Source organism: Oryzias latipes, chromosome 18 (genome assembly GCF_002234675.1).
Source record: "Oryzias latipes chromosome 18, ASM223467v1".
Classification (NCBI taxonomy): domain Eukaryota; kingdom Metazoa; phylum Chordata; class Actinopteri; order Beloniformes; family Adrianichthyidae; genus Oryzias; species Oryzias latipes.
In genome coordinates, this window is record NC_019876.2 from 297,780 (window position 1) to 435,716 (window position 137,937).

Consider the following 137,937-nt stretch of genomic DNA (forward strand, 5'->3'; position numbering starts at 1 on the left):
GCAGACGGACTGCAGTCCACCGCAGACAGAGCACAGACCACTGCAGATGGAGGACAGACCACTGCAGACGGACCGCAGTCCACCGCAAACGGAGCACAGACCACTGCAGACGGACCGCAGTCCACCGCAAACGGAGCACAGACCACTGCAGACGGACCGCAGACGGAGCATAGACCACTGCAGACGGACCGCAGACGGAGCACAGACCACTGCAGACGGACTGCAGTCCACCGCAGACAGAGCACAGACCACCGCAGACGGAGCAGTGTGACGTTGACGTGGACATTTTAAATTCCAGGGTCTGTAAAGGTGGGCCTCCAGTTTTAACCTCTAGTGGTCAGAGGAGGAACTGCAGCCTTTGGTTTTCTGGTTGGCTTTTATTTTGAAAGCAGACTGTTCATCGTGAGAAACCATCAGCATTCAAACAGCAAAATGTAAAGAAACCTCCTTCCTGCATAATTCTGCATTTTTGTTTTCTGGACTCTGACCTTCGGATGACCTTCATGAATCTCAAGGCCAGTCTGTGACTGAAGCTCTGCATGTTGTGGCTGCCTCATGCTGAAGGTCATCTCTGGACCGACCGCTGCTCCCCAGCTGTCTGCTCTGCCCCCCCCCTGCAGGCTCAGAGTGACGCGTCATCATCACCACGTCAGAAACGACGATGTTCAGAAACAAAATCAGGATTTTATTGTCATGAAAGTAAAGATCCAGAGATCACGTCTGAAGATCACAGATGTTCCAGAAGATTCTAACTCAACTAGAAGCTAAACTTGGACTTCCAGGTAAGCAGAAAGCCACTGCTCCCCCCGCCGCTGAAGGGGGCGGGGCTTGTGCTCCCTCAGGCTGGGCTCAGCAGGTAGTAGAAGGCGGCGGACAGCAGCACGCCGCCCAGCGGGACCAGGACCACGAGGACACGCCTCCTCCACCGGGCCGCCCTCTCCTGCTCATCGTCCACCTCCTCCCTCCTCCGGCGCTTGTTCCTCCTCCCCCCTCGCTGCTGCCGCTTCTCAAAGGCCTCCAGCTCCTCCTGAGGAGGAGAACCATGTTCAGCTCAGAACAGAACCAAACTCCAGAACCTCACTGGGTTTGCCGGCTAGACTGCAGCTCTTAAGTCTGCGCAGACGGGACAGTCTGCAGGGGGCGGGGTTTAACCCCCCCACCAACCATCAGACGGTCAGGTCAGGTTCTCCAACGTCTCAGAAAACATCAGAAATTTTTGTCCCGGTTCTGTAAGAATGTCAGAACCTTTCAGCTGTTCAGGTGTTTGTTAGGCTCCACCCCCACCTGCAAGTCACAGGTGAGTTTGGACTGACCTGCAGCCTCCTCTGCTCCTCCTCCTCTGCGGCTCTTAGCTCCGCCTCCTTCAGCTGCACAAACACACACAGCAGTCAGAGTGCGTCCAGGTGAGAACAGGTGAGCCGTGCAGGTGCGTCTTTACCTGGCTGAGCCGCTGCCTCTGCTCTCTGCACACATCATCACACTGAGGGGAGGACTGGGAGGACAGGGAGCACGGCACCTCCTGCACACACGTATGACCACAGCTGAAGCTCCGCCCCCATGTGAGCTCCTTCAACCACAACGTCTGCTCCTCACCTTCCTGATCCTCCTGCAGGAGCACCGCAGCTTCACCTTCTGGTGACACGTCTCCTCACACACACCTGGATGGCACACCTGCTTACAGCGATGGCCGCAGCCCAGCTACACACAGAGACACACAGAGACACACACCAGAAGAGCTGCAGTGACTAAAACAAACATGGCTGCCTCCTTCAGCTCCTTCCAGACACTGGAGATCCTCCATGAGACAAAACAATCCCACAATTCTTTGGGGTCATGTCAGAGAACGTGACATCAGCAGTTGGAGCGAGGCTCCAGAGGAGCAGGAGTGTCTGGGCGTTTCCTCCGTGACCTTACAGTCCTCCTCCAGACATGTGGAGGAGATCAGGACGTGATCCGGTCCGTGTCGGAATCTAAACACTAAATCACTGCCAGGTGGAACCAAACAGACACGGCGGCGCCACAGAACCGAGTCCCGGAGGAGACGCTGCTGCTGTTCTGCTCCAACTGCTGGACGGCCGTGATGCAGTTGTGTTAATGTTGTGTAACAGTTGTGTTGGTCACAGCACTGATGGTCACTCATACAGAACCGTGTTGGGAATACTGAAATGCTCCTGCAGAGCATGAGAACATGGCAGACGCTCCACCACAGAGCCGTCTGTAAACTGGAGCTTATTTCCTGGTGAAGAGTCTGACAGGAGTTTACTGAAGTGAAGTCTCTGAGACACAAAGTTCTATTTACCACAACCAGATGTAGACATGAACGAGTTGTGTGTCAACATGAAGCAGAAACGTGACTGACATGAAATCAGAACCATGGAGTCTACAGACCAGAGACGGAGGAACACAACATCACAACCAGCAGGAACACCAGGCTACACAACACCTGACATGCTTCTGTGGTTGTGTTCCTCTGTGGGACTCTGGTTGTGTGGTTGTGTTCCTCTGTGGGACACTGGTTGTGTTATTGTGTAGTTGTGTACCTCTTTGGGACACTGGTTGTGTAGTTGTGTACCTCTTTGGGACACTGGTTGTGTAGTTGTGTTCCTCTGTGGGACACTGGTTGTGTGGTTGTGTTCCTCTTTGGGACACTGGTTGTGTTATTGTGTAGTTGTGTACCTCTTTGGGACACTGGTTGTGTGGTTGTGTTCCTCTGTGGGACACTGGTTGTGTGGTTGTGTTCCTCTGTGGGACACTGGTTGTGTGGTTGTGTACCTCTTTGGGACACTGGTTGTGTGGTTGTGTACCTCTTTGGGACACTGGTTGTGTTATTGTGTAGTTGTGTACCTCTTTGGGACACTGGTTGTGTGGTTGTGTACCTCTTTGGGACACTGGTTGTGTGGTTGTGTACCTCTTTGGGACACTGGTTGTGTGGTTGTGTACCTCTTTGGGACACTGGTTGTGTGGTTGTGTACCTCTTTGGGACACTGGTTGTGTGGTTGGGTACCTCTTTGGGACACTGGTTGTGTGGTTGGGTACCTCTTTGGGACACTGGTTGTGTGGTTGGGTACCTCTTTGGGACACTGGTTGTGTTATTGTGTAGTTGTGTTCCTCTGTGGGACACTGGTTGTGTGGTTGTGTTCCTCTTTGGGACACTGGTTGTGTTATTGTGTAGTTGTGTACCTCTTTGGGACACTGGTTGTGTGGTTGTGTTCCTCTGTGGGACACTGGTTGTGTGGTTGTGTTCCTCTGTGGGACACTGGTTGTGTGGTTGTGTACCTCTTTGGGACACTGGTTGTGTGGTTGTGTACCTCTTTGGGACACTGGTTGTGTTATTGTGTAGTTGTGTACCTCTTTGGGACACTGGTTGTGTGGTTGTGTACCTCTTTGGGACACTGGTTGTGTGGTTGTGTACCTCTTTGGGACACTGGTTGTGTGGTTGTGTACCTCTTTGGGACACTGGTTGTGTGGTTGTGTACCTCTTTGGGACACTGGTTGTGTGGTTGGGTACCTCTTTGGGACACTGGTTGTGTGGTTGGGTACCTCTTTGGGACACTGGTTGTGTGGTTGGGTACCTCTTTGGGACACTGGTTGTGTTATTGTGTAGTTGTGTACCTCTTTGGGACACTGGTTGTGTGGTTGGGTACCTCTTTGGGACACTGGTTGTGTGGTTGTGTACCTCTTTGGGACACTGGTTGTGTTATTGTGTAGTTGTGTACCTCTGTGGGACACTGGTTGTGTGGTTGTGTACCTCTTTGGAACACTGGTTGTGTTATTGTGTAGTTGTGTACCTCTGTGGGTCACTGGTTGTGTGGTTGTGTACCTCTTTGGAACACTGGTTGTGTTATTGTGTAGTTGTGTACCTCTGTGGGTCACTGGTTGTGTGGTTGTGTACCTCTTTGGGACACTGGTTGTGTGGTTGTGTACCTCTTTGGAACACTGGTTGTGTTATTGTGTAGTTGTGTACCTCTGTGGGTCACTGGTTGTGTGGTTGTGTACCTCTTTGGAACACTGGTTGTGTTATTGTGTAGTTGTGTACCTCTGTGGGTCACTGGTTGTGTAGTTGTGTACCTCTGTGGGTCACTGGTTGTGTGGTTGTGTACCTCTTTGGAACACTGGTTGTGTTATTGTGTAGTTGTGTACCTCTGTGGGTCACTGGTTGTGTGGTTGTGTACCTCTTTGGGACACTGGTTGCCACAGGATCCCAGCTGCACCTTCAGCTGCGCATCCGCTGCAGTCAGCTTCCTGCAGACGATCATAAAACTTTATCGTCACGCGGCGCTCTGACATCACTGAGCAGTGCGTGTCCGTGCGCACTCACGTGCACTCCACGTAGAGCATGCTGATCTTGCAGTGGCAGCGCTGGCGGATCATTTGGTTGCAGGGGGGGCAGTCACCTGGGTGACAGGGGCGGGGGCAGGAGTGGGGGCAACCGGGTGGGCGTGGCCTACTGCAGCCCTCCTCACACCCCTCACACTGGAAACACAGCAAACGCTCAGCGGCTGCAGAGTCCGTCTGCGACGACGACCCTGAGGGTCTCACCTGGTCGTCGTCGGTAACCAGGTGACACTTCCTGCTGCAGTGGTGGTTCCCGCACGCCAACGGACGTCCACAGGGACACCCGCAGGAAAACGGACCCTGACGACAACACGGCACCGGGGTGACCTGCACACACACACACACACACACAACAGCTGGTCTGAAGGAGGACCAGAACCGACCCGACCAGGATAAGCAGACTGGAAGGGGTTCTCACCTCATGTTCTCCAAAACAGGACCTGAAACACAAACAGAACCTTAAGCATCAGGTTCCCTGCAATCACATGATCTCCAGAATGCCCCGCCCCCAAATGAAGCAGGCCTCACATCCTGGACCAGTTCCTGACAGGAACACTGTTCTGGCATGCGGGTTCTGATGGGTTCTAGTCTCCTCAGATCTGGAGCCCACATGTGGACAGACGTGCAGTGGGTCTGTGGTTCTCATGTGGGTCAGTTCTACTGGGTCTGATACCGACCCTTCCATCAGGTTCTGTCAGCACACAAACGCTTATGAAACACTCATAACAAGCCCCGCCCCCAGCCGCAGATCCTATGCAAAGATCAAGCTCCGCCCCCTCTGCTGTGTTTGTGTTCCTGATGTTTTATCGCGTTTGTGAATCGGTTTGATTTATTTCCCGCCCCGGCGGCAGCAGGAAGTGGTTCCTGTCAGGATCTGATCTGGATGGGTTCTGGCTCCTGGACCTACGTTGGGATGGGGACTTGGCACGGGGGGCAGGGCAGCGCCTTCTTCATGAACGCCGGTTCTGACGGCTGCTCCCACGGACCCGCCAGCTGAACCTAAACACAGAGAGGAGGGGTCAGGGCCCGGCTGGAAACAGGAAGTGTGGTTCCAGAACAGCCAGAACCAGAACAGAACCCACCTGCTGGGACCGAACCAGAACCAGGTCATGGCACGGCTGTGGGCAGGTGTGGCTGCAGCGGGGGAGGGGGAGGAGGCACAGCTGCCTGCAGGGGGGGCAGGGCCCCGGGTGGCACCGGTGAGGCTCCCTGGAGGGGTGATGGCAGGAGGGGGGGCACCTGAGGACACCAGAGAGACACCTGCGGATGGGCGGAGCTCCGTGAACGTGAAGCCCCTCCCGCTGGCGGTGGTTTACCTGCAGGCCTCTTTGCAGCGCGGCGGCTTGGTGGTCCTCTCTCGACCACACGGGACGACCAGCACGCTGGCGCCGCAGGAGCAGCGCACCTCCACCGTCTCCGGACACGGATAACAGCTTCCTGAGGAGGCGGGAAACCTCACTGATGCAGGAGAGGACCTGCAAACCAGGCTGTGCGGCAGCGGCCCCGCTGGTTCAAACCCGCAGGGCCGCTGCCGCACAGCCTGCTGTTTGCTGGAGAAGACCCTCCACCAGCAAACAGCTGGCTGTGCAGCAGCGGGTTCAAACCCACAGCGATGTCGGCCCTCACAGTGAAGATCAGGAGGCTCCGCCCCCTCCTCTCCTGATCACCATCAGAGCGCCGCGTTCGGCTGACCTTCAGCGAGTCGCCCAGACTCGTGCTCCGCCTGACAGATAAGGAGGCGCGGCGTCCCGTGAAGGTCATCAGCTCTGCTGTCAGATGTTCTGGTGCTGGAAATAACCCGTCTGCACTCGGCCCGGTTCCTGTCAGTGACAGCCCATCGACCCGGACGGCTGTGAGTACTGAGCATGCTCAGTCCAGCGCTGATGAGCAGCTCTTGACGTCCCGTTGATCCTCCAGAGGGTCTGCAGGTGTCAGCTGACCCGCGGTGACCTCACGGACGGTCAGGACGTCAGCCCACAGTTCTGATCCGACCCGGACACAGCACAGCCGGGTCACAGAGGTTAGAGGCTCTGGTTCAGGAACCAGTGGAGCTGGGTCGGTTCCCCGTCAGGGGCCGAGTCAGGACAGCCTCGGTTCTCTTTAAAACCACCCCCTACTGGACCAGAACTCTGGGCGTGGCTTATGTGGCATCTTCAGTCTGACAGCAGATGATGTCATCATCGCATTCGCCACATTCACGTCTGACTGCGTTTAGACGGACGGAGTGCACGCCACGTCCTGACCAACGCCAATCAACGTTTAAAAAAATCATGAAATGGGAGGGGCACAAGGCCTGAGGGGGGATAAACCACGCCCACATCTACAGGTAAAGATCGTACTGACATCTGTCAATCAAAAAAAACCCCGCCTACATCAAGCAGAAACTGAAGTCTTTCATGTGGAGTAAAAGTCAGCGCTGTTGCCATGGTTACTAACAGAGGTAGAAGAACAGCTGTGGGAACAGGGAATCGCTCTAGAACCAGGCTGGTTCTGTTCTGGACTTCATGTAGGTCCAATCTGCTCTGGCGCCGAGGATTCAAACCTGCAACCCTGAGGAGAAGGGACTCCTTTAACGTTTGGGTGGAGGAGAAGACTGTGGAGGTCCAGATCACCTCTGCGTACTGGACGGGCCACCACTGTAGAACTTTACAGAACCCCACCAGGACTCACAAAGCCCAGACTCCACAGAAGAACCAGAACCAAAGTCCTAACATCAGCGTCTCCATGAAGACACAAACACCACAGAGACGTCCCACCATGGATTTGGACCCACAGAACCGGGTCAGAGCCCCAGACTCCAGCCTGACATGTGCGACACAAGAGAGACACACAACCACAGCAGCACAAAGACACACAACCGCAGCCTGTCAGCGGCGCCGTCTGTCTGCCGCTCCAAAAGCTCAGAGCGACCAATCAGCTGCCAGATCCACTCAGGAATGAAGCCGGCTGGTTATCCAATCAGAGCGCAGACATCTGACCTCACATCAGACACACAGGAAGCCGTCACTCACACCACTCTGTAGGGAGGACAGGCTGTTGCTGTAAGCAGCCTGTCCTCCCACTGTGTGTGTGTGTTTGTGTGTTATCACATGCCAACAACAACACAACGTTCTCCACAACCGACCAATCAGGAGAGGAACCCAGAAGGTCCAAACCATGAAGCAAGTCAGATGAATCAGAAACTAATAAAGAAACTGCGTGTGTTCAAATCTGGTTTCTATCCTTCAGAAGAGTCTCCTGCTGCAGTACTCTAAGCTGCCTGTAGGGGGAGACGCCTCCTGGACCGAGCAGAACCCAGACCCGGTTTCTGCTCTGAACCTCTTCTGCTGCTTCAAACAGTCCAGTCTCAGCTTCTGGGCGTTACCTTGGTGACAGACAGACGGACACTTGTGGTTGCGACATCCCAGAGTTCGCCCGCAGCTCTGGTCACAGGGGGGGCAGTTACCGGGGCAACACTGAAACAGAGAGCATGATGGGAAGCAGAGAGCGGAGCTCAGGTTAATACCCGTGAAAATGTCACACTGCAAACGCGATAACGGCGGCAGACGAGACCCTGCCCCATATCGACCTTCAGCCATCACATGGAGCGGCATGAGTGACATTTAGGGGAGTGGGAACAGCTGCTGCCAGCAGAACACCCCCACCTGAGGAGGCCCCCCCCTCACCTTCCTCCTGCACTGGTGCCTCTGGCAGTTCCTGGTCTTTGGACACTTGGAGTCGCACAGGTACTCCTTATGACAGGCCGTCTTCTTCCGGTGTTTGCCACACCTGCACTCCCTCTCCACCTCCTGCAGGCACAGCAGAGCGTCACGTGTGAGTGCGTGCCTGCGAGTGCGTGCATGTGGAACAGCTGCGCGTGTCCGTCACCTGTCGGCAGGTCTCACAGCTGCCGCGGTGACACCTCATGGAGCAGGTGTGCTTCAAACAGGACAGCGGGCGGTCGCAGGTGTCTCCACAGGGGGGCACCTCCTCCGTGCACGGCAGAGACGACCCTGCAACCACAGACAGGTCAGGAGGAGGCGGCGTGGGCTCCGGGCGGCGCGGAGGAGGCGTCCTCTCACTGGTTTTGCCGCAGGGACAGGATCTGCTGAGCGAGCGGGGGCAGGGGGGGCACACTCCATCATGACACACCTGTTCACAGGTGTGATTCCCACAAGAGAGGGGGGCGCCGCACACCTGAGAGACACAATAACACACATCCGCTGCTTCAGTCATCAGCTCAGACCTGCAGTACCGCTGATGGACACCAGGTGGAGCCAAAGTCTTTGAAGGTAAAGCAAAAACGTTCCTTTAAACTCGTTTAGACTTCTCTGACTCACAGAAACCCATCAGACATAACTCCAACAGATTCTGAGACAAGTTTCTGAGCTCAAATATGCAGCATTTCCAGTATTGAAGTGGTTTAATGTGAACTCTGGCAGAAAGCAGCCGAAGCGCCAGAATCTGTTGGGATTACAGTCATTCAGAGACCAGCAGAGGTTTCAGGATCGTTTGCTGATGATGGGTGAACAGATGTAATGAATCACATCCTTCACCAGCTTTTCTCCTCTTAGTAAATCAGAAGCGACGCGGTTTCCATGGAAACGACAGACTCACCTGCGCACAGGTCCAGCGGGGGCCGGCGCAGGGCCGCTCCGCCTTCTGGCGGCCGCACACGCAGCTCTGCAGGCTCACTCTGGGACAGGGGGCGCACTCTGACACAAACAGATGCGCGTCAGCGTCCAACCAGGGGGGGCAGACCGGGAGCTGGGCGGGGCTTACCTGAGTGGCAGGGCTCGGAACAGGTGTGCTGCTGACAGGCCAGCAGCCTCCCACACCTCTGCTGGCAGGACCAGGCCTGCAGACGCACACACACACACACACAGCTGGTCACACGGACGCACAACAGCCCCGCCCCCAGTCCCCACCGTCAGAGCTCACCTTGTTGCTGCAGCGGCGGGGGAGGGGCTTAGCTTTGCCACACAGGCAGGAGACGGACACCATCTTGGGACAGGGCGGACAGGGACCTGAAGGCGGCACACAGGGTCATGTTTTTCCAAAAAGCTGTGTCCTGATGCACGGGGGGGATGGGGGGGGGGGGGGTCGTGTTCGGTTACCGGGGTGACACAGCAGCAGACAGGTGTGGCCACAGCTGGGCTTCAGCTGCCTCTGGCACACGGCGCCGCAGGAGTGAGGGACCAGCCAGGGGTCGGCCGGGGGGTCCTGCAGCTTCCCGCAGTAACACGTGTACCTGAACGCACCACAGAGGAACAGTGACTCAGCAGAAATGACCAGGAGAAGGGGGGGGGGCTGGGGTTCTGCTCACAGCCCCCCTCTGGAGGACGGCCTCACCTGCTGGGCGTGGAGCTCGGCGGATACTCCGTCCGGCACTTTGGACTGAGGAGAAACATGAAACCGGTCCAGATCATCCAAAGAACCCAGAACCTGGTTCAGAACCGGGTTCTCCTGAAGAACCCTGCAGCTCTGCTCAGGAACCAGAGGTTCTGCAGAGCCTTAGATCGTCCCCATCGAGGTTCCCACCCACATTTAGAACAAACCCGACCCAAACGTCCCCAGAACCCAGAGAGGGGAGGGGCTCCTCACCACGGCCACGGGTGGTCCCGCTGCCCGAAGTCTTCATCGGTCACGGAGGACACGAGGAAGACCGAGTCTCTGGCCCACTTCTGGATGCAGGGGAGGTGGAAGAGGGAGAAGCAGCCGCCGCAGCTCCACACCTGCAGGCGGAGGGACAGGTGTGAGGGGGCGGAGCTTGATGTGCTGTCCGATGATCGGCGGATGGCGTGCGCCACTCACCGCCTGCGTCCTCCTGACCGAGGCGATGCAGATCAGGCAGGTGACGGCTCCGGACTGGAACAGCTCGCTGACGTACTGACCGGTCCGGGTCAGAGCCGAGGCGTCGCCGCCTGAACCAGAGCGCAGCGGTCGGTTTACAGACACACGCCCCTCCTGACCCCGGCGCCCACTCACCCGTCTGGTCGGTGTACGTGGTGAAGGTCGACGCCAGGATCCTCCCTCTCTGGCCCTCCTTCTGGTTCCCGTCCTCGTTCTCCTCTTCATCCGAGGAGGAGGAGGAGGAGGAGGAGCTGACGTGGATTTCCACCAGTCTCTTGGCAGCCGCCTGGTTGGACCTCCGGATCTCCTCAAACTTGCACTGGACGGCGCCAGCTGTGTCAGAGAGCAGAGGAAGGTTACAGGTGCCGGTCCGGTACCTGCTTCATCCATCAGAACTCTTCCTCACCCTGAGGAAGATCCGGGCCCGGGTCCGTCCTCATCCCTCCGCCTCCCCGTCCTGGGACCGCCTTCTCCTTCTGCGAGGGGCGGGGTCTTTCATCCTGAGTGTTCTGGCCACGCCCCCGCCCCCTGCCCTGCTGTCGCCAGGCGGGCTCCATGGCAACCGCCTCCCAACGTCCAGCCTCACCTGCACAGCCTCACCTGTGAAGTCCCAGAGAGAAAACCACCATGGAGTTAATGGAGTTACTGAGCTCCGCCCCCTGAACGGCCACCAGGTCCGTCCAAACCCAATGACTCAGCAGAACCGATCCGGTCCAGACTGATCCATTCATCACATCGGAACGTGAGCAGTGCGCATGCTCCAGTCCCACGGCATGTGCAGCTCTAATGACCGCAGTTAAAAGAGCCTTTTTCTGGTTAAAATACTCCACAACGTCCAGTGACGTCACACAGGTGAACTAACGCTGACGTGAACACACCTGTGCAGGTTCAGAGTCCACTCTGAAAGCCCTCCTGTGTTCAGTTCATGCTGTTAGCCGCCGGCTAGCCGCTGTAAGCTAACAACACAAGAGGAAAAGGCGCCTGAACTACGTCACTTCCTGTAAGCGGCACTTTGAAGGACAAACGGAGCGTTCATGAGTTTAAACACTTCGGTTCGGACTCAAATAAAAGTTCATCTTTCAGAAGTTTGAAGTTGACCCACCTCTGCAGGGAGAATCACTGTGTTGCCTCCTAGATGTCATGCGCAAAGTATCGCCATGCACTCTGGTATTTGTAGTTCTTAAGCGGAAAATCAAGTGGAACATTCCCATTAAAAACTACAATTACCACAATCCTGCGGAACCTTTTCGGACACCGAAGCAGCCAACCTTCAGGTGTGACGTGTCAGCAGCAGACGGACCGGGCCTGAATCCTTTAAAATGACGGTTATTTTTAGATTATAGACAGAATTTAGCCAGTTAAATCATTTATTCAGAATAGATTTAGATTAAACATCGAAACTCTGTAGTCTCTCTGCTGCTGTTCCCCTGAAACAGTCACATCTTTTCTGTTATTGTCCTCAAGTTAAAGTGTTTTAGCAGAAGATTTATGATTTCCTTCATTCAAGAATAGATTCTTGTTTAGTTTTATTCTGAAAGATGTCCTTTTGGGTCCAATATCAAATAATATACAAAAGACTCTGGTTTACTTTGAAATCTGTTGCTCATTTTGGCCAACGTTCATTTTCACAAATGTAAATTCTCTGGTTGAAATCCTTGTTTCATTGTCTCCTTTTCTGAGTTCAATCCGTTTATTAATAGTATTCGTAATTCTGAGAAGCAAAAAGCAATGAAAACCTTGTCTGTATGTGAAAGATTCAACATTTTCTCCTAAAGTTTAATCCTGACTTATTTCTATTTCTGTTCTTGTTTTTTATACATATATGTATTTAATATTTGTAATTGTGTTCTTATTGCATAACTTAATGTGAAGTCCTGTAAAATGGCATAATGTGCAATAAAGTTTATTTAAAAAAGAAGTGCCTGAATACTTTGAATATATAAATAAAATAATTAAAAACGAAACCAAGTTAGCTTTGGCTTATTTTAGCGGACAGACAGGAAGCAGATCAATAAATAGACTGATGACGTCAGCAGAAACTCTCAACAGAAAATCATTCTTTTCAAAAATACATCACTGCCGGTTTGCTGAACAACCAAAGCTATAATATCTGTCAGAAATATTTTTATGACTGACATCACATTTCTTATAAAATGTCTTTATTTCTACAGAATTTCTGGTTACAAGCAAATTTACAGCAGAGTCATAGTTAGCATGAACCGCTGTGGTTCTGTGTCCAATGATCTGTTTAACCCTTGTGCTATCTTAGATGACCCCCCCCTTCCATTGAGGTGTTCTCCCTACCATGACAAAGGTGGATAAAGGTGGAAAGATTTCATGGAATCCATGGACACCAGTGAAGATCACAAATCATTGAAGAAAAAAGGTTCAGAGCTCTGTCTAGTGGGTCTAGATGACCCACCTCCCAATGTTAAAGTGCCTAGGATAGAACAAGGGTTACCATTGGGAGTTGGGTAAGTGATAAAGTTGTGCTTTAACCTTGTTGCCAACAGCTGCAACATAACTGCATTCTCTGAAGTTCTTTAACTCTGTGATCATTTACACAATTAATGTCATTATTACAGATTCTGACCTGGAGAAAAGGTGATGCACATCAGCACAAAGCTGCTTTCCTCCACTTCAGAATCCGTAGGAACGTCATGATTTGCATAAAGGGTTGAACGGTGGTTTAAAGACAGATTTCTTTGATGTTTCCTCCAACATGTGAGTGAATGTGGGGATAGAAAGCGTTCTGCAGGATGTGTGTAAAGCTTTACGATCGATTGGACACAGAAACACAAACACGATCTTTAGGTTTGGACAAACCCAGACCTTCAGTGGAGCGTTTAGATAAAAACAATGCTGCAAAGTGAAAACTACAGAGAGACCACATCTGCAGGACTGAGACAGCTAATCCATACATGCTTCACGTATGTTACAGTGTTTTACGACATGACAACAATGCTACATCACGCCTCCAGAAGTCCTCTAGTGCTCTTGTCATCCGGAGTAAAGTTCTTCCTGGACCTCAGTTCTTCTCCAGTTGTTCTTGTCTGACAGTGAACGTCCTCCCAGCAGGCTGTCAGGGCTTTCTCTGAAAATCTAGTCCAGACGTGAAACGGTTAACGGAAACCTGATCCCAACCCTAAACGTGTTTCAGGATAACAAACTTCAGCTCCTGCCTACAGTCCTTCAGGACTGCCCTGCTGATTCTTCTCAGTCCTCCTGCTCCTCCTCATCTTCCACCTATTTCTTCTCTTCCTCTTTAGCGGTCTCAGGGGTTGGAGGGGGCGGGGCATCCCCAGGGAGGTCAGGTCGTGGAGGCGGGGCTAGCTTTCTCTCCAGCCGTGTGACCCGGTGTTTGATTTTGCTTTGAGTGGCCTCGTTCTCCGCCAGCAGCCGGGCGTATCGGGTCTGCAGGGCGTCGAGCGTGCTGGTCATGCGGTCAACCTTCTCCTCGATCTCTTTGGGGTCGGGGCCCTGGGCCGCCACCTGCAGGACAGGACAGTTACAGCGGTTGTTGCCTAAACGTCCGTGTGCAGGGCGTGTTACAGTACCTCCAGGTCCAGCAGCCCGTCCTTCATCAGAATCTGCCTTCCCTTCTCCTCCAGCAGGGCTTTGGCGTCCGGATACTCTGTTAGCGCCTCCATCAGGTCGTCCTTGGACAGACAGAAGAGGTCAGAGTACCCGATGCTTCTGATGTTGGCCGTCCTCCTGTTTCCTGCCTTACTGCCTGTTGAAGAAGAAGACAGGGTGTTGGAGGGGAACCACACGCCTTTTAAAGGTCTATATGATGATTTTCTAGAGCTTTCCAGACTAAACTGATCCATACATGTGATCACATATTACCTTTGGAACACTAAAGAACAATTATTTTTAAATGAAATACGAGTCATTTTTTCAGCTCATTTCCCTCCCTGGAAGTAAGACGACTCGATCTCTGAGGCTCCGCCTTTCTCTCCGTGTGGGTACCGCCCATTTCATGACATCATCCTAGAGCTTCAGCAGTGTGTCTGAGTTTCTCCCATGAAAACAAACATCTGAACTTTTGCAAGAATAAATCTTCAGATGGTGCAAATAAAATTAAAGGGGCGTGTGTGTTAGCCTGGGGGCGGGGCTGGCAGCAAAGGCCAAGTCTGTTTTTACCTTTCTTTAACATTTGTATACATTGTTAGCATCATTCTGCGTCATATTAATCTGCTGTATGTGAAGTTTAAGTTTGGCTGAAGTTGTATAATAGACACTAGATCTGGGCAAATCCAATTTTTCAGAATCAATTCAATTCACTTTCTTTCATTCAATTTGGTTCGATTCAATTTTGAATTTACATGGAATACACATTTAGACATATTTTTAAAGAAATGCAATAACAACCAATATATGTTTTAAAGATCTTCATATCTGATACAGTTGGCATACTGTAAAAGGTATCAGTGAAATATCAAACTGATTGTTAACACTATGAAGTGTTACATGATTTCTCTAACGGAGAAGCTCCAACAAAAATGTACAGATCATTAACATTGTAAAGGCTCTAAACCGATTCTCCTGGAGGCGTTTCAGTTTGGCCACTAGGTGGAGCTAGCGCTATAGCATTACAGGAAAAAACGCTGGTTTGGACACAAATGGTAACTTTAAAAAAGATTTTCTTCAAAGAGTTTGGATAATTCCTGCCTGTGAGTCTATAAACATGTTCATTTAGTTAGAAATGTGTGTTTAAGTAGACAGAGCATTAGCCGCCCTATGGGAAATTCCATTATACGTTAGCGTCTAGCTAGCGGACTTTAGTTTCATTGCTAATAAAGACAGATGCTTTTAACCATCAATGCCTCAATGTTCTTCAGAAGCAGCAGAAACTACTTCCTGAATGATCCCATGTCTTAAAGACCAACAAGAAGGCCGTCCTGAGTCAGACGTGGCGTCACAGCAGACTTTACATGTGAAAGTAAAGTAAAGTCCACATTTATCTCCTCCTAAAAAGAGAGAGGAGGAAGACCCACCTTTGATGGCCAGGATGCTGATCTCACCAAAGTAGCTTCCATCACTGAGAACAACAAACTGCGTGACGCCGTCATCCGCCACGACCGCCAGCTTTCCCTCCTTGATGATGTACATCTCTCTACCGATGTCTCCCTTTTTGCAGATGTAGTCTCCTGGACTGTAGACCTGTGGCTGCAGCTTCAGCACCAGCTCCACCAGCAGACCGGCCTCACAGTCCGCAAAGATCCGAACCTGCAGAACCACACAGAAGTCAGGATGCGGTTCTGATCTTCCCACCCACATGAGGAGTTCTGCGACTTCAGTGAAGACCTTCTTTAGCGTGTCCAGGTGGACGTTGATGGCGATCTCTGCTCTCAGCTTGTCAGGCAGGTACTTCAGAACTTCCCTCTCGTCCACCGCTTTCTTGTTTGTCCACAGGAAGTCGAACCACTTGATGACTCGTTTCTCCAAGTCCTTTGTCACCTGTAAGGAGGGAGCGGTTCAGTTCCAGGCCTGGAACCGTGTTCACTTAGCAGACAAATCAGGATTCTGCGGACCTTTCTGAAGCTCATGTACTGTTTGATGGCGTCGATGCGAGCCTGGAAGTCGGCTCTGGCCGCGTTCATGTTGGTGATCATTGAGCCGACGTTACCGACGATGGTGGCAAAAATCAGCACACCCACCTGGACAGAAGAACCAGAACCTTCACCTGTACTGTTCAGAAAAATGGTTAAGTCAACCGTTCCAAACGCTGATGAAGATTGAGAGTATCAAAAGTTCAATTCATCGAGCACCAATAACAGCCCAGCAGCTACCCCAGACCACACCTGAAACCAATCATTTACTGTCAGAGGAATGAGAAACAAGCCACACCCACCAGGAAGTCAGTCACAACAAAGAAGTACTCAGAGTTCTCCACAGGGGGCGGGGTTTCTCCAATGGTGGTGAGAGTCAGCGTGGACCAGTACATGCTGTACGCATACTTCCTCACCAGGCGACCAAACTCTGGGTCTGCAGGATCCGGATACACGAACCTGTCAGCTCCGAAACCTAAGAGCACAAAACAAACCAAGACGCTTGGAAAAGGGAGTCTGAACCGGATCCAAACCCTTTCAAACGAAAGGCTTAAAGAGGTCAATCTGAGGTCCATCAGGTCACAAACCAATGGCTTTGGAGAAGGAGTAGTAGAGGCATGCATTCCAGTGGATGATGATCAGGATGTACATGACCAGGTTGGAGATGCGAAGAGCGTTTGGGTAGTTGGTTCTGGTCTCTGTGCGCTGGAAGAACTCCATCATCCTGAAACAAAGACACACGAGCCGCTGTCAGGGTTTTGGTTTGAGCGGTTTGCTGTGTTCTCCGTGTTCTGGAAGTGTAGCGGCATCGGTCTGTAACGGACGGGTCAGGTAAAAACAATCTGAGCTTCTACAATCAGCTAAAACCAGACCGAGGTCAGGAAGAGATTCAAGACGCTGACAACCATCAACATTTTAACCACACGTTAAGTGGACATTTAGTCACATGAAAGAGCAGCGATGTGGATGGGTCTCTTGTCTAAGAACATCGTGAGTTGTGGTTCTAGAACATGACTGTACTCTCAGCAGATGTGGAGACGTCTTAAGTGAGTGTGTTCATGATGTGACCTCGGTTGACCGTGTGTACCTGTTGAAGCGCAGGAGTTTGTTGAGTCGGATCTCTGGATAGGTGACACCCAGGATCAGGTAGAATATGTCGGTGGGGATCATGGAGACCATGTCCATCTTGAACTGGAAGCTGATCATGTACCGCTCTCGCAGCTTCTTCTCATCCTTCACAAGCAAACCCTGCTCCAGGTAACCTGCAAAGACGTTGAAGAGGTTCAGGTCGGGTTGGACCGGCTGAGCTGTGGGGTGTGCTCCAGACTACAGACCGGTTCTGGTTCTGAAGACCATATCTAGCAGATAAAGGATGTCCGAGACAAAGTCCAGGAAGAACCATAGGATCAGATAGTCGGTCTGAAGTTCTTCAAAACAGGCCCTGAAATGAACAGAAAACAGAGTTAAGCAGAGACTGGGTCCTGCTGGTTGGTTCTTTTGGTTCTATTGACCCGTTAGCTTCTACATGATGGACTTTCTGCTCCACGCCTGCTGTCCTGAAAGCTGCTGTTTCCCTGTGATGATGTCACAGCTACAGTAGCCTCAGCGGCATCCTGACGGAGGAGACCGCTGATGGTTCAGAACACGGACAGGACAGACAGTGCGGGTTCTGGTGTCACCTGGCTATGATGAGGGTCCAGTTGTACATGACGGGCATGGTGATGATGAAGAGCCAGTGGTAGTAGTTGTTTCCAGCTGGATCAAAGACTGTGATCTCTTTGGCTCTGGACAAAGACGGTCATGGATGTTACCGATCATCATCACTAAGAAACACAGATGTGATGGATCAAACTCACGCCTCCTCCTTGGCCTTCTTCTCCTTCTCCTCCTTCTCTTTGGCCTTCTGCTTCTCCTTCTCCTTCTCCTCTTTTTCCTTCTGTTTTTTCTCCTTCCTCTCCTTCTTCTCCTGTTTGTCCTTCCTGGAGGAAGACGGTCATCAACCAATGCTTTTGTTTCCTGTTAGAGTCCATCATCTGAAGGAGAAACTCACTCCTTCTTCTCCTTTTTTGCTTTCTTCTCCTTTTTTTCCCTCTTTTTTTCCTCCCTGCAAGAAAAGAGAGGAGGATGAAAAGGTCTTCTCTTCTGGTGAATGTGGAGAGGTTCTGCGGTAATGACATGTTTGGTTCTCTCTGTGGACACTAAAGTTCTGGTTCAGAGGATGGTGTTTGTCTTACTCGTCTTCCTCGTTGTTGTTGCTGTTGTTGACGTTGAACAGAGATCCGGGTCCAGCTCTCCGGCCGACTCTGAAACAAACATGACCAGAAAACGGAGCTGTCTGCATGAAGACACAACCGGCAGGAAACCCCCCCAAAGACCTCATCTGAACCTGCTCAGTGCAGACCACCAACCATTCTGATGAGATTCAAACTGTTACACCTTTACTCAGGTGTGAGGAAGACCTCCAGATGACCTTCATCGTCTTAAACTTGTCCTGATCTTCTGAGGTGGATTTCTAGACCAACCAGTCCTGAAGAAATCCCTCCTTTGTCTGATTTCAGTCTAACGACACTCAGAAACATTCTAGATCATGTTCTCCACAGAGCTAATGTTCTGACTCAGGCCTACATGCTACGTTCCTTCCAGGATCCCGTCAGCATTTCAGTTTTCAGGATACGGTTCAGTAAATTTAGCAATAATCAAACCCATCAGAGCTGCTGCGTCTGTGTGAACGGGTCTGACGGTGGGGGCGGGGCTTCATGATTCTGTGTTAACGGGTCAAAGCAGAACCCTGCAGCTCAAATGACGGCTTTTTTGTTGTAGCTGAAGCTGATGTAGCAAGCTAACGCTGACACCTGCAGTTTGTTTGTCTTGAACTTCCAAAGTTCCAGACCAACAGAGAAAGATCCTGCAGATCTGGTGGTTCATCCACCATCTGACTGAGGGTCCCATCAAGCATCGCTCAGAGGAGGTCTACAGTCCACACAGAGCTCCAGTCACTGGAGATGAGTGGACCTCATGCTAAGCTCTGGTTCTGTTCTTCAGGGTGAACCCACCTCACTCCTTCCCCAGAGTCCTCCATGTCCTGTAGAACAATGGTAGGGGGTGGCCGCTCCCTGACACAACGGGGGTCCACTGGAGCCACTTTAGCCATGGACACACCGTTCTTCCAGCTGTCTGCGGTCACAAAGAGACAGAAAATCACTGTCCAATGAGAACGTGTCCAGACAAAATAGACGTCTGACATGACATCATTCCATTTCCGTCGTCAACTTCAGAGGACGTCCTGCTGAGGAGGAACGTTCAAAGCTCTTCATCAAACTGTTACTCATCAGGAAACTGAGGAGATGTTTCAGAAAACTTTGAATAAAACAAACCTCTCTGTGGACAGAGTGTCTCCTCCAGCTGCCTCCTGTCAGGAAGGGTTGACTTTGACGGATGAGGTTCTGTCTCAGTGGGTTCTTGGGGGGTAATGGAACCAGACGGTGCAGTGAACTGGAGCTAAAAACCTCCCATCTCTGAAAACCCACAAGTCTGACAGATGATGGATTCATGATGGATAAAGTCTCACTGAACATGTTTGAAGTTGAAAACAGAAAACTACTCTGAAGGACATTTGAAAAAAGGTTGTTTTGTGTTTTGTCATCAACATTTTAAATCTTTCCTTAAAAACAGTTTTTTCTCTTCAGGTGATGTTAGACTGACTGCTGTAGGGAACTTCATCAGAGACGGTGATTGTTTTATGACTCAACAAAGTGGCAGAATAAAAATAGGAACATTATCTTCTGTTTGCTGTATTCAGATGTGTTGTGTTGTTGTGTAGTTGTGTTGTTGTGTAGTTGTGTAGTTGTGCAGTTGTGTTGTTGTGTAGTTGTGTTGTTGTGTAGTTGTGTAGTTGTGCAGTTGTGTTGTTGTGTAGCTATGCAGCTGGTTGTTTCATTCTCTAAAATCAAATGAATAATAAATGCAGCTTCATGCAGACATGATGTGCATCAAAGTCTATTATCTCCTTACCTGTCAGCTGATAATCCGTCACCTTGGTTCACGCGGCCTAAATCCACCTGCAGCCCCCCAAACTCCTCACCCGAGACCCCAGGAGAGACCCCCCATAAACACGCAGATGAAGCCTGTAGTCCCTAAGCCTGTGGGGAGAAGAGGAGCAAACGGAGGACAGGAGTGGGGAGTCCGGCGGTCTCCTCCAGAAGAGTCTCCTCTGTCAAACTGACAGGGATAAAAGGATTAGAGGATGAGAGCGTCCACCTCCCAGGAGCCACCTGCAGGAGTCCACAGGAGCCTGTAGGAGTCCACATAAGCCTGTAGGAGTCCACAGGAGCCTGTAGGAGTCCACAGGAGCCACATGCAGGAGTCCACAGGAGCCTGCAAGAGTCCACAGGAGCCACATGTAGGAGTCCACAGGAGCCACATGCAGGAGTCCACAGAAGCCTGTAGGAGTCCACAGGAGCCACATGCAGGAGTCCACAGGAGCCTGCAAGAGTCCACAGGAGCCACATGTAGGAGTCCACAGGAGCCACATGCAGGAGTCCACAGGAGCCTGCAGTAGTCCACAGGAGCCTGCAGGAGTCCACAGGAGCCACCTGCAAGAGTCCACAGGAGCCTGTAGGAGTCCACAGGAGCCACCTGAAGGAGTCCACAGGAGCCTGCAGTAGTCCACAGGAGCCTGCAGGAGTCCACAGGAGCCTGTAGGAGTCCACAGGAGCCACCTGCAGGAGTCCACAGGAGCCACCTGCAGGAGTCCACAGGAGCCACCTGAAGGAGTCCACAGGAGCCTGTAGGAGTCCACAGGAGCCACATGTAGGAGTCCACAGGAGCCACATGCAGGAGTCCACAGGAGCCTGCAGTAGTCCACAGGAGCCTGCAGGAGTCCACAGGAGCCACCTGCAAGAGTCCACAGGAGCCTGTAGGAGTCCACAGGAGCCACCTGAAGGAGTCCACAGGAGCCTGCAGTAGTCCACAGGAGCCTGCAGGAGTCCACAGGAGCCTGTAGGAGTCCACAGGAGCCACCTGCAGGAGTCCACAGGAGCCACCTGCAGGAGTCCACAGGAGCCACCTGAAGGAGTCCAGAGGAGCCTGCAGTAGTCCACAGGAGCCACCTGCAGGAGTCCACAGGAGCCTGTAGGAGTCCACAGGAGCCACCTGAAGGAGTCCACAGGAGCCTGCAGTAGTCCACAGGAGCCTGCAGGAGTCCACAGGAGCCTGTAGGAGTCCACAGGAGCCACCTGCAGGAGTCCACAGGAGCCACCTGCAGGAGTCCACAGGAGCCACCTGAAGGAGTCCACAGGAGCCTGTAGGAGTCCACAGGAGCCACATGCAGGAGTCCACAGGAGCCTGCAGGAGTCCACAGGAGCCACCTGCAGGAGTCCACAGGAGCCTGTAGGAGTCCACAGAAGCCTGTAGGAGTCCACAGGAGCCTGCAGGAGTCCACAGGAGCCTGTAGGAGTCCACAGGAGCCACCTGCAGGAGTCCACAGGAGCCACCTGCAGGAGTCCACAGGAGCCACCTGAAGGAGTCCAGAGGAGCCTGCAGGAGTCCACAGGAGCCACCTGCAGGAGTCCACAGGAGCCACCTGAAGGAGTCCAGAGGAGCCTGTAGGAGTCCACAGGAGCCACCTGCAGGAGTCCACAGGAGCCTGTAGGAGTCCACAGAAGCCTGTAGGAGTCCACAGGAGCCTGTAGGAGTCCACAGGAGCCACATGCAGGAGTCCACAGGAGCCACCTGCAGGAGTCCAGAGGAGCCTGCAGGAGTCCACAGGAGCCACCTGCAGGAGTCCAGAGGAGCCTGCAGTAGTCCACAGGAGCCACCTGCAGGAGTCCACAGGAGCCTGTAGGAGTCCACAGAAGCCTGTAGGAGTCCACAGGAGCCTGTAGGAGTCCACAGGAGCCACATGCAGGAGTCCACAGGAGCCTGCAGGAGTCCACAGAAGCCTGTAAGAGTCCACAGGAGCCACATGCAGGAGTCCACAGGAGCCTGCAGGAGTCCACAGGAGCCACATGTAGGAGTCCACAGGAGCCACATGCAGGAGTCCACAGGAGCCTGCAGTAGTCCACAGGAGCCTGCAGGAGTCCACAGGAGCCACCTGCAAGAGTCCACAGGAGCCTGTAGGAGTCCACAGGAGCCACCTGGAGGAGTCCACAGGAGCCTGTAGGAGTCCACAGGAGCCACCTGAAGGAGTCCACAGGAGCCTGCAGGAGTCCACAGGAGCCTGCAGGAGTCCACAGGAGCCTGTAGGAGTCCACAGGAGCCACCTGCAGGAATCCACAGGAGCCACCTGAAGGAGTCCAGAGGAGCCTGCAGTAGTCCACAGGAGCCACCTGCAGGAGTCCACAGGAGCCACCTGAAGGAGTCCACAGGAGCCTGCAGTAGTCCACAGGAGCCACCTGAAGGAGTCCAGAGGAGCCTGCAGTAGTCCACAGGAGCCACCTGTAGGAGTCCACAGGAGCCACCTGAAGGAGTCCACAGGAGCCTGCAGTAGTCCACAGGAGCCTGCAGGAGTCCACAGGAGCCACCTGCGGGAGTCCACAGGAGCCACCTGCAGGAGTCCACAGGAGCCTGTAGGAGTCCACAGGAACCACCTGCAGGAGTCCACAGGAGCCAACTGTAGGAGTCCAGAGGAGCCACCTGCAGGAGTCCACAGGAGCCAACTGCAGGAGTCCACAGGAGCCAACTGTAGGAGTCCAGAGGAGCCACCTGCAGGAGTCCACAGGAACCACCTGTAGGAGTCCACAGGAGCCACCTGCAGGAGTCCACAGGAGCCACATGTAGAAATCCACAGGAGCCACCTGCAGGAGTCCACAGGAGCCACCTGCAGGATCCACAGGAGCCACCTGCAGGAGTCCACAGGAGCCACCTGTACAGGAAGAATCCACAGGAGCCACCTGCAGGAGTCCACAGGAGCCACCTGCAGGAGTCCACAGGAGCCACCTGTAGAAATCCACAGGAGCCACCTGCAGGAGTCCACAGGAGCCACCTGCAGGATCCACAGGAGCCACCTGCAGGAGTCCACAGGAGCCACCTGCAGGAGTCCACAGGAGCCCTGCAGGAGTCCACAGGAGCCACCTGTAGAAATCCACAGGAGCCACCTGCAGGAGTCCACAGGAGCCACCTGCAGGAGTCCACAGGAGCCACCTGCAGGAGTCCACAGGAGCCACCTGCAGGAGTCCACAGGAGCCACCTGTAGAAATCCACAGGAGCCACCTGCAGGAGTCCACAGGAGCCACCTGCAGGAGTCCACAGGAGCCACCTGCAGGAGTCCACAGGAGCCACCTGCAGGAGTCCACAGGAGCCACCTGCAGGAGTCCACAGGAGCCACCTGTAGAAATCCACAGGAGCCACCTGCAGGAGTCCACAGGAGCCACCTGCAGGAGTCCACAGGAGCCACCTGCAGGAGTCCACAGGAGCCACCTGTAGGAGTCCACAGGAGCCACCTGCAGGAGTCCACAGGAGCACCTGTAAGGAGTCCACAGGAGCCACCTGCAGGAGTCCACAGGAGCCTGTAGGAGTCCACAGAAGCCTGTAGGAGTCCACAGGAGCCTGTAGGAGTCCACAGGAGCCACATGCAGGAGTCCACAGGAGCCACCTGCAGGAGTCCAGAGGAGCCTGCAGGAGTCCACAGGAGCCACCTGCAGGAGTCCAGAGGAGCCTGCAGTAGTCCACAGGAGCCACCTGCAGGAGTCCACAGGAGCCTGTAGGAGTCCACAGAAGCCTGTAGGAGTCCACAGGAGCCTGTAGGAGTCCACAGGAGCCACATGCAGGAGTCCACAGGAGCCTGCAGGAGTCCACAGAAGCCTGTAGGAGTCCACAGGAGCCACATGCAGGAGTCCACAGGAGCCTGCAGGAGTCCACAGGAGCCACATGTAGGAGTCCACAGGAGCCACATGCAGGAGTCCACAGGAGCCTGCAGTAGTCCACAGGAGCCTGCAGGAGTCCACAGGAGCCACCTGCAAGAGTCCACAGGAGCCTGTAGGAGTCCACAGGAGCCACCTGAAGGAGTCCACAGGAGCCTGTAGGAGTCCACAGGAGCCACCTGAAGGAGTCCACAGGAGCCTGCAGTAGTCCACAGGAGCCTGCAGGAGTCCACAGGAGCCTGTAGGAGTCCACAGGAGCCACCTGCAGGAGTCCACAGGAGCCACCTGCAGGAGTCCACAGGAGCCACCTGAAGGAGTCCAGAGGAGCCTGCAGTAGTCCACAGGAGCCACCTGCAGGAGTCCACAGGAGCCTGTAGGAGTCCACAGGAGCCACCTGCAGGAGTCCAGAGGAGCCTGCAGTAGTCCACAGGAGCCACCTGCGGGAGTCCACAGGAGCCACCTGCAGGAGTCCACAGGAGCCTGTAGGAGTCCACAGGAACCACCTGCAGGAGTCCACAGGAGCCAACTGTAGGAGTCCAGAGGAGCCACCTGCAGGAGTCCACAGGAGCCAACTGCAGGAGTCCACAGGAGCCAACTGTAGGAGTCCAGAGGAGCCACCTGCAGGAGTCCACAGGAACCACCTGTAGGAGTCCACAGGAGCCACATGTAGAAATCCACAGGAGCCAACTGTGGGGGTCTACAGGAGCCACCTGCAGGAGTCCAGGAGTCCAGGAGCCACCTGCAGGAGTCCACAGGAGCCACCTGTAGAAATCCACAGGAGCCACCTGCAGGAGTCCACAGGAGCCACCTGCAGGAGTCCACAGGAGCCACCTGCAGGAGTCCACAGGAGCCTGCAGGAGTCCACAGGAGCCACCTGTAGAAATCCACAGGAGCCACCTACAGGAGTCCACAGGAGCCACCTGTAGAAATCCACAGGAGCCACCTGTAGAAATCCACAGGAGCCACCTGCAGGAGTCCACAGGAGCCACCTGCAGGAGTCCACAGGAGCCACCTGCAGGAGTCCACAGGAGCCACCTGTAGAAATCCACAGGAGCCACCTGCAGGAGTCCACAGGAGCCTGTAGGAGTCCACAGGAGCCACCTGTAGGAGTCCACAGGAGCCACCTGCAGGAGTCCACAGGAGCCTGCAGGAGTCCACAGGAGCCACCTGTAGGAGTCCACAGGAATCACCTGTAGGAGTCCACAGGAATCACCTGCAGGAGTCCACAGGAGCCACCTGTAGGATTCCACAGGAACCACCTGTAGGATTCCACAGGAACCACCTGTAGGAGTCCACAGGAGCCACCTGTAGGATTCCACAGGAACCACCTGTAGGAGTCCACAGGAACCACCTGCAGGAGTCCACAGGAGCCACCTGTAGGAGTCCACAGGAACCACCTGTAGGAGTCCACAGGAATCACCTGTAGGAGTCCACAGGAATCACCTGCAGGAGTCCACAGGAGCCACCTGTAGGATTCCACAGGAACCACCTGTAGGATTCCACAGGAACCACCTGTAGGAGTCCACAGGAGCCACCTGTAGGATTCCACAGGAACCACCTGTAGGATTCCACAGGAACCACCTGTAGGAGTCCACAGGAGCCACCTGTAGGAGTCCACAGGAACCACCTGTAGGAGTCCACAGGAACCACCTGCAGGAGTCCACAGGAGCCACCTGTAGGATTCCACAGGAACCACCTGTAGGAGTCCACAGGAACCACCTGTAGGAGTCCACAGGAACCACCTGTAGGAGTCCACAGGAGCCACCTGTAGGAGTCCACAGGAACCACCTGTAGGAGTCCAGAGGAACCACTGTAGGAGTCCACAGGAGCCACATGCAGGAGTCCACAGGAGCCTGCAGGAGTCCACAGAAGCCTGTAGGAGTCCACAGGAGCCACATGCAGGAGTCCACAGGAGCCTGCAGGAGTCCACAGGAGCCACATGTAGGAGTCCACAGGAGCCACATGCAGGAGTCCACAGGAGCCTGCAGTAGTCCACAGGAGCTTGCAGGAGTTCACAGGAGCCACCTGCAAGAGTCCACAGGAGCCTGTAGGAGTCCACAGGAGCCACCTGAAAGAGTCCACAGGAGCCTGTAGGAGTCCACAGGAGCCACCTGAAGGAGTCCACAGGAGCCTGCAGTAGTCCACAGGAGCCACCTGCAGGAGTCCACAGGAGCCACCTGCAGGAGTCCACAGGAGCCACCTGAAGGAGTCCAGAGGAGCCTGCAGTAGTCCACAGGAGCCACCTGCAGGAGTCCACAGGAGCCTGTAGGAGTCCACAGGAGCCACCTGAAGGAGTCCACAGGAGCCTGCAGTAGTCCACAGGAGCCTGCAGGAGTCCACAGGAGCCACCTGCGGGAGTCCACAGGAGCCACCTGCAGGAGTCCACAGGAGCCTGTAGGAGTCCACAGGAACCACCTGCAGGAGTCCACAGGAGCCAACTGTAGGAGTCCAGAGGAGCCACCTGCAGGAGTCCACAGGAGCCAACTGTAGGAGTCCAGAGGAGCCACCTGCAGGAGTCCACAGGAACCACCTGTAGGAGTCCACAGGAGCCACATGTAGAAATCCACAGGAGCCAACTGTGGGGGTCTACAGGAGCCACCTGCAGGATTCCACAGGAGCCACATGTAAAAATCCACAGGAGCCACCTGCAGGAGTCCAGAGGAGCCACCTGCAGGAGTCCACAGGAGCCACCTGTAGAAATACACAGGAGCCACCTGCAGGAGTCCACAGGAGCCACCTGCAGGATTCCACAGGAGCCACCTGCAGGAGTCCACAGGAGCCACCTGCAGGAGTCCACAGGAGCCTGCAGGAGTCCACAGGAGCCACCTGTAGAAATCCACAGGAGCCACCTGCAGGAGTCCACAGGAGCCACCTGCAGGAGTCCACAGGAGCCACCTGCAGGAGTCCACAGGAGCCACCTGTAGAAATCCACAGGAGCCACCTGCAGGAGTCCACAGGAGCCACCTGCAGGAGTCCACAGGAGCCACCTGCAGGAGTCCACAGGAGCCTGCAGGAGTCCACAGGAGCCACCTGTAGAAATCCACAGGAGCCACCTACAGGAGTCCACAGGAGCCACCTGTAGAAATCCACAGGAGCCACCTGTAGAAATCCACAGGAGCCACCTGCAGGAGTCCACAGGAGCCACCTGCAGGAGTCCACAGGAGCCACCTGTAGAAATCCACAGGAGCCACCTGCAGGAGTCCACAGGAGCCACCTGCAGGAGTCCACAGGAGCCACCTGCAGGAGTCCACAGGAGCCTGCAGGAGTCCACAGGAGCCACCTGTAGGAGTCCACAGGAATCACCTGTAGGAGTCCACAGGAATCACCTGCAGGAGTCCACAGGAGCCACCTGTAGGATTCCACAGGAACCACCTGTAGGATTCCACAGGAACCACCTGTAGGAGTCCACAGGAGCCACCTGTAGGATTCCACAGGAACCACCTGTAAGAGTCCACAGGAACCACCTGCAGGAGTCCACAGGAGCCACCTGTAGGAGTCCACAGGAACCACCTGTAGGAGTCCACAGGAATCACCTGTAGGAGTCCACAGGAATCACCTGCAGGAGTCCACAGGAGCCACCTGTAGGATTCCACAGGAACCACCTGTAGGATTCCACAGGAACCACCTGTAGGAGTCCACAGGAGCCACCTGTAGGATTCCACAGGAACCACCTGTAGGATTCCACAGGAACCACCTGTAGGAGTCCACAGGAGCCACCTGTAGGAGTCCACAGGAACCACCTGTAGGAGTCCACAGGAACCACCTGCAGGAGTCCACAGGAGCCACCTGTAGGATTCCACAGGAACCACCTGTAGGAGTCCACAGGAGCCACCTGTAGGAGTCCACAGGAACCACCTGTAGGAGTCCACAGGAGCCACCTGTAGGAGTCCACAGGAACCACCTGTAGGAGTCCAGAGGAACCACTGTAGGAGTCCACAGGAACCACCTTTAGGAGTCCAGAGGAACCACCTGTAGGAGTCCACAGGAGCCACTTGTAGGAGTCCAGAGGAACCACTGTAGGAGTCCAGAGGAACCACCTGCAGGAGTCCACAGGATCCACATCTGCTGGTTGATGTGGATCTGCAAAAAAACAAAAAAGACAGTCCCATGACAACTTTATTCCTCTGGGGGTTCTGGTCTGTTTTTTGCTCCAAACAGGTCAAAGTTTTGGGGCCCCACCCCCCTGGCATCTCAAACAGGAAGTACCTGCTGGCTCCAAGAGGCCAGAATCCATAATTACCCGTTCTGGATCTGATACCTTTCATTTCCATCTTTTTGATAATCCTCAATTATAGGAATTTTAAAGTGTTTCCAGTTACAAACTGACCAATCAGATGCCTCAATTTGTGCAGCCTTTTCCCAGTGACGTCACACACCCCAACTGCAGTCAGCGGCGTTTACTTTCAACTGGGGCTGATGCAGCATGCTAACGCTAATGCAGAAGGGCTAGCATTAGCAAGATGTATGCTAGCATGCTGAGCAGAGAGCTCAGAACTCCAAACGTTCCTGTTGAGGAAGCCACCATCTGCTGCTGGAACGTCTGGACCTCTGATCACATTCAGGTTCTGAGCTGGGAGGTGGACCTGTGGCGTCTCCACAGGGAGGTGGACCTGTGGCGTCTCCACAGGAGGTGCACCTGTGGCGTCTCCACAGGGAGGTGCACCTGTGGCGTCTCCACAGGAGATGGACCTGTGGTGCTCTGTCCACAGTGATGTGCAGATTACTGTATTGTAGTAACTGGAGTTGTGTTGTTTATGTTCTCCTTTCCCTTCAATAAAGAATCTGCTGAGGCTGATTTGACCAAAAAACTCTGAAAGCCTCACAGGTTCAAACCAACAGAGAGCCTCCTGTCAGGGAGGAGGAGGAGGAGGAGAACCAGTGAGGATGGATTAGTTTTCCTCTGATCCTCCTGAGTCAGCAGAGTGACACTAATAACACACACACACACACACACACACTGAGCTGCAGCGTGGCACTGCTTTGATTGGCTTACCAGGACTTACAGGTGTATGTATGAGTGTTTGTGTGTGTGTTTGTGTGTTTCCAGGTTACAGCTCCATTAACAATAAACCTTTCAGAGTAAAAGCATGCAGCTCAGCTGATGCTGTGGGACCTGAAGTCTGACTTCATCTCTGCTGCCCTTTTGACCCTTGACCCCTCCATCCAGAGAAGGCCGACCCACCAAAGGTGGAAGAAGATTGAGGGTGAACTCCTTCACTTCCTGTTTAAACCAGACGTCACCGGGTCCACATGGACAGACGCTCCTAACCACAAACGTCCATCTGGTTTTCTGCCCCAAAGTTCAACAGATGAAGAGCCGCTGTCAGGTAAACAGGTGACGGGTCTCAGGGTCAGTCTGGTAAAGGTCGTCCCATGTCTGGATTTCAGTTTGATTCTTCATTAAAGTTGTATTTTCAGAACAAAAGCTCTTTTTTTCTTCAGACGTGTCTGGGTTTGCAGAGCTGCTGCCTTCTCACCGTCCTCTGGCTGGAGGTGAAGCGTCTGCAGGCCTCACAGCTTAAAGCAGAGCTTCATGTCTGGTGTCATCTTTGTATTCACACAACTTTATTTAAAATCTGAGATCAGACAAACTGAGACAGACGTCTTCTGTCATGAATGGAGCCAGACTGCAGGAGATCAAACCAAAACTTTATGAAAGACGACAAAAACAAGCAAACTCCAACCAAAACATCCACGATGGAAACCAGAACTAGTGGTGATCAGAAAACCACGACTGTAGGGAACCTGGTGGAACCCAACCTTCAACCAGGCAATCTGTGTTCTGTGCCCCCCTCCACCCATCTGACCCCCCACAGCCCAAAACTGAACATACACACAATGAGACACTGAAGTTAAAGCTCAGAGGGAGTCTATCTAAAGAGACTCCTCCTGTGTCCTGAAGCATAAACCCTGAATGTCAGAATGGAATGTTGCAGCAGAGACCAGAGAACGTCTGAGAACCTGAAGAGGATCATAGTCAATCACATTCCTAAACGAGCTCCATCCTCCAGAAAGCACCAGCATCCTCTTCCTGGACCTTCATCATCCTCACAGCTTTTCTGCAGCGTTCATGTTCAGGTTTTTGTTCTTCATTTGACTCCTCCTCTCCTCACAACGTCGTGGTTCTGTTCTCAGAACGAGCAGATCTCTGATGGATGGAGAACAAGAACCCCCATTTCAGAAAACACAGATTTACAACCATCATGATCCAAATGCATCAGCAGGTCACTGGCCATCCCTCCATTGGTTACAATGGAGACCACAACAGGACTCTTAGGCCGCCTTTCCACTGCAGGTCTTGATGCTCATGTCCGACTTTCTGACTATATCCGATTTTTTTGTCGACCCGCTTACATCATCCTTTAAAAGTGACCCGTATCTGATGTTTGCATTTACACTATCCAATGCTGAAACTATCAAACGTAGACGTTCTGAGGACTACGTAGCAGTATTTCCGCCCTCCGCGGACCTTTTTCAGACTTTTGTGATTGTGGTTGTCATGGAGATAAGGCGGCGACGGAAGGAGGCGTGGCCTTGGGCGCCTCTGAGGGGACGCATGGGGGAGTAAAAAGGGGGGCTGCTCGGCTCTCTCTGAGTTCTGAATGAGGAAATGTTTGCAGACGTGCTGTACTAACAGTTTGATCCAAGTGTTGAACCTTTCCTGCGCGATGACTTCTCTTTTCTGACCGTAGTCAGAAACACACGGGAGATTTCCTCGGGGTTCTTTTTTCCGTTCTGAACCCTCAGCCTCCAGAGTGGGTTAAGAAAGACTCCAAAACTTTTGGGCGAGACACCTTACTTTTAATTTACTGTTCTCTGACAGTCCCCGGCTCCGCGCTCACACCCCCGCGCTCACAGGAGAGAGGGGGGCCTCTCTCCTTACACACACACACACACACACGCAAGCACGCGCGCACGCTCACACACACACATGGTCCCCGTCATACACGCCCCCCAAAGAAATAAACAGCTTCTAGCCTGTTCCATAGCAACGGTGTCCCGCTTCATTAGTTACCGTTTGCGTCCGGACCGGACATAACAGCTGCTTCCGACTACGGTCTGAAGCCTGAGGCTGAAAGGTAACACGCTGACAGCAAAATCAGCACAAAAGCACCTTAATAAGTCATGTGATCTCAGTTGGTGGTGTCCTGAATTGACGTCACTGAGGTACGACTCGCATTAACTGGGGAATATCCGATTTGTCTGCTTACATGGCACACGGAAATGCACGCATCCGATTCGTTTCTGATTTATTTCCACATAGGAATGGGGCCTGTATCCGATCTGAGAAAAACGGAATCCATGCGCTTTTGTCCTGCTTACACGTTCACCGATCATATCTGATCTGTGCCACATGAGAGGAAAAAATCAGAATTGGGTCACTTGAACCATGCAGTGGAAAGGCGGCCTTAGTGGAGGCAACACTACACCCTGAGCTTTGTCTGTCAGGCTCGTGCGCACAACAACGTCATCGTTTACCCGATCTGAACAGAACCTTCGTGTCTCTGGACCAGCTTGACCTCATGGGTCCAGGATGGAGGCAGCAGCACCTCTGTGATTGGACCGGGCCGATCTGCGTGTCAGAGATCTGCTGCATTCCTGCAGAGGAACAAGGCACAGATGAAGACTTCAGATGAAGAGGCTGCTGTCCAAATGCAGCAGAGTCTGAAGGACCAGCGCCGTCCTTCAACCATAGAACGGTAAGATTGAAAGCATCAGAAACTAAAGGGGCTCAGAGCTCTGGAGAACCTCGGACGCTTCCAGAACCTGAAGTCAACAGGGATGAGCAGAGACACATGCTGTTGGATGTATCATTGAAACTGTTGTTGGATGTATTGTGGATGTATAATTGGATGCATAGTTGGATGTGTGGTGTTTAGTGGGTGGGGCGTTGGATGTGGGGTGTTTAGTGGGTGATGCGTACAGGTGAGCAGCTCTCCTCCCGTCTGAAGCACAGCTTCAGTCTGCAGGTCAGGTCGACGTCTCCAGAACTCTCAGAGAAGCTGAACATCTTGAAAGAGAAGACGCTGGACGCCGTTTGTCCATTTCTCTCCACCTGCACCGTCCGGTCGGCGGGGTTGGCACACCTGGTTCGGAACAGAGAGGCGCCGGTCAGTGACGCCTTCATGGGTGGCGTGGACAGAACCTGCACTCAGAAGAACCCCTCACCCGTTATGGATCAGCTCGTATATGGAGGTGCCGTTGTCGGTCGCCCAGCAGGAGTCCATCACCATGACAACGGTGGTTTCCTCCAGACCATGAGTGCGGAGCTCCACCCAGATCCTTTGGTTGAGCTGCAGCTCGGTGCTCGACTGCACCGCCTGTGAGAGCCCGGCGTCAGTGAAGGCCTCCAGGGTGAGCGTGTAGTTCCAGGATCCAGATGTGGCGAGCTGGACCACGGTGCTGCAGAGGAAGAACTCATTTAGGTATGGAAGCTACTGAAGCGGTTCCGACCAAAGCTGGAAGTCCACCTTCACCTGCCACGGACGCTGAAGGCCACCGTCTGAACATCCGGTTGGGTCTGAGCGCAGGAGGAGTCCATGTGGAACTGAGTGTAGCGTGTGACGTCAGAGGAGACGTTCTGACCCCGGATGGTGTTCTTGAAGATCACATGACTGCTGTTGGTCTGCAGGATCCACATCAGAGTTTAGAACACGCCAACCCGCTGACTCCCCTTCAGAACCCACAACAAGAACATCGGTCGGGTTCTGGATCTTGGAGCTCCATGGAGAACCTACCAGAACCTCTGTCCCACAGCTGCTGCTGTTGAAGCTGAAGGTCACCATGCGGGTCTGCTCGTTCATCTGCCCCTTGCAGGCGGGGTCGTTCAGGTGCAGCTGGGTGTAGTCGATGCCTTTGTCCTCCAGGAGACACCCGACCAGAGAAAGAGACGCAGAGTTCTGCCTGCAGACGGTGGAACCGCCTGGAAACCACAGCGTTGGTGTACTCAGATCAAGGATTGGACTGTCATGCGGAAGATGATGTGTTGATGTGTGTTTGTAATCTGTTATGTGTTGTTGCGTTGTTTTCATTGGAACCACAACAACCACCAAACGGCAACTGTCAGTGTTGTGTGTTTTTATATTGTGTTTGTGTATCATGCTGTGTTGTTGTCGTTATGGTGTGTTGTTGTCATCATGTTGTGTTGTCGTCATGTTGTGCTGTCGTCATGTTGTGTTGTTGTCGTAATGCTGTGTTGTTTTCATGTTGTGTTGTAGTCGTCATGTTGTGTTGTCGTCATGTTTTCTTGTTGTCATGTTGTGTTGTTGTCGTCATGTTGTGTTGTTGTCGTCATGTTGTGTGTTGTTGTCATGTTTTGTAGTTGTCATGTTGTGTGTTGTTGTCATGTGTGTTGTTGTCATGTTGTGTTGTCGTCATGTTGTGTTGTTGTCATCATGTTGTGTTGTCGTCTTGTTGTGTTGTTGTCATGTTGTGTGTTGTCGTCATGTTGTGTTGTCGTCATGTTGTGTTGTTTTCATCATGTTGTGTTGTTGTCATCATGTTGTGTTGTCATCATGTTGTGTTGTTGTCATCATGTTGTGTTGTCGTCATGTTGTGTTGTTGTAGTCATGTTGTGTTGTAGTCGTCATGTTGTGTTTTTGTCATCATGTTGTGTTGTTGTCGTCATGATGTGTTGTTGTCGTCTTACCCAGAGTGTTTCTCTCCAGGTACTCAGAGGCAAACAGAGCCCGGCAGAGGCAGCGCGGTTGTCCGGCCGGCCCGGTCTCAGAGCAGAACTCGTTGGGACCGCAGGTCCTGTCCTGACAGAGGCCCATAGGGGGCGCTGCAGGGGTCAAAGAGGGACGTTAGACTGGAATCGTGGGGTCAGAAAGGTTCAGAACAGATCCAGTTTTGACCCACAGCACTCGGCTCTGGACCTCAAGCCCTCCAGGGCGGCGCCGCTGCTCAGGCTGCAGGCTCTAGCGTAGACCTCCAGGAACTGACACCTGAGTCCATCCAGATCGCCATATTTACACAAAACGTCCCTGCAGGCGGTGATGAAAGGCTCAGGGTCCGTGTCACAGGAGGAGAAGGGCGCCCCCTTCAGGACGTTACAGCTGCAAGCATGAGAAACAAGGGTCTGAATCTGATTGGTTCAGTGGCCGTTGGATGCTCTTGATGGATGGATGCTGACCGTTCAGCCATCAATGTGCAGTTGATGGATGCGTCCACAGCGTCGCTGTACCGCGTCTCACAGCTAGAGGGCGACCAAAAGTCAGGATTGGTCCAAAGCCAGCGTGACAACGTGCCGTTGATCAGGTCTTACCCGGTGGAGCTGAACTCAGGAGGCCTCAGTTGACCCAAAATCCCGCTGGAGTTTCCACACAGACCCCCCAGCGATGGAACGGCCGGTCCTGCGTGATCGGGGAGGTTAATCCAGAACTCTATATGTTATGGTTTGGGTAATGTCTCTATGTTACATGTGCAAAGACGCCTGTCCCCGTTTTGGTTGTCAACTCTAAGCTAACGCTCTGGGGTTAAAGGTCAGCTAAAGAAGTTACAGAATCTGAACGCTTGGAGAAAATAAAGTCTCTGGATGACAGTAAACAAACGTTTGTAGAAGCTAACCTCGACTAGCTAAACAAACGACAGAAATGTAAAGTTAGTTAAATAACGTTGATCAATGCTAACATAAAAACTAAACGCGGTCTCTGCTCAAAGGTTGTAGCTTAGTGAAGCTAAGCTAGCTATGTCGACTGCTAACTTTAGCTCTCTGATCCGGATTCATTCAAACCAGATTACCACCAGATTATCAAATAAATCCAGAACAGGAGAAATTCTCCAGGTTTTTATTTTTTTAGAATAATTTGAACTTTCCTCTTCATCGCTCAGATTTATCTTTGCTAGCTTCGCTGCTTTCCCTCTGTTACCCTCTAGGTGGAGCTGCACAGAGTCCCCGTTAAAGAAGACGGATGCGGTGAGGTTGGAGCGCGACACTTGGACCGTGACTCCCGTCCGGTCTTTAGACACCTCCACGCCATAAACCCTCTGGGCGGAGCCGTTGAGGACCATCGTCAGGTTGTTCAGCTGCGTCACAGACCGGAGAAACCATGAGTGACACGGGTCAACCGCACCTTCACGTGTAAGGAGAGGGCGGCTCACCCTGATCCTCCCGCCCGGGTCCAGGCTGACGTGAACGTCCGACCTGCCCAACTGCAGGATCACGCCGTCCAGGAAGCCCACGTCTTTGCGGCGCCGCTCCTGAAACGTCGCCACGATCTGGAGGTCAGGAGCCGACAGCAGGGCGTAGGAGCACCGGTCCTCCACCAACCTCATCTGCCCGTGGACGTCCAAGACCGCGGGACCAACCACGGTGCAGGTCCGGCGCGGCATTGGGGTTTGGGGGGGGGCCTCTATGCAGCTGCAGGGAGGAAAGGTTTTAAGCTGAAGACGTCTGACCGGAGACCCCACCCACAAATATAACTCTGGGTCCCTCTGGACCAACTGCTCTAAAAGCATCGGTTAAGTAGTTCTGGGACAAACACCTGCCGTTGCCTTGACAACGCTCCAGTGGACCACAGGCAGAAACCTGGAGACCGAGATCCTCACTGCAGTTGAGGAAGAGGCAGGTCTCTGGGGAGTTCACCTGACTTCCAGGTGAGTAGATGACACCTGTGAGCAGAAGGGAGCTGTCATTTCCAGCAGAACCAGCGGTTCCAGAAGGTCCACTGGGACGGGTCCCACCTGAGTAGAAGCATCCGCTGGTGTCCAGGTATCCTCGGATCTGTTTGTCTCCAGGAGTGTTGGTGACCGTCACAGTCCGGACTCTGGTTCCGCTGAGCTGAACATCCACGGCCTACGAAACAGACTCACCTTTACCACCATCGACACAGACTAACCGCAGGTTTGACTCCGCCTCCTGGTTCTAAACCCTTGTTCTTAGTCATTCCTACAAAGCCTTCAGCTTTGGAAACCTGTCGGACAAGAGCTTTGGACGATCGATGAACACGCTAACACAAAATGCTCTGACATGTTAAAACACACAGTGTGTTCCATCATGGGTGTGGTTCAGGATGTGAGGGAGTCCAGATCCGTGTTTTCATCCGGTGTTCTGCGGTAAATCATGAATGTTCTCTGACAAGAACATCTACAATCACCAGAACATCAGCTCTGTGTTCTTCATACAGGTTATGGTTTCACACAGAGACGTTTGCCGACAGCTTTGAGGAGCTTTTCAAAATAAGAGCACTCGATCTCTCAGCATCTTCTGTCTGTCATGAGGAGGCGAGAAAAACTTTTGACTGTAGTTCCACCCACTTGCGGGTGGAGCGAAACCTTTAACAGTAGCTCCGCCCACTCTTGGCGGGAGTGAAACCTTTTTTTTTTTTTTTTTTAACTTGTCCTGTCCAACAGCTGGGCAGACAGATGAGAGCTGAGGGCCTCTTGTGTTGGACATATTTTACTTTAACAAGAGGGGTTATTAATCTTCAGACAAACCAAAGGTATGTCTGAATAAACCCCTTTTGTAATTGAGGCCAAACTTTATTAATTTCAATCATGTCTGAAAATCTTTGGTGTTGGACCGGACGGAAAAGGAAAGAGGGGAAGAAGAGAGAGGGACGTTAGAGAAAGGGGGGGTAGGGGGTGATAATAGGAGGGGAAGGGGGGTAAGACCATGAAGCAGCATAAAGCAACAAGTTTACTGGTTGTTTATCATTACGGTAAGGTTCAAATGTAGTACAAAAAGGGCGGGGCCCGTCCACACACACACTCAAATGTTATAAACACACCTGTTAGTTGCAAAAATGTCCACCTGTCAACATGTACACAAAACAGATGGTGTTCACACGCATACTTATGCCTTAAAACCAACTAGTGTGAAATATTTCAGTCATTCAGTCATGCAAACTGTTGGTGCAAAGGTGAGCTAACACCTGTGCTCAGGTGAGTGTTTATGTTCTTCTAAAATGGATGGTGGAATGTGAAAAGAAGGAGGGAGAGTGCCCAGCCATCCCCACCCCAAGACCCCCACCGCAGCAGCAGCGGCAGCCGGAATCCCCCCAACGCCACACGGGAACCGGCAGGGAACAACCGCCCCCCGGGCGACCAAGCCGGCCACCCAGGCCAGGGCCAGCAGGGCCGCCGCAAGGCCCCCAGAGCCAGAGGCCAGGGAGGCGCAGAGGGAAAGAGAGCGCCGCCCCAGCCCAACCAGGAGAGCAGCCCCCCCGCCGTGCCGGGAGAACCCAACGCAGAGCCCCACCGGAGAAGGACGCCCACAGCCCCAAACGAGCACCCAACCACCACCCAGGAGTTCCGGGCATCCCCCCGCCCCAACCCCAGGTACGAGCCAGGACCCCCCAAGGGAGACCCGCTCCGCACTCCAGGCAGCCATCCGCCCGGCCCACGGTTGGTCCAGGGAGGAGCGAGGCAGGGGGCCCGCCGCCCCCGCCCAAGAGGGGGGAACCCCGGGGAAAAAAAGAGGGCCCACAAGGGGTGTTGTAAATATGGCCCGACCAGGCTCGGCCACAGATGGAAATTTGGCGGGGCCCAGCACTCAGGAGCGAGGACCAGAACCCACCCCCCAGGGACCAGACACCCCCGGCTCAGATGTAATGTGAACTCCCCCACCGCGCGGAGAGAGCACCGCCGGGCCCAGGAAGCCGGCACCCCGGGGACACGGCCGCCGTTGCAAAGGGGCCCGCACCCCCCACCAGGGAAGAGGCAGGGGACAGACGGACCCAGGTCCCACCTTCCTTGCAAAATGTGTGTGCGTGTATGTGTGTTTATGTTGGGATGTATATATTGAGGGGGGAGGGGTTTGTGTACTAAGGGGGGTGCAGTTAAAATTGGCAGGTAGGGCACTGAGGGGACATCTCCTGATTACTCACAGTGACGTCCCCTCACCCTCCCCACCAAGGGGCCCTAAATGTCTAAGGTGCGGTTAAAATTGGCGGGTAGGGTGCTAGGAGGACATCCGCTGCTTGCTGGCAGTGATGTCCAAGCACCCCCCCTAACAAGGGCCCTACATGTCTAAGGTGCAAATAAAACCGAAAGAGGGGGGGCCCACTCCATACGGCAACCATAGGGAGTGAAACCTTTAACCATAGCTCCGCCCACACACGTTGGGAGCGTCAGGTTTATAAACGTCGAGCAGCAACTTTGATGCGTTAAAACAAAGGCGGACACAAATTTGATGCACAATCACGTTAGAAAAGTGAAAGAAGGAGGGGCAATCCACCAGGGCTGGTGATCCGTACGGATACGGAGGACGGATCCGTCATGACCCGTCATGATCTGTCATGATCCACGTGATCTGGTGTCAGAGTGAATAAAATATTGAAGCTCAGAGACGTGAGTCTGTCCGGCATCAGCACCACTGCTGCACTCCAACTCCCATGATGCATTGGGTTAAGCGTCTCACTGCTGTCTCAAAGCTCAACAAGCAAACATCTGTTCTAACGTCTGCAGAACGTCTGGAGGAAAACTGTTTAGTTCTCCTTGGAGAACAGAGAGTGAAAGTCAGAGACTCCAGAGTTTTTGGTTTGAGTGGAGTTTTGGAAAGAAAGAACTGATTCCTAAAATGTCTGGACTGAAGGAATAGAAGTTCCTACAAAGTAACAGAAGCACGAAAGAGAAAAACTGAAAGCATTTCACCAAAAAAAACATTTGTTTACATTTTTGATTTAGAAAAAGGAATAAACTTCAGAGGTTTTTGTGTCGTCATCACTGAACGGATGAAGAGAACGTTGGTCTAGAAGGTCTCAGACATTTGTTCTAAAGTTACAGTTACTCTGACACAAACATTCAAACTAGTTAAACAATAAAACCACCATTTAGAAATGATGTCATTCACGTGAAAATGGAAAAACAAACTATCTGGACACATTTCAACTCAATTACTAGAAAGTTTCCATTGAAAAGCATCAGAACTAAAACGTCGTTGTTCCTCAAAGGTGATTTAAAATGTCAGTCAGTGGATGAAACCGACCACAGAGTCTGTCTGCGGTTCTGGTTCTGGTGTTCTGCAGGATTCTAGAAACGTCTCTCTACTCCTGAAAGGCAGAAGCAGAAGATCTAAATCCTCACTGAGGTTCTCACTCACCACGGTTCCAGCTGCAGTGGTGTACAGGTACAGCGCCGACAGCCTCCCAAAGCTGACCAGAGCCAAGCTGGTCTGCAGAGGAGGAAGACGGTCAGACAGCAGCGCCGCCGCAGGAGGCTCCTCCCCCCTGAGCATCACTCACCGACTGGCCGCCGTGCTGCAGGGAGAACCCGGCGAAGCAGTCCATCCTGCTCTGGATGCTCGGCAGGTTCCTGTGGAGGATCATCTCCATGAGGGGAATCCGCTTTTTGACCTCCAGGGAGGCGCGTTGGGAGTCGGGCGGGGTCACCAGGAGGCAGTCCTGGGGGCCTCCGGGGCTGTAGAACCCTCCTAAGCACACCACGAAGCTCTCAGAGGTGAAGTTCACCTGTGAGGACAGAAGTGATGCTTTCACCTGCAGGAGACGAGGTTCTGCAGGCGCTGGACAGGTCAGAGGTTCTCCTCAGGTCTGTCCCCATCGGTTCTGGTTCCGTGACTCACGTAGAACTGTCGGTAGGTCTTCCCATAGAAGGTGATGGGACAGGCGCTGATGTCCAGCTGGGACGAGGAGCTGAACGTCTGCTGGGCTCCTGCAGGAACACTGTGATGTCATTTCCTGTTCCAACAGGAAGTGCAGAACGCCGCAGCTCAGGTCTGTGGAATTCCTGAGGCCACGCCCACACCTGTGTGTCTGCCAGGTAAGTCTGAGCTTCCACGGTCACACGTTACACATCCACACACCTGCCTGCTGGACCGAGTGGCCACGCCCCTCTGGCGTCCCAAACAGGAAGTGGCTCCAAGAAGCCAAACTCCCACAAACAGCTGTTCCTCTTCACCTTTTTTGACGTCTTCTTGCTGACCCCCCCTCTGTTTTTTCTGTAGTTCAAGTTACTAAAGTGATAAACTGACCAATCAGATGCCTCAATCAGAGCACGTGGTCCCCCGCTGGCCCCCACCTCCAACGTTTGAAAGAAATGATTGACAGAAGCAGTGCAGCTGGCTTTTGAATGGAAGGGGTGTGGCCTCCCAACAGGCTTGCTCCTGATTGGTGAGAGTGGTTGTCATAGAAACAATGACTCAGACATGGCGGTGTCCGTATCGTTTTGCTACAGGGAAGTAAAGCGTCTCCGATTGATGACATCACAATCGCTCAGTCCAGGTCTCTGATACAGTCACTGGTTTCTGGTGAACTTCCTGTTCTTGTTTGTTTGTTTGTTTTGAGAACGTAAACACACAAACATAAAAACTGTTGGAGAACCAAAAAAAACACAGAAATACTGACGGTTTAAATAACTTATTGTTCTGGAGTTTTGTTTTTCATGAATTTCAATGTATCAGATAAAAAAAATCATCTTTTGAAAAACATGAAAAAGTTGTTTTAGAAAATATTAAAGTTGCCAAATATGATTCAAACAGTAAATGAAGTACCATCAAAAAGAAAATGTTTTACTTTTTCTAATTTGACTGAAACAAACATTAAAACCACGAGCTCAGTTATTGTCCTCACATCTAAATATTTATGAAAACATTCTGTCTCTGATTTGAAAATGGACGTCTTTAGTTTTGGGATCTCACTTCCTGTTTGATGCTGTGAGACTTTTGGGAAAACCTTTTCCAAACTGGAGCGTCTGAAAGGATTCTGCATTGATAAAGTGATGACAGTGATGTCATCAGCATAGAGGGAAGCTGACTGCAGAACAGCTTTCAGGATTCATGACGGAGTTTCCTGTCAGGAAAATGTTCAGCCCTTCCAGGACGATCAGACACACTGACCGCTGTCCATAGGATTGTCATGGCGGTTTCCAGGACAACAGTTTAGTAGAATCATAATAAATGTTCCCCAGATTAGAAAAGACGGGGGGGGGGGGGGGGGGGGTAACAAACACTCAGATGTTTTAGTCCTCTCCAGATTTTAGTCACTGTAATCCTGAGCTGCAGCTCCTTTCTCCTGTGTTTGCAGATAAAGTTCATCTCAGCCTGATTTATTGGTTTAGAAAAAATTAATAATTATGATGAGTCTGGAGAGACGACCATTTGTGTGAGAAGAACGCGGCCCAAACCAAAATCATGTTGTGACCAAATGTTTCAGTTGAGTTTGAAAAGGTTTTACATAAATTACTGTTTTCAAGTGATGCAGTATTTTTAGAAAGCTCAATGCCAAGATTCAGGATTTTTGTGTTTCTGTAGAGGTTCACTTCCTGTTTTATTGTGAAAGTCCTGATTCTAGATACTTTAGGGAGGTCACTTCCTGTTTTATTGTGAAAGTCCTGATTCTAGATACTTTAGGGAGGTCACTTCCTGTTTTATTGTGAAAGTCCTGATTCTAGATACTTTAGGGAGGTCACTTCCTGTTTTATTGTGAAAGTCCTGATTCTAGTGACTTTAGGGAGATTCACTTCCTGTTTTATTGTGAAAGTCCTGATTCTAGTGACTTTAGGGAGATTAATTTCCTGTTGGGGGGTTCCGTTGGGAACTGGACCTCCTCAGACTAGCTTAAACTTGACCTTCAAGGTTTCTCTGGCTGTTTCTCACCTGTCAGGTGAAGCACCGCCCACAGGAAGGGGAGGAGCATGGTGAAGGGGGAGGGCGCCATGTTTGACCTCCAGTTGGATCAGAACAGCAATGGGTTTCTGGGGACCGGGAGTCCGATGTTTGGAAAATGTGAACCTTCATCACACAAATGCAAGAAAGGTAAAGCTGACAGGAAATAGGAAGTGTTGTCCTTTCAAATGAAAACGTCCACAAGACCACAAAAAAAAGATGCTCATCATTTACTCAGAAACAGGAGAAAAACAAAAAGAATTCTACCATTTTCTGATCATGAAGCTTTTCTCCTTCATGGTTTTTTCTAACAGATTAAATGAATTTAGAAACTCAAACTTTGTAAATCAGTTTCAGAAACGTCATTCAAAATCATCAAACGGCAAAAGAAAAAACCTTCTTGGTTCAATCTTTTCACAATAAAAGCTCCAAAGATGGGAGCAGTTACCAAAATAAAGGCCCGTGTTTTCAGTGAAAACAGAACCGACAGGAACATAAATCATTCTGCAGACGTGTAGAACCTCAGAGAGAACAGGAGTGAAAATGTTTCTGTTTTTAGCAGAATTTTCATGTTAAAAAACATAAAATCCTTAAAAAAAAACCTTCAAAAAGTATGAAAATGTTCAAATCTGAAAGAGAAATTCATGACATTTCTAAAAGTCCTGGAACATTTGCGAGAAAATTCCAGGACTGCTGAAAACCGCCAAAGTAAAAGCTTTAAAGATTTCTATTTAAATAAAAAATTAAACCAAAACAGTTAATTTTCTTTTTTTAAAACAGAAAAACTGAGAATCTTCTGAAATGAAACTGGAAGGATTTCTGTTTGTTTGTTTGTTCAGCAGCAGAAACAAACAAACAAACAAACAAACAAACAAACAAACCCTGAAGGTCAGCAGAACCTCCTCTGCAGGTTCTGCAGGTTCTGCATCAACACCTCGGTCAGACGTTCTGGATCAGGAGAACAGGAAGGAGGAGCTGCACCTGCTGCCCTTACCTGCAGCCGTCCGAGGATGAGGAGGATGAAGGTCTGAGCTGAAGATGCTGTGTCTGTCTGTTTTACTGCAGCCTGGGGGGCGGGGCTGCAGCTGTAACCCCCCCTCCCCCCACAGGTGTGGCAGGTGAGGTCTTATCTAAACTCAGCAGAGGCGTGTCGTCTGGAGAAACAAAAGAGGAGCGGGGGGAGGAGTCTGGAGCTCCCACAACTGTCCCAGACCCCCCTCTGGGGAGACGCCCGCTTTTAAAGGGCCGTTTGTGAGAAAAGCAAAGGAATGCAGGGTGTGGCCCCCGGGGGCCCCGGGCCCTGTCAGCCCTGAAGGGGCTGTTGCTTTCCGAATGAAGACATTCCTGGTTTGCCATAATTCAAAGTTTACGGCCTCCTCTCAGGAGGAACCTGAACTCCTGCTGACCTCCGGAGGTGGGGGCCCGTGCTCAGGAAGGACCAGGAGCCCCCACCCAGAAACGGAGCCGGGGTCACGCCCCAATGCTGAAAACGGCTTCGACTGAAACTCCAAACCTGAAGCTGGAGGTCTGACACCACCAGCAGGAAGTTCCTGAAGCTGCAGGAAGACAGGAAAAGCTGGAAGTCTTTTCACAATAAAACCACTTCCTCTGATCCTGAGAAAGTTTCTGCATCTGATCTGGAAAATTCTTCATCCTGTTGGGATTATTCATCCCAGATTCACAGGAAAGCTTCAGTGAAACTTCTCTGTTTTCTAAATTCAACGAACCTGAACATTCATCAACGCCGCAGTTCCTCCAGAGACCAGCAGGGGTCAGGGTCCCGTCGACTCTCATATTAAGGCATGATTGATGATTCCACGCACGGGGGGGGGGGGGGGTTGCATTAGAGGAACCGGTTTTTCATTGGCAGATGGGTGGACCCAGCAAAACCCGCTCTCTCTGTCCCGCCCACTGAGACCTTTTGAACAGCTGCTGATGTGGGCGGAGCTAACGCAGGTCATGTTAACCCCCCCTCTTCAGTGCAGCAGGAGTTCCTCCGTCAGCTGAAGCCCCGCCCCCCTGGTCTTTGTTCTCCTCTTCTTCTTTATTCCCCACCTGCAGGTCAAAGGTCATGCAGGTGAGCGACCTATGGCCTGCCATAAGCGACCTGACCTCCTGACAGGAAGTCCACTTCGCTGGCGGGACGCTCACTGACGTCAGGCACCTCCCGCCCTGCAGGTGTGACTCCTCCCCCTGATATCTGCAGAGGCTCCGCCCCCCTGAAGGGCGTGACGACAGAGAACCCGGACAGAACGCTGAGAACGGTCAGAGAACTTTGTTCAAACCGGATCCTGAATGAACGAACGAAAATGCAGAAAAAAGTCCGAACAAACAAAAAAACAAACAAACAAACAAAAGGAGGAAATGATGACGGAGGAGCAGGAAAGAGGATGGAGAACATCTTTACATCCAGGTAAACAACAAACAAACCGTCGTTTATGAAGGAAAAGTTTCCTTTAATGAACTTTATTAAACGATAAAAACATCAAAAAGGTTTCCTGGAAAAATGACAAAAAGCCTCAGAAAGAGAAAAACCTCCAGTTTGTCCCCAAACCCTGAACTGGACCTCTCTGAGCGGTTCTGCTCTGGTTCTACAAACGCTCAGGTCAGAGGAAGAGGAGCGGCGTCCTCAGGATGAGGACAGACCTGGACCTCCATCCGTCACCACCACTGACTGTATATGAGAACTGGACTGAGCGGCCCCGCCCCCTGTCGTCCAAACAGGACCCCCCCGTAGAGACATAGCCAGCTGTTCCTCAGCCGTTCCATTGGTCAGAAGAACCGTTCTGGATCTGACACCTTTTTAACATTTTCTTTATTTATTTCAAGTTATTTAAGGTATAAACCGACCAATCAGACGCCTCAATAGAAGTAGGTGGAGCCACAGCAAACGTCCAAAGCCTTTGATTGATAGATTTCGTGTAGCTTGCTTCAGTGGAGGTGTGGCCTGCCAACACGCTGGTTCTCTGCTGTGCTGAGTTCAAGGACTGCTCAGAGCTGGGAATTCAGGATTCTTCCCACACGCTCAGTTTGAGGCTCAGACAGGAGGTTCTATTCTAAGGTTCTATTCTATTCTAAGCTTACGATGAGCTATATGACAGGTTAGACACAAAGGAAGGAGAGAAGGACTTGTACAGGCTAGCCAGACAGAGAGACAGAGATGGGAAGGACGTGCAACAGATAAGGGTGATTAAGGACAGAGACGGAAAGGTGCTAACAACCCAGGAGAGTGTACAGAAAAGATGGAAGGAGTATTTTGAGGAGCTGATGAACGAGGAAAATGACAGGGAAAGAAGGGAGGAAGATGTGGTTGTTGTGGAGCAGGAAGTAGCAGAGATTGGAAAGGATGAGGTTAGGAAGGCTCTGAAAAGGATGAAGAGCGGAAAGGCCGTTGGTCCTGATGACGTACCTGTGGAGGTATGGAAGTGCTTAGGAGAGGCAGCAGTGGAATTTCTAACAAGGTTGTTCAATAGGATTTTAGAGAGTGAGAAGATGCCTGAGGAATGGAGGAGAAGCGTTCTGGTTCCGATCTTTAAGAACAAGGGTGACACGCAGAACTGCAGCAACTATAGAGGAATAAAGTTGATGAGCCACACAATGAAGCTGTGGGAAAGAGTAGTGGAAGCCAGGCTTAGGAAGAAGGTGGAGATTTGTGAGCAGCAGTATGGTTTCATGCCCCGTAAGAGCACCACTGATGCCATTTTTGCTTTGAGAATGTTGATGGAAAAGTACAGAGAAGGTCAGAAGGAGCTGCATTGTGTGTTCGTAGATTTAGAGAAGGCGTATGACAGGGTGCCGAGGGAGGAGCTGTGGTACTGTATGAGGTCGTCTGGAGTGGCAGAGAAGTATGTCAGAGTAGTTCAGGACATGTATGAGAGAAGTATGACGGTGGTGAGATGTGCTGTAGGTCAGACAGAGGAGTTCAAGGTGGAGGTGGGACTACACCAAGGATCAGCTTTGAGTCCCTTCTTGTTTGCTATGCTGATGGACAGGCTGACAGACGAGGTAAGACAGGAATCTCCCTGGACAATGATGTTTGCGGATGACATTGTAATTTGCAGTGAGAGTAGAGATCAGGTGGAGGAACAGCTAGAGAGGTGGAGGTTTGCTCTGGAAAGAAGAGGCATGAAGGTCAGTCGTAGTAAGACAGAATACATGTGTCTGAACGAGAGGGATCAAGGTAGAAGCGTTAGGTTACAGGGGGCTGAGGTGAAGAAGGTGCAGGAGTTTAAGTACTTGGGGTCAACAGTTCAGTGTGATGGGGGTGTGGAAAAGAGGTGAAGAGGCGAGTGCAGGCAGGTTGGAGCGGGTGGAGGAAAGTGTCAGGAGTGTTGTGTGACAGAAGAGTGTCAGCAAGACTCAAAGGAAAGGTGTACAAGACAGTGGTGAGACCAGCTCTGCTCTATGGGTTAGAGACGGTAGCAGTGAGACAGAGACAAGAGGCTGAGATGGAGGTAGCAGAGATGAAGATGTTGAGGTTCTCCTTAGGAGTGACCAGGTTAGACAGGATAAGGAACGAGTACATCAGAGGGACGGCTCATGTTGCCTGTGTCAGCGACAAAGTCAGAGAAGCCAGACTGAGATGGTTTGGACATGTTCAGAGGAGGGATAGTGGATATATTGGTAGAAGGATGTTGGAGATGGAGCTGCCTGGCAGGAGGGCAAGAGGACGGCCAAAGAGGAGATATATGGATGTCTTAACAGAGGACATGAAGTTGGCTAACGTTAGGGTAGAAGATGTCCATGATAGAGTGAGGTGGAAAAGGATGATTGGCTGTGGCGACCCCTGATGGGAAAAGCCGAAAGAGAAAGAAGACAGGAGGTTCTATTCCAAGAACCAGCAGAAGGAGGAGGTCCGGTTTGTTCTGACCCTGCAGGTTCCACGTCTCTGCTGGGATCCAGAGAAAGCCGTGGTTCTCCAGCCACGTTCCTCTGATGGAGACGTCACAGGAACCTTCCTCTGGGTCACGGACAGAACCTCACTGATGCTGCTCCACAGACACACAAACACCAGAACCTCCTCAGAGTGATGGTCCGGGTCGGTTCTGGTCCATCAGAATATCAATCGTCTGGATTTAGCAGATCTGTTATGGTTGGAGAGGATTTTGTCATTTGGACCGTGGTTCTGGAGGCGTGTCAGGTGGAAGACGGCCTGCAGTGGCGTGGAGGGGGGGCAGAGGGCGGTAGTGAGCAGGAACACTTCTGATGAACCACAAACATTTTATTTTAATCAGGCTCCTCCCACTGATTACATCACTTTGTCTGGGGGGGCGTGGTTACCCCCCAAGGCATGCTGGGTAAATAGTTTGCTAGCCAATCCCCCCAGCTGCTCCGAAGCCCCTCCCCTTCTTCAGCCCTCCCTCTGTTCACCTCCCAGCCCCCCACCACCCAGTCCAGCTCCTCCCTCCCCCCTCCGCACCCCTCCCTCTCCTCCCTCAGAATAACGCTGTAGCGTTTCCTAGAGGCTCCTCCCCCTTCTCTTGGCTCCCTGACCCTCCCCCCTCCCTCCTGGGGGGCCATCCTGCATTCCTCCATCACCTCCCTCCATCCTTGCACCTCCTCCTCCTTGCTCAGCAGCCTGAACAAGGTCTTCCTGTACACCCCCGCCTCCTCCCCTCCGACCCCCCCTATGGCTCCTCCCTCCATCTGATCACATGAGGCCCCGCCCTCAGGAGCGTCTCTGTGGATGAACAGAACAGAGCGGTACAGCGCCCTCACCCCCCCCGCACCCCCCTCCGTCCCTATTTGCCTCAGGAGAACCTTCTCCTCGTGGCCCCCCCTCCGTGCAGCGGCGAGAGGCTTGTATACCCCCCTGTACCACATGACCATCTTCACCACAGTCAGGAGCGTGCACGCCGCTGATACCGTGCACAACAGCAGGCAGCCGGCGAACAGCCAGACGCAGAAGACGCCTGCAGCCGCTGCAGACGCCCACCGCACGGACACCCCCCCCTGCCGCCCTGCGCTGGGGGTGGCGCCGCCCACGGCTGCAGCTGTGGTCCTGAAGGGAGGGGCTGGTACGGTCGAGGTTCTTGTGGTGGGGCTCCTGAAGGTGGGGGCTGTGAAGGTGGGGGTTGTGGAGGTGGGGCTCCTGGAGGTGGGGGCTGTGGAGGTGGGGCTCCTGGAGGTGGGGGTTGTGGAGGTGGGGGTTGTGAAGGTGGGGGTTGTGGAGGTGGGGGTCGTGGGGTTCCTGCTCCAGGTTTGAACCTCAGGGGAGGTCACAGTTCCCCCCGGCTGGACCTGTAGAACCTCCCCGGTTCTGTCTGACTCAGAAAAGTGAGACCAGACATGGAAACGGGTGAACCAGATCCACGTCACCAGCTCCACCTCCTCCACCACCACCTCCTGAGGAGGAGGTGTTGTGAGTGGGGGACGTCCTTCTGTAGCAACTAGGAGGAAGTCCCCACGGGGAACAGGTTCTGCTGGACACAGGTCCGATTCTTCTATTGATATGAGCGGTTGAAATCTGTGCCGCTCAGGAGAGTGACACACCTGAGGAAGAGGAGGACAGGTGAGGAAGAGGAGGACAGGTGAGGGAGAGGAGCACAGGTGAGGGAGAGGAGGACAGGTGAGGAAGAGGAGGACAGGTGAGGGAGAGGAGCACAGGTGAGGAAGAGGAGGACAGGTGAGGGAGAGGAGGACAGGTGAGGAAGAGGAGGACAGGTGAGGAAGAGGAGGACAGGTGAGGGAGAGGAGCACAGGTGAGGGAGAGGAGCACAGGTGAAGAAGAGGAGGACAGGTAAGGAAGAAGAGGACAGGTAAGTAAGAGGAGGACAGGTGAGGAAGAGGAGGACAGGTGAGGGAGAGGAGCACAGGTGAGGGAGAGGAGGACAGGTAAGGAAGAGGAGGACAGGTGAGGGAGAGGAGGACAGGTGAGGGAGAGGAGCATAGGTGAGGAAGAGGAGGACAGGTGAGGAAGAGGAGGACAGGTGAGGAAGAGGAGGACAGGTGAGGGAGAGGAGGACAGGTAAGGAAGAAGAGGACAGGTAAGTAAGAGGAGGACAGGTGAGGAAAAGGAGGACAGGTGAGGAAGAGGAGCATAGGTGAGGAAGAGGAGGAGAGGTAAGGAAGAGGAGGACAGGTGAGGAAGAGGAGGACAGGTGAGGGAGATGAGGACAGGTGAGGGAGAGGAAGACAGGTGAGGAAGAGGAGGACAGGTGAGGGAGAGGAGGACAGGTGAGGATGAGGAGCACAGGTGAGGAAAAAGAGGACAGGTAAGTAAGAGGAGGACAGGTGAGGAAAAGGACGACAGGTGAGGAAGAGGAGGACAGGTGAGGAAGTGGAGCATAGGTGAGGAAGAGGAGGACAGGTGAGGAAAAGGACAGGTGAGGGAGAGGAGGACAGGTGAGGAAGTGGAGCATAGGTGAGGAAGAGGAGGACAAGTGAGAACGAGGACAGGTGAGGAAGAGGACAGGGGAGGAAAGTGAGTCTGTTTTAAACGTTAAACTTTAATCTGAAAATCAGGTGTGCTTCCTGTTGTCCTTTCAGAATAAAGGCTGTCTTTTTCTCTCACCACGCTGTCGGGGGTGCTCTTGATGTCCCGGCCGTCCCGGACGTGGAAGTTATGCTTGTACTTGTTCATGTACCTGCGCAGGTAACCAAGGGAACAGGAGCACAGCCACGGATTGGCTGACAGGTAGAGGTATAGCACCTCCTCTGTCGGGCTGAACCAATCATCAGGCACCACCTGGATCTGATGAAGGAGAGCCCCGCCCCCCCAGGGTTAGACGTGACATCAGGAATCCAACGGCTCTTTCTTGGAATGTTTCCCACCTGGTTGACCTCCAGGTAAAGTGTTTCTATGGCAACGAGGGGGCGCATCATGAGGGCAGGAAGAACTGAAATCTGATTGGACGTCAGATCCAGGATCTGAAGCAGAACAGAGCAGAAATGTGAGGACGCCACACTGATGACGTCACAGGAAGGTATACAAACATGTCATGTGACCATGTCGCCCCCTACAGGCCGAATCATGTAAAAATGATTTTTAAACCATTTTCATAAAAACATCTCATTTCTGTGAAGCAGCTGCCTTCAGAGGCGCCACACAAACCCAGGAACCATCAGTGGGTTCTCTAGAACGTGGCGGTTCCACGGTTCCACCCGCTGACCTCCAGCTTGTTCAGGCCGGAGAAGCTGCCGTCGCTCAGCGAGGCGATGGAGTTGTTCTCCAGGTAGAGCTCCATCAGGGCGGGGCAGGCCGTGAAGGAGCCGTCCGGGAGCGCCGTCAGGCGGTTGGACCCCAGACGGAGAACGCCCAGGGTGGGCAAAACCTCGGCGGTGGTGCGGGTCACCCCTGGAACCTGGAGAACCACATTAGCGTGACTTTGGGTCAGAACTTTGTCCGTGTTCTGACGGGACGGGGGGCACCTTGTTGTCCGTGAGGTCGATCTCATAGATGTTTGAGAAGATCCGGAAGGAGGTCCAGGACAGGGCGGAGAACTGGTTGGCTGGAAACAGCAGAACCTTAGAACAGAAGAAGGAGAACAGTTGGAGCTGGGGGGGGGCTCCACCTGTCACTCAGACATTCTCCGTGGAACAGAAACCGTTTATCGTGAGGTTCCGGCTGTTGGGACTTCCTGAGCTCTGCAGGCTCCAGATAACAGCAGACTTCCTGCTCAGGAACACAACGTTCCTCCTCCACATGGAACTCAGAGGAACCCGCAGACGCTCCACACCCGTGACGCTTCACCAGACACCTGATGCCCCGCCCACTGCAGCTGAGGGTTCAGGTTCCAACTGCATGGTGGCATTTCTCAGAAACTTCCTTTAGTAGAAACAGAACACGAGGAGATCGGGTCCCTCAGTGAACGAGAACCCAAATGAGGTTCTGGGGACACACCGATCCGGAAGAGTGGAACCAGGAAGGATTTAAACCGTCAAAACCAGACCAAGAAGGATCCCACAGGACCGGACGCTGGAGCTCAGGTCCGGAGACGTTCCTGAGCTGCTTTTAGTCAAGAACATATGAAGAACCTGAAGGACGACACCAGCAGCTTCACGGTTTTCTGTGGAACGTCTACAGAACAGCAGCTAGAACCTTCACGATCTCCGTTTCCATGGTGATTATTGAGGAGGAGCAGGCCTACGGTGGATGTTAGTCACAGAGGATCGACCAGAACCAGAGCTGGAGACAGGATGCCAGAAGAGAACCTCCTGAAGAGCAGGAGCCCTGAGGCTCTGCGCCTCCTCCCTCCTCCTGCTGCCTCTGAGGAGCAGCAGACGAGTCTCACCTGCGTCTCGGGGTCCACCCCCGGGGGGAGGTCGCTGAAGCCCGCCGCCGTGCAGTTCTGCCTCAGCCGGTGGTCCTTGTCCCTGTCGGAGCGGCAGCCCGCCATGGCTGTAACCACGGCAACATGGGGCAGGAGGAGCCCAAGGAGCAGCATGCTGACCCCCACAGACGTTTGAGAAGAGGAGCGGAGGAGCAGAGGAGGCGCTTTTAAAGGCCGCCGCCGTCACAGGAAGCAGATACGACTGCAGGAGGTCAGCTGCAGCCGCAGATATGCAGCTGTGGCGTCCAAGCATGACAGAGCGCTGAGCGGGCGGTGCCGGGACCTCCGGGAGGCCCTTGAGGTCCCAACAGGAAAGAGAGAGGGGTGGAAAAATTCAATTTCAATGTTATCTGCATAGCCCAAATTCACCACAACAGTCGTCTTGATGGGCTTTGTATCGGTAATTGAAAAATTAAAACATGAAATCAAAAGGATCATAAATACAAAGAGTTCAATGGGAAAATACGAAAATGAACTGACTAAGCTATACTGGCATCGCTGCCCTTAGACCCCCCTTCTCTGTATGGAGTCCTACACTGTTCCTAATTAAATAAATAAATATTTAATTAAATAAATAAATATGGCCTCATGCAAATACACAATCAACCAACAAATCTCTCATAAATATATAAATAGATCATGAAATTGTGAAAAACCTGCACACAGATTTTAAATTAGCCATTATATTATTCAATATATTTCATTTTGCTTTAAAAACCTGTTTATTATTTTAAAACAGCATTTTAAAATATTCATTTTAATCATGTTGAATATTGTTCTAATTCTATGGCTCTTTCAGAACCTCGGATTTCTAAATCCATATTTTCCAAAGTAGTTTTGTTTTTATTTCATGTTGCTGTTTTTCACAATGGCTGATTTATTTCATGAAGATCTTTTTCAGCAGAATGAGTCTGTCTGTCAATCAGTGAAAGTGGGCGGGATCTAAACGCTCATTGGCTCATCCATGGAAATCGACTCATATTCCTGGATACCCGCTCTGCGGTGTACCAGTTACATAGATGCCATATTCCGGCGACATCTGCAGGGCTTTGTCGACATTAGCCGATGAAATGGAGGGAAACAATCTGTGGACAGACGCCATTTTGAGTCGTTTAGATGACATATTTGAAATGCTCAGCAGATAGTTGCTGCAGAAGATGCAGACATTGAAGACTCCGTTTTTGACAGTTTAAGAGCATTTGAGCTCCGGGTTTCTGTGGACCGCACCACGGAGGAGGAGCTTTCTTTAAGCACCGGCCGTCCACGTCTTGAAGTTCCCGTGGAAACCCTCAGGACTGTTCTCTGTGGAATGACCACCAAAGCTATTGCTAGCATGTTAGCCGTGTCTGAAAGCACTGCTTGAAGAAGCCTTAGGGTGAGTTATTTAGGTGTTTTCTACTTAAGCACAGTGTTTTCATTTCTTCCTTCACCCATTTCTCACACATTCTAAAGATTTTATGAAAAGCAATTTAACTTTGACCTTTGTTGCTAACAGATGGCAGTTTCCTGGTTAAAAACATCGCCCCCTAGCGGTTGTAGTAACCAAATTGTATTAGTACAAGTAATTCCAGTCAGATATTTTTGGTCAGTTTATAGGCTTGTTTCAAATGAAAAATGATTACAAACTTAAATTCATTGACATTCCTTTATGACCTTCCCAATAATTGATACACAAGGTTTTTTTTTAAATGATCTTCCATTTCTTTCCAGACTTGAACGTCTTTGTGTCTGAAATGTCCTGGAGCTTTTCTCCACCATCTGTACTGAGCTGCAGGTTCAGGGCCTGCTCAGTCCTGCTGAAGAACTGGACCTTTATGCTTTCTTCACCACATTCAGCAGCATCTTCACGCATTTGCTCGAGCTTGGACCCATCATGGACTGAGAACGGCCAACAACCGCCCCCCCCCTGCAACTCTGGCTACAGCACAGAAGAGGGGGGGCCCGACTTTTCACAGGTACAACTGCGTTTTATTCTAATTTAACTTTCATGAAAGCTTTTTTTATGACAGCAAATGAATTAGCTTATGTTGGCTTTTTTGTGGCGTAACATATTTTATCTTATATACTTTAGTGTTTAGGTTGATGAATAAATGCCAGTTTGGAACTGCTGTGGAAGTGGGAGATTGTTTTGTAGCATCAAGTGATGATAATTTGTCCCTCGGACAGAAATGATTTGCTCCAGAAGACCCAGCTACATGCTAAGGGGGGGGGGGCAGATGAGATGTTTTTGACCCCCCATCAGTGAGTGGGGATCTGCTGACTCTGAGTCCTTATCTGCTATTTTTGTAACAGATTTTAAAAATAAACTACGGTAATTTAATAAACAGATGCAGATTAACCTCAATTAGTATTCTTAAATAATTCTTTTATCATTTAACACTTAAACTTTTTTAAGTACCGGTAGCTTTAACCATAGAATAAGAATAGTGCAACTGTCCAAAACAAATGAACTAACCAATTAACCAATAAAATGAGGGGATAATTAGTCATGTTTGGTGACTAACTTTAGGATTGAACATTTTGATTAGATGTGGTTCATATCCCCATTAAAAATTCTGATGACTTTCTTTTAATAAGTTGTAACATAAATGAGTTTTCACGATTAGCTCACATCAATTGAACCATTTCCTAGTTTTGGTTATTCTTTTTTTTTTTTTAGAGATTATGGGAATCTTTTTTTGACCTAAAGGATGGACATCACATTTTATTTAATTCTGCTTAACTGGAGGCCTGTCAAATAGAAATAAAAAGGCATATCAAACAATAGCTAGTGCCTTAAGGGGTTAAATCAACTTTTCCCTTCCTTCTTTCCTGTTTTTTCTCATTAAAAAGGGGAAAATAAAAACTTTTCCATGGAAATGCCTTTGTAGGTCGTTGTTTCCATTGAGAAAAACTAACGCAAACTGTCAGTTTAAAACATTTAGAAGGAGTTTCTGATCTCAAAAGTCTGAATCTGTCAACATTGCTAACTCTATTTTTTTTTTTGTGCCGTATTCTTCAGCAATACATTGTTGTTTATAATATGCAGACTTCAAGTAGAGGATTTATCTGGAATGATAAAGATAAAACATAAAGCGTTGTTCATAAAAATACATTAAATGATGTGTACAAAATCCAATTCAGATGGAGTCTCCAAATATGTGATCAGGCCCATTTCTGATCAGGATTTGACTGGGACCCCCCCTAAAAACAGGATTTGACTGGGACCCCCCTAAAAACAGGGTTTGACTGGGACCCCCCTAAAAACAGGATTTGACTGGGACCCCCCTAAAAACAGGATTTGACTGGGACCCCCCCTAAAAACAGGGTTTGACTGGGACCCCCCTAAAAACAGGATTTGACTGGGACCCCCCTAAAAACAGGGTTTGACTGGGACCCCCCCTAAAACAGGATTTGACTGGGACCCCCCCTAAAAACAGGATTTGACTGGGACCCCCCTAAAAACAGGGTTTGACTGGGACCCCCCTAAAAACAGGGTTTGACTGGGACCCCCCTAAAAACAGGATTTGACTGGGACCCCCCCTAAAACAGGATTTGACTGGGACCCTCCTAAAAACAGGATTTGACTGGGACCCCCCCTAAAACAGGATTTGACTGGGACCCCCCTAAAAACAGGGTTTGACTGGGACCCCCCTAAAAACAGGGTTTGACTGGGACCCCCCTAAAAACAGGGTTTGACTGGGACCCCCCTAAAAACAGGATTTGACTGGGACCCCCCTAAAACAGGATTTGACTGGGACCCTCCTAAAAACAGGATTTGACTGGGACCCCCCCTAAAACAGGATTTGACTGGGACCCCCCCTAAAACAGGATTTGACTGGGACCCTCCTAAAAACAGGATTTGACTGGGACCCCCCCTAAAAACAGGGTTTGACTGGGACCCCCCTAAAAACAGGGTTTGACTGGGACCCCCCTAAAAACAGGATTTGACTGGGACCCCCCTAAAAACAGGATTTGACTGGGACCCCCCCTAAAACAGGATTTGACTGGGACCCCCCCTAAAACAGGATTTGACTGGGACCCCCCCTAAAAACAGGATTTGACTGGGACCCCCCTAAAAACAGGGTTTGACTGGGACCCCCCTAAAAACAGGGTTTGACTGGGACCCCCCTAAAAACAGGATTTGACTGGGACCCCCCCTAAAACAGGATTTGACTGGGACCCTCCTAAAAACAGGGTTTGACTGGGACCCCCCTAAAAACAGGATTTGACTGGGACCCCCCTAAAAACAGGATTTGACTGGGACCCTCCTAAAAACAGGGTTTGACTGGGACCCCCCCTAAAACAGGATTTGACTGGGACCCTCCTAAAAACAGGGTTTGACTGGGACCCCCCCTAAAACAGGATTTGACTGGGACCCTCCTAAAAACAGGGTTTGACTGGGACCCCCCTAAAAACAGGATTTGACTGGGACCCCCCTAAAAACAGGATTTGACTGGGACCCCCCTAAAAACAGGATTTGACTGGGACCCCCCTAAAAACAGGATTTGACTGGGACCCCCCTAAAAACAGGATTTGACTGGGACCCTCCTAAAAACAGGGTTTGACTGGGACCCCCCCTAAAACAGGATTTGACTGGGACCCTCCTAAAAACAGGGTTTGACTGGGACCCCCCCTAAAACAGGATTTGACTGGGACCCTCCTAAAAACAGGGTTTGACTGGGACCCCCCCTAAAAACAGGATTTGACTGGGACCCCCCCTAAAACAGGATTTGACTGGGACCCCCCTAAAAACAGGGTTTGACTGGGACCCCCCTAAAAACAGGGTTTGACTGGGACCCCCCCTAAAACAGGATTTGACTGGGACCCTCCTAAAAACAGGGTTTGACTGGGACCCCCCCTAAAACAGGATTTGACTGGGACCCTCCTAAAAACAGGGTTTGACTGGGACCCCCCCTAAAAACAGGATTTGACTGGGACCCCCCCTAAAACAGGATTTGACTGGGACCCCCCTAAAAACAGGGTTTGACTGGGACCCCCCTAAAAACAGGCAGCAGATTACAATATAGTTCTTAGGTTTTGTCATGTGTCCTTCTTCAGGTGAATGAGGACCATGGCGTGGACTGGACAGGACCGTATAATTACCGTCCATCCACTCAGGTCCCTGTTCCTGACATCCAGCTTCCACACATTGACTGATCAAGAATGTTCCGGATTGCCAAACACCGATGTTCCTCTGGGTCGGTCTCTGCAAGTTTACTGGAAAGTATTCATGCACTCAAAATGAGGTTTTAAAAACCTTTTATGACACAAGTTCACGTTTAACCACTGTTGTCTGATATAATTCAGTTCTATCCTGAACTTTGATTAGTTGTAAATGTTATTTTATGTGTTTTAAAGTAAAGAAACAGAGTGGGACCAGAAATTCTCCTTTTTTAATAAATTTCTCTAACATACAGTGATTGTTGCAATTTTTTTTCTGGAATTGACCAAAATGACTGCCTTAGGAAAAAACTTATATCAAATGTCTTAACATTTTCCCCTTCAACAGTTCTGTAATAACAAAATATGCACATCATCACACAATAGGCTCAGCTGATCACAATTAGGTTTGTCTAGTAGACTATAATGGTGTATAAAGAAAGAAAAAGGGGAAAGTCTTCATTCTAACACTTTCAGATTTTTTAAACCAAAACTCTACTTCTGACGTGTATTTTCTTTAAAACGTGAAAAACCTAGATATTTATCTGGAACTTAATTTGACTATTTCAGAACAAAACAAGCTAAACTGCATTGGAACGGAAATCAGACAAGAATATGGCAACACGTCAGAAGATCTTGCAGGTCAAAGTCCTCCTAAACCAGACCAAACCCGTGTCAGAGGAGGTGGGACACGCCTGCATGGCCACCAGAAGTGACTCCTAGTTTTGGGAATGTGCAGGAATACGTAGAACCTCCAAACAGGTGGAGGACTTTGGGAAAGTATGGTCGTTCACCATTTCAACAGTTATTTCTCTGGGCAGTTCTTCCCATCCAGTCCAGAATTTGAGAACTTGGGCTTTTCGTTGTTCACACGATGCTGAACACAGACAGTTAGCTTATGGAATTTGCCATAATACGGCGAATGCTAATGCCTGGTCGACTTCAACATTGCTGACTAAGTTAACAGCTTTATAGACTTAGACATGGATTATCCAAACTCTTTTTAGGAAACCATTTCTGGTCTATACCCCAGTTTTTTTTCTCCAATCTTATGGAATAAATTATAATGCTATAGCGCCAGCTCCACCTAGTGGCCAAACTGAAACGCCCCCCAGGACAGTTTGGATGATTTTACCATGTTAATGACACATTAACACTGTCTGGTTTGAACAATCTCATTGGTTTATTATGTCACTAATTCATTTTACAGAGTGAACTGGATCAGATTAATATGAATATATTTAAAACATATATGAATTATGACTGTATTTCTATTCACATATGTCTAAATTTGTAAACCATGGAAATTCAAAATTGAATAGAATCGGGTGGATGGAACAATTGAAAAAACGTCATCAAATAAAATCAATTCTGAAAATGATTGGTGATACCCAACCCCCACTTAAACATGTAGGATAATAATATGCCCATTTAACACCCCCACCCTGATTACTAATGGATTGTTTTAAGAGACTTACCATGTTCAATAAAAGATCGCAGGTACCCTGATACTCTGCACTGGTCTGCAAGTGAGCATTCGTCATCATCATCATCATCATCATCATCATCATCAAGGTCCTTCCCTGGCTAAACTATCCTTTCAAGGATGGACTGTAAACTAAAGTGTCTTGTTGAAACATGTTTGCCTTAAGCATTGTAGCATTTGTTTGGATTTTACAGAATTTTTTTTTCTTCCATTAATTGAATTGTGCATTTTTCTTAAACACTTGAGACAATGAGGACAGCTGGATTTGTTGTTTGGCTTCTGTGGGGATAAAGTCATCATTTCAAAACCAGATCTTTTTGAAATTCTGATCTGTAAAGAGGTTGCACTTTACCTCACCGCACAGAGCAGTCTCTGAATCCTCGGTAAAAACAAGGCTATGATGTCTGGTCTTTGTGTCAGTAGTGCCCCCCCCCCCCCCCCCCATGGTCTCCCTTTCCTCAGCTGCTTGACTTGACGCCTTGTTCATGTTATGACCTGCAAAGGTGAGAAGGAAACCAAAACCAGAACATTCAGATCCTCTAAGGAAGGAGCTTTGTTCATGTTCCAAAAGGACTTTTTATCTTTGGTGGATGTTATTCACACGTATTTCTATGCGACTAGCACACAAACTGATGGAAGTTCATGTTGGTCACATGTAACACATGCAGCCATGATGTGCATGGCTCATGTGTTACTTTATGTGGGCCAAAGGTCAAACTTTGTTGTTGGGCACATGTGTTTAAAGTTGAAGTCCCATCATCTGTCAGGCTCCTTGGTGTGTGAGATGTGTTCTACGCATTTGATTGGCTGCACGGATTTACAAAATTATGTGTAATTAGTTCCCTTTTTTGTTTGACATTTTTGTTCATTTCACATTGAGGTCATAACAGCTGATAACTTCCAGCATGGAGTAACAGACGCTCACACAGACACTTTGACTGGTTTGTGGGACACCTGGAAGGTCCCAGGACAGGGCCAGCTCAAGAACTCCTGTTCTGTCAAATCAGCTGGAATACAAAGACCAAAACCTAAAAACCAGGAGGAAACGGGGAAGAATTAGAAATTATGTTAAAAAGTCATTTATGTCTCAAGATCAAAAGGTAGAAAAGTAGAAAAACCAGCTGAATGGTGGTACGGACATCAATCTCAGGACAATCCTTAATGTGAACTCTCACTGTTGGGGGTGAGCCACCAAAAAGGACTAATTCCTGACAGACATGGTCCACCATGAAGGAATGCATGGCCCATCATTCTTCCTGGATTTAAAAAAGCAAAAAGAAATTGTCTTTAGTACATTAATACAAAGTTAAAAAAACAAACCTTCAAAACTGCTGTTCATCATTGTGTACAGCAGATCTAGTATGTTGTATTTCATCAAACATTCATCTAAACAGTAACTTACCTGCAGAGACATGAATTGTCCAACACCATTGTCTCCTGTTGGTTTAATCCTAATAGCGGTTGAAAATCCCAGTTTATCCACAGTTCCTGAAACACTCAGACCAGCCCGTCTGGCTCCAACAATCCTGTTCGTTCAAACTCACTTCAATCACATTTATTCTCCGTTCTGACGGTCGGTTTGAACCGCCACAGATTGTCTTTACCGTGTCTACATTCCTGAATGTATTGAGTTGCTGCCATGTGATTGGCTGATTCCAGATTTGTGTTAACTAGCAGTTGGACAGGTATGCTTCCTACCAAAACCACAGCTTTCTATTGGGGTTTTTCTAGCTACTTATGCCATTTCACTGAAACTAAAACAGTTTCTGACCTGCCACTGAACATGTGACTCTCCATTAAGGTCTGGGGGTGGATGGATCAGAGGATCTGGTTCACCATCAAACGTCTGTGTTCTCTGCATATAGTAAAGATGGATTATCATGTCAATAAAATCTTAAACTATGATTTACTCTCTTAACTATTTATGGTGCAACAAACCCCCAAAATGAAGTATTCATATTTTAGACTACACTAGTTTTGTGTTATAGTGAACTACATGTATTTAGATTCTGATGTGACAGTAAAATACATCCCAAAGTTCAAATGAAAGCCAAACTGAAGAAGGAAATTATTTTACAGAAGGAGCATCTCTCCCCCCTCCCCCAACAGCAGCATCCTCTGGAGAAATAAAGATTAAATCAACACAGAAGTAAACAGATCTGCATCTACTTATTGTGTTTCATTTGTGTGACATTACCTTCCAGTTTGCAGCAGACAGGGCTGCCCACTCTACCTTTGGGACACTGTCAAAGCAGATGAGGGATCTCTCTTGATCCTCAGTACTTTCCCTCAGATCCATTTGCAGGAAAACTGCCTTCCTGGTCTCCTGCTGTGACAGCAGGTTGGACTTATAGAGACAGGCAGCTTTGGTTCCATATGGTTCACATTTCCACTCTGACAGACAAGCATTTGTGTAGATAACTACAATTAATAAGCACCATTATTTCATCCCTAGTTGTGTATACAGAGCCAGGTTTCCAGAATATGCCCCTAGCTACATTTTGTGTTTGAGCTGCCTGCTGCTTCCTCTGGACTTGACCTTTCTCCTTCTGGTGGAGTCTCTGCTTCCTGCAGCAGCATTTTATCTGAAGACTGCACTGCTCTGACTGGAACCATGTCAGAATCCAAAATGCTAACATCTGATTCTTCTGCTTGGCTGCAGTTTTAACATTCACATATACATACAGTATATATAATACACTTTATTTTTTACAAACGCTTTAATGAAAAAAAAATGAAACAAAATGTGTCCACAGTTGACAATGTGGGTTTTAAGTTTTAAGATGGTGGGTCAAAGATGACAATAATGTTGAGGAAGATCTTGGTCTGTAGGGGCGAATAGTCTGGAAACCTCAGCTTTAAAAGAAAGAAAGAACACTTAAAACTATGAACAACCTATACAAACATTTTTATTTAATTTTCCAATCTTGGCTTTTTCCCCAAAATATTTTTAAATATATTTCTGTTCATTTGTACATTATGCAATGATAATGTAGTCAGTCAAGAATCTGTTCTGCACATAAACACTCACCTGAGCACAGGTGTTAGCTCACCTTTGAATGACTGAAATATTTCACACTAGTTGGTTTTAAGGCATAAGTATGCGTGTGAACACTATCTGTTTTGTGTACATGTTGACATGTGGACATTTTTTGCAGCTAGCAGGTGTGTTGATAACATTTGAGTGTGTGTGGACAGGCCCCGCCCTTTTTGTACTACATTTTAACCTTACCGTAATGATAAACAACCAGTAAACCTGTCTGCTCTATGCTCTCACTATCACCCCCCCCCCCCCTCTGACATCCCTCCCTCTTCTTCCCCTCTTTCCTTTTCCGTCCGGTCCAACACCAAAGATTTTCAAACATGATTGAAATTAATAAAGTTTGGCCTCAATTCCAAAAGGGGTTTATTCAGACATACCTTTGGTTTGTCTGAAGATTAATAACCCCTCTTGTTAAAGTAAAATATGTCCAACACAAGAGGCCCTCAGCTCTCATCTGCATGCCCAGCTGTTGGACAGGACAAGTTAAAAAAAAAAAAAAAAAAAAAGAATCTGTTCTGCTCTGTGGCAGAGATTCTCCTTGAAAATCAATTCACTAAGTTAGAGTTCATGTTCAACTATAATCATCCTCTTTTTTGCATGACTGGCCAGTTTTCATAATCAATCACGGACATAATTTCTCTTGACATTTTTTCAGTAACCCTTGTGCTATCCTAGGCCCTTTAACATTGGGAGTTGGGTCATCTAGACCCACAAACCCTTGTGCTATCCTAGGCCCTTTAACATTGGGAGTTGGGTCATCTAGACCCACAAACCCTTGTGCTATCCTAGGCCCTTTAACATTGGGAGTTGGGTCATCTAGACCCACTAACCCTTGTGCTATCCTAGGCACTTAAACGTTGGGGGTGGGTCATCTAGACCCACTAACCCTTGTGCTATCCTAGGCCCTTTAACGTTGGGAGGTGGGTCATCTAGACCCACTAACCCTTGTGCTATCCTAGGCCCTTTAACATTGGGAGTTGGGTCATCTAGACCCACAAACCCTTGTGCTATCCTAGGCCCTTTAACATTGGGAGTTGGGTCATCTAGACCCACTAACCCTTGTGCTATCCTAGGCCCTTTAACGTTGGGAGGTGGGTCATCTAGACCCACTAACCCTTGTGCTATCCTAGGCCCTTTAACGTTGGGAGGTGAGTCATCTAGACCCACTAACCCTTGTGCTATCCTAGGCCCTTTAACGTAGGGAGTTGGGTCATCTAGACCCACTAACCCTTGTGCTGTCCTAGGCCCTTTAACGTAGGGAGTTGGGTCATCTAGACCCACTAACCCTTGTGCTATCTTAGGCACTTAAACGTTGGGGGGGGTGTCATCTAGACCCACTAACCCTTGTGCTATCCTAGGCCCTTTAACGTTGGGAGGTGGGTCATCTAGACCCACTAACCCTTGTGCTATCCTAGGCCCTTTAACGTAGGGAGTTGGGTCATCTAGACCCACTAACCCTTGTGCTGTCCTAGGCCCTTTAACGTAGGGAGTTGGGTCATCTAGACCCACTAACCCTTGTGCTATCCTAGGCACTTAAACGTTGGGGGTGGGTCATCTAGACCCACTAACCCTTGTGCTATCCTAGGCCCTTTAAAGTTGGGGGTGGGTCATCTTGACCCACTAACACTTGTTCTATCCTAGGTCCTTTAACGTAGGGAGTTGGGTCATCTAGACCCACTAACCCTTGTGCTGTCCTAGGCCCTTTAACGTTGGGAGTTGGATCATCTATACCCACTAACCCTTGTGCTATCCTAGGCCCTTTAACGTTGGGAGGTGGGTCATCTAGACCCACTAACCCTTGTGCTATCGTAGGCCCTTTAACATTGGGAGTTGGGTCATCTAGACCCACAAACCCTTGTGCTATCCTAGGCCCTTTAACGTTGGGAGTTGGGTCATCTAGACCCACTAACCCTTGTGCTATCCTAGGCCCTTTAACGTTGGGAGTTGGGTCATCTAGACCCACTAGCCCTTGTGCTATCCTAGGCCCTTTAACGTTGGGAGGTGGGTCATCTAGACCCACTAACCCTTGTGCTATCCTAGGCCCTTTAACGTTGGGAGTTGGGTCATCTAGACCCACTAGCCCTTGTGCTATCCTAGGCCCTTTTACGTTGGGAGGTGGGTCATCTAGACCCACTAACCCTTGTGCTATCCTAGGCCCTTTAACGTTGGGAGTTGGGTCATCTAGACCCACTAACCCTTGTGCTATCCTAGGCCCTTTAACGTTGGAAGTTGGGTCATCTAGACCCACTAACCCTTGTGCTATCCTAGGCCCTTTAACGTTGGGAGGTGGGTCATCTAGACCCACTAACCCTTGTGCTATCCTAGGCCCTTTAACATTGGGAGTTGGGTCTTCTAGACCCACTAACCCTTGTGCTATCCTAGGCCCTTTAACGTAGGGAGTTGGGTCATCTAGACCTACTAACCTTTGTGCTGTCCTAGGCCCTTTAACGTTGGGAGTTGGGTCATCTAGACCCACTAACCCTTGTGCTGTCCTAGGCCCTTTAACGTTGGGAGGTGGGTCATCTTGACCCACTAACCCTTGTGCTATCCTAGGCCCTTTAACGTTGGGAGTTGGGTCATCTAAACCCCACTAACTCTTGTGCTATCCTAGGCCCTTTAACGTTGGGAGTTGGGTCATCTAGACCCCACTAACCCTTGTGCTATCCTAGGCCCTTTAACGTTGGGAGGTGGGTCATCTTGACCCACTAACCCTTGTGCTATCCTAGGCCCTTTAACGTTGGGAGTTGGGTCATCTAGACCCCACTAACTCTTGTGCTATCCTAGGCCCTTTAACGTTGGGAGTTGGGTCATCTAGACCCCACTAACTCTTGTGCTATCCTAGGCCCTTTAACGTTGGGAGTTGGGTAATCTAGACCCCACTAACTCTTGTGCTATCCTAGGCCCTTTAACGTTAGGAGTTGGGTCATCTAGACCCACTAGACAGTGCTCTGAACCTTTTTTCTTCAATGATTTGTGATCTTCACTGGTGTCCATGGATTACATGAAATCTTAACACCTTTATCCACCTTTGTCATGGTAGGGAGAACACCTCAATGGAAGGGGGGGGGGTCATAGGATAGCACAAGGGTTAAAACAAGTAAACAAGAAAAAAAGTTCCTCACACTAAATCTCTGAGCTGTTAAACACTTACATCTGCTCAGAAGATAAAACATACCCCCCAACATATTATATTTTGGCCTCAATTCCAAAAGGGGTTTATTCAGACATACCTTTGGTTTGTCTGAAGATTAATAACCCCTCTTGTTAAAGTAAAATATGTCCAACACAAGAGGCCCTCAGCTCTCATCTGCATGCCCAGCTGTTGGACAGGACAAGTTAAAAAAAAAAAAAAAAAAAAGAATCTGTTCTGCTCTGTGGCAGAGATTCTCCTTGAAAATCAATTCACTAAGTTAGAGTTCATGTTCAACTATAATCATCCTCTTTTTTGCATGACTGGCCAGTTTTCATAATCAATCACGGACATAATTTCTCTTGACATTTTTTCAGTAACCCTTGTGCTATCCTAGGCCCTTTAACATTGGGAGTTGGGTCATCTAGACCCACAAACCCTTGTGCTATCCTAGGCCCTTTAACATTGGGAGTTGGGTCATCTAGACCCACAAACCCTTGTGCTATCCTAGGCCCTTTAACATTGGGAGTTGGGTCATCTAGACCCACTAACCCTTGTGCTATCCTAGGCACTTAAACGTTGGGGGTGGGTCATCTAGACCCCACTAACCCTTGTGCTATCCTAGGCCCTTTAACGTTAGGAGTTGGGTCATCTAGACCCACTAGACAGTGCTCTGAACCTTTTTTCTTCAATGATTTGTGATCTTCACTGGTGTCCATGGATTACATGAAATCTTAACACCTTTATCCACCTTTGTCATGGTAGGGAGAACACCTCAATGGAAGGGGGGGGGGTCATCTAAGATAGCACAAGGGTTAAAACAAGTAAACAAGAAAAAAAGTTCCTCACACTAAATCTCTGAGCTGTTAAACACTTACATCTGCTCAGAAGATAAAACATACCCCCCAACATATTATTAAACGCGCTTACCTTCTACTGGGTTCAAACTAGTGTGGTCACGTGACGATGGTGGTCGCCGCTAGCATTAGCCTTTGGTAACGCTGCCGCTGGACTGTTGTGACGGGAACTTTGGGCAGAGTCTTGATCGAAAGTTGTCTGCTGAGGTAATATTGTTTCAGGTAATTGCACAGTGTTGCTGTCTAAACGATTAGCAACCTCTCTTAGCAACTCCGAAAGGACTTATGTCCAGCAGCCATTCTTCTCTCGGCTCGTAACCCGCCAGCTATAAATTGGGTTTGGAGCGTCACTCAATTGTTGAGGTGCATACCCCCCCCTTATGTTGAGGGGGGTGCATCACGCCGTCACGTTTGCTGAAGCATCTTCGATCGATGTAGTCAGGGTGCTGCTGCTCATGTCTGAGTAAAGGAGTAGCCAATCACAAAAGTGTCTCCTTCTTGTATGGTTTGATTGACAGACAGACTCAGTCTCCTGAAAAAGCCCTATATGAAATAAATACACCATTGTGAAAAACAGCAACATGAAATAAAAACAAAGCTACTTTGGAAAATATTGATTTTGAAATCTTACATTCTGAAAAAGCCATAGAGTTATAATAATATTCCACATGATTAAAATGAATATTTTAAAATGCTGTTTTAAAATAATGAACAGCTTTATAAAAGCAAAATGAAATATATTTAATAATATAATGGGTAATTTAAAATCTGTTTGCAGGTTTTTCACAATTTAATGATCTTTTTATATATTTATGAGAGATTTATTGGTTGATTGTGTATTTTCATGAGGCCATATTTATTTATTGAATTAAATATTTATTTATTTAATTATGAACAGTATAGGACTCCATATTCTCTGCAGTCCTATAGAGAATATTCTCTAATATTCTCTAATCTAGCCACAGGGGTTGCAAGCCAGTTACTTCTGTGCCGGTCCCAAGCCCGGATAAATAGAGAGGGTTGCGTCAGGAAGGGCATCCGGCGTAAAAATTGCCAAAATAACCATGCGAATCATCCACAACACTTTAGACATACCGGATCGGTCGAGGCCCGGGTTAACAACAACCGCCACCAATGCTGTTAACCAACAGGGTGTCGGTGGAAATTTGACTACTGTTGGTGGAAGAAAGAGGGGAGGCAGAAGGGTCCGTGGCCAGAGAGAAGGGAAAAGGCAGGAACATAGGTTTGAGAATAGGGACTCTTAACGTTGGCACAATGACAGGGAAAGGCAGAGAGCTGGCAGACATGATGGAGAAAAGGAAGGTAGATGTACTGTGTGTGCAGGAGACAAGGTGGAAGGGCAGCAAGGCACGTAGTATTGGAGGAGGATACAAACTGTTCTATCATGGTGTTGATAGGAAGAGAAATGGGGTAGGAGTGATTCTGAAGGGGGAGTTTGTAAACAGTGTTCTAGAGGTGAAAAGAGTCTCAGACAGGATGATGAGCCTAAAGTTAGAAATTGAAGGGGTGATGGTGAATGTAGTCAGTGGGTATGCGCCACAGGTTGGCTGTGAGTTAGAAGTGAAGGAGAGATTCTGGAGTGAGTTGGATGAGGTCATAGAGAGTTTTCCCAGAGGAGAGAGAGTTGTTATTGGAGCAGACTTTAATGGGCATGTTGGTGAGGGCAATAGAGGTGATGAGGAGGTGATGGGCAGGTTTGGTGTGAAGGAAAGGAATCTGGAGGGACAGATGGTGGTGGACTTTGCAAAGAGGATGGAAATGGCTGTAGTCAACACTTACTTCCAGAAGAGAGAGGAACATAGAGTGACATACAGAAGTGGAAGTAGGAGTACTCAGGTGGACTACATCCTATGCAGACGAGGTCATTTGAGAGAGGTTAATGACTGCAAAGTGGTGGTAGGAGAGAGTGTAGCCAGACAGCACCGCATGGTGGTGTGTAAGATGACTCTGGAGGTCAGGAAGAAGAAGAGAGAGAAAACAGAAAAGAAGACCAAGTGGTGGAAGCTACAGAATGAAGAAACTTGTGAGGAATTTAGGCAGAAGTTGAGACAGGTCCTGGGTGGTCAGGATGAGCTTCCAGATGACTGGGAAACTACAGCAGAAATTATCAGGGAAACAGGTAGGAAGGTGCTAGGTGTGTCATCTGGAAAGAGGAAAGACGGTAAAGACACTTGTTGGTGGAATGAGGAAGTACAGGAATGCGTCCAGAGGAAGAGGTTGGCTAAAAGGAAGTGGGATGTAGAAAGGACTGAGGAAGGTAGACAGGAGTACAAGGAAGCGCAGCGTAGAGTGAAGAGAGAGGTGGCAAAGGCCAAACAGAAAGCTTACGATGAGCTATATGACAGGTTAGACACAAAGGAAGGAGAGAAGGACTTGTACAGACTAGCCAGACAGAGAGACAGAGATGGGAAGGACGTGCAACAGGTAAGAGTGATTAAGGACAGAGATGGAAAGGTGCTAACAACCCAGGAGAGTGTACAGAAAAGATGGAAGGAGTATTTTGAGGAGCTGATGAACGAGGAAAATGACAGGGAAAGAAGGGAGGAAGATGTGGTTGTTGTGGAGCAGGAAGTAGCAGAGATTGGAAAGGATGAGGTTAGGAAGGCTCTGAAAAGGATGAAGAGCGGAAAGGCCGTTGGTCCTGATGACGTACCTGTGGAGGTATGGAAGTGCTTAGGAGAGACAGCAGTGGAATTTCTAACAAGGTTGTTCAATAGGATTTTAGAGAGTGAGAAGATGCCTGAGGAATGGAGGAGAAGCGTTCTGGTCCCGATCTTTAAGAACAAGGGTGACACGCAGAACTGCAGCAACTATAGAGGAATAAAGTTGATGAGCCACACAATGAAGCTGTGGGAAAGAGTAGTGGAAGCCAGGCTTAGGAAAGAGGTGGAGATTTGTGAGCAGCAGTATGGTTTCATGCCCCGTAAGAGCACCACTGATGCCATTTTTGCTTTGAGAATGTTGATGGAAAAGTACAGAGAAGGTCAGAAGGAGCTGCATTGTGTGTTCGTAGATTTAGAGAAGGCGTATGACAGGGTGCCGAGGGAGGAGCTGTGGTACTGTATGAGGTCGTCTGGAGTGGCAGAGAAGTATGTCAGAGTAGTTCAGGACATGTATGAGAGAAGTATGACGGTGGTGAGATGTGCTGTAGGTCAGACAGAGGAGTTCAAGGTGGAGGTGGGACTACACCAAGGATCAGCTTTAAGTCCTTTTTTGTTTGCTATGCTGATGGACAGGCTGACAGACGAGGTAAGACAGGAATCTCCCTGGACAATGATGTTTGCGGATGACATTGTAATTTGCAGTGAGAGTAGAGATCAGGTGGAGGAACAGCTAGAGAGGTGGAGGTTTGCTCTGGAAAGAAGAGGCATGAAGGTCAGTCGTAGTAAGACAGAATACATGTGTCTGAACGAGAGGGATCAAGGTAGAAGCGTTAGGTTACAGGGGGCTGAGGTGAAGAAGGTGCAGGAGTTTAAGTACTTGGGGTCAACAGTTCAGTGTGATGGGGATTGTGGAAAAGAGGTGAAGAGGCGAGTGCAGGCAGGTTGGAGCGGGTGGAGGAAAGTGTCAGGAGTGTTGTGTGACAGAAGAGTGCCAGCAAGACTCAAAGGAAAGGTGTACAAGACAGTGGTGAGACCAGCTCTGCTCTATGGGTTAGAGACGGTAGCAGTGAGACAGAGACAAGAGGCTGAGATGGAGGTAGCGGAGATGAAGATGTTGAGGTTCTCCTTAGGAGTGACCAGGTTAGACAGGATAAGGAACGAGTACATCAGAGGGACGGCTCATGTTGCCTGTGTTAGCGACAAAGTCAGAGAAGCCAGACTGAGATGGTTTGGACATGTTCAGAGGAGGGATAGTGGATATATTGGTAGAAGGATGTTGGAGATGGAGCTGCCTGGCAGGAGGGCAAGAGGACGGCCAAAGAGGAGATATATGGATGTCTTAACAGAGGACATGAAGTTGGCTAATGTTAGGGTAGAAGATGTTCATGATAGAGTGAGGTGGAAAAGGATGATTCGCTGTGGCGACCCCTGATGGGAAAAGCCCAAAGAGAAAGAATAGGACTCCATATTCTCTGTGAGGAAAAACTCCTAAAAAAACGGATTCCGGAAAAAACGAAAAAACTTCAGGGGTGTCCACATGAAGGAGGGATCCTCCCCCAGGACGGACAGGCGATTTACCAGAAGAATTAACTTATCTAACTCTACAACTACATATATAAAGTCCAGCAGACGAGCTTCATCCAGCTGGGGTTGGGGGGACAGTCGGGGATGCGAGTCGAGCCTGAGACAGGAACCACAGCCAGGTGTAGAAGCAGGAGCTGGTCTGTAGTCGCCCAGCTGAGGGGGGGGGGGTTTGAATCCAACGCACACGGTAAAAACACACGGAAGGCAGCTCCGCTGTCTGACACGGGCGCCACCCTCAACCATCAGAAGGTTGAGGGGCGGGGTTCTGAGGCCGACCGCTCTCCATCTGCACCACAGCAGCAGCGCGTCAGGCTCCGCCTCCTGTAGGGGAGTTCCTGTACAGTTCAGACGTCTTGGAGGTCAAATGTCAGAGGAGACCGCTTCAGGAGCTAGAAATGGTCTGCAGACCAGAGACTGCATGAAGGAAACCCCCCTGCTGGTCACCTCTGTAACTGCCCCGGCTGCAGGGGGAAACCCCCCTGCTGGTTGACAGTTGTTTTATGACCGTTCATGCTTCAATACTTTATCAGTCATGTCATTATGATCACTAACACGTCTGTAATGTTTATGCCCTGATTGGACAACAAGCTGTAGGTCTGTTGTTCAGGGGAGGAGCCAAGCAGTTTATCCACCAATCAGAGTAAAGAAGGTGAGTCAGTGGGCGGTTCTTTCAGTCAGTTTATTGCCGTCTGCAGGTAGAGCCTGAGTTTGGTTCTTGATACAACAAACAAGCCACACAAAACAGCTGGGAGGAGGGGGCGGGGCTGTCTCCTGTGATGTCATAGAATCTGAGGTCAGGATTGGAGCAGAGGTGAGTCGGGTTGCTATAGTAACACTTCAAGCTCCTCCCTCTCTTCAGAGCCTGACAGAAAAGGAAACTGAAAAAAAAAATCCACTTTATAAAGTAAAGTCTGCAAAAACACACTCGCACATCCACTCACACACAGACACACACAAACACACTCGCACAACGAAGCTCCCTTTAGCAGCATCAGGAGAACCGCACAACGAAAATCCCATTAATAATGGCGGCTGTAGCTGGAGGCGGAGCCTACATGATTACACACAGAAAGCAGCCTATCAGAGGCCGAGCTGCAGAAAACAGTAAAAATAAAAAGCATAAAAGATGGGAAACTTCATTTCCCATCAGACCCGGCTGACAGCAGATGACCAGATTGTCCTGTGATTGGTCAGAACCAAACGGAGCTTCGGTCCGATAAAACGCACAGAAGCGGCGTTCACTTCAACCAACGCCACCTCGTTGACGGACAGAAACGTCTTCATCGCTCAGGCTGAATAGCTTTAAATGACTCCAACGGACAAAAGCAACATTTCCCGGCCTCCCGTGGAGCCGTGAAGGCAGCAGAGTCAGGAGGTTGTAGCGTTGGATCCTTACAGCAGGTCTTTAAATCACACACGATGTGTTGTAGTGTCGTCAGAAACCTTCAGCTTCTCCAACATGAACCTTCATCCTTCAAACGCCTCCCTTCTGCCATCAGTGAATCTCCCGCGATTGCCAGAGACAGTGAACGCACCGCTGCCTGTCTTTATGACGGATTCTTCTTCTTCTAAAACAACGTACACTTCAAATATCCACAAACAGCAACACGCCGCGCTCAGGCTAGCCTTTAGCGTCTCAGCCTGCAGGGGGCGCCACAGAGCGCCTCTCTTTGGTTTGTAGCCGTGAAGTGCTCGAGTCGCACGCAAACAAGGAAACGAGCTTCAGGTCACCGGAGACGGTGACGCCACGAAAAAAGAACTACGGAGAAACCAACGAGCTGCAGATGCACACGAGACGACGCGTTTATCGAATTAAAAAAAATACTGTGACGATAAAGTTCTGGAGTTCAATTTTCAAAATTTGTTGTTAGCAGGTTTAACCCTTTAACATCGGAGATGTCGCCGGCGACGTCAAAATAATCCGCTCTGAACAATAGCAACCATTTGTACAAACGGATTCTGAGGAAGAGCGGCCCAGCGCTAGCGGAAAGTGTTTTGCTGATATGCAACACTTTACGTTAGCGGTGAGCGGCCGCTGTTCTCCGCGACAGAATCCGCGGATTTACCTGCGCAAACAAAGTCACATTAGCTGAAAGTAGCTAAAGCTCCGATGTCAATGGGTCAAAACCTTTTGTTCATTGAACATTGATTTATCTGTCAAATATCGTAACGTTGCTCGTCTTACAGAAAGGTGTAACGTTTTTCCTGCCAGCGATGATCAACGATTGTCTAATCATTTAGATCGCAGTATTCCGATTGTGTCACATGACACAAACTTTAAGGATAACTACCGATGGGACACCCCTGAGCGTGGGGCTCGAACCTTCCTCATGAGTCATCTGAGCGCTAACGGGCCGCCGAGTGCTCCGGCCGCCTCCACCTTTCCAACCTTTGACCCTCCCCCTAAACTAGGACCCTCCCACAAACAGCGAGGCTGAAACGGTTTACTGAACTGTGTTGCTATGGCAACACACAGAAGGAAAGAAATCCATGTGTGTAACTGTGAAAAGTGCTCAAACACACACATATACAGCATAAGCTCCACCCACTGTCCCACAGCCAATCAACGGCCTCCGTGAGGTCACATGGGGTTTTCCTTTTTGAGGTCCGGCGCGCTGAACTGTCGCCTCATCCTGGGGGGCGTGTTGAAGCTCCACATGCCCGGTGGGGGCCCCATCCCCATCAGAATTTCCCGTGGGAAGGGCGGGGCTCCAGTGCGAGGCAGACTGTGGAAGTGGGGGTGGGGCCCTGGGTGGAATGGTGCATTGTGGAGGTTGTAGTAGGGGTGGTTTTGGAACTGATGGTGCTGCCGTTGATTGTTGAATGGAAAGCCCCCGTCTCTGTCCCTATTTGCTGGCCCCCCTCGACCCGGGACAGGCGACGCCCCCCTCCTCTGTCTGGGTCTTCCCTGGTGGCTGCCGTTGGCCCCGCCCCCATATTGCTGGTCGTTGTCGTAGTTGCCCTGGGGGGAGCTGTCCAGGGAGTTGCGACGGTAGCGCTGCTGGTAGTTTTGGTTGTTGCCTGGTTGGTAGTTGAAGTTTCCCTGGTTCCCATGGTTACGCTGTTGCCAAGCGCGCTGAGGGCTGGGCGTACGCATGCGGGAGGGCGGCGCCGGGAAGGGGAGGGGCAAAGCAGCAGGTTGACCCTGCGGAGCAGAGGGAGGTGGGGGGGAGCTTTTGATCTCCGCTCCTTCGTCTTCTTTCTGATTGGCTCCCTCCCCCCCTCCCTCCCCCAGCCCCAGAGCCTGCAGGGCGGCGCTGGCCGGTCCCCATGACAACCGGTGGGCCGGATTGCTCTTGAAGGGGAACTTCAGCTTGCACTCCTGGGGGGGGATGAAGCGACCCGTCCCCGGTAAATGGACCGGCACCGTGGGGGTGTTCTGACCTGCAGGGGGAGACACAGAGCGTGAGCCCCCTCCCCTTGGTGTGGGCGGGGTTAGCTTGGGCGGGGCTGACCTGGGTTCTGTCCCCGCAGCTTCTTGGTGACGTTCTGCTGCTGCAGATTCAGGATCCGCTGCTGTTCCTGCTTCAGCCAGCGGAGGCGCCCCCTCCGGAACGCCGGGTCCTCCTCCATCAGCCGCTGCACTCGCACCTCGGGGGGGTCGCAGCAGTCCTCGGCCCCGCCCATCTGCACGGACTCACCTTCCTCTCCGTTTACGTCTTCATCCTGGAATCCAGAGCGAGGGGTCATGACAGCCTCACGGGTCCACAGGTGGAGCCAGAGGCGGGACGTACCTGGACAGGTATGACGCTCTCCATCTTCACCATTCTGTCCCTGAGAGCTTTGATCTCCTCGTCCTTCATGTTGTTCTGCAGCTTCACCTCCTGCAGGAGAACACAGTTCTGACTCGCTCATCCACCACCAGAACCTGTGGGACCCCCATAGGAACCCCGTGGGACCCCCATAAGAACCCGTGGGACCCCCATAGGAACCCTTGGGACCCCCGCCCTCACCTCCAGGATGTCCGTCAGCTTATCGATGTGAGCCTTAAGGTCGTACACTTTAACCTTCTCTCCTCCCTCGCCCGTCTCGGCCCCTCCCTCCTCAGCGGGGGGGCTGCGCTCCTCCCCAATGCCTACAGTGTCGCAGACGTCCTGGGCCACGGCCTTCCAGCTGTCCCGCTCGTTCGAGTCCTTCTTGGCGTACATGCGGCACAGCTCCTTCATCTTGACGATGGACAGCGCCTCGATCTCCTGCCGAGAGTGACGGAAGTCTCCCAGAGCCACCTGGGGTTGGGGCGGGGGTGGAGGGGCAGAGAGGCAGTTTCTTCAGAAAGCTTTCATCAAAGGGCAGTTTATTTGTTTCACCTTTTATCAATAACCAGTTGGAACCAAAATAGCACGATTACAACAGCCTAAGTCAGTACAATTGTTAGTTAGCACGTTGTCCTGAGTTTAGATAGTTTCAGTCTTTTAGGCTATGTTAGCACATTAGCCTGAGTTAGCACTTTAGCCTATGTAAGTTCTTTAACTTAAGTAAGTATTTTAGCCTAAGTAAGGATATTAGCCTATAATGGTGCATTAGCTTCTTTAACTTAAGTATTTTAGCCTAAGTAAGGATATTAGCTTATAATGGTGCATTAGCTTGTGTTAACGCATTACCCTGTGTTAGTGCATTGGCCTATGATGGTCCATTAGCCTGTGTTAGCGCATTAGCTTCTGTTAGCGCATTAGCCTATGATGGTGCATTAGCCTGTGTTGGCGCATTAGCCTATGATGGTGCATTAGCCTGTGTTAGCGCATTAGCTTGTGTTAGCGCATTAGCCTATAATGGTGCATTAGCTTGTGTTAACGCATTAGCCTGTGTTAGTGCATTGGCCTATGATGGTCCATTAGCCTGTGTTAGCGCATTAGCTTCTGTTAGCGCATTAGCCTATGATGGTGCATTAGCCTGTGTTGGCGCATTAGCCTATGATGGTGCATTAGCCTGTGTTAGCGCATTAGCTTGTGTTAGCGCATTAGCCTATGATGGTGCATTAGCCTGTGTTAGCGCATTAGCCTGTGTTAGCACAGTAGCTTGTTTTAGCGCATTGGCTTTAACTCATTTGTTGTCGTATTTGAAGCTGATGCTCAGAGTTTGGACAGCTATAATGATGGGGGGGGGGGGGGGGTGGGCAGACCTCGTAGCAGATCTCCTTGACGGCCTGCATCCGCAGGTCCTCCATGGTGACCCGTTTGGGGTCTTTGCTGATCCTTCTCCTCTGGGGGATCTGGTAGACTCTGAGGGGCTCCCTCCTCTTCCCACTGCTGGGGAGGCCGCAGCGCTTCACTATGGTCTGAACCTGCAGACAAACAAACATGGCTGCCGCTGCACCTGGAGGTCTCTCCGGTGGTCCCGGTGGAGCTGGTGTCCTTACCTTATTGGCCGGCAGCTTCTCCCTGAGAGAGGAGATCAGCCTCCAGCTCTCCTCACAGGAGCGTTTGTCAGAGTCGTCCCCGCTGTCGCTGTCTGCATACTAACAAAGAGGAGGAACACTCAAGAAGCTCTCAGACCACAGCAGGACGCTGAACCACAGCAGATACCCACCAGCCGGTGCTGCTCCAGGATCAGGTCAGCCTCCTCCTTCTCTCTGCGATACTGAGTCTCTACGTCCTGCAGCCTGGAACCCAGCAAGAAGAAACCGTCAAAATCAGAGAGAACCCAGAGGAACTACAGATTCAACAGAAACGGTGTCAGAAGCTAAAACTAGTGCTCTGTAACTCCTCAGAAACCTGCACCGGTCCTCCAGAACCTCCCAGAGGAGGAGATGCGGTGCTCCCCACCTCTTCTCCATCTCCAGCTTGATGTCGATGCCCTGCTTCTCCAGCAGCTCCCTCTGAGCGTAGTTCCAGTCCTCCGGTTCCCCCTGCTGGTCTGCAGAGGCGCTGCGCTCCCTCTCCAGCCGGGCCTGCTCCGGGTGGTTGAACCGGAACACGTGGTTCTTCCCCATCACGATGCGGTTCCCTTCCACGGAGAAACATCCCATCATCTGCAGCTCCTCAGGCTCTGCCGGCTGAAGGAACGCTGACGTTCTTCAGGTGTGGATGCAGGAGAACGCTGCTCACCTTGTTTCAGAACCACGGCTTCTGTGATCTGCTTCCCGTTGACGTAGGTCTCTGCTCCCACCAGCGGCTCCAGCGTCACGATGGCTGCAGAGCAAGAACTTCCGTCAGAGTCTGAGGAGAACGTCTGGAGGCTTTGACCCCCAGGACCAACAGCAGGAGAGGCTCTGAGCTCCGGGGCTGACGTTCTCCCGCTCTGACGTTCTCCTGTTCTAAAGTTCTCCTGCTCCAACCTTCTCCTGCCCTACCGTTCTCCTTCTCTGGTTTTTGTTCTCCAGCTCTGACCTTTGTTCTCCCGCGCTCCTGTCGGGTCACGCTGTGCTAATGCTAACGTAGCGGCGGCTAACAGCACGCTCCTCTCTCTGAGCTTCAGCTCCGATCCTCCTGCTGACATTTCTCAGAGAAGAACCTTAGCCCTGCTCTCCTTCTATACATTCATCCTCGTGTGCCGAGCCAGGAGAACCCTGGACCTCCAGCTGAAACCTGGTACCGACAGCAGAACTGAGCAGAACTTCATGGATTTGGTCAGAAACGCAACAAACGAGGAAACGAGCGTCAGAAAGGAGAGAGAAAGCCTCTAGAGGTTCACACATGACGTCACCATGGAAACCAGACTCAGAACATTACCTTAGAGTTCTCCAGGCAGCTTTGATAGAGAGAGAAGAAGAGAAGGTCACCGTTGGAACACAAACACACACACCTGTGCAGGTAGACAAAGATCTCTACCACAGAAATGTGTTTTTCTAGCAGCCTGCAGTTTTTGATGGACAGCTGACTGATCCACTTTAGAAACAGAAACAGATTTACAGCTGCTGGTTCAGACGCAGAGCAGCAGAGGGCGCTGTGAGCACAGGACTGCAGCTCGGCCAATCACATCAGAGGCCACCAAACACATGGGTCCAATTGGCCAATCAGTGAGCAGCACAGGCTTCAGAGGAAAATATATGAGGATCTGGCTATGGCAGGACATGAGGGAGGTCTGCGCAGACAGACACGCAGGCAGGAGAGCAGACAGGGATGCAGACAGACACGCAGGCAGGAGAGCAGACAGGGAAGCAGACAGACACGCAGGCAGGAGAGCAGACAGGGAAAGCAGACAGACACGCAGGCAGGAGAGCAGACAGGGAAGCAGACAGACACTCAGACAGGAGAGCAGACAGGCAGACACACAGACAGACACGCAGGCAGGAGAGCAGACAGGCAGACAGCCAGAAACACAGACAGACACGCAGGCAGGAGAGCAGACACGCAGACAGACACGCAGACAGACACACAGACAGACGGCCAGAAACGCAGACAGACACGCTGGCAGGAGAGCAGACAGGGAAGCAGACACGCAGGCAGGAGAGCAGACAGGGATGCAGACAGACACGCAGGCAGGAGAGCAGACAGGGAAGCAGACAGACACGCAGGCAGGAGAGCAGACAGGCAGACAGACACGCAGACAGACACACAGGCGGGCAGACAGACGTGTGTCTTACCTTCTCCCTGCTCATTGGTCTCATTGATGAAGACACAGTGGATCTCTTTAATGAACTGACCGGACAGTTTGATGTCCACGTCCTGCTGTCCAACCCTGAGACACAAACACACACACACACACACACACGCTAGCGGTAGTTTCAGTGTTCTGTCGGTCCTGACGGTGTTCTAGGGAACTGGACACCGTCAGGATTCCAGGTGAAGCTGCTCACCTGGTGACCCCCTCCTTGATGTAGTACAGCAGACACTCAGACATCAGGGGGTCTTCATTCAGGTTGACCAGGTGAGGCGTCTGGACAGAAACACAACCACAGGAATCAGAGAGCGTCTGAGGTTCTGCAGGCTGAGGCTCGTTTCTGGTTCTGGGTTCTAAGGAGCAGGTCTGGTTCCTGGTAGAACTTCACCCAAACCAGCGTCTGCACACACACTTCCTGTTCTCCAGACCTTCTCAGGTCTAAGGAGAACGTCGTGTCCTTCGGTTCTGTCTGGAGACACAGAGATGAGGACTCACTCCTTTCGGGGAGAACACGCCCAGCGTTCCTCCGTCCTCCTTGATGGACACGCCCATCTCTGCCAGCAGCGTCTCCCTGAGGAGACAGAATGGTTCTCAGCACAGCTGGACCTCTGGAGGAGCATGAAGGTGGGAGAACAAAAAACTCTGGAGTTTCTGCAGATCAGAGTCACTCGCTTTACATCCGACAAAAGCTCCGCCCCTTTCGCGTGGTCATGGTTACCAGATGAACCGGTCATTTGGGTACCTCTCCAGGCGGATGGACTCTGTCTTCCTCAGCTTGTCCTCCCACGTCTCGTTCAGCTCCGCGATGATCTTCTCCGTCTCCTGCGACACGCGTGCACGTGTGAGCGCACGTTCTGATCAGCTGACGATGCCTTCAGGTGCAGAACATGCCGTTAGGTCCTACCATCAGCCTCTCTGCGGCCTCTTCTTTGCTGATGGTCTCCGTGGAAACCGCCTCCTCTCCGTCCTCCATCAGCGGGTGGGGGGGCGTGTCCTCAGCAGACACCTGATCATCTGGAAAATGATTCCTGATTGTTGATCAATAATCCTGAGATCCGCTGGACAGTCAAGTTGATTCAATGAAAAATCTGTGTTTGACCTGTGGGGGCGGGGCTATCTTCAGGGGCAATCCCATTGGTTGTGTGAGTCAGCTGCAGGGTGGAGGGGGGGGGTCCGGTCCCAGCCTGCAGCAGACTGTTGTTGACTGTAAGAGAGGGGGGGGGGGTCAGGTTTCAGACTGGAATCTCTGCTATCCTGCTTATGTAAGGAACAGCATGCAGCGGGCACGTGCACGCTCACGTGCTCGCCCACATACCACGTTACAGACAAACACAGCTGAGGGCGCCACAACAAACGGCGGCTCAGAACTCTGCCAGAAACCACAAACTCCTATGGTCTGTCTATGGAGGAGACCCCCAACCAGAACCACAGGGAGGTCTGCATGAAGACCAGACCTCCAACCAGAACCACATGGAGGTCTGCATGAAGACCAGACCTCCAACCAGAACCACAGGGAGGTCTGCATGAAGACCAGACCCCCAACCAGAACCACAGAGAGGTCTGCATGAAGACCAGACCTCCAACCAGAACCACATGGAGGTCTGCATGAAGACCAGACCTCCAACCAGAACCACAGGGAGGTCTGCATGAAGACCAGACCTCCAACCAGAACCACATGGAGGTCTGCATGAAGACCAGACCTCCAACCAGAACCACAGGGAGGTCTGCATGAAGACCAGACCCCCAACCAGAACCACAGAGAGGTCTGCATGAAGACCAGACCTCCAACCAGAACCACATGGAGGTCTGCATGAAGACCAGACCTCCAACCAGAACCACATGGAGGTCTGCATGAAGACCAGACCTCCAACCAGAACCACAGGGAGGTCTGCATGAAGACCAGACCCCCAACCAGAACCACAGAGAGGTCTGCATGAAGACCAGACCCCCAACCAGAACCACAGAGAGGTCTGCATGAAGACCAGACCCCCAACCAGAACCACAGGTGAAAGTGGATCCACAGCAGCAGTGGGATCTTCTCTGCGTCACGTACCGGCGTTGTCCAGCAGCTCGTGGAGGCCCTGGGAGAACAGCAGGTTCCTCAGCCGGTCCACCTCCGCCTTCAGCTCCCGGATCAGTTTGGCGTTGGGATCTTCGTTGATGATGGCGTTGCAGCGGATCTGTTTGGCGCGGTCCGCATACCTGCAGGTGGGTCAGACATGACACGATGTTCAGACGCCTTCAGGGAAGGACACAGAACTTCCTGTAGACACGCTTCCCTCTGCTGAGGAGCAGCTCTGAACAGAACCTGAACAGAACCCGATCATGACCCGCTAACAGGCTGTAAACACTACCAACAGATGAAGAGGCTGAATTCAGCCTGAACACAAACTGAACAAGCTGAACACAAACATAAACGATAAACCAAAACTACCGTTTATCAAGAAGTCAGAAGTTCAAGATGGAACTTTAAAAACTGAAAAACGGATTAAAGCATCAACCGCAGAACGACGGTGGAGTCACCACCTGTTTATGAGTCCGCTAAACAAGTCTGAAGATGACAGAAATAAAAGCTGATGATGTGCAGGAGACAGACGTGTTCACTGAACTACATCCTGCATCACTAAACCACGGCAGCATGAGAAGCTGAACTACAGTTCAAACAGCTGAGAAGCTGCAGGAAGAAGCCCAACATTTAGCCTGAAGGCTAAAATGCTGCACCTGTTTATGGAGGCAGATGATTGGCTGAGGGGACGCCAAAGGAAAGCTGACAAACCGCTAAGCTACACGCTAAACACGCCAAGAGTGAAGTAGCTGAAAGATGCTGTAGTTCATAAATATAGAAATGATCAGACTTAATTCAGCCTAAGACGGAATAAAACTAAGAAAACAACCTTTTCCTCCAGAAAATAAATGCTAGAGTGGTTAAAAAGTGTTTAAAAAGCTCAAAGAAGGATAAATAATTCAGATATTTGGGGTCAAAGTGCTAAAAACTGTTTACTTACATCACAGGAAATAAACTTTGATTCACTAAAACCGCTAATCAGATGCTAAATGATGCTAACTGCAGTGGAGTTACTCAGAAAGTAAAGACGCCTTTAGAAGCTGCTGTGCAGCAACATGACCATGAGGAAGAGGAGGAAGAGGAGGAGGCTGCTGCACCTCAGGGTGCTGAGAGTTTCCTCATAGTTGATGTCAGCCGGACTCAGAGCTGCAATCATGGCCGTCCGAGAGTTCCCTCCTGAAACACAGAACACCGTCAGAACCAGAACATCAGATCCGGTCCCTCACAGTGAACCCAAGAACCCAGACCAGCTCTACTGATCTACAGGCGGTTCCACATCAGTCCGTGGGGCGGTTCTCCTCACCCAGGTTCTCCTTCAGCAGCCAGGTGAGCACCGAGTCTCTGTAGGGAATGAAGTCGCTCTTCCTCTTCTTGCTGCCCTGCTGCAGGTCAGAAACGGTAAAGGTCACCTCCAGAGTCTAAAGGTCACTGTGAGGTCACACGGGCGCCAACCAACCATTTCAGCCAGAGCCGAGATGACCTTTCCCAGCGTGGTCAGAGACTTGTTGATGTTCGCTCCTTCCTGTCACCAAAACACAGGGACGGGACGGAAGAGTGACCAGAGTGAGACCAGACTGAGACCAGACTGAGACCAGACTGAGACCGGAGTGTTCTTGCACCTTGAGTCGGGTTCCCTTTGCCCCTGACGAGTCGGCGCGCTCACTTCCAGCCAGATCCACCAGGCTGATCTTACTGACCTGAAGAAGACCAGAGTTCACGTTCATACAAAGTCTCAGCGCCTAGAGCACGCCACGAGCACGCCACGGGCACGCCACGAGCACGCCATGAGCACGCCACGAGCACACCCACGCTCAATCATGCACCCCAGGAATGTACACACCAAGTCACAGGGCGACAGCAGACAGAGACAGATAAAACCACTAGGAAATGACCCCCCCTCAGATGGGTGATCACCTTCTCCGTGTCCAGGCTGGTCATCTGGTCCCGCCTCCTCTGGGTGAAGACGATGGTGAAGACGGCGTGCGAGCGGGACGAAGTCTCGTTCATGTTGGTGGCAGCAACCGTCCTACAATCAGACACAGAGTCCAACTCAGTCACAGGGTCACCAGCAGCTCCAAAAGGTCACCATGAAGGGTCAAGACTGTGAGGGATGAACTACACTTCCCATGATGCCTTTAGGCTTCCTTTACACTCAGATGGACTCGATGTAAAGAGGCAGGAAGGTTTCTAAGTGTTTCTAAATGCAGTCACCGGGTTTGGTTTGTTTCACAAACGTGGACCTCAGGAGAACACCAAAGACGAAACCAGAACCAGACCTGGATCAGGCCAGAACCAGACCTGGATCAGGTCAGAGCCAGACCTGAATCAGGTCAGAACCAGACCTGGATCAGGCCAGAACCAGACCTGAATCAGGTCAGAACCAGACCTGGATCAGGCCAGAACCAGACCTGGATCAGGTCAGAGCCAGACCAGAACCATACCTCCCTGAGGGAATGCTGCCTCCTAAAATTTCAGGGCAGAGGTAAATAAATCCTGAAGCTCTGCAGCTTCCTACGTTTCCCAGAAGGCACCACATTTGACCACAGCAGAAGCAGGTTCCCTGTTTGGGTCCAAATCATAAACAGACTCTCCTAAACGGTCTGGGTTTAAACAGATTCTCCACATTGAAGGTTTTTCTGCAGGAGCCGTCTAGGTTCACCCAGACCCTCCAGACATTTGAGCCCCCAGATGATTAAAATCAGATTATTAATGATTCTCTTCTTTCTCTTTGGGCTTTTCCCATCAGGGGTCGCCACAGCGAATCATCCTTTTCCACCTCACTCTATCATGAACATCTTCTACCCTAACGTTAGCCAACTTCATGTCCTCTGTTAAGACATCCATGTATCTCCTCTTTGGCCGTCCTCTTGCCCTCCTGCCAGGCAGCTCCATCTCCAACATCCTTCTACCAATATATCCACTATCCCTCCTCTGAACATGTCCAAACCATCTCAGTCTGGCTTCTCTGACTTTGTCGCTAACACAGGCAACATGAGCCGTCCCTCTGATGTACTCGTTCCTTATCCTGTCTAACCTGGTCACTCCTAAGGAGAACCTCAACATCTTCATCTCCGCTACCTCCATCTCAGCCTCTTGTCTCTGTCTCACTGCTACCGTCTCTAACCCATAGAGCAGAGCTGGTCTCACCACTGTCTTGTACACCTTTCCTTTGAGTCTTGCTGACACTCTTCTGTCACACAACACTCCTGACACTTTCCTCCACCCGCTCCAACCTGCCTGCACTCGCCTCTTCACCTCTTTTCCACACTCCCCATCACACTGAACTGTTGACCCCAAGTACTTAAACTCCTGCACCTTCTCCACCTCAGCCCCCTGTAACCTAACGCTTCTACCTTGATCCCTCTCGTTCAGACACATGTATTCTGTCTTACTGCGACTGACCTTCATGCCTCTTCTTTCCAGAGCAAACCTCCACCTCTCTAGCTGTTCCTCCACCTGCTCTCTACTCTCACTGCAAATTACAATGTCATCCGCAAACATCATTGTCCAGGGAGATTCCTGTCTTACCTCGTCTGTCAGCCTGTCCATCAACATAGCAAACAAAAAGGGACTTAAAGCTGATCCTTGGTGTAGTCCCACCTCCACCTTGAACTCCTCTGTCTGACCTACAGCACATCTCACCACCGTCATACTTCTCTCATACATGTCCTGAACTACTCTGACATACTTCTCTGCCACTCCAGACGACCTCATACAGTACCACAGCTCCTCCCTCGGCACCCTGTCATACGCCTTCTCTAAATCTACGAACACACAATGCAGCTCCTTCTGACCATCTCTGTACTTTTCCATCAACATTCTCAAAGCAAAAATGGCATCAGTGGTGCTCTTACGGGGCATGAAACCATACTGCTGCTCACAAATCTCCACCTTCTTCCTAAGCCTGGCTTCCACTACTCTTTCCCACAGCTTCATTGTGTGGCTCATCAACTTTATTCCTCTATAGTTGCTGCAGTTCTGCGTGTCACCCTTGTTCTTAAAGATCGGGACCAGAACGCTTCTCCTCCATTCCTCAGGCATCTTCTCACTCTCTAAAATCCTATTGAACAACCTCGTTAGAAATTCCACTGCTGTCTCTCCTAGGCACTTCCATACCTCCACAGGTACGTCATCAGGACCAACGGCCTTTCCGCTCTTCATCCTTTTCAGAGCCTTCCTAACCTCATCCTTTCCAATCTCTGCTACTTCCTGCTCCACAACAACCACATCTTCCTCCCTTCTTTCCCTGTCATTTTCCACGTTCATCAGCTCCTCAAAATACTCCTTCCATCTTTTCTGTACACTCTCCTGGGTTGTTAGCACCTTTCCATCTCTGTCCTTAATCACCCTTATCTGTTGCACGTCCTTCCCATCTCTGTCTCTCTGTCTGGCTAGCCTGTACAAGTCCTTCTCTCCTTCCTTTGTGTCTAACCTGTCATATAGCTCATCGTAAGCTTTCTGTTTGGCCTTTGCCACCTCTCTCTTCACTCTACGCTGCGCTTCCTTGTACTCCTGTCTACCTTCCTCAGTCCTTTCTACATCCCACTTCCTTTTAGCCAACCTCTTCCTCTGGACGCATTCCTGTACTTCCTCATTCCACCACCAAGTCTCTTTACCGTCTTTCCTCTTTCCAGATGACACACCTAGCACCTTCCTACCTGTTTCCCTGATAATCTCTGCTGTAGTTTCCCAGTCCTCTGGAAGCTCATCCTGACCACCCAGGACCTGTCTCAACTTCTGCCTAAATTCCTCACAAGTTTCTTCATTCTGTAGCTTCCACCACTTGGTCTTCTTTTCTGTTTTCCCTCTCTTCTTCTTCCTGACCTCCAGAGTCATCTTACACACCACCATGCGGTGCTGTCTGGCTACACTCTCTCCTACCACCACTTTGCAGTCATTAACCTCTCTCAAATGACCTCGTCTACATAGGATGTAGTCCACCTGAGTACTCCTACTTCCACTTCTGTATGTCACTCTATGTTCCTCTCTCTTCTGGAAGTAAGTGTTGACTACAGCCATTTCCATCCTCTTTGCAAAGTCCACCACCATCTGTCCCTCCAGATTCCTTTCCTTCACACCAAACCTGCCCATCACCTCCTCATCACCTCGGTTGCCCTCACCAACATGCCCATTAAAGTCTGCTCCAATAACAACTCTCTCTCCTCTGGGGAAACTCTCTATGACCTCATCCAACTCACTCCAGAATCTCTCCTTCACTTCTAACTCACAGCCAACCTGTGGCGCATACCCACTGACTACATTCACCATCACCCCTTCAATTTCTAACTTTAGGCTCATCATCCTGTCTGAGACTCTTTTCACCTCTAGAACACTGTTTACAAACTCCCCCTTCAGAATCACTCCTACCCCGTTTCTCTTCCTATCAACACCATGATAGAACAGTTTGTATCCTCCTCCAATACTACGTGCCTTGCTGCCCTTCCACCTTGTCTCCTGCACACACAGTACATCTACCTTCCTTTTCTCCATCATGTCTGCCAGCTCCCTGCCTTTCCCTGTCATTGTGCCAACGTTAAGAGTCCCTATTCTCAAACCTATGTTCCTGCCTTTTCCCTTCTCTCTGGCCACGGACCCTTCTGCCTCTCCTCTTTCTTCCACCAACAGTAGTCAAATTTCCACCGACACCCTGTAGGTTAACAGCATCGGTGGCGGTCGTTGTTAACCCGGGCCTCGACCGATCCGGTATGTCTAAAGTGTTGTGGATGATTCGCATGGTTATTTTGGCAATTTTTACGCCGGATGCCCTTCCTGACGCAACCCTCTCTATTTATCCGGGCTTGGGACCGGCACAGAAGTTACTGGCTTGCAACCCCTGTGGCTAGATTATTAATGATAATCAGATTATTAAAATCAGATTATTAACGATGACCATAATAATAATAATCTGATTATCATCATTATTATGATCATGATTATAATCAGATTATTATGATATTCTGATTATTAATGATGATCAGATTATTAACAATGATCATAATAATGATGATAATCAGATTATTATAATCAGATTATTGCTGATAATCTGATTAGTGATGATGAACATATTATTGATGATGATCAGATTATCGATGATGATCAGATTAGTAATGATAATCAGATTATTAAAATCAGATTATTAACGATGACCATAATAATAATCTGATTATAATCATTATTATGATCATGATTATAATCAGATTATTAATGATATTCTGATTATTAATGATGATCTAATTAGTGATGATGATCAGATTTTTAAGGATAATCAGATCATTTGGACAGTCAAAAACACTGGAAGCCCCTACAGTTTATGGGGGGTTCAGAACCACTGACCGGGCCTTGTTGCCGGCGTCCATCAGGTCCCGGATGTCGCAGAAACCGGTCACAGCCAGCTTGGACAAGTCCTCCACGTACGGGCCCAGGATGGGGTGCTCTCGGACCCGCAGACTGCCCTCAGACTTGGGGCTCAAAAGATCCCGGACCCGCTCGCAGTAGATCTCCATATAGGACACCTGAAGTAGGAGGAGTCACATTAAGCCACGCCTACACTGAAGAGGGGTCAGGGGGGGTTCAGGGAAGCTTTACCTCCACAGAGTAGGTCAGGTCTGGATCAGAGTTCTCTCCGGTCCTCTGGAACAGATCCTCACACAGCTGGACACAGACAGGTCATCAGGTGAGCTCACCCCCCCCCCCCCCCCCCCCCCCCCCTCCCCTCACACCTGCTCAGGTGAACGTACCTGTGGGATGATCCCCTCCTGACCCGGCTCCTGCTTCCCCATCATGGTGTAGCTCTTTCCTGCCCCCGTCTGACCGTATGCAAAGATGCACACGTTGTAACCTGGAACACAGCAGAACCGTGTTCATCTTTCCAGAACCCAAACCCGGTTCTGCCTGCAGGAAGAGCTTCAGGCAGGAAGTCACCTTCAAAGGCGTGCAGCAGCATCTCCTCGCCGATGTCCTTGTAGACCTGATGCTGGGAGGCGAACTGCGGGTCCTCAGGCTGAGAAGACAAACGCACAACTTCAACACAAACACACACATGCGCCCGTCAGGGTTTGTGTGTGTGACGTGTGCGCACCGCTGTGTGCGACCAGTAGGAGTGGTCAAAGGTGAAGTTCTTGGCTCCATCTTTGGGCTGTTTGGGGTTGGAGATGCCTGCAGACACAGCAGATACTGAGTGTGTGTGTGCGTGCACACGTGTACATGTGTGTGTGCACGTGACTCACAGGTGGTGTTTCCCTGCATCTGGATCACACACTTGGCGTTGCGGCCCGTCTCTCTGGCGTTGAACGGTCGGACCCGGACAGCCACCTTGACAGAGGCGCTCGCCATGGTCCAGCTCCGCCCACTCCCCTGCAAACGGCCAATCAGAGAGCAGACTCAGAGCTCCAGGAAGCAGCCTGTTCTCAGACTTTCCCTCATTCCTGGTTTTCCAGCATGACCACACTCCCTCCTCCCTCCTCATTCCTCAGTTTATGGGAGCAGCGTTCCTCCTCCTGCACCTTCAGGCCTCACACTCCTCTCCTCCTCTTCCTCACATTTCTGCCGTTCTGTTATGGTTTGGGCCCTGGTTGCCGTGGAAACCAGACTGGCCTCTGTTCAGCTCCGTCTGGTCGTGTCTCTCCTGTCGCTCCCGTCTCCTCTTCAGTCGCTCTTCAGGCCTCCTGGGAAAATCCCAGCTGGCTGCGAGCAGCGTGCGCTCACACGTGCACTCTCCCCCGTGCACAGAGGCGTGTCAATCATGTGACCTTCAACCTGACTCTATAATCTGCGTTTCTGCAGCCTGTAATGAAGCTCTGGCAGACCAGCAGACTCCTTCATCTCCATCTTCACAGCTCTCAGTTTGATTCTCATCCTATCAGAGTCTGGGGCGGTTTCAGGCTCCGCCCCCTCCACCTGTCAATCTTCTGGATGTAAAAGAGCCTAAAACCTAAACCAGAGACTCAGGTTTCTGTAGAAACCTTCTGGTTGCATCTGCAGATCTCCTTCAGCGGTAGATCAGCAGATCCAGATGTTCACAGATGTTCTGGATCATCTCAGACATTTGCTGGCAATGTTGGACTTCAGTGCTGCAGATCCAGTAGATCCAGTAGATCCTGCAGATCCTCTCACACTAATGTGGGTTCAACCACAGCAGAATTCCTGAGGTCCAGGTAGGACAGACGACCTGCAGGTGTTCCTGCCAACCAGGTGTGAGCTCAAACCCACACTCACATGTACGCGCACACACACATACACATACACACACACAGTACTAACACACAGTACTAACACACAGTACTAACACACAGTACTAACACACAGTACTAACACACAGCAGACAGGTCCTGGTTGTGTTGAGGTGAATCAGGGCTGCAGCTCTGACTTCATCCTGCAAACATCCCTACGTGCACGCACACGTGCACCATCCGAGCAAAAATCCAACCAGAAGAACCGCCTCCATCTGTCAGCCACTCAGCTTCCACACAACAATCGCACAAAAATACACACGCACAATAAAAGATACACAAAAAAGTGTAGACACCAAAAAATCCAGAATTACAAAAGTAAAGACGCACAGCACAACACAACAATGCAGACGCACAACAATGCAGACACAACAATGCAGACGCACAACAATGCAGACACAGCAATGCAGACGCACAACAATGCAGACGCAGCAATGCAGACACAGCAATGCAGATAAACACAAACTAACAGAAATAGAAGTCTGCTGAACATCAGTGCCTCTGATGTCTGTGGTGATGACATCATGACCTCCAGGATTCAGTTTACCGAGCCGTCCACAAACGCCTCCATGAACGCGGTACAAAGACCCACAACAACATGAACACAATGTGACAATCAGCAGAGAGTTACTCTGGTGGACACAAACAGAAAAAGTTCTGCTTTGACCGTAGTTCCAGAATGACCCTGAATGCATCACCTGAAGCAGATTCCCATTAAGCCAAGTTTAAACCAGACAATGTGTGTGTGTGTGTGTGAGTGTGTGTGTGAGTGTGTGGGGGGGCAAATTAATAAAGCTGACTAATGTTCAGGTTCCAACCAGAGCATAAAGATCTCAGTCGAACCTCCAGAACCAAAAGACAAATGTATTTTAGAACATTTTACTTTATTGTTTCTGTCTTTTATCTCTGAAGCAGCGTCCAGACTCCTGAACCATCTCAAAGTTCTGGAGAACCAACATTAATGTTGTTCCTCAGTCACATTAGAACCTTAGTGGTTAAGGAACATGACATTCTTTGTTTTTTCACATTTTGTTGTTGAAATCAGACAATGTTGACTGTTCTCTTTCTATATTTGAGCTTATCAAAATAAAAGCACCATGATGAGGGTGAAGGACAAACAGCTGCAGTGATTCACATTCTGATCATTCAATCACCTGAATTGATCATTTTATTATAATGAACGACATAAAGTCATATTTAAAAAAAGACTAAATGTGTTCTGGTTCAAAACCAGGATGTGGATCGCATCGCCAATACACACCTCTAGTTTAGTGTGTAGCTGTAATTGTGTGTTTTTACGGCCGTGTATAGCTGTGATTGTGTGTTTTTACAGCCGTGTATAGCTGTGATTGTGTGTTTTTACGGTCGTGTGTGTAGCTGTGATTGTGTGTTTTTACGGCCGTGTATAGCTGTGATTGTGTGTTTTTACGGTCGTGTGTGTAGTTGTGATTGTGTGTTTTTACGGTCGTGTGTGTAGTTGTGATTGTGTGTTTTTACGGTGGTGTGTGTAGTTGTGATTGATTGTGTGTTTTTACGGTCATGTATAGCTGTGATTGTGTGTTTTTACGGTCGTGTGTAGTTGTGATTGTGTGTTTTTACGGTCGTGTGTAGTTGTGATTGTGTGTTTTTACGGTCGTGTGTGTAGCTGTGATTGAGTTTTTACGGTCGTGTGTGTAGCTGTGATTTTGTGTTTTTACGGTGGTGTGTGTAGTTGTGATTGATTGTGTGTTTTTACAGTCATGTATAGCTGTGATTGTGTGTTTTTACGGTCGTGTGTGTAGCTGTGATTTTGTGTTTTTACGGTCGTGTGTGTAGCTGTGATTTTGTGTTTTTACGGTCGTGTGTGTAGCTGTGATTTTGTGTTTTTACGGTCGTGTGTAGTTGTGATTGTGTGTTTTTACGGTCGTGTGTGTAGTTGTGATTGATTGTGTGTTGTTACGGTCATGTTTGCTGTGATTGTGTCTTTACGGTTGTGTGTGTAGTTGTGATTGTGTGTTTTGACAGTCGTGTGTGTAGTTGTGGTTGTGTGTTTTTACAGTCGTGTGTGTAGCTGTGATTTTGTGTTTTTACAGCCGTGTGTAGTTGTGATTGTGTGTTTTTACGGTCATGTGTAGCTGTGATTGTGTGTTTTTACAGTCGTGTGTGTAGCAGTGATTTTGTGTATTTACGGTCGTGTGTGTAGTTGTGATTGTGTGTTTTTACGGTCGTGTGTGTAGTTGTGATTGTGTGTTTTTACGGTGGTGTGTGTAGTTGTGATTGATTGTGTGTTTTTACGGTCATGTATAGCTGTGATTGTGTGTTTTTACGGTCGTGTGTAGTTGTGATTGTGTGTTTTTACGGTCGTGTGTGTAGCTGTGATTTTGTGTTTTTACGGTCGTGTGTGTAGCTGTGATTTTGTGTTTTTACGGCCGTGTGTGTAGTTGTGATTGATTGTGTGTTTTTACGGTCATGTTTGCTGTGATTGTGTCTTTACGGTCGTGTGTGTAGTTGTGATTGTGAGTTTTGACAGTCGTGTGTGTAGTTGTGGTTGTGTGTTTTTACGGTCGTGTGTGTAGTTGTGATTGTGTGTTTTTACAGTCGTGTGTGTAGCTGTGGTTTTGTGTTTTTACGGTCGTGTGTAGTTGTGATTGTGTGTTTTTACGGTTGTGTGTGTAGTTGTGATTGTGTGTTTTTAGGGTCGTGTGTGTAGTTGTGGTTGTGTGTTTTTACGGTCGTGTGTGTAGTTGTGGTTGTGTGTTTTTACGGTCGTGTGTGTAGTTGTGATTGTGTGTTTTTACGGTCGTGTGTGTAGTTGTGATTGTGTGTTTTTACGGTGGTGTGTGTAGTTGTGATTGATTGTGTGTTTTTACGGTCATGTATAGCTGTGATTGTGTGTTTTTACGGTCGTGTGTAGTTGTGATTGTGTGTTTTTACGGTCGTGTGTGTAGCTGTGATTTTGTGTTTTTACGGCCGTGTGTGTAGTTGTGATTGATTGTGTGTTTTTACGGTCATGTTTGCTGTGATTGTGTCTTTACGGTCGTGTGTGTAGTTGTGATTGTGAGTTTTGACAGTCGTGTGTGTAGTTGTGGTTGTGTGTTTTTACGGTCGTGTGTGTAGTTGTGATTGTGTGTTTTTACGGTCGTGTGTGTAGCTGTGGTTTTGTGTTTTTACGGTCGTGTGTAGTTGTGATTGTGTGTTTTTACGGTTGTGTGTGTAGTTGTGATTGTGTGTTTTTAGGGTCGTGTGTGTAGTTGTGGTTGTGTGTTTTTACGGTCGTGTGTGTAGTTGTGGTTGTGTGTTTTTACGGTCGTGTGTGTAGTTGTGATTGTGTGTTTTTACGGTCGTGTGTGTAGTTGTGATTGTGTGTTTTTACGGTGGTGTGTGTAGTTGTGATTGATTGTGTGTTTTTACGGTCATGTATAGCTGTGATTGTGTGTTTTTACGGTCGTGTGTAGTTGTGATTGTGTGTTTTTACGGTCGTGTGTGTAGCTGTGATTTTGTGTTTTTACCGTCGTGTGTGTAGCTGTGATTTTGTGTTTTTACGGTAGTGTGTGTAGTTGTGATTGATTGTGTGTTTTTACAGTCATGTATAGCTGTGATTGTGTGTTTTTACGGTCGTGTGTGTAGCTGTGATTTTGTGTTTTTACGGTCGTGTGTGTAGCTGTGATTTTGTGTTTTTACGGTCGTGTGTAGTTGTGATTGTGTGTTTTTACGGTCGTGTGTGTAGTTGTGATTGATTGTGTGTTTTTACGGTCATGTTTGCTGTGATTGTGTCTTTACGGTCGTGTGTTTAGTTGTGATTGTGTGTTTTGACAGTCGTGTGTGTAGTTGTGGTTGTGTGTTTTTACGGTCGTGTGTGTAGTTGTGATTGTGTGTTTTTACAGTCGTGTGTGTAGCTGTGATTTTGTGTTTTTACAGCCGTGTGTAGTTGTGATTGTGTGTTTTTACGGTCGTGTGTAGTTGTGATTGTGTGTTTTTACGGTCGTGTATAGCTGTGATTGTGTCTTTACGGCCGTGTGTGTAGCTGTGATTGTGTGTATTTACGGTCGTGTGTGTAGCAGTGATTTTGTGTATTTACGGTCGTGTGTGTAGTTGTGATTGTTTGTTTTTACGGTCGTGTGTGTAGTTGTGATTGTGTGTTTTTACGGTGGTGTGTGTAGTTGTGATTGATTGTGTGTTTTTACGGTCATGTATAGCTGTGATTGTGTGTTTTTACGGTCGTGTGTAGTTGTGATTGTGTGTTTTTACGGTCGTGTGTAGTTGTGATTGTGTGTTTTTACGGTCGTGTGTGTAGCTGTGATTTTGAGTTTTTACGGTCGTGTGTGTAGCTGTGATTGATTGTGTGTTTTTACGGTCATGTTTGCTGTGATTGTGTCTTTACGGTCGTGTGTGTAGTTGTGATTGTGAGTTTTGACAGTCGTGTGTGTAGTTGTGGTTGTGTGTTTTTACGGTCGTGTGTGTAGCTGTGATTGTGTGTTTTTACATTCGTGTGTGTAGCTGTGGTTTTGTGTTTTTACGGTCGCGTGTAGTTGTGATTGTGTGTTTTTACGGTTGTGTGTGTAGTTGTGATTGTGTGTTTTTAGGGTCGTGTGTGTAGTTGTGGTTGTGTGTTTTTACGGTCGTGTGTGTAGTTGTGATTGTGTGTTTTTACGGTCATGTGTGTAGTTGTGATTGTGTGTTTTTAGGGTCGTGTGTGTAGTTGTGATTGTGTGTTTTTAGGGTCGTGTGTAGTTGTGATTGTGTGTTTTTAGGGTCGTGTGTAGTTGTGATTGTGGGTTTTTACGGCCGTGTGTGTAGTTGTGATTGTGTGTTTTTAGGGTCGTGTGTAGTTGTGATTGTGGGTTTTTACGGCCGTGTGTGTAGTTTTGATTGTGTGTTTTTACGGTCGTGTGTGTAGCTGTGATTTTGTGTTTTTACGGTCGTGCGTAGTTGTGATTGTGTGTTTTTACGGTCGTGTGTAGTTGTGATTGTGTGTTTTTTACGGTCGTGTGTGTAGTTGTTATTGTGTATTTTTATGGTCGAGTGTGTAGTTGTGATTGTGTGTTTTTACGGTCGTGTGTAGTTGTGATTGTGTGTTTTAACGGTCGTGTGTGTAGTTGTGATTGTGTGTTTTTACGGTCGTGTGTGTAGCTGTGACTTTGTGTTTTTTACGGTCGTGTGTAGTTGTGATTGTGTGTTTTTGCGGTCGTGTGTGTAGCTGTGAATGTGTTTTTTACGGTCGTGTATAGCTGTGATTGTGTTTTTACGGTTGTGTGTGTGTTGGTGTAGAATCCAAACATGTGTCTAAAAATACTCGCGCACACACACACACACTGTCTGTCACACCGTCATGGCAGCCCTGCCTGCAGCCTCCAGGTTCTGCTCTGAAGGTGCAGCCCTCTCAGGTGTGTACACCTGTGCAGCATCCTCACAGCAGAAGGGGGCGGAGCGAACCTTCCTGTATGACCTGCTCGGTGGTGCGTTCACGGACCTTCCCAGACATTCTGTGAATGTGTGGATCAGAGCCTCCTGACGTCAGCTGATGCTTTGATGCTGAAACAGCTGTGGTCACGTGGTCTAACGCCGTAGACTGACTTCATCCCCGCGGGTTAATGTATTAATCTGATCAGCTGATTAAAGGCAGGGCGCTCGCGCCGTCAGAAAGTTCCTCGGAGACGCATTGACGGACCGTGGGAAATGTAAATGCTGCAGCCTCGGACTGACCCACAGACTTTTCTAACTTCAAATGAGCGAGCCAGCGGTCAGTGACGTCATGGAGAGACCGATCAAAGTATGGCGACCGGCGAGGAAGGTTCTGTCCGGGACATCCGGTCCTCGCGGAGCGTGACTCACCTTCACGGTACCGCGAGTCTCGTGGAAGCCACGCGCTGCCTTCACGCGCTCCTCATCTCCGCTCGTACAGCAGATAAATAAACAGCCCGGGGGGGGTGTCAGCCGTAGTTCCGGTCCTGGTGTCGTTGCGGGTCTGGGGGTCCGGAGCACAAAAAAAGTTTCACCGGCCGGAGCAGCGCGTCTTCCACGGCTTCAGGGTGACGTCACCGGCCGGTACCGGAGTAGGCAGAGGGGGAGGGGGGAACAGCTGAGGCCCACCGGCGGTGGGGCGTAAATCACGGCGGACCGCTGGAACTCGGTGATCCGGTGGAGGGTCTGGCAGCAGTCCGCCGGAGGGGCGGTCTGCCGGGAGGGAACCGGAGAGAAGACGGAGTTTTACCGGAAAAAAAAGGAGAGAGGGGGGAGCAGAGGCTGGCCGGGGCCCTGGCCGCGCGGCGGGTGTGTGCGTGTGGGTGAGTGCGCGCGCTCCCGTCACAGAAAGCCCGGCGCGCGCTCTTCCTCCGTCCGCAGTAGGAGCTGCAGCTCTCAGACAGACGTCTCACTCTGACACAGATTTCCAGCTGTGATTTGATCTGAAGAATCAGAAAATGTGTTTACGCTAACTTTTATCAAATTAATAAATACAATTAAGATAATTGACGTAAAATTAAGTTATCCTTTAATGGAAGAAACTGTGAGGAGTTTTTTAAAAGACCATGAAATGGTCCAAACAGCCGCGACTGACGGAGTGGAGCCACTGCAGAGCAGAAACGATCTTTGTTTCCACTCACTGTGTTTTCATCAGTTTATCAGCAGTTTGTTGGGTCAAAGGACAGCAGGTAAACAAAAAAGTGTTGCATATTGTAGCCAATAATCACATCTCTGACTGTTTGAATAAAGTTTTGTGTTTTTATTGGTGGTTTGAACGTTTTCTTTTATGTGCAGAAACGGATCATGTGAGACTTTAAAGTTTAGTTCAAAGAGTGAAGACAAAGAAATGTTTCTGTTTCTTCTGCCTGGGAGGCCTAATAATGTATAGAATGATCTGACACTGAGAACATATTCAGGATTAAAAAGGATTTTCAGGGACGTATATCTCATTTTTTTAGGGTTTTATTTATGGCTAAATATGATAATTCTCATAATTACAGCCAAAAAACAAATTTTTAAGTGTGAGCCACAGAATGAACCTTAATTCTGCAGAACGTTTTAGAACCTTTGTCCTCCACCTATAGGAACGCCTCTGTAATTCCTGCAGACTCACAAAGTTCACACAGAACAGGACAAACGCACAACTGAGCTGTTGTTTCTACACAACCTGAAGGATGACTCACTACCCGGGTTATCACTGGTCTGTGGACGGTTCTGGTTTCGGTTTCAGGTGAAGGATTGAGTTTCAACAGCTCTGAATGAATGAATGTAAACACAACTGAGGTTCTCACAGGAACAATGTGTGTGTGTGTGTGAGAACAAGTGAGGGTGGGTCAGGAAACACCTGGAACTCAGGAAGCACCCACCCACACAGCCATCATGAGGTCACCGCGCTCGCTGGCGTTGAGCTGTCTCCTCCAGCCGCCGTCAGAAGACGTTCTCCAAAGGTCAAAGTTCATCATATCTATGACTCTGCCACAGCGATGAACCAGGCCGGCCACTGGGGGGCGCTGAACAGCAGTCAGGAGTCTGCTGTACTACCAAAGGGACAAAGTCTGCAACTTCATGGACTCATGGAGACTCTGGAGGCGGTCACTTCCTGTTCCTGAGGGGCGTTTCCTCAGGCAGCAGTGGATGCAGTTGATTTTCACGGCTGTAAAAAATGTCTTCAAGGACAGAGTGTGAAGTTCTTCTACCAGTCTGTGGGGGCCAGCCCCCTGTTCTCCTCCGTGGTCTGCTGGGGGGGCAGCATTGCAATCAGTGACACCAACAGACTGAACAGCTGATCAGGAAGGCGGGTTCTGTCATTGGCTGCAAACAGGAATCATTTGAAGCAGTGATGGAGAGGAGGTCCCTGAACAGACTCCGTTCAATCATGGACAACCCAGAGCATCCTCTCCACCCTCTTCTGGACAAACAGCGGAGCTCCTTCTCTAGGAGGCTCAGACAGCTCCGCTCCAAAACTGCCCGGTACCAAAAGTCATTCATACCCAATGCAATAACCCTGTACAACAACACACAATGCAGAAGATAACCTTTGCACATCTTTTATTACCTATTTATTTAGTTGTTTTCTATTTTGCACATTTCTTTTGCACATCTTTTTACTTGCACTGTTCTGTAAATAGCCTTTTAAATGATAATACCTTGATGTCTGTATTTGTGATACATTTTCTTGTTCTTGCTTTTTTTTATTTAATTCTAAGTCTTTTTTCCCCTCTGCTGTCAGTTGCTATGGTGACAAACAAATTTCCCACGTGTGGGATCAATAAAGTATCTCTGATTCTGAAAAAGTGTCAGCGTCCCACGATAGGAGGATCCCGTGTGAGAAAGTCTCTAGAGCGACGCTGTTCTGGTTCACACGTTCACACCTGAAGGATGTAGAGAACCAGCCACACCTGTCCGTACAGAACCAAGACAGAACAAGTGTGAAAGCAGCTGAAGAACCACGTTCTACCTCTGGATGGTTTGAGGTTCTCCAAGAACGTAGGGTCCTGCCGCCATGCTAGCTACGAACCGTTCTGTGGGTTTCTGGGCAGTAGAACGTGGGTCTGAGAACGTCATGTGTTCCTCGTCTCTACCTCATGTAGTTGAAATGTCAACTCTTTACAAGCAGGGGGCGACACCTACATGACACGACCTTTGACCTGCCGTAACTCTCCGACCGTCTATGCCATCAAAGTCATGACGGCTTTGCACCGATAACTCTTACGTCGATTGCTAGACGGCTGAAGAGTAACGGCAGACACTGGAGCTAAAGGTTAAAGGTCTACGACCCCCCCAGCTTTGGACAGAGAGACAATTAAAGAACAACGGCTGTGTCCGAATTACCGCCCTAACCCCTAACTACTAAAACCCTATATAGTGCGGCACTATATAGTTTTCTATATAGTTCTCTGAATTTTCAAAGCAATTCGGACACCCGTGCTCACTAGTTTTCTCTTTCGGGTGTTTTCAAATGGCGCTTGGCACGAAAACAAAGTGGCGCATTACCGCCACCACCTGGTCTGGAGGGGAACTACTTCTATTTAACGCCGAGAATGACACCCATTTGTCAAAGTAAAAATATAATAAATATGAACATTTTATGAAGACTATTTATGAATCTGCTGTGTTCTGATCATTGAAAATGTGGCTGATTTATAAATAATAAAATTACAAACACATTGGTGGTGATTTTATGTATTTGTTGATAAATAACCCCCCATGTTATTACTCCATGGCAATATTTATTTTTGTGCCGCTGAACGATTTACGGGCTCTTGCGAGGAGGCATTTTTTTTCCGTAGTTTTCTCTTCTACCTTACTGAAAATAGCTTTATATATGAATCTGTCCGTGTTCCTGGCAACAATTCAACCGTTTTTCATGGGATCAAACCAAAAACGAGCAGATATGCAGCATCACAGGACGGCAAGGAGAAGCAGACGTCTCAGATTTCCTCTGGATGCCCCTGACCAGACATGAACAACTTGTGAGTTAAACTTAAAGTTTTTTCATTAGTTCAATTTAAGCATTTGTCACTAATTGTGCTCAAGGTTACACAGTCTGCTGGGTAAGAGTTTAACATTCTTTTTCAACACTGGACTATGAACTGTATAGTCTAACTACATGAAACACTTGTGAGATCAAAGTTTAGTATTTTTTATTCAGAGTCAAACCATATCACTTGTTTTAAACCAAAATACTTTAATTTTTAAATATTTATATAAAAATCCAAAAACCCAGCCAAAAAAAAAAACACGAGATTTTCCAGCATTTATAAATACGTCATAAACTAAAATGTAAGACATCAGAATAAAATGAAACCTTAAAAAAAAATCAGATTTAATTTTCTCAATGAAATAATTATTTTTCTATTTTACAGGGTCTTCCACGTCTCTACTGCTTTGCCAACATAAAGGTGTCTGTCGTGGCCCTTCACGCTGACGCTCAGTCCCACGCAAAACCAGACCGGCAGACCCGCAGATCGGTTGACCCGCAGGACCATTGAGCATCTGGTAGAGCAGCTTCGGGTTCCTCACACTCTGGGGGGGGCACAGGAGACTGAGGTCCTGGTGTTTCTTTTCTGGCTGGCGTGTGGCACATCATACAGTGTGATAGCCAGGGCCTTTGACATGCCACGGTCCACTGTAAGTGACGTTGTCCACAGGACGGCAGACCGCATCCTCCAGCTGATGAGCAGGGTCACCCAGCATCCAGTGGGAATGAACTGCCATAAGTCACCTCAGGTTTTTTATCAGCTCGCTGAGTCTTCCACCTTCCAAAAGGTCATGGGGAACACTGATGGCTGCCACTGAAGAATAAAGGCCCTAAAAGAAAATGCAGCTTGTTATTTTAACAGGAAGCTTTTTTTATTCCATTCAACTGCAGGCTGTATGTGACTCTAAGCCAAATTTAGAGATATTTTTGTTGGGAATCAAGGATCAGTCCACAGTTCACAGGTTCTACGTCAAAGCCCAATTTATGTAAATCAAACATTACCCACCTGAAGGATCCTTTTGGGTGATGGTGGGTATCCCTGCATTCTTCATCCCATCACGCTGCTGACACCCTACAGGGAACCCATGAGGAATGCGGTTCAGGCCCGTTACAACCAGCACCACGCCAAGGTATGCTCTGTGGTGGAGAGAGAGCATTTGGCAAATGAGGAGGAGAGCAATATTTCTGGGGGCACTGGAAGTAAAACCAACCTTTGCAATGAAAATCATTGCCTGCAGTTTTCTGCACAATCTGTGCATCAGCGAAGGGGACTGCTGGGAGCCACAGATGTTGAGCCACAGCAGGAACCAGTAGGACGGGTAAAGTGGCGTCCGTCTGCGAGGACAGATCTCTGCTTTCCTTTTAGCTCCAACTGTGACACACATGACTCTAGAAGACCAGGATTATTGTTAAGATGTATAAAAATAAATGTTAACATAAAACGAAAATGTAAATATGTACATTTGATATTTATATGAAAATTCTTTTGAGATTGTTAAAAATGTCTCAGATTTAAATAATACATGTAAATAATTCATTTTTGTTCCTGCATTTATTAAACAAATTGCAAAAACAACGACGACGTTACATTTTGTGAACAATATTTTAAACTCAGGTAAGCTTAACAGACTCTCCTGTCACTCTTTGTCCCTTCGTCCTCTTTCCTCCTCTCCTCTTTCAACAACAACCTTTACCCCAACATGACAACGATTACAGTTTAATGATAAATAAATACAAATCTGATCAAGTGTCTCTCACTCCCATCTGGCACGAGCTTGCCTGATAACAAACAGGCTATCTTTCTCCATCCACAGATGGATCAGATTTTCCTTATCCTCGTCTGTCCCTACATATATAAACACATTTTAAAAATGTGTTAATAACTTATTACTACGGTTAGAACTCACTGCTTTTTGATGTACTATCAACAGCGTTTGTTTTTAGCCTTCAATGCTAATTCGCGCTGCGTTAGCTTTAGCATTACCGAAATTGATGAGCTTCAAAACAATGTAGATAGTCGATTGAGGAATATAACATATTAAACAAGTCATCTTACGTATTTACAAATATATTTTACAACAGATACTTGATACTTTTAAATATACTTACATTTTTAAGTCCTCTTTCTAGCGCAACCGTCCGCCATCTTTGAATAATTCAAACGCAGTGTATTGTGGGTCACACGCAATGCATTCTGGTATGAACGCAGTGCATTCTGGGCAATATTCGCCGATCGAGTGAGCATCGATCCACACTGGTTTTTCGTAGAGAATTCTGGGAAATTTCTAGTGCACATGATTTTTGAACTGTAGATTCGGACAGCACTACAAAATGGCGACCGCACTATATAGTGCACTATATAGGGGTTAGGGCGGTAATTCGGACACAGCCAAAGTTCTGCCAACCATGAAGCAGGGCGTCATCACCCTGATTCCTAAACCTGGGAAAGACGCCAGACTAATTGATAATTTGAGGCCAATATCCCTCCTTAATAGTGATTATAAAATTTTAACCAACATTTATGCATCTAGATTAAGAACAGGACTGAATCAGATCATCTCAGACACACAATCAGGATTCTTAAAAGGACGTTCAATTCACAATAATATCCGGTTAGTTCTTGATCTGATTGACTATAATCAATTAATTGAAGATGATGGCTTCATTTTATTTTTGGATTTCTTCAAAGCCTTTGACACGGTTGAACACAAATTTATGTTTCAGACTTTAGAAATATTTGGATTTGGACCTAATTTCATAAGTTTTGTTCAAACAATCTATAATGATACAAACAGTGTAGTTATTTTACCAAATGGCATTTCTCCTAGGTTTTTAATTAACAAAGGCATTAAACAAGGCTGTCCAATTTCACCGTTACTTTTTATAACAGCAACAGAAATGTTATCAATACTTATTAAAAACTCTGATTTCAGTAAACTCAATGTTCTGGGAGAACAGTTAGCCATCACTCAGTTGGCAGACGACACGGCCATATTCATGAAGGACAGTCATCAAATACCAGAGATCATTCAGACCGTGGATTTCTTCTCTAAAGAATCTGGTTTCAAACTAAATCTCAGCAAATGTGAATTATTACCAGTTCACCATTCTGATCAGTCAGTTCTTCATAACATTCCTGTTAGGACTGTTGTGAAATATCTTGGTGTTCATATCAGCAAAGACAGCAAAACAATGGAGGAAATGAACTTATGGAAAACTTTAGAAAAATGTAAAGTCAATTTAAACATGTGGTCACAGCGAGACATTTCTATTCTGGGCAGAGTGTTTTTAACTAAATTAGAATGTTTATCCAGATTCATTTATCCAGCATATTCACTCCCAATTCCTAAATCTGCAAGGAAAGCAATAAACCAGGCCAATTTCAACTTCATCTGGAAAAACAAAACCCATTACATAAAAAAAGGAACAATAATTCAGGATTACAGTGCAGGTGGACTTAAAGCCATAGACTTTGAAAGTTTGGATGGTATGATTAAAATAAATTGGCTTAGATCTTTTCTGCAAAATGAAAGAAATATGTGGTTTCATATTCCTTCAAACATTTTCTCTCATCTAGGGGGCATTGAGTTGCTTCTAAAATGTGACTTTGATTACAGAAAACTTCCTATTAAACTTTCTACTTATCATCAGCAGGTGTTACTGTACTGGAAACTCATATACAAACATAACTTTAGTCCACATAATACTCCCATATGGAACTGTCGGTATGTGTTATGCAGAAACAAATCTATATTTTACAAAAATTGGTTTGATAACGGCATTTGGTCATTACTACATATTATGAATGACAATGGAAACATTATCTCATTTGAAACTTTTTCCAGTAAGTTTAAATTAAATGATAGAAAACAATATAACAATGTTATCAAAGCAATCCCTCAGATTTTGGTCCAAATGTCCTCCAGTTTGGTTCAAAATGTTCAAGTTCAGCTTCCCTCTCTGTTGTTTGATGGTCGACCGGTTAATTCAAAACTTCCAAACTCATTTATACGATCCTTATTTGTTAGAGAACTGTTTCCAACATCTGACAAAAATCATTCTATGTCACAGCATTACACAAGAGAGGAAATAAGCAAGTTGAGGTCTCAGTTCATTAAATATCCAATTTTCCCAAAATACAAAGAAATCCATTTTAAAATAATGAACGCAGTCTATCCATGCAAAGAACTGTTACACATACGTTTATGTTTTCCAGAGAATAACTGTTCTTTTTGTGATACAAATATTGAAACACTTGATCATTTGTTTTTTGAATGTATGTATGTTTACAGTTTTTGGGAGGATTTCTTTTTTTGGTGCTCTTCAAAGTTTCCCTTCCCTATTTCTATTCACTTACAAAAGCACATTATATTATTTGGAGTAGTTTCTGGTGATAATCTATTTGATTTGACATTCAATACCTTGTTAATATCTGGCAAATTTTTCATTCACAAGTGCAGATTCTTAAAAAACAAACCGTTATTCAATACATTTTTTAAAGAAATCAGTTTATATTTTAAATCTCTGACATTGATGAAAAACAAAAATGCAATAAAACTGTGTATTTTCATTGAAGATCACAAGCTGTATCACAATCCCTAGTATTGTAAACTACAATTCTATATATTTTGTTTTAGTTATTTATTTTCTTTTCTTTTTCTTTCTCTTCTTTGTGTGTAGTTATTATGTGTATGTTTAAAGTTCAAATAAAAAAAAAAAAAAAAAAAAAAAAAAAAAAAAAAAACATCTGTGAGCGGAGGAGCTAAGATGGCGGTCCGTGCGGTCAACTTTTTGTGAGCTGCTACGGTCCGGTCCCAAAATATCCCTTTTGACCTCATTTTCAAACTGCTGAACTAGTTTTGCTTTTTTTTGTATTACTCTCAAGTCTTACCACTGTAAAGAGACAAGAACGAAGTGAGAAAAACAACAACAGCAATATTAAGAGCTCCTAGAATGCCACGGGAAAAGCCTGTATCGGAGAAGCCGACTCCCGCATCCAAAAACCCAGAGATGACGACACATGACCACGAATACGCCATGGAAGTTTCCTCGCTGTCTACTAAAAGGAAAACCCCGGTTACACCCACCAAACCCTCCGTTCCACCTAACAAGGTGGTCGTCTCTAACAAAAGTGATGCCGAGTTGTCAGCATTAACTGCCGCCATCGAAAAACTAACGGCGAGATTTGACGACTTTGACGGCAGACTTCGGGAAAACTCTGTGATTCTGGCTAATCTGACGAAGATCACTGAGGTAAACGCTGCTGATATAAAGGACTGAAATCCAAAGTGCACAATCTGGGAAAAGAAGTTTCTGTGCTGAGGAAGGAAAATGATGACTTAAGAGAGAGGGTGGTGGAGATGGAGCGATATAAACGGCGCTGGAACTTGAAGTTACAAGGTTTGAAAGAAAAAAGGGAGGAAAACACCCGCAAAGAAGTCCTGGAGATCCTGGCAAAGATCGCGCCACAGCACACATCGGTGTTGGAAATGGTTGTGGACACAGAACATCGGCTGGAGGAGAGAAACCGGGAGGCACCGCCAAATCATCATCCAGTTCTCCATGAGGCACTACCGCCACATCTTCTGGAAGGTTTCTAAAGATGCAAGGGTTTGTCAAGAGATGGGAATCTTCTTCAAGCAGGATTTCTGCAAAGCTGACCGAGAAGCAAGAGCTGCTGTCTGGCCCAAAATGGAGAAAGCGAGAGCTGCGGGACAGAACGTCTGCTATCGGGGCCACATCGGGTACGCTAATGGAGTACGTTTGTCTCCAGACTAGCTGTGTTTTTTTATTCTTCTTTACTAGTTTGGAGTTAACTACCATAAATGCTTTGTTCTTAAAGCATAAACCTCATTTGCTCTGTTTTTTCCACACCTTAAGTTCACAGAGGAAAGTGAAACTCTGTTGTTGTTAACTTGAAAGTTATAAGTTCTAAAGTATTTTTTCTAAAAGTTTGAGGTCTAGTTCTGTGTTGTTTGGGATCTGAATTCCAACCGCTAACTTTCACCTTCAGTAACTAGCTAAGTAAGTAACTTTTTGTTCATTTTTGTGTTATTGTTTTTTTGTGTTTCATGTCTAATTTTAACTTTGTTTCTTTAAATGTTAGGGGTTTACGAGACAATGTAAAAAGAAAATCTATGTTCCTATTCTGTAAAAATGTAAAGCCAGCTGCATTCTACTGCAGGAAACTCATTCTGTTAAAGCAGACCAACAGTTTTGGTCTAATCAATGGGGAGACAAAATCCTATTCTGTCACGGTACAAACAAATCTTCTGGAGTTGCTTTGCTCTTTAAAAACTGTTCGTTCAAAGTGATTACCCGTATCTCTGATGATGACGGCCACTGGCTCATCTGTGTTCTTAAAACTGATGATGGTTTTCTGATCCTATGCAATGTGTATGGCTATAATATTCCTAGTCACAACAAGTTATTATTAACAGAAATTGCAAAACATGTCAAACTTCTCAATCATAAGTACTGTACAAATACTGTAGTAATTGGTGGTGATTATAACATGGTTCTAGATGAATGGCTGGATAGAGGACCCTCAAAGTTCAATACCCATCATATTAATCCAACTTTACGGGACTTTTGTCTTGATGTTAATGTTTCTGACCCCTGGAGGATCAAAAATCCTCTCAGACAAACATTCTCTTGGTTCAAGCCTAATGGATCTTCAAAATCTCGGATTGACTTCTGGCTAGTCTCAAATAACCTTCTACAAAACAAGATAGACGTTAACATCTCAGCAGCTCCCCTTACTGATCACTGTTTGATTGAACTTAATGTCAGCTCTCAAATCCAAAAATCCTTTGGAAGAGGCTACTGGAAATTTAATTCTTCACTTCTCACTAATGAAACTTTCTGTAATGCTGTTATTGAATTATTAGAAACAATAAATAGTGATTCAACCCTAAAATCTTACACTGATAAGTGGGAATTCTTTAAATTCAAAGTACGTCAAACTGCCATTAAACATAGCAAATTAATTGCAAAACATTATAAGCAAAAAGAAACTGAAATTTTGACTGAGTTAAATCAGATTTGTTCCAAGCCTGTTTTCAATGAGGAAGATAAACAACGCAGAAGTATTTTACAGTGTTCTCTTGACGATATTTATATTAAAAAAGCGAAAGGAGCCTTCATCAGATCCCGAGCAAAATGGGTGGAGCTTGGTGAAAAGAGTACTTCTTATTTCTGTAATCTAGAAAAGAAGAGGCAAGAGAAGAATACTATAAAGAAACTTCATATTAATAATCAATTATGCTCTGATCCTCAAAAGATCTCTAAAGAAATAAGTTCATTTTATAGTCATTTGTACTCATCATCCTATTCTTAATCCCACAATAATACATTTTTCCAGACAATTAAAGATTTAATTCCTAAGATTATTGACAATTTTAGAAATTCTTGTGATTCAGAAATAACTTTGCAGGAATCAGAGAAGGCTTTAAGCTGTCTGTCCAAGGATAAAGCTCCAGGATGTGATGGACTGACCAGTAACTTTTATAAATTCTTTTGGGAGCATATCAAAGATTTAATTTTTGAAATGTTTAAAGAAATTATTCAAAATGGGTCTCTAACACATACAATGAAACAGGGTGTAATCACCCTTATTCCAAAGCCGGGTAAAGACCCAACATTTCTAGATAATTTAAGGCCTATAACTCTTTTAAATACTGACTATAAACTTCTAACGCATATATTTGCAAACAGACTCAAGTCAGACATAACCCAAATAATCTCTGAAACGCAGTCCGGTTTTATTAAAGGTCGCTCAATTCATAATAACTTACGCCTTGTTCTGGATCTGATTGACTATGAACATCTCATAGATACAGACGGTTTTATTTTATTTTTAGATTTTTACAAGGCCTTTGATATGATTGAACATAATTTCATGTTTCAAACTCTGCAATTCTTTGGTTTTGGTAACAAATGTATTAATACAGTTAAAACTTTTTATTATGAAACCAGCAGTTCTGTTTGTTTACCTCAGGGGACGTCTCACAGATTTAACATCAACAAAGGTAGAAAACAAGGTTGCCCAATTTCACCCCTTCTTTTTATTGCAGCAGCAGAAATGCTGTCTTTGCTCATCAAACATACTGACTTTGGTAAGCTGACAGTTGCAAATGCTGAATTTTCAATAAGCCAACTAGCCGATGATACAACAATTTTCCTTAATAATCTTCATGACATCCCCAAGATTCTTAAAACTATTGACATCTTTTCAAAAGCTTCAGGCCTCAAATTGAACCTAAACAAATGTGAGATCTTACCCATTAAACCATGTACATTATTGAATGCTTATAATATCCCTATTAAATCCACAGTTAAATACCTCGGAATGCATATAACTAAAAACAAAACAGACTTGGAAAAACTGAATGTTTGGGACAAACTAGAGAAATGTTCGACTCTGCTGAATAACTGGGCACAGAGAGATCTTTCTATTTTTGGTAGAATTCTCCACCAAAATTGAAAGCATATCAAGATTCATATATCCCACCTATTCTATAGGTGTCCCTAAACAAGCCATCAAATCTATTAATCAAGTCAATTTTAACTTCATATGGAAAAGGAAAACACACTATGTTAAACAAGGTACGCTGACTAAAAAATATGAAGATGGAGGTCTTCAAGCCATAGACTTTAACAGCCTTAATGGCACCTTAAAAATAAACTGGTTAAAATCATTTATTAGGAATCAAAATAGTATTTGGTTCATTGTTCCTAATAAAATATTTTCCAGCCTAGGAGGGATCCAATTTTTACTCAGTTGTGATTTTGACAATAAGAAACTTCCCATTCAACTCTCGTCTTTTCATCAGCAGGTTCTCATGTATTGGAAGCTCATTTATAAACACAATTACAGTCCACACAACACTCCCATATGGAACTGCAGATACATCACTATCAGAAACAAATCCATCTTTGTTCCAACATGGTTTGAAAATGGAATTTGGTCTTTAATGCATCTTCTTAATGACAATGCCACTCTCATGTCTTTTGATGATTTCACAGCTAAATATGGTTCACTAACGAATAGAAAAGATTTTGAAAAAATTATTAAGGCCATTCCTCAAAATGTTGTGAGCTCAGTTTCTGATTTGTTTCATAATGACATCTACAGACATCCTACTGTCCCCAAGCTTCTGATTAATGGACACAACATAGCAACTGCCAAACTCCCAAACCTTCAAATCAGAGAATATTTTAATGTAACGTCCTTTCCCTACGTCTCAAATCCAAATTATATAACCCAATATTTTAATAATTCAAAAAAGAAACAAATACGAACTCAATACTTAAAACTCCCCATTCCTCCTAAAGCCAAGGAAGTTCACTTTAAGACCTTTTCAGGTATTTACCCTTCCAAGGAATTATTAAGAAAACGGTTTGGAATTCCTGAAAATTGTTGTTCTTTTTGTCATGTGGAGATTGAAACAACTGAGCATCTTTTCTTTGAATGTTTTTATTCTGATGTCTTTTGGAATAGCTTACATTATTGGCTTTTCCCCAAGATTCCACTTTTAGCAGACTTTTCTATTAAGGATATCATTTTTGGGTTTATTTTGGGTCTGAATGTTGTAATTATTTTGGGTAAATTCTATATACATAAATGCCATTTCCTTAAAATCAAACCATTTTTTTCTACATTTCATAAAGAACTCTGCTCTTTTTTTTCATCTGTAAACTTCATGGAAAACAAACTTGCTATGGAACTTCAAAGTATCATATGTAAATTACAGCTTCTTGATAGCCCCCTAAGTTAAGATTAATTGCAATGTCTATGTAAACCCCCCCCCCCTTTTTTATTTATTTATTTTTTTTATTTTATTTTAATGTCTTGTATTGATTTTATTTTATTTTTCTGTATTATTGGTAAAAAAAAAAAAAAATTATATTGTCTTTATTCTGCATTGGCTGTTCGTACATGTCCAGTACCTTTTTTCGATGTTTTTGCACTTTGCATAATTGTATACAATTGTCTCAAACTGTTAACCTCAACTGTCTTTTTCAATAAAAAAAAAAAAAATAAAAAAAAAAAAAAAAAAAATAACATCTGTGAGCTCAGCGAGTGCATTCATGGATCCCCTTTAGTGAGATCAGGATCCGGTCTTTGGTTCCAGTTCTGGAGATCCGGAGGTTCTGGTGCTCAAACACAGAAGGACCAGCAGTTTGGTCTGGAACCGTCTGTGACCTTTCACCCCGCAGAGCCACAGCTCTGATTGGTCCAAGAGTCCTGAGACGCTGAGGCAGAAGAAAGTATCCATAGTTCTCTGCTGCTGCTGCGGAGCTGATGTAAGGAGCAGCAGCCCCCCCTGCTGGACGCCCCCGCACTGCAGCACAGAGGTCCGGTTATTAATAATAACAAATGCAAACACACATGGACCAACACACAAATGCACAATAACAAACGCACAATAACAAACACACATGGACATACTCAAGAATGCACAATAACAAACGCACAAACACATACTACCAGACGCACAAACACACAATAACAAATGCACAAACACACAATAACAAATGCACAAACACACAATAACAAATGCACAGTCGCACATACACACAATAAAAAATACACAAACACACATTGACAAGCCCACAAAAACACAATAACAAATGCACAAATACACAATAACAAACGCCCAAATGCCTCAACACACAAACATACACATGCACACAAACAAACAAACGCACAAACACGCAGACACACCCTGTGTGTCTTCCTGGTTTCTGTCTCTTTAGCGCCGCCATGAGGACAGAGAACGTCTGTTTACTGCACGTTTGTTCTTGTTTACATGTTTATTTTTCTGGACAAACTGACACAAACAAACAACAGATACGTCAGTCAGTGACTTTCTGAAAATAAATATGGTGACGAGGAAAAGCTGGTTCCTCTGTCCATCCTGAGAACGGGCTGCTGGAGGAGTGGTCTAGACCTTCATGTGGTGTAAGCCCCGCCCCCACAGTCATCACAACTTGACAGTCAAAACAACCAAACAAATCTAGAAACCTTCATCGGAATCAAACGTCTGCACAGAAAAGGCCCGTTCAGGAGCAGAGTTCTATCAGAGTTCTTTACAGTTCTATCAGAGTTCTGGTAGAGTTCTATCAGAGTCTAGGTAGAGTTCTGGTAGAGTCTTATCAGAGTTCTGGCAGAGCTCCAGACTAGAAATCAATCAAGTTTGTACAGAAAACCTTCATTGTGGATCAGAAGTTCTGATCTTTAGATCAGTCTAGTTCAGCCTCTGAACAAAAACCCAGAGTGCCGCTGTCGCTCTGGTCCCCGCCTGCAGGGGGCGGTGCTTCCCTGCAGTGGGTGGAGCTGAGAGCAGTTCCTCTCTGCCAGCGTCAGACTGTGATTGGATCTTCACTCTGCTTGCGCCGGAAGGACCGGTCCCTGGTTGACCATTCCACGATGGACCCCAACCTGTTGGACCTGAGGGAGGAGCCGACCTTTTGGGCGTCGTCCCTGAACGATTTGGTGGAGTAGTAATACAGCAGCGGGTTGACCACGCTGTTGGACGCCGCCATGGCGAGCGTGACGGACACGGCGCGCTGCAGCGGCACCTGGACGCCGCAGCTCCAGTTGCCGCACATGGAGTGCAGGTGCAGCGTCCTGATCAGGTGGTACGGCAGGAAGCAGATCAGGAAGGTCACCATCACCATGGCGACCAAGTACACCGAGCGCTGGCTTTTCTTGCGGGAGCGGTGGTGGGCCGCAGACATGGAGGCCCCCTCGGAGCAGGTGGGGGGGGACCTGAGTTTGCAGACGATCCTCAGGTAGCAGAAGAGGATGGTGATGAAGGGCAGCAGGAAGCCGAAGACCAGACCGATGTAGTTCAGGATGCTGATCCGGCACCAGGAGGAGTGGTCTGACGGCTCGAAGCAGCGAGGAACCCCGCCTCTGAGGGGGAGGGGCAAACAAACGGAAGAAGCAGGTTAAGGCTCCGCCCCTCACCAGCAGGTCACAACACCTGACCACCAGAAAAAACATTCAGTCAAAAGCCACCAGAGCCCCGCCCCCTTCACGTTTGGATCCCAGAAGGAGTTCATGCTGCGGTCTGAGCGGCGTTCCCGGTTAGAAGAGAACAGAACCTCCTCAAGTGTCTGACATCTGCCAGGATCCTGAGGAGAACCGTCTCACCAGAACCTAGGAAGACCTGAACTCCATGGCTCCACCTGACCCACAGAGACCGTACGGCTGTGGTGAGGCAGCGCCAGAGCCCGGCGCCGTGATGTCATCGACGGCTGAGGGAGGCCTGGTGGGAGGTCAGAGGAGGCAGCGTCCAGCTCTGTTCTGTCAGTGAAGGTCTCCGCCTTCCTTTGGGTCCTCAAGGTCCCACCAAGTGTTTCTGCAGAATTCTAAACTGCAGAAAACAGCTCAGCATTCCGGTTCTGCAGAAACCCGGCGGAGGAGTTTCCATGGAAGTGGAGACGGTTCATGGCCTCCACCACGGGAGGAGCCTGCAGAGGAGCAGCAGCTGGTGCTTCTCAGAGCCTGTGAGGAGTCCCAAAGACTCTGACCCGGTCAGGATTCTGCCGTTTCCAGATTCTGACCTGGTCAGGATTCTGCCGTCCCAAAGGCTCTGACCCGGTCAGGATTCTGCCGTTTCCAGACTCTGACCCGGTCAGGATTTTGCCGTTTCCAGACTCTGACCCGGTAAAGGGTTCTGCCGTCCCAAAGACTCTGACCCGGTCAGGATTCTGCCGTCCCAAAGGCTCTGACCCGGTCAGTGGAGCTGCAGGGGGTTTCTGGAAGCACTCCATAAGCTCTGCAGAGTTCAGACCGGTCCCTCCACAGTCGCAGCTCCGGTTTTACTTCAGAGGAATCTGCAGCGCCTCAGGACCAGAGAGACACCGCCAAAATAAAAGCCTCAACTGCTGCTGATGACTCAGCAAGCTGGAGAAATGTTCTGAAGAGAATCTGCAGCAGAGTCTGTGTGAGTCTGGAGAAGCAACATTTTGGATGAACTGGAGAAATCCTGAAGAACGTTCAGAGATTTAGTATCAATGAGGAATAAAACTTTCATGTTTGTGGAAACATTTTTTGTAAATATAAACATCTGTACAGAGGAAGAAATAAATAAAGGAATTCTGGTTTTCTTCTTTCCAAATGACTCTAAATTATTCAGATTTGGAGGCTGTGACTTGGTAACATTGAGCTTCAGCTCTCCAGAGGTTTTCTACGGGATGGAGGTCCAGAGACCAGCTGGGTCTCCATGACCCTGATCTGCTTCTTCTTCTGCCGTTCTTTGGTCGTCTTGGTTGAATGTTTAAGGTCATGACCCTGTTGGAAGACCCCTCCACCCATTCTGACCCTCCTGGAGGAGGGAAGGAGGTTCCAACTCAGGATTTGACAGACCGTGGCTCCACCCATCCACTCAGTGAAGTAGCCCTGATCAGAACTACACCCCAAACCATAATGCTTCCACCTCCATGCCTGACAGTGGGGATGGTGTTCTTTAGGCCATCTGCAGCATTTCTCTTCCTCCAGACGGGTTGAGTTGATGCTAAAGTTCTCCATGAGGGTCTGATCCGACCACAGAACCTTCTCCCAGCCTCTCTGAATCATGAAGGAGTTCAGACTGTTCATGGATCTCCTTAACCAAGAGAACTTTGGAGTTCTGCTGGATGTTGAACCATTGCAACGTAAAGTCTCACCAATGGTTTCTTAGTGACTGTGGTTCCAGCTGCTGTGAGGTCATCAACTAACTCCTGCCGTCTTGTTTCAGACCCATTTCTGTTCTCATGATCATGGAAACCCCACCAGGTCTGAACTGGTTTGGAGTCCCAGACCCACTGAAACAGTCAGGAGGATCCATGTGCCGTCCTTCACTGAGGACACGTGGAGAGGCGGGCGGCTGGCAGACGGGGGTCAGAGACGGGGGTCAGAGACGGCGGTCAGAGACGGCGGTCAGAGACGGCGGTCAGAGATGGGGTCAGAGACGGGGAGAGTCCAGGATCAGGGAGATGGAGGAAGGATACTCAGAGTTGTGGGTCAGAGACATGAACAACACTTGCTCATTTCTCTGATCTCACACTGAGCAGAGTCTAAATACAGTTGTGAGGCTGCTGGGAGTGACAGCAGGGGCTGATGGGAAGTGGAGTGTGGAGAACCAGGAAGTTGTAGTACACTGGAGATAGTTCCCGCTGATGGCCAGAGGGGGAAACAGGGGACCGATTCATGACCCCTACATGTGGACTGATGCTCCTGTTGCACCAGCAGTTGTCATGGTAACCTCCAGGTTCTTGATAACGGTTTTGTAGGTCATTCCAGTCTGGTGCTGGTCTACAATCTTCTCCCTTAAATCCACTGAAAGCTCTGATCTTCCACTGTGTGAAGCAGGAACCATGAAGAAATGCATGCTGGGTAAAGGAGCTGCAGGAGGTTCTTCAGGCATTCTCCAGATCCACCACCTTTCTTTGGGTATTGGGTTTCCTCTCCAAACCGGCTGTTTATTGTCAGGACCTGGAGGTCCAGGGTTCACCTGTGTCCAGGTAGGGCAGTTGGTCTAAAGTACCGGGGTGAGAAGCTTTGAACCAGACCCTGGGACAGAAACTCTGAGGTCAGAAACAGTGTTTTTAGGACGGTGGTCTCACCTTTCAACCACTCCTTCAGACAGGAAGGGTATGGAGGTCAGGCCCACAAACAGCCAGATGGCGAGGCAGACGAGGGAAACCTGCTTGGGTTTGACCTTAGAGCGGTGTTTCAACGGCCAGGACACAGCAACCCAACGCAGCAGGCTCAGGAGGGTGAGGAGGAGGATGCTGAGGAGGAAGGACAGAGGCACTGAAGGACTTCCGTCTGGACTCTGAGCATCAGAAGAGCGAGGTCCTCACCTGCTGTACAGGTTCACGTAGAAGCCAAAGGTGCACAGGCGGCACAGCCAGTCCGGGAAGATCCAGTGTTTGTCGTGGAAGTAGTACGTCAGTCGCAGCGGGAGGGTCAGCGAGAAGCTCCAGTCTGAGATGGCCAGGTTCATCATGACCACCCTGCAGGAGGAGGTTCTGTGGGCGGAGCAGAGGGTCAGAACCGACCGGAGCTTCAACGTTTGGACCATCAGGCTCTGCAGGGATGGACAAAGTTTATCTGCTGTTGACAACACAGAGCAGAACTCTGCAGAACAATAAGAGCGACCAAGCAGGGGTTCTGTGGAGGTCCAACACAGACAGAGGAGTCCTAAACCACTGAACCTCTGCAGGTCACAATGATCACGAAAGCCCCCCAGCAACAGGCTAATCTTAGACCTGAGTCCCACCGTGATGGATGTGGACGAGCAGAGCGGAATGACCAACTGCTGGACCGACGAGCATGAGGGCCGCCGGTGGAAAACACTTCAGTCTGAGGGCTAAAGATATCCGCTCTAGAGCAGGAAAAGACCTTCTGAAGAGCATCAGCTGCACGCCGGACCAGAGAGCAACCAGAGAACGGTGGGAAACTCTCCTGCAGGAACCGCTGGAAGCAACCCAGGAACGTCCAGAGGAACAGTTGGATTCTAAGAACACTAGTGTTCCTGCAGGAGCCCGAACCCTGAAGGTCCAACCACCTGCCTGCTTTTGCCCCACCCACCTGGACCAGAACATCAGAACCTGGACTCACCTGGTCCAGATAAACAAGCAGGAGAAAGATAAGCACGGTGGTGGATTTGAAGGTTCAGGATTGGACGGCCAGTTTTAAGGCTTTAAAGGTGGGGGTGGAGGTGGGGGTGTCAGATCTGACCCAAATCTAAAGTGTATCTGAGGTCCAGGTTCTTTTAATGGAAACAGGTTCTTTCTGATGATGATGATGATGATGATGATGGTGGTGAGTCAAACAACACTGACTCTTGTGGACTCCACCCTTTGACAGCAGAGTCATCCGTGTTTACATGGATGCAGCTCAGATATGAAAGAGCTAAACGTTTCCTCATCACCTCCGACCAAAGCTGGATTCACAACAGAAAGTTTCTCCACATCTATGATGGAGGTCTGGCAGCAGCCGTCTCTGCCCGCCTCATGCTATCAGGACCGCTGGAGTCAGAAGATGATCTACAGATCTGAAGGACGGCATCAAAGAAACATCAAAGAGAAAGCCGGAAGATCAAAGCAAGGTTGTTAGCATCTGGGATGCTAATGCTAAGCACAAACGCTGAATCCAGTGTTCATCTAAAAGGAAATGAAAGCAAAAAAACTTAATTTTACGATGATGAAAGCAAATACGGCTATGACGGTTTCTTTAATGATTAGAGTCTTCCGAGTTCCAATATTTCTGTCCCAAAGGGTCCAAACTCTGATAGAACGGTTCAAATGTATATTTTATATTTACAGTCTTAGTAACCTGTCTGGTTCCATATCCAGAGGTAAACACAGTAGTCCAAACAAAAAGATGGACCCATGTATGCAGATGACCCGGTTCTGTTCAGTCCAAACAGAAAGATGGACCCATGTATGCAGATGACCCGGTTCTGTTAAGTCCAAACAGAAAGATGGACCCATGTATGCAGATCACCCGGTTCTGTTCAGTCCAAACAGAAAGATGGACTCATGTATGCAGATGACCTGGTTCTGTTCAGTCCAAACAGAAAGATGGACCCATGTATGCAGATGACCCGGTTCTGTTAAGTCCAAACAGAAAGATGGACCCATGTATGCAGATGACCCGGTTCTGTTCAGTCCAAACAGAAAGATGGGACCATGTATGCAGATGACCCGGTTCTGTTAAGTCCAAACAGAAAGATGGACCCATGTATGCAGATGACCCGGTTCTGTTCAGTCCAAACAGAAAGATGGGACCATGTATGCAGATGACCCGGTTCTGTTCAGTCCAAACAGAAAGATGGACCCATGTATGCAGATGACCCGGTTCTGTTAAGTCCAAACAGAAAGATGGACCCATGTATGCAGATGACCCGGTTCTGTTCAGTCCAAACAGAGCTGCATTTGTTCCAGCCTGTTAATGACAGCAGTTTTAGCAGCAGTTCTGGGACCAAACCAAACCAGCCTGACTGAACTTTCTGGTTCTAAAATTGGCAACAGATGCTTTTATTGTCTATAAAAATATCAAATATGTTCTTCATGCCTGATGAGATGATTGACGCAGATGGCATTTATGGGCGGGGCTGCAGGTTTGCATGCAGGTTTAGTTTGTCCTCTTGTGCTGTAAAACTATGTTTGTCAAAAGAATCTTGTGGATCTCAGCTGCAGGTAAACCATTACTGCAGGTAAACGATTACTGCAGGTAAACGATTACTGCAGGTAAACGATTACTGCAGGTAAACGATTACTGCAGGTATCGCTAGCATGAGGACGGCCCACCAGGTGACTGAGGAGGACTCAGGTATAAATGTACCAGTTACCAAAATGACCCCCCAACTCCATCTGGATGAAGCTCGTCTGCTGGACTTTTATATATGTAGTTGTAGATTTAGATAAGTTAATTCTTCTCTAAGAGTTCTGGTAAATCGCCTGTCCGTCCTGGGGGAGGATCCCTCCTTCATGTGGGCACCCCTGAGGTTTCTACATTTTTTAGGAGTTTTTCCTTACTGAGAAGGAGGGTCAGAGATGTTTGTCTAGATTAGTTTAGAATTTCTCTGTTGAATTCTATAACTGATTTCATGTTCTTATACAATTACCGTATGAAGCCCATTGAAACGAAATAAAAAAATAGAAATTAAATTGAATTGATAAAAGTCTCATTTTGAAGCCACAGGATTAATTTTTGTTGCTACTTGAAAAAAATATTGAAGCAACATTTGGGCACACTGTTTGTCTTAAACGGGAAGCATTGAGGAAGGGTTCTTGTGTGGTACGTCAGGACCTGCGGCGGAGCACTGAAGAGTCCCTGAACCATCAGAGGTCACTGACCTCAGGACCTCAGGTTGGGGGTTTGCTCCGCCCACCTCAACAATGAACTAAAAATGGCTGATTGACCGTCAGTCCATCACAAAACACATTCTGTTGGAGCCCAAATCAGCTGAGTATGACCCCCCCCCCCCCCACACACACACACACACACAAATACCCAACACGTACGCACATGGAGTCCATGAATGGAGAATATAAACACTGTGATAACTTGAATATAAATCTGTTTTTATCTAATCAGACTTTGTCACATGGAGGTCGATGCAGAAATGCTTCCGTCTGCCTTCAGGGTTTGTTTTTTTAAAGAACTGCAACAGTTGCTGTTTCCTGGTTTGGGTCATGTTTGGGTCACGTGGGTCAACTGGGTTCAAGTTTGGTCTTTTGAGTTCTGAAGAAACCTCTTCCATCGTCTCATCGCTCCCGTTTGGGGTCCTCACAGTTTTGGTAAATGGCGTTTACCTGTTCGACGCTCCACGAGGGCCCGACTGGCTTACAGTCCCGGTCTCAGTCAGCCACACACACATTCACACACCGACGGCGCCATCCTATAACCACCAGGACCAACGTGGGGTCAGTGTCTGGTCTAAGGACCCCCCAACATCCAAACCTCCTGATCAGAGGTGCAGGTTTTTTCACACAGCAGTGGATCCGGACCAACACCTCTAGAGCGGGTGCTCCTCTGATGACACACTCTGGTATGCGCCGCTCTGACTTTCACCTGGATGATTGGCTGTGAACCGGAGACCAGGAACTGAACCACAAACACCCAGACGGGCCAGAAACAATGGAGACACAAAGGCTTTACAGAGAAATCTTTAAATAGCTTCTTTGTCAAAAGACATCTGAAGAAGACCCCTCCCTCCCTGAGGCCTCCGTCCCAGCCGTCCTCACAGTGGAACGGACTGTCTGCAGGTTCTGTCTTTTTTCTACCCACCATGAGGAAACCTGCCAATCAGAGTGTGGTTTGTCTGGAGGTCCTACAGGTACTTATGGATCACATGCCCCCCACCCCTCCCCCCATGTAGCATTTGTGCCAGAACTCACACCTTACTAACGACTAGAGCGTGGCGTAAAGACGCCGTATGACATCATCACCACCTGTACAGGTCATGTGACAGAGGCTTAAAGTGGACACATCAATGACGAGGCTGTGCAGAACCAGGTTCTGACCCAGAACCAGAAGCCATGTGGGGTTCTGAAAGCCTGTAATTCTGGACTGTGGATGCCCCTCCATGCATTCATGCGGTTGTCAGAACCAGAGCAGACGTCAAAAGCTGTTGGGAAGCAGACGTTTATGTAAATATATTTGGGTATGTTGATGGCGGCGTGACTCGTTCTCCAAACACGCCGGCCTTCATCACATCCAAACAAGACAGTCATTGTGTTTGTGTCGGCGGTGCTTCTGCCGGCTCCGGCCTGCACGTGTTTGCAGGATGATCTGCTGCCCGATAAACAAATGAAGCTCATGGAGATAAACAAATGTCTGATCTTCTGCCAGAGACGTGGCGAGGACCACGATCCAGAGCTCCTCACTGAGAGAACCACGCCTCCCTTCAGGCTCCGCCTCTCCTCCAAATGTTTATGTTCCAGTTAGTGCTGACCAAAATATCCTGGCAGAAGACCAGCAGAATGACACCAGGAGGTGAAGCTCTAGGAGGAGCAGGAACAGCAGTCCTCAGACTCCTCCAGGAGCTCAGGAGCAGGGACTCCACCTTCACCTGTCAATCATCTGACCTTCTGTCCAGCTGTCTGTGTGCTGGTTTGGAGGCGGAATGTTACAAGACCAGAACAGACAGGAACCCACAACCAGGAACCCAAACTCAGACCTGTTGTTTCTCTGCCTCAGGAAGACCACCAGCGCTCCGATGTTGCAGAGGAACGCCACGGGGAACACCACCATGTAGGTGCAGGTGTAGACGTAGTACTTGACCGTGTCGCTGTTGTGCAGGCACTGGTTTGTGGGTGTGGCGGTGGCGCCGACGGTGCTGAATGCCATGCTCATGAGCCCTGCAGAAACAGAGACAAACGTCTGACTGTCCGTCACACACTCTGCACTACATGGCTCCGCCTCCATGACCCCGTGACCTTCAGCCCCCTCACAGATGACCTCTGATCTGATGTGAGTGTGAAGATCATCAGACTCAGACATTTCCTGACAAAACAGAGAATCAGAATGACATGTTTCTGTAAAGAGCAGAGGGAGCAGACAGGAGCCCTGAGGAACCCCACCACTCCATCTGCCACAGTCTCAGAGGTTCTTTGGTTGCGACCTTTGTGGCCTTGATCCATATGTCTCTTATTATTGTGGTTTTGTGTCCTGTTTTTGTCATGTGGTAGTGTGTGTTTGTCGTTTAGTGCACTCTGTTATGAGTCTTATTGTTGTGTCTTGGTTAACATCTGCAGTCTGTGCTCCTTTTGTGTTTCTGTGAGCGAAAGTGTTTTTGTGGTTTTGTTGTATTAAAACGTAAAAACGAAAATGCCCGTTTGTGTGTCTGTGTGAGAGTCATTGTTGTGTTTTGAAAAGGAAAAGTGGAATTCTCCTGCGGTGTTGTTGTCAGTCAGACAGCGATGTTTCTGTGATGTCGTCGTCTGACTGTGAGAAGAATCTTTGCTTCTCATGGTCGACCTGAGAAATGACACCTGTGATTGACAGAAGTGTCACTGAGGAATGTGAGCGGCACCGTGCAAAAACTGCCACAACAGGAACCGGCAGACAGGTGTGTGAGACAGGTGTGTGATGCAGACAGGGCTCCAGACTAACTTTTTTCACTAGGAGCACAGTGGCCCCCAACTGAAAGTTTTAGGGGCACAACCAGAAAATTTAGGGGTGCATACCGTAAATCAACATTCTAACCAAATCTACTAATTTCCACTGTATTACTAATAAATACTTTAATTAAAGATTACAGAAAAATTACAATGTGCTGTTTCAAATTCAGTGTCACATTTTAATCTGCACTTTTGAAGATGCAACAACCAGGTAAACTGACAGCAGAAGGTAAACTGTAAAAGAACGGGCGATGTTCACTGGATATCAGAACAATCGATACAGATACCTGAGATCAGAGAGAGGCTCAAAAACTGATGGAAATTTATGTTGGTGACACCAAATAAGTGCAGCCAAGACTCACAATAAGCGTGTTTGAGATCACCCAGGTGGACGCAACGCTGTTCAGATCACCTGGTGTGTGACGTATATTTTTGTTTTTGCTCCAACATCACCTGTCAATCATCACAAAAATATCAGGAGAAAGGGGCGGAGCAGCAAGGCCCCAACCTACCGAACTCAGCTGGAAATTTAGTACTGAACTGACTGAAAGCTGCCATATGACTACAAAACAATGCATTATGGGACATGTGTCCTGATGGGTTTTGTAGTGGAGTGAGAAATTGAAATAATTGAAAATACCAATTGATTAAAAAGTAGGCTACATCCATTACAAAACATTCAAATAAGTATAAAATATATAATAACACAGATCATACTAAGGGGGAGAGGAATATTAAAACTAAATTGAATGTTAAGGACAACTCCAACTTCCTGTTCTACTTTAGTGTCGCTGCAGATTCGCCATCAACCCCCCTGGCCTGGTCTACTAAACCGTGTTGTTGCTCACACGTGTTTAAAGTTCAAGCCCCGTTAGCTGTCACGCATGTAGGTGTGGGACATTTATTCTCCTCAGCTGACCCGACTCCCGCGGGAGCGGTGTGCTGCCGTAACGGCCGTGCATAAACCGTTTGGTTGGGGGGATGCGACGCCGCGCGCTTAACCGTAACCCCCGTAACCTCCGGGTCTGTGTGACCCAGAGAAAAGTTCAGCACGGACTGCATGCATTTAGAAAATTACGAGCGAATAGATACGTTCTAAAGGAAAGTAAGGAACTCCTTCATGTGGTCTGGGGAGGGGGCGGTCAGGTTTCCTGCTTTCAAGCCCGGTCATTGTCACGCCCCCAACAGTCATATACTCCACTGTGATTGGTTGGTTTGTCAGCTCCGCACACGACAATGAAAAAGTGTCATTCATACAAACTGGCAGGATGCATTAAAATTAAAGTTTCATTTCAAGGTGGGGGCCACAAATAGCCCGCGGGCCGCGAGTTTGAGACCCCTGCTGTACACTCTGGCACTGGTACACTAGCCGCAGGTCGGAAGAATGAATCAATGGTTGGCTTGCTCATAGCTCAGACGCACACACATATCAGGTTGTGATGATATTTGTCTCCATTTCCATCCCACAAATGTTTACGCGCTCGATTATCTCTAGGCCCCTCCCCCTACACGCATTTTAGCCACTTACGCGAGTGTTTGCTCTCGTCTCATGAGTATGTGTGCTAGTTTGTGTGTGTGTTTGCGTGCGTGTGCGCTCACGTCTCATTGATTATTTCATTGATCATTGACGTGCCCCTTCCACGTTAAATGTATAAAAAATACGAAGGGTGGGGGAGGCAAATTTACTGGTCGCACATGTGCGACTGGATGTAAAATTTAGTCGCACACTCTCAAATGTTGGTCTCAAAATGCGACCAAATGGTCGCAGTCTGGAGCCCTGGACGCAGGTGTGTGAGGCAGGTGTGTGACGCAGGCGTGTGAGGCAGGTTTGTGAGGCAGATTTGTGAGGCAGGTGTGTGAGGCAGGTTTGTGACGCAGGGTTGTGACGCAGGTGTGTGAGGCAGGTGTGTGACGCAGGCGTGTGACGCAGGCGTGTGAGGCAGGTTTGTGAGGCAGATTTGTGAGGCAGGTGTGTGAGGCAGGTTTGTGACGCAGGGTTGTGACGCAGGTGTGTGAGGCAGGTGTGTGACGCAGGCGTGTGACGCAGGCGTGTGAGGCAGGTTTGTGAGGCAGATTTGTGAGGCAGGTGTGTGAGGCAGGTTTGTGACGCAGGGTTGTGACGCAGGTGTGTGAGGCAGGTGTGTGACGCAGGCGTGTGACGCAGGCGTGTGAGGCAGGTGTGTGACGCAGGCGTGTGACGCAGGCGTGTGAGGCAGGTTTGTGACGCAGGGTTGTGACGCAGGTGTGTGAGGCAGGTGTGTGACGCAGGCGTGTGACGCAGGTGTGTGAGGCAGGTGTGTGAGGCAGGTTTGTGAGGCAGATTTGTGAGGCAGGTGTGTGAGGCAGGTGTGTGACGCAGGTTTGTGAGGCGGAGGAGGTGGGCGGGGCTTAAACTTCACCCACTTTCAATATTTACTAGTTAAACATTCTTTAGCTTATATCTTGGTTCAGACAAACGTCCCACAAACCTAATTCAGTCTAAATGAACCTGAGCCAAATGAAACTGGGATAATCCCAACAAAGAAAAGATCTTTGATCTGGATTGGTTTATCCAGGAAATGTGGAAACTTTGATATTTAGCCTGGTTTAGGGCGTTTAACACCAAAAACCAAAAGCAAACATCAAAAATAAAATTCTAAGCTTCAAAGGAATTCACCTTCACAGGTATGCAGCTCCACATTCACCTGCTCTGTCCTGTAGCAGACAGGTGAAAGCTCAGTGACGGTGTGGGAGGAGCTTAGCTCACATGCATTAAAGATTTGAACCTGAATTTATTTATTTATGGTTTTTCAGAAACAATCATTCTCTTTTTTTTAGAATAAAAGCTTTCATTTGATGCACTGGACTGAAGTTTCTGACAAACAAACAGTTTCTATGGGCCTCACGTGATGCTGAATGGGCTCCAAGTCAAGACTGACCCCGGGTCCAAACATCATGACCTCAGTTTTTCCTCATTCAGTTCTGACGTCCCCCAGACAGTTAAGTAAGGGCTTCCATTATTTTGAACAATGGGCATGTACAGTTGGAAGTCATCTGCATAAAAATGATATGATAAGCCATGTTTCATAAAACTTTCATCTAAAGGAAGAAGGTATAAAGAAGAGCACAGGTCCTAAAATTGAACCCTTGGGAACCTCAGAATGTAGCGGAGCAGAGGACGAGGTGGAGCCCCCCATCCTAACCGTAAGGGACCGTCCTGACTGGTCAGATTTAAGCCAGTTGAGTGCGCCCCCCCCCCCCCCCCCCCCAACACCCACACAATCTTCAAGGTGGTTTAAAAGAGCTGTATGATCCACTGTGTCCAAAGCAGTCAGGTCTAAAAGTACTAAAATAGCAGAATTACCAGAGTCTGTGGTTAAATAAAGATCATTAAAACTTTCTAAAGAGCAGACTCTGTGCTATGAAATGTCCTGTAGCCTGACTGAAAAGTGTCTAAAATCCCACTTTCATCCAAAAAGCTTGCAGCTGTGCCATTACACACTTTTCCAGAATGTTAGACACTAACGGCAGCTTTGAAATTGGTCGATAGTTGGCAAAGCATGTTGGATCCAGACCTGGTTTCTAAGTAGAGGTTCAACAACAGCTTTTTGGCAGAAGGTCAGGACAAGACTTGATGACAGGCTGCTATTGATGATCTCTGTGAACCTGTTTAAAAGAGCCAGGTGGGACTGGATCCAAGGGAGAAGATGGTGCTTTTCATTTATTAACAATCCCAGTCAGTTCAGACCCTGACACGACTTAAACTGGATAAACCACCAGAGTCCTGCACCACAGCAGATTATAAGGAGGAAGAGGATGAGGACATGTTTGCCCTAATAGCAGCTACCCTGCTGTTAAAAAGAATAACAACGTTCACACATTTCATTTGTCATCTACAAACAGAACCAGCAGTTTCATAAAGAACGTGGGCCACGCTGGATAAACACTTTGTTCTTCCTGCTTCACGGTCTCTTGGTGTTTCCTCCAACTGTCTCTCAGTTTCATGCCAGACCTGCAGATGCTCCTGTTTCCATGAGTGCTCTGGTCTACGGCACAAACGCCGAACATCCTGCGTAATTTCACTGAGCTTGGCTCCTGCCTCTTCTGGTGAGCGGCTTTTAATGGATCAACAGAATCTAGAACGTCACTGCATGATGGAATAGAAGAAGCCATGGACTCTTCAGTGGCTCTGACCGCATGAGGACGGAGCTGAGTCTGCATGGATGCTCTAAGAGAGGAGGAAGCAGCAGCGGTCTCCTGATGGACCACCGGGACCCCAGACTGTACGTGGTGGAGCATTTGAAAGCAAACATGAGGACTGTGGTCTGAGAATCCACCAGAACCCACTATGCTGCCAGTCTGGGAACAGACCAAAGTAATGGATTACTGTAAGAACAATACTCTGTAATGTGACACAGGAAATAATCAAAGAAAGTTCTCTGCTGGAGGTCTGTGGTGGACAAGGAGGTTCTGGTCCATGAGAACCAGGTCCAGAAACACAGAGGAGTGCAGGGGAACGTGGGTTCTACTGGAACCGGTTCTTTATCTTCTGGTTCGTCTTCTTCAGCATTGACTTTAAATCTTCAATTCTAGACTAGAGTGAAGCTTGAATCCACGTTTCGTTTGTTTGTCTCCTTTTGTCTCTAAACTCTGCTGCTAATAAAGTTTAGTACATTTGATTTCTTTTTATCCGTTCGTGTCTCCTTCATGGAAACGTTCAGCTTTCATAATAAATTCCCATCAGTCCAAACCCGCACGCGGGAGACTCACCGTCCGTCGCGGCCGCGCGCTCCTCTCCAGGGTTCTGAGCGCCTTCATCGCTCCTCTCCCCCTCCTCCCCCTCGGAGGGTGTTCCTCGTCGGCAGCAGCTCTTCCACGGAAACGGGCCACACGCGCCAGCGCGCACCCGCCCCTATTTTACCTGGAGGCGCGCGTGCATGTTCAGTCCTCTGCCGGAAACACGCGCTCACCTGGGAGTGCGCGCGCGCGTCATCTGTCCTGCAGGGTTGCTTCGCGGCAGTTTGGGAGCGAGGAAGAGGACGAGCGCACGCGGAGACGTCCACGAACGCGCACACACAAACGCGCGCATGCGCGTCTTTCCATGCATAGACGCACACAAACACGGAGGAGAGTCAGAACCAGGAATGGAGAATCCGAACAGATCAGTGAAGTCCAGCCTGTCCGGAAGTTTGATTCCGGTTCGGATTCTGACAGATTACAGAACAATCCTCCGGGATTACCGGGAGGGAAAGGTCAGCAGCAGAACCAGACTGGGGGGTCTAAGTGAGCAAACAGGAACGCGTTTTTCCCCAAACTTTATTTAAAATGAGGGAAACAGCTTTACAGGAGAACCCCAAGAACCCCAGAGACCCCAGGAGGATGAAGAGAATGAGGAAGAGGAGGAAGCAGGAAAACTGTTGGTTTATTGTTCTGTCTGACTAAAGTTGGACATTTTCTGACTCACAGGTGGAAACTGGTTCAGCCTGCGGCATTTGCATAAAGATTTGACTAAAAGAATAGATTTAAAATGTAAAGTTTGCTCTGACTTCAGATTCACTAAACCCCAGAAAGACTGAGACGGAAATGTCTGGAGGAGATTATTTCACAGGAAAAACACATTTTCCTCAGAACACGTTACAAAAAGGGAGTTTGGACCTGGAGTGGTCGTTCAAATGTAAAAATACCCCTTCTGCACATTGGGAGTGGGGTCATCTGGACCCCCCAAGATGGCACAAGGGTCTAAAGGCCTGTACACACCGGGACGAATTTCGCCAACGTTTAACGCCTCGTGACTAAACAAAGGGCACCAATGTGAGTGTGCACACCGACGCGAAAAACGCCACGCGTCAAAGCGTCACTCTTTAAAAAACGCCTCGGGTTCATTTCTTTGGTTTGACGCGCCGCGTCGAAATCTATTCGACCAATGAGAATGGCGCTTTTGCACACGTGTCTGGAGCTTTTGAAGTTACAGTAAAACACAACTTGGGGGCGCTCAAACACAAAACTGCCTTGCTGAGCACACATCAGGGCTCCAGACTAACTTTTTTCAGTAGGAGCACAGTGGCCCCCAACTGAAAATTTTAGGGGCGCAACCAGAAAATTTAGGGGCGCATACCGTAAATCAACATTCTAACCAAATCTACTAATTTCCACTGTATTACTAATAAATACTTTAATAATAGATGCAGAAATTACAATGAGCTGTTTCAAATTCAGTGTCACATTTTATTCTGCACTTTTGAAGATGCAACATGAAGGTAAACTGACAGCACCATCGCTGTCACGACAGTACAAATAGTTAAGAAAACTGATGGAAATTTATCTTTGTGACACCAAATAGGTGCAGCCAAGACGGACAATAAGTGTGTTTGAGATCACCCAGGTGGACTCAACGCTGCACAGATCACCTGGTGTGAGACATATATTTTTGTTTTTGCTCCAATATTAACTGTCAATCATCACAAAAATATCGCGAGAAAGGGGTGGGAGCAAAAGGGGCAAACCTACCCGGACACAGCTGGAAACTGAACTGACTGAAAGCTGCCCTACAGACTACAAAACAATGCATTATGGGACATGTGTCCTGATGGTTTTTGTGGTGGAGTGATTAATTAAAATAATTTAAAATACCAATTCATTAAAAAAAGGCTACATAAATCACAAAACATTAAAATAATCATAAAATATATAATAACACAGATCATACTAAGGGGGAGAAGAATATTAAAACTAAATTGAATGTTAAGGACAACTCCAACTTCCTTTCCTCCTTCAGTCTTGCTGCAGATTCGCCTTCATCTCACAGCCCCCCCCCCCCCCCCCCCCCCCCCCCCGCCCCGCCCCGCCTGGTCTCCCCAACGATCCAGGCGATGTTCATCTCTAACACGTCTATCGTTGCATTTTCCCCACGTATTTTCAGTGTGTCTAAAACTAATGTTGTTTTTGCTCGAGCGTGTTAAAAGTTCAAGCCCCGTTAGCTGTCACGCATGTAGACATTTATTCTCCTCAGCTGACCCGACTCCCGTGGGAGTGGTGTGCTGCCGTAACAACCGCGCAGGACCGTTTTATGCGCCGCCGTAACCAAAACCTAAACCTTCCACCGGGTCTGTGCGGCCCAGAGAAAAGTTCAGCACGGACTGCATGTATTTAGAAAATTACGAGCGAATAAATACGTTCTAAAGGAAAGTAAGGAACTCCTTAATGTGGTCCGGGGAGGGAGGGGGCTGTCAGGTTTCCTGCTTTCAAACCCTGTCATTGTCACGCCCCCAAGAGTCATTTACCCCACTGTGATTGGTTGGTCAGCTCCGTGCACGACGATGAAAAAGTGTCATTCATACAAACTGGCGGGCTGCGGTAACATTAAACCTTCATATTAAGGCGGGGACCGCAAAATATCATCTTGGGGGCCGCAAATAGCCTGCGGGCCGCGAGTTTGAGACCCCTGCTGTACACTCTGGCACTGGTACACTAGCCGCAGGTCGGAAGAACGAATCAATAGTTCGCTTGCTCATAGCTCAGACGCACATTTCAGGTTGTGATGATATTTGTCTCTGTTTCCTTCCCACAGATGTTTACGCGCGCTCTATTATCTCTAGGCCCCGCCCCCTCCACGCATTTTAGCCACTCACAGTGGCTTTCCCTATTCTTCTCACACGCAGTGGCCGCCTCACAGACAGGTATCACGCGAGAGTGTACGTGCTCGCGTTTCATGAGTATGTGTGCGAGTGTGTGTGTCTGCCTGCGTGCGTGTGCACTTACGTCTCATTAATTATTTCATTGATCATTGACGTGCCCCTTCCACGTTTGATGTATAAAAAATACGAAGGGTGGGGGAGGCAAATTTACTGGTCGCACATGTGCGACTGGATGTAAAATTCAGTCGCACACTCTCAAATTTTGGTCGCAAAATGCGACCAATTGCTCGCAGTCTGGAGCCCTGCACATACCAGCGAAGAAGATAGACGCCAAGTAGCGTCTACACTGCCGCGAAAAAATAATGACGGACATTCTAAAATATCCCTGAAAACGCTCATGATACATTTTCAGCTCTTGTACCAGTCGATAAAACTCCCCATCATCTTCTCTTCTCGTAACTATGGGATGTACCCAAAATCGGCGTTTTTTCCGGCGTCTTTCATCAACAGAACAATAATTTCTTCATCGCTGGAACTGGAGCTACTGGTTCCTGAAATATTCATGTTTTCTTTGTATGATTCTGACAATGGCGTAAATACTTGCTCTCTTCTTCTGAGTGAAAAGCGACTTTAAGAAGCGTAGAGTTGCGCAGCGCCACCTTGTAACATCTGTAAACACACCTGCAAACACACCTACAAACACCTGTAAACATACCTGCAAACACACCTACAAACACCTGTAAACATACCTGCAAACACACCTACAAACACCTGTAAACACACCTGCAAACACACCTACAAACACCTGTAAACACACCTACAAACACACCTACAAACACCTGTAAACACACCTGCAAACACACCTACAAACACCTGCAAACACACCTACAAACACCTGTAAACACACCTGCAAACACACCTACAAACACCTGTAAACACACCTGCAAACACACCTACAAACACCTGTAAACACACCTGCAAACACACCTACAAACACCTGTAAACATACCTGCAAACACACCTACAAACACCTGTAAACACACCTGCAAACACACCTACAAACACCTGTAAACATACCTGCAAACACACCTACAAACACCTGTAAACACACCTGCAAACACACCTACAAACACCTGTAAACACACCTGCAAACACACCTACAAACACCTGTAAACATACCTGCAAACACACCTACAAACACCTGTAAACATACCTGCAAACACACCTACAAACACCTGTAAACATACCTGCAAACACACCTACAAACACCTGTAAACACACCTGCAAACACACCTACAAACACCTGTAAACATACCTGCAAACACACCTACAAACACCTGTAAACATACCTGCAAACACACCTACAAACACCTGTAAACACACCTACAAACACCTGTAAACACACCTGCAAACACACCTACAAACACCTGTAAACACACCTACAAACACCTGTAAACACACCTGCAAACACACCTGCAAACACACCTACAAACACCTGTAAACACACCTGCAAACACCTGTAAACAGACCTGCAAACACCTGTAAACAGACCTGCAAACATCTGTAAACACACCTACAAACACCTGTAAACACACCTACAAACACCTGTAAACACACCTGCAAACACACCTACAAACACCTGTAAACACACCTACAAACACCTGTAAACACACCTGCAAACACACCTGCAAACACACCTACAAACACCTGTAAACACACCTGCAAACACCTGTAAACAGACCTGCAAACACCTGTAAACAGACCTGCAAACATCTGTAAACAGACCTGCAAACACCTGTAAACACACCTGCAAACACCTGTAAACACACCTGCAAACACCTGTAAACACACCTGCAAACACCTGTAAACACACCTGCAAACACCTGTAAACACACCTGCAAACATGTGTGGCACGGTGTGTGTTTGTGCTGCATGGTGTGTGTTGGTGGTACACAGTGTGTGTTGGTGGTACACAGTGTGTGTTGGTGGTACACAGTGTGTGTTTGTGGTACACGGTGTGTGCTTGATGCTGTTTGGGAAACCTTCCTGAGACATTTCCGGGATGTGCAGCACAGCACTCTGCATGCAGACATTCTTCCACTTCAGATTCTTTTCCTGGATTAACTCAGCTGCTTCTTCTGTGGCTGGAGTCACGTGATCCTCCTGAAGTCTGAGCAGCAGCAGTCGTGTTTCCTGCAGCCTCCAGCAGGTGGCGGTGTTCCACTCCTGTTGGAACCATCTGTAAACATCAGCTGGGTCCTCAGAGGCGGACTGTCCACGGTTCTGAAGAAACCCTCTACATCTGAGCCTCTGGGGTCCAAACAGCTTCAGCAGAACATCACCTCGTAAAAGGGTCTGCTGCACATGAGAACGCTGACGGTCACAGAGCATCAGAGGATCCCACGTCAACGATATCCTGTCGCAACGGCAAGAGGCAGAGTCACCCTCTTTAGGGAGCAGATTGGAGCAGAACCATCTACAGGAGGAGTGAAAACCCGGAGAACCAACTCAGTCCTTCAGTTTCAATGACTGAAGACAATCCAGAAAGCAAAGAGGGAACCTCTGAGGAACCTCTGAAGAACCTCTGAAGGAACCTCTGAGGAACCTCTGAGGAACCTCTGAAGAACCTCTGAAGGAACCTCTGAGGAACCTCTGAAGGAACCTCAGAGGAACCTCCGAGGAACCTCTGAAGGAACCTCTGAGGAACTATGAAGGTACCTCTGAAGGAACCTCTGAGGAACCTCCGAGGAACCTCTGAAGGAACCTCTGAAGGAACCTCTGAAGAACCTGTGCAGGAACCTCAGAGGAACTTCTGAGGAACCTCTGAAGGAACCTCTGAGGAACCTCTGAGGAACTGCGTACAGCGAGAACCCAGCAACCCTTGAAGGCGTCACCCAGTCAGTGAGTTGGTCGGTGTTCCAGATGAAGGTGAGGAAGCAGCATGGATGAAGAAACAGACCTTACTCGGAACCCTACGGAGCAGGAACACAAGAACATGGACCTGAAAAAGACTAGAACCTCAGCAGAACTTCAGAGGAGCTGCCTCCAAATGAGGAGTGAGCAGGAGGACGAAATGCTGTGAGGGTCAAAAAACCAGGTGGAGAAAGATCCCAACACAGGCCCCGCCCCCACAACACACTTCACATGACCCGCTGGCCCTAAGCATTCTGGGATTCACGCCAGTGAAATTCACGCCACCTCAGACCCCCCCCTCAGTGCAGAAGATGGGGCTTCATTTTCATCTGCATCCAGGTTCTTTACAGCTGAGCTGAGCACTCTGGACCAGAACCACCTTTGTGGTTCCTCAAACGGATCGTTAAATGTGCCGGTCCATTCGTGAGGTTCCACAGAACCAGAACACCTGCAAGAAGAACGACCGTCCACCAACGGAACCTCTCTGAAAGTCAGCGGTGCACAGAATACAAGAAGGTGGCTGTGGAACCAGAACCTCAGCAAAACCTCACTGTAAGCCGTGAACGTCAGCTCAGTTCCAGCTGTAAGGAACCGTGGAACAGTTCAGGCAGAAATCCAGCAGGTGGTGACATGTTCCTCCTCGTCTGAAAAGGATTGGACCCCGCAGAAGAACCCTGGTTCTGCTGAGACGGTTCTGCACAGACAAGGTTTATGAAGGTAGAAATGGGTCACTTCAGTTGATGGTGTGTCTGCAGACCCACAGTAGGTCAGGAGTCAGGACAAGAACGAGGGAGTTCAGGAGGAACGAGAAGATTCTGGAGGAACGAGGAGATTCAGGAGAGATGAGGCAAGGCAAGTTTATTTGTATAGCACAATTCGTACACAAAGTAATTCAAGGTGCTTCATAAAACAGAAAAATGCATTAAAATCACAATCCATCATAGAAATAATCAACGTAAAATTTACTTTAAAAGAAAAAAAAAATATTGAAAATTGATTTAAAAATAAAGGAAGGAAAGGAAAGAAAGGTGCAGATAGGACCTTTCAGTCATATACACGGCTAAACAGAAATGTTTTAAGTCTAGATTTGAACATGAACACAGAAGAGGCCTGTCTTACGCCTTCAGGGAGGCTGTTCCAGATTTTAGCTGCAGAATATTGAAACGCTGATTCCCCTTGTTTAGTTCTGACTCTGGGCATCAACAGGAGGCCGGCCCCTGAGGTCCTCAGAGTACGAGATGGTTCATATGGCACTAACATGTCAGAGATGTACTTTGGTGCTCGGCCATGGAGAGACTTGTACACAAGCAGAGCTGCTTTGAAGTCTATTCTTTGAGGTACAGGGAGCCAGTGCAAAGACCTGAGCACAGGACTAATGTGATCATACTTCCTGGTTCTGGTCAGGACCTGAGCAGCAGCATTCTGGATGTACTGAAGCTGTTTTACAGCTCGTTTGGAGAGGCCGGTGAGCAGGCCGTTACAGTAGTCTAACCTACTGGAGACAAATGCATGGATAAGTATCTCCAGGGGCCTCATTTATAAAGGTTGCGTACGCACAAAAGAAGGCGTACGCCACTCTCTACGCAATAGTTGAGATTTATAAAAAGCAAACTTGACGGGAAAATGTGCGGTCCTTCACGCAAGCTCTGACCCAGGCGTACGCACAAAAACGGGTGAAATGAGAAACGGCGACGCCGTCGGCAGATGGAAGAAACACGTGAAAGTGAAAATGACAATACTGCCTCTCAGAAATAACATGAAGACTTCACAAAGCAAGTCTGACAACTAACAGCTACACAAACACCCGTTTGATCGATCAGCAGTGAAACAAACAAAAAAATCAAACGAAAATTACAACAGAAATTCAAATGAACACTTATTTGGAAAAAGAAAAGTGAAATTTGTTCTGCAATATTGGCATGTTGTGCAATTCATCCTCATAAATAATATAGTTAACAGAACGAAATAATGTACAAAACTGATATTCCCGTCAATGTGTCCGTCTGGAGGAGCAGATATAGGTGCAGACAGACAGACAGATGGATAGAGAGAGATGCATTAATTGTCCACTGGGGAAAGTTGTTTTCATATTAAAACATTTCTTCATAAGCTACAGAATTATGGTATTCATGCATATGCCTTTAGTTTGTTTTATTTTTGATAAAACAATGTATGGCGTATGTCTCAACCATTCAGAAAGCAACAAGAAATTACATTTGCGCTGAACAATTTCCCATTTCCACGTGGATTATTACCGACATCTGCAGCTTGTCAGATGTAATTAAATGGAGGGAAATAAAATGCCCCATCACAATGCGTAATGACGCACAATGGCTGATCTGGCGCTCTTAGAAGATGTGGCAAATGGAAGAATTCAGAGTGAACGCATCTTTAGACAGCAAGAAGACGTGCTGGCAAACGAGGACGAGTGGCTTATGAGCCGGTTCTGACTTCCTCCAGCCGTCCCGTTGGACCTCTGTGGGCTTTTGGGCCCGGCGTTACAGAGGAGCACTCGGAGGAACCACGCGTGTCACCCGGTGCATCTGGCGCTCCGGTGTCCCCCCCCCCCCCGATGGAGCGCTGTAGCCTCACAACCTCGGATGGTTGTGAGGCTACAGCATTTACGGCGTCTGCCACCGTTTGCCGCTCGCGTGCCTTTTTGGCATTAGTAATGCCCACACTGTGCCCTCCAAACAACGTTTTATCCTCTTTTCCACCTCGCCAACGATAACTTCTACTTCACATTGAGTGAAGTTAAGTTTTTTCTCCCGACAAACAGGTGTTTGTAGGTGTGTTTGCTTTTTATAAATCTCAACTACTGCGTAGAGAGTGGCGTACGCCTTCTTTTGTGCGTACGCAACGTTTATAAATGAGGCCCCAGGTCAGAGTCCATGATTACCCCTAGATTTCTGACTTGATTGGAGGGTTTAAGAGACAGAGAATGAAGGTAGCTGCTGAGACTTTCTCTTTGTTTCTGTGGGCCAAAAATAATAACTTCGGTCTTGCTTGAGTTTAGCTAGAGAAAGTTGTTCTGCATCCACGCACTGATCTGTTGGAGGCAGTGGTTGAGAGAATCCACCGGCCCATATTCACCTGTTGTCAGTGACACATAGATCTGAGTATCATCTGCATAGTTGTGATAAGATATGTTATTACTGCGTATTAACTGCCCTAGTGGCAGCATGTAGAGGTTGAACAGAAGGGGTCCCAGGATCGATCCCTGGGGCACACCACAAGTCAAGGCCATGTAGTCTGAGACACAACTCCCAATTTCAACAAAGTATTTCCTGTCTTCCAGATAAGACTTGAGCCAACTTAGGGCAGATCCAGAGATGCCAACCCAGTCTTGGAGTCTGTGCAAAAGGATCCCATGATCAACAGTATCAAAGGCAGCACTCAGGTCTAGCAGGATTAAGACAGAGACTTTTCCATCATCAGTGTTCAGGCGGATGTCGTTGGTTACCTTGATAAGAGCAGTTTCTGTGCTATGATGGGGTCTAAAACCTGACTGGACGCTTTTCTTCAGGAGAGGTTTAATGACTGCAGTTTATAAGGCCTCTGGAAATATTCCAGATTGAAGAGACATGTTAACTATTTGAGTAATTGATGGCAACACGCTGTTCAAGACAGACTTTAGAAATCTAGTGGGTAACACATCAAGGCAGCATGTAGACGAGCTCAGACGGGTGATGGTCTCTTGGACAGTTTGGTCAGTGACAGGTACAAAGTGAGTCAGCTTAGAGTGAGTAGGTGGCCGTTCGATAGTTATATGTGTTGTGGAGTTGATGGCTTTTTTAATGCCCTGAACCTTGTCATTAAAAAATACAGCAAACCCATTACATTTAGGTGTGCAAACCAGTTCTATTGGTAGCTGGGTTGGAGGGTTAGTTAATCTGTTTACTGTTGTGAACAGGACACGAGAGTTGCTGCTGCAACTTCCAATGATTTCAGAGAAGTACCTTTCCCTTGTTCTGCATAAGATCTGGTTGTAAGCGTACAACTCCCTCTTATACATTTCATAATGAACGAGAGATCCAGGAGGAACGAGGAGATCCAGGAGGAACGAGGAGATCCAGGAGGAACGAGGAGATCCAGGAGGAACGAGGAGATCCAGGAGGAACGAGGAGATCCAGGAGGAACGAGGAGATTCAGGAGGAACGAGGAGATTCAGGAGGAACGAGGAGATTCAGGAGGAACGAGGAGATTCAGGAGGAACGAGGAGATTCAGGAGGAACGAGGAGGTGTTTGGGTGCAGAGGTCTCTGGGACAGGACTCCAAATCCACCGTGTTGAAAGGAGGTCTGCTCCTCCTCCTCCTCAGCCTGCAGGATGAAGATTGGAGTCAGGGTCACCTCAGGTCAACAGCTGTCCCTGTCTGACATGGTGTGTGTGTGTGTGTGTGGGGGGGGGGGCTGAAACGGAGTCTGAAGAATCTCAAACATGAGCTCCTTCAACAACCCCCCTCCCCCCACTCAGGAGGTGGGGTTTCCAGGAAGCTGCAGCATTTCCCATAAGGCTCCTCCTCCTGAGCTGGAGCGACCCGGTGGTTCTTCCTCCTCCAACGGGCCTCTGTTCTGTCCTCCATGTCCAGCTGGAGGACAGACGTGTCTTCATGACCGAGAACTTTCTAGAACCTTCAACCTGGATCATGGTCAGGACTGGAGAGGATCCAGAACCTTCACAATGATCCTGGTCTGGTTCTGATGGTCTTTCTGGTTCTGCAGGTGTGAAAGCTCACCTGAACTCTGGTCCTCCTGAGAAGGAGGGGCTCTGTTCCCCTGCAGATGGACTTTCTGAAGGAAGGAGGAGAACCAAAGAGAGGAGGAGAACCAAAGAGAGGAGGGGAACCAAAGAGAGGAGGTGCTGCGTTTGGAGGAGAACCACACAGCCACAGATGAGTCTGAAGAGCAGGAACCATAAAGGAGGAGCAGCTCTCGTCACAGTGAAGGTTCTCCAGGAGCTTCTGGACCCAAACGTTCCTTTGGACGTTCCGTCTTTGAAACAAACCTTCAGCTTAGAACTTTGGGTTCTGGTTCTCCAGAGATGTTCATGAACACTCTGATCAGGAGGAACCAGCAGGAACCATTAGCAGTCTTCTGGGCGTTACACGTTCTACCGTCTACTTCAGCTGGTTCTGCTTCTGAGAACAGAACCAGCTGGTTCAGAGGAGCAGAACAGGAAGTGGAAGCAGCCTCCACCCTCCACTTCCTCTGGGACGTCCTGACATGAACTCCGATGTCCTGCTCTGCAGAACGTTTGTCTTCCTGTTCTCTGACCGGATGAAACTTCTTTCACTTCCTGTTAAGGCCTTTATTCTGAAAGGTTCTTAGGTTTTATTGTGAAAGCTGCTTTCCAGAGAATCACTTCAATCAAGTTTTAATATTTCGTGCAGAGATACAATAAAATGCAAACTTCAAAATAAAAGTCTGAAAACTCACATTAAAATAAAAGCCTCTAAAAAAATAAAAGATGATTTTACCTTTAATGTGAAAATCTAAAGTTCTGAGTATGATTATAGATAAAAGGTGAGAAGATCAGGAACAAGAATTAAGTCCTGATGGTTGGAACAGAACAGAACCGCAGCATTTTATTCTGACAGTCATCTGGATCATGAGGTAGAAACAAAGTTCTCCAACGTTCTGCTTCCTCCAGAACCTTCTCACGCCTACTCAGAACAGAGCCTGCAGCTCTCCAGGTTCCGTCTGACAGAACCCGGGCAGCTTCAGTCCACCTGCTGGACCCCAGCGTCTGCACCCTCAGGGCCGGGTCAGACTGGGCTCAGACCGGGTCAAACCAGGTCATCTTGAAAGGAACAAAATCCAGACTAAAATGTAAAAAGACATTAGAACATTTATAAAAAGACTTTTTCAATCTGAATTCAGACTGGAAACTTGAAGCTGCTTCTACGTTGGGTTCACCCTTCAGAGTCAGACTTTTAGTTAGAGCTGGTCCTGTCTGGCGTGGGGGGCGGGGCTTTGAGCTGCCAGGACATGATTGACATCTGGTGACAGAGGTTAGAGTCTCGGGACGCCACGGGCGGCGCCCACAGCGGACGCTGTTCCGGAGCAGATGTGTCATCATCATAACCTGTCCCCAGGTGTCAATCATGTCCCAGTGGCCAATGGGCTCAAAGCCCCGCCCCCACATCACCTCTGGATCAGGTCTAAAAGCGAGAAGTCAGAATCTAAACTGTGAACAGACTGAAGGCCTTAAGGCTGAGCCGGTCTGACCCGGTCTGACCCCGACCCGTCTGCATCCTTGGATCCGTCCAGACGGACAGGAGAACCCGCGGCCTCCCGGTCCGAACAGAACCTGACGGCTCAGAGAAGCCCCTCCCTCTCAGTCCAAAGCACCGTGGCGGTGAAGCTTTGAGGAGGTTCAGGATGATGGAGAGAGGGGGATCGAACCCCCGACCTCACGGCTGAATCAAGACCACTGCACACTCCGAGCCCCGCCCTGACTCCGCCCAGCAGATTGATTAAATCAGGTTCTGGTTCCTGGACCGTCTGCGCGTGAAGACGGCGAGCCCTGCAGCCGCCGCTCCCAGGACCAGTCCGGCGCCGAAGGCTCCTCCCACCACCGCAGGGGGGAGGCCGTCCGCTGCCCCTCCCTGCTGGCCGAGACGTGCAGCTGGGAAACAGAAGGACTCTGGTCACCTGACAGGCTTCAGCCCCTCCCCCAAAAACACCTGCGGGGCTCACCTGCAGGGGACACGGACAGGTACACGCTGGTGACGTGGTCCCGGTCCGGGCCGGACCTCCTCCTGCGGGCGGCGGGCCTGCGGACCACTCTGCACCGGTACGTTCCCGAGTCTTCAAGCACGACGTTCTTCAGAGTGATGGACAGGTGTCCCACCGTCACGCGGTCCCTGATGGTGGGGTGCTGGACGACCCCGCCCTCGATGAGGAGGACCTCCTCAGGCTCCAGGTCGTGTTTGCTCCACCGGATGTCCGCCTGCGGGTCGGCGCCGGGGGCGCGGCACGGCAGGGTGACGCTCTGGCCGCTCTGGGCGTGGATGACCTCCAGCTCTGCGGGGGACCAGGAGTGGCGGTCAGAGACCGTCCTGCAGCGCCGCGGCGTCTGGGCGGAGCTCTTCGGACTCACCTGGAACCACCACCAGCTGGACGGTGCTGATGGGACCAGAGTCCGGTCCTCCGTGGAGGACTCTGCACTCGTAGGTTCCCGAGTCGTCCAACGTCACCTCCTGCAGAACCACGGACCGGTCTGGACCCCACATCGGACCGTCCTGCAGGCTCACGCGGTTCCTGAAGGACGGATGCTGCAGATCCGGGTCCGGGGTCCGGTCCCTGAAGACGTAGGCCTCCTTCAGGTCAGCCCTGGTCCACTCCAGAACCCCGGCTCCATCCGGGTCGGGAAGGTCGCACGTCAGAGAGACGTTCTGTCCACGTTCAGCTGTGATGATGAACCCTGGAGGACGAGACGGCGTTCAGAGGGAGGAGGCGGAGCATCCAGAGGCTGGGAGGAGCACACGCTTCAGGAACCCACAACAATCAAATGAACGGCTGTTTCTGGGATCAATAAAGATTACCCAGAAATCACCTGGAGGTCTAAACAGGAGAGGGCGGGGCTTAAACTGTTTTTGGTCAAGTTGTTGATGGTTGGTCCAGCTGAGCTTCCTGTTCTTTTTTAAAGCAAACTTTATTAACAAAGTAACGATGACAGAGCACATGAGAGTGAATCATGATGAAGATGGGGGAAAGTCCATCACCAGCTTTCATTTAGATGACATTTTCAAACAAATTCACGGTTTTTCAGCTTTCTAATCCTTTGAATTATGTGAGGTTCACTGTATTTCTTATTTCACAAATAAAAAAAGGTAAAAGCGGTTTAGTACATTTACATTAATGTGTGGAAGTTGGTGAAAACTAAAATTAAATCCAGTAAATAGACCTAGTTTTTATTTATTCAGGAAAATCCCCAAAATAAAGTTTATAACAGACAGAAACATCCTGAGAACATGTTCTCATCCAGTCTAAAGGGTGGTGGAACATGAACATCTGATAAGCAGAGAACATCTGTCTGATAAACATTATGAATCATGTTTAATCATTAAAAGGTCACTTTGATCGTAGCAGTAAAAACTCTTCCTGGTTCCTTCATCACGCCTGATATCAAAAGGTTTGAGTGTTCCTGAACGCCTCAGCGAGGAATGCGGTTTGGTGAGGCGTTCACGTCCCGATAGAACATCCGGGTTCTTCTTCCTGCTCTTCGACTGCTAAAGTTCTAACCCCGAAGTTCTCACCTGGATAAACGCCTCCGACGCTCAGAAGGAGCAGACCCAGAACGGAGAAGACGTCCATCTTCACAGGAACTTCCGGTTCTTCATCAGCACAGCTGAAAGTGGACTGACGGTTCTGCTCCGACCGCGAGCCTGTTTACCGAACTTCAGCCTGTGAGGGGGATGTGGGCGGGGCCTCACGCCCTGCCCCTTTCTCGTGACGTCATCCGCGGTGTTGGGTGGCAGTGGGCGTCGCCGCCCACCGCGGAATTTTTCTGCAACCGCCCTTCCCGCCGAAACTTCTTCCTTAAAAACAATGTTTTTGATTGAAAGCTTGAAATTCACGAAACGAAAACGAAACATTATGAAGAACAATGTAAGAACGGAACACAAGTCCAAAATACAATTCACAACTTTACCACTGTGGACAACAAAAACACAATAGACTTTAAAATGTCATGAAGGATTAAGAACGGAAGAAAATGCACAAACAAAGAAAAGAAAACAAAAAGGAGTCAAACAAACAAAATGAATGAGTTAATTTATATAACTAGGATTTACAGACATAGTTTTTGAAACACAAATAAAATTGGTGACGTCATCTCCAGCCGTTCAGACACACGTCCACCTTAACGTACTTCAAACACTTTCAGCTTCCGGTTCCCATTTAGACATGAGAGTTTTTGGATTCATTTCATGTAGTTTTTCAATGACTTTATTTATAAACAATAAATACAGCAAAAGTGTGAATGCTGAAGGGAAAGACTTCACATACGGTCAGAGAACAAAAACATGAACTGCTTGGTTGGGTCTGAAGAGAACAGAACCCTGAACACAACATGCCTGCAATCTCCCCATCAGAGGTTAACCACCCTGCTGCTGCACCAGGATCGCCCCATGGGGCAACTACGGTAACTGGCAGACATCCCCAAACATCTCCATGGTTACAGCATCTCCTCTCTGTGGTTCTCCTCCTCTCTGTGGTTCTCCTCCTCTCTCTGGTTCTCCTCCTCTCTCTGGTTCTCCTCCTCTCTATGGTTCTCCTCCTCTCTATGGTTCTCCTCTCTCTGGTTCTCCTCCTCCCTCTGGTATTCCTCCTCCCTCTGGTTCTCCTCCTCCCTCTGGTTCTCCTCCTCTCTCTGGTTCTCCTCCTCTCTATGGTTCTCCTCCTCTCTCTGGTTCTCCTCCTCTCTATGGTTCTCCTCCTCTCTCTGGTTCTCCTCCTCTCTCTGGTTCTCCTCCTCTCTATGGTTCTCCTCCTCTCTCTGGTTCTCCTCCTCTCTATGGTTCTCCTCCTCTCTCTGGTTCTCCTCCTCTCTATGGTTCTCATCCTCTCTCTGGTTCTACTCCTCTCTCTGGTTCTCCTCCCTCTGGTTCTCCTCCTCTCTATGGTTCTCCTCCTCTCTATGGTTCTCCTCTCTCTGGTTCTCCTCCTCCCTCTGGTATTCCTCCTCCCTCTGGTTCTCCTCCTCCCTCTGGTTCTCCTCCTCTCTCTGGTTCTCCTCCTCTCTCTGGTTCTCCTCCTCTCTATAGTTCTCCTCCTCCCTCTGGTTCTCCTCCTCTCTCTGGTTCTCCTCCTCTCTATGGTTCTCCTCCTCTCTCTGGTTCTCCTCCTCTCTATGGTTCTCCTCCTCTCTCTGGTTCTACTCCTCCTCTCTCTGGTTCTCCTCCCTCTCTGGTTTCTCCTCCTCTCTCTCTGGTTCTCCTCCTCCTCTCTATAGTTCTCCCTCCTCCTCCCCTCTGGTTCTCCCTCCTCTCTCTGATTCTCCTCCTCTCTATGGTTCTCCTCCTCTCTCTGGTTCTCCTCCTCTCTATGGTTCTCCTCCTCTCTCTGGTTCTCCTCCTCTCTCTGGTTCTCCTCCTCTCTATGGTTCTCCTCCTCTCTATGGTTCTCCTCCTCTCTCTGGTTCTCCTCCTCTCCTCTGGTTCTCCTCCTCCTACCCTCTGGTTCTCCTCCTCTCTCTGGTTCTCCTCCTCTCTATGGTTCTCCTCTCTCTGGTTCTCCTCCCTCTCCTTCTCTCTGGTTCTCCTCCTCTCTCTGGTTCTCCTCCTCCCTCTGGTCCTCCTTTCTATGGTTCTCCTCCTCTCTCTGGTTCTCCTCCTCTCTCTGGTTCTCCTCTCTATGGTTCTCCTCCTCTCTATGGTTCTCCTCTCTCTGGTTCTCCTCCTCTCTATGGTTCTCCTCCTCCTCTCTGGTTCTCCTCCCTCCTCCTCTCTGGTTCTCCTCCTCTCTCTCCTCTCTATGGTTCTCCTCCTCTCTCTGGTTCTCCTCCTCCCTCCTCTCTCTGGTTCTCCTCCTCCTCCTCTGGTTCTCCTCCTCTCTGTTCCCTCCTCTCTGGTTCTCCTCCTCTCTCTGGTTCTCCTCCTCTCTCTGGTTCTCCTCCTCTCCTCTCTCTGGTTGTCCTCCTCCTCCTCTCTGGTTCTCCTCCTCTTTCTATGGTTCCTCCTCCTCCTCTCTCTGGTTCTCCTCCTCTCTCTGGTTCTCCTCCTCTCTCTGGTTCTCCTCCTCTCTCTGGTTCTCCTCCTCTCTCTGGTTCTCCTCCTCTCTATGGTTCTCCTCTCTCTGGTTCTCCTCCTCTCTCTGGTTCTCCTCCTCTCTATGGTTCTCCTCCTCTCTCTGGTTCTCCTCCTCTCTCTGGTTCTCCTCCTCTCTATGGTTCTCCTCCTCCCTCCCTCCTCTCTCTGGTTCTCCTCCTCTCTCTGGTTCTCCTCCTCTCTATGGTTCTCTTTTTTTTTTTTTTTTTTTTTCTCCTCTCTCTGGTTCTCCTCCTCTCTATGGTTCTCCTCTCTCTGGTTCTCCTCCCTCTGGTTCTCCTCCTCTCTATGGTTCTCCTCCTCTCTCTGGTTCTCCTCCTCTCTCTGGTTCTCCTCCTCTCTCTGGTTCTCCTCCTCCTCTCTCTGGTTCTCCTCCTCTCTCTGGTTCTCCTCCTCTCTCTGGTTCTCCTCTCTCTGGTTCTCCTCCTCTCTCTGGTTCTCCTCCTCTCTCTGGTTCTCCTCCTCTCTCTGG

At 48.8% G+C, this 137,937-nt stretch overlaps 7 protein-coding genes and 1 long non-coding RNA gene across 12 annotated transcripts; 1 reads left to right on the forward strand and 7 right to left on the reverse strand.

Moving 5' to 3' along the window:
• Positions 1-664: 664 nt before the first annotated feature.
• On the reverse strand, positions 665-11,462 carry nfxl1 (nuclear transcription factor, X-box binding like 1). Of its 3 annotated transcripts, XM_023966046.1 has the most exons (25): positions 11,270-11,436; positions 10,574-10,767; positions 10,303-10,500; positions 10,129-10,238; positions 9,919-10,049; positions 9,667-9,711; positions 9,432-9,565; positions 9,256-9,341; positions 9,097-9,172; positions 8,932-9,029; positions 8,397-8,511; positions 8,203-8,327; positions 8,001-8,123; positions 7,700-7,790; positions 5,652-5,772; positions 5,418-5,574; positions 5,243-5,334; positions 4,754-4,775; positions 4,540-4,662; positions 4,319-4,473; positions 4,173-4,242; positions 1,594-1,698; positions 1,439-1,519; positions 1,314-1,367; positions 665-1,027 (listed from the first exon to the last, which is right to left on the reverse strand). In XM_023966046.1, exons 2-25 carry the CDS (start codon positions 10,722-10,724, stop codon positions 839-841), a joined length of 2,652 nt encoding a protein of 883 aa, XP_023821814.1. In that variant the 5' UTR covers positions 10,725-10,767; positions 11,270-11,436; the 3' UTR covers positions 665-838. The 3 variants fall into 3 exon arrangements, with proteins under 3 accessions (XP_023821814.1, XP_023821812.1, XP_023821813.1); XM_023966044.1 differs by having other exon boundaries at positions 4,319-4,662; positions 11,270-11,462; XM_023966045.1 differs by having other exon boundaries at positions 4,319-4,662; positions 11,046-11,283.
• Positions 11,463-12,309: 847 nt separating this feature from the next.
• Positions 12,310-19,969, reverse strand: LOC101174653 (cyclic nucleotide-gated channel rod photoreceptor subunit alpha). Its single transcript, XM_020701902.2, has 16 exons — positions 19,734-19,969; positions 19,097-19,253; positions 18,776-18,896; positions 17,957-18,025; positions 17,773-17,826; positions 17,579-17,701; positions 17,402-17,506; positions 17,057-17,163; positions 16,810-16,984; positions 16,310-16,446; positions 16,025-16,197; positions 15,705-15,830; positions 15,478-15,630; positions 15,168-15,399; positions 13,725-13,900; positions 12,310-13,659 (listed from the first exon to the last, which is right to left on the reverse strand). Exons 3-16 carry the CDS (start codon positions 18,871-18,873, stop codon positions 13,414-13,416), a joined length of 1,974 nt encoding a protein of 657 aa, XP_020557561.1. The 5' UTR covers positions 18,874-18,896; positions 19,097-19,253; positions 19,734-19,969; the 3' UTR covers positions 12,310-13,413.
• Positions 19,970-29,209: 9,240 nt separating this feature from the next.
• On the reverse strand, positions 29,210-42,891 carry LOC101155176. 3 transcript variants are annotated; one of them, XM_023948886.1, is made up of 19 exons: positions 42,026-42,891; positions 41,136-41,270; positions 39,105-39,193; positions 38,767-38,991; positions 38,625-38,696; positions 35,267-35,378; positions 35,068-35,194; positions 34,685-34,943; positions 34,453-34,609; positions 33,849-33,936; positions 33,717-33,779; positions 33,443-33,639; positions 33,231-33,365; positions 32,320-32,504; positions 32,059-32,207; positions 31,751-31,984; positions 31,506-31,668; positions 31,077-31,180; positions 29,210-29,729 (listed from the first exon to the last, which is right to left on the reverse strand). In XM_023948886.1, exons 2-18 carry the CDS (start codon positions 41,194-41,196, stop codon positions 31,103-31,105), a joined length of 2,394 nt encoding a protein of 797 aa, XP_023804654.1. In that variant the 5' UTR covers positions 41,197-41,270; positions 42,026-42,891; the 3' UTR covers positions 29,210-29,729; positions 31,077-31,102. The 3 variants fall into 3 exon arrangements, with proteins under 3 accessions (XP_023804654.1, XP_023804652.1, XP_023804653.1); XM_023948884.1 differs by having other exon boundaries at positions 31,061-31,180; XM_023948885.1 differs by having other exon boundaries at positions 31,061-31,180; positions 42,139-42,176.
• A 3,456-nt stretch (positions 42,892-46,347) lies between these two features.
• Positions 46,348-50,816, reverse strand: LOC101155410 (platelet glycoprotein Ib alpha chain). The gene is made up of 6 exons (XM_023948880.1): positions 50,378-50,816; positions 49,515-49,610; positions 49,256-49,447; positions 48,918-49,013; positions 48,658-48,837; positions 46,348-47,636 (listed from the first exon to the last, which is right to left on the reverse strand). The coding sequence occupies exons 1-6, from the start codon at positions 50,528-50,530 to the stop codon at positions 46,398-46,400; spliced, it is 1,956 nt and encodes a 651-aa protein (XP_023804648.1). The 5' UTR covers positions 50,531-50,816; the 3' UTR covers positions 46,348-46,397.
• An 18,126-nt stretch (positions 50,817-68,942) lies between these two features.
• On the reverse strand, positions 68,943-92,511 carry kif1c (kinesin family member 1C). Its single transcript, XM_023965779.1, has 28 exons — positions 91,926-92,511; positions 85,113-85,239; positions 84,965-85,041; positions 84,808-84,886; positions 84,624-84,724; positions 84,472-84,537; positions 84,220-84,398; positions 79,801-79,912; positions 79,506-79,583; positions 79,343-79,408; positions 79,190-79,268; positions 78,984-79,062; positions 77,875-78,023; positions 76,921-77,025; positions 76,726-76,835; positions 76,564-76,643; positions 76,317-76,392; positions 76,018-76,097; positions 75,805-75,899; positions 74,327-74,410; positions 74,045-74,225; positions 73,809-73,881; positions 73,639-73,737; positions 73,402-73,563; positions 72,236-72,508; positions 72,017-72,106; positions 71,738-71,948; positions 68,943-71,666 (listed from the first exon to the last, which is right to left on the reverse strand). The coding sequence occupies exons 2-28, from the start codon at positions 85,216-85,218 to the stop codon at positions 70,864-70,866; spliced, it is 3,693 nt and encodes a 1,230-aa protein (XP_023821547.1). The 5' UTR covers positions 85,219-85,239; positions 91,926-92,511; the 3' UTR covers positions 68,943-70,863.
• Positions 92,512-106,256: 13,745 nt separating this feature from the next.
• LOC101171464 (cysteinyl leukotriene receptor 1) lies at positions 106,257-121,056 on the reverse strand. The gene is made up of 5 exons (XM_011493476.3): positions 120,916-121,056; positions 115,224-115,404; positions 110,395-110,562; positions 110,155-110,322; positions 106,257-107,458 (listed from the first exon to the last, which is right to left on the reverse strand). Exons 2-5 carry the CDS (start codon positions 115,397-115,399, stop codon positions 106,903-106,905), a joined length of 1,068 nt encoding a protein of 355 aa, XP_011491778.1. The 5' UTR covers positions 115,400-115,404; positions 120,916-121,056; the 3' UTR covers positions 106,257-106,902.
• A 10,225-nt stretch (positions 121,057-131,281) lies between these two features.
• LOC111949293 lies at positions 131,282-132,534 on the forward strand. The gene is made up of 2 exons (XR_002875309.1): positions 131,282-131,383; positions 131,416-132,534. It is a non-coding gene; the product is annotated as an uncharacterized LOC111949293 (long non-coding RNA).
• Positions 132,001-135,137, reverse strand: LOC101171221 (cell surface A33 antigen). The gene is made up of 4 exons (XM_023966168.1): positions 134,955-135,137; positions 133,796-134,119; positions 133,393-133,719; positions 132,001-133,321 (listed from the first exon to the last, which is right to left on the reverse strand). Exons 1-4 carry the CDS (start codon positions 135,010-135,012, stop codon positions 133,170-133,172), a joined length of 861 nt encoding a protein of 286 aa, XP_023821936.1. The 5' UTR covers positions 135,013-135,137; the 3' UTR covers positions 132,001-133,169.
• Between the last annotated feature and the right edge of the window lie 2,800 nt (positions 135,138-137,937).

What these genes read in the sequence shown, in the direction of transcription:
- LOC101174653 (XM_020701902.2), bottom strand. Translation starts at nt 18,873, where the DNA reads ATGGCTAAAGTGGCTCCAGTGGACCCCCGTTGTGTCAGGGAGCGGCCA. An exon ending in GGTCTTCAGAACCAGAACCG is followed by an intron (nt 16,985 to 17,056) that starts GTCTGTAGTCTG and finishes ACGTCTTTGCAG; the next exon opens with GTTACCTGGAGCAGGGTTTG. An exon ending in ACCTGGACACGCTAAAGAAG is followed by an intron (nt 15,400 to 15,477) that starts GTCTTCACTGAA and finishes GTGGTTCTGCAG; the next exon opens with GTTCGGATCTTTGCGGACTG.
- LOC101155176 (XM_023948886.1), bottom strand. Translation starts at nt 41,196, where the DNA reads ATGGCGCCCTCCCCCTTCACCATGCTCCTCCCCTTCCTGTGGGCGGTG. An exon ending in AGACCTACCGACAGTTCTAC is followed by an intron (nt 38,992 to 39,104) that starts GTGAGTCACGGA and finishes CTGTCCTCACAG; the next exon opens with GTGAACTTCACCTCTGAGAG. An exon ending in CCTGGAGAGAAACACTCTGG is followed by an intron (nt 32,505 to 33,230) that starts GTAAGACGACAA and finishes TGTGGTTTCCAG; the next exon opens with GCGGTTCCACCGTCTGCAGG.
- nfxl1 (XM_023966044.1), bottom strand. Translation starts at nt 10,724, where the DNA reads ATGGAGCCCGCCTGGCGACAGCAGGGCAGGGGGCGGGGGCGTGGCCAG. An exon ending in CCCGCCGCTGCAGCAACAAG is followed by an intron (nt 9,173 to 9,255) that starts GTGAGCTCTGAC and finishes GTGCGTCTGCAG; the next exon opens with GCCTGGTCCTGCCAGCAGAG. An exon ending in ATGCTCTACGTGGAGTGCAC is followed by an intron (nt 4,243 to 4,318) that starts GTGAGTGCGCAC and finishes GATCGTCTGCAG; the next exon opens with GAAGCTGACTGCAGCGGATG.
- LOC101171221 (XM_023966168.1), bottom strand. Translation starts at nt 135,012, where the DNA reads ATGGACGTCTTCTCCGTTCTGGGTCTGCTCCTTCTGAGCGTCGGAGGC. An exon ending in CCAGCTGGTGGTGGTTCCAG is followed by an intron (nt 133,720 to 133,795) that starts GTGAGTCCGAAG and finishes GGTCCCCCGCAG; the next exon opens with AGCTGGAGGTCATCCACGCC. An exon ending in CCTGTCCGTGTCCCCTGCAG is followed by an intron (nt 133,322 to 133,392) that starts GTGAGCCCCGCA and finishes TCTGTTTCCCAG; the next exon opens with CTGCACGTCTCGGCCAGCAG.
- kif1c (XM_023965779.1), bottom strand. Translation starts at nt 85,218, where the DNA reads ATGGCGAGCGCCTCTGTCAAGGTGGCTGTCCGGGTCCGACCGTTCAAC. An exon ending in GAGTCCATCCGCCTGGAGAG is followed by an intron (nt 76,393 to 76,563) that starts GTACCCAAATGA and finishes CTGTCTCCTCAG; the next exon opens with GGAGACGCTGCTGGCAGAGA. An exon ending in AAGCTGGAGATGGAGAAGAG is followed by an intron (nt 73,882 to 74,044) that starts GTGGGGAGCACC and finishes GCTGGGTTCCAG; the next exon opens with GCTGCAGGACGTAGAGACTC.
- LOC101155410 (XM_023948880.1), bottom strand. Translation starts at nt 50,530, where the DNA reads ATGCTGCTCCTTGGGCTCCTCCTGCCCCATGTTGCCGTGGTTACAGCC. An exon ending in GGGTGGACCCCGAGACGCAG is followed by an intron (nt 49,611 to 50,377) that starts GTGAGACTCGTC and finishes TTCTGTTCTAAG; the next exon opens with GTTCTGCTGTTTCCAGCCAA. An exon ending in TTTACCTGGAGGTCAACCAG is followed by an intron (nt 48,838 to 48,917) that starts GTGGGAAACATT and finishes CTCCTTCATCAG; the next exon opens with ATCCAGGTGGTGCCTGATGA.
- LOC101171464 (XM_011493476.3), bottom strand. Translation starts at nt 115,399, where the DNA reads ATGAGCATGGCATTCAGCACCGTCGGCGCCACCGCCACACCCACAAAC. An exon ending in TACGTGAACCTGTACAGCAG is followed by an intron (nt 110,323 to 110,394) that starts GTGAGGACCTCG and finishes CTTCCTCCTCAG; the next exon opens with CATCCTCCTCCTCACCCTCC. An exon ending in TCTGAAGGAGTGGTTGAAAG is followed by an intron (nt 107,459 to 110,154) that starts GTGAGACCACCG and finishes CCTCCCCCTCAG; the next exon opens with AGGCGGGGTTCCTCGCTGCT.